The 144,179-nt window shown below is 43.1% G+C and overlaps 1 protein-coding gene and 1 pseudogene across 1 annotated transcript; one reads left to right on the top strand and one right to left on the bottom strand.

Annotated features, from left to right (window-relative positions):
- The window catches only part of LOC146058212 (prostaglandin E synthase 3-like), a 3,575-nt pseudogene extending 2,089 nt beyond the window's left edge, over positions 1-1,486 (bottom strand).
- A 43,140-nt stretch (positions 1,487-44,626) lies between these two features.
- On the top strand, positions 44,627-129,650 carry LOC146026483 (interleukin-15-like). Its single transcript, XM_083157194.1, has 7 exons — positions 44,627-44,724; positions 101,685-101,831; positions 104,564-104,627; positions 107,939-107,974; positions 116,671-116,718; positions 126,843-126,989; positions 127,857-129,650. Exons 2-7 carry the CDS (start codon positions 101,791-101,793, stop codon positions 127,968-127,970), a joined length of 450 nt encoding a protein of 149 aa, XP_083013320.1. The 5' UTR covers positions 44,627-44,724; positions 101,685-101,790; the 3' UTR covers positions 127,971-129,650.
- The last annotated feature ends 14,529 nt before the right edge of the window (positions 129,651-144,179 follow it).

Genomic DNA, 144,179 nt, shown 5'->3' with positions numbered 1-144,179 from the left:
GGGGCTCTTCTTATTATTTAGCTCCTCACTATCTCTGACTGATTCCTGCAGCTCCTTGTCCAGTCCCTGCTGCCCTTTTTGCTGTAGTTCCATACACTGTGCTGGAATCATCTTCTTTCTCTTCCTACTATCTCTGTCTCTTGGGCACCGTCAACTTGGAAGGGATCCCCTGACCACAGAATCAGCAGTTCTGTCTGGTATCCACTCACAGAGACCTGCATGGTCTAGCAGGCAAAATTAAAGTTAACCTGGAAAAACACTTCTGCTGCTTACTATTTACCAATGAGGCAAAGTTCTTTCCACTTGCAGCAGATGCTTGTTTTCTTGACCCATCAGATGCTGGAGGTGACACTCATGGAAACCACAGATGATGGAACTTTTGCATATTTGGAAGAAGCAGAAAGTTTGCCCTAATGGTTAGCATTACTGCCTCACAGCACTGAGTGTCTGCAGCGCTGACAGTTATGCTGCTGCGGCTTCACCGAAGCAGGGTCCCGGTGCCCTTAGAAGGGCGGACCGGGTACTTCCGCCCAGAGTGAGATAGGGACCTGGAGGCAGGTCCGCCCGGCCGCGGCACGTCACTTCCGCCCAGCCGGGGGACACTGGAAGTGCTCAGGCTGCGTCGCCCAGAGGTTGCTCGGCAACCAGGGGATGCCGGGTAGCGCACGCCAGGCCAGATGTATTAAATTAATTAAACTCAGGGGTCCGGCGGCGGCTGATTGGCCAGCGTATCCCTTTTAAGGGATCTGGCCCAACTCAGCCCCGCCGGTGATATTGTTCCCTACAGAATGCTTGCAGCACTCTGTTGTCCCGGTCCTGCTGTGTCCCGGTGCTGTGAAGTCCTGTCCAGCCATGGTTCAGTCATTGTCCAGCCGTTGTCCAGCTGTCATCTTGCTGCGGTCTGCGTCCAGTCCTGGTCCGGTCTCAGTCCAGTCTTGGTCCGTTTACAGTCCCGTCTTGAGAAAGACCTGCTTGGTTAAGGGTTGAAATGCATTGGCAGAGTCCAGTGTCAGTTGTTTGGACCAGACGGTATTCTGTGTCCCCTCGCGGGGCTCGCTTCGCTCGCCACGCTTCGGGCTCGGTGGCGCGCTACGCTCGCCACAGGTTTATATCCAACTCCATGCCCACTTGGATAGTAGGGGTATGAAAAGGACCCCTTTTTCCATTGAATTCCATGTTAAAATGGACTCAGTCCATTTTAACATTGAATCCTATGGGAAAATCGGGTCATCGCATCGCATCGCATGCGATATGGTCGTATGCGATGCGATGCGATATTGCATCGCATCTGATTGTATGCCTTAACTTAAGGCATACAATCAAAAAATCGGGCGCCCAGATACTACATAAGTACCACTGGTGACTATAGATTATGCACATGAACTGACTAATAACCAGTTCTGATACACTTCTTGGTTATTGTACCTTTGCATCCTGTGGTCTGGAGTACTTTTAGGATTCTTTTAATGTTCTTTTTATTGTTCATTGTTTGTGTATGTGTATATTAAAACTGGCTTCAATATTATAATATTATATAGCCTTTTTTTCTTTCATGTACTGGAGCAATCCATTCACCAGAGGAAATTCTGTTAAGTGGATGTGAAAATCAGATGGAGCTTCATACTATGGAAGTATAACATTGTATCACTTATCACCCCTGCAACATATGATTTGGTTGTAATCACTTTTCACCTCATCTGGCGCCGTTTTTGTAGTTATAAGCTTTGTTTTCACGTTTATGTACTAGTCTATAAAGATTTCCGGTTCCATCTTGGTCAGCGTATTTCCATCTCGTCTTGCCAAATTGCTCCTGGCGTGCACGTTACCATCTTGTGCTGCCTGTGGAGCCTGGTTCCTTATCCCTGTATTTCTGCGGGCAAGCCGCCCTTTATCCTAAATTATCATTATTGTCCTAGTTCAGTGCTCTGTGATTCAGAGAGGCCCACGGTTGTTTGCTCACGCCTGTTTTGGGGTACCGTTACTGTAAGTGTACTGTTTTATGTTGGTGTGTGTTTTGTTTGGTGGCACCCTGGTGCCTGTAACTTGGTCACACTCCCTGTCCTGGGCCTGGTGCCATTAGTTCTGTCCAGATAGGCCCTGTTAGTTAGATCGTCCTCTTGGTCCCGTCTCTGACGGTCTCCGTAAGTTTGTACCATCCTAAAACCTGGTTGCATCGGGGTAACTCGCTCCTTCGAACGTGGCGACTAAAGGAGAAGCCTAGCACCTCGCAACCTATGGTCACCTGCCAGAGAAGGCCAGTAGAGAGAGAGTAGGGTTTTGCTGTGGCCGCTCTAAACAGCGGTCCCGGCTGAGGGCTCTGCCCACCACCACTGCTCGCACATACCCGCGCACGTTACACTGAGGTCATGGGTTCGATTACCACCATGGCTCTAACTGTGTGGAGTTTGTATATTCTCCCCGTACTTGCGTGGATTTCCCCCAGGCACTCCGGTTTCCTCCCACAATCCAAAAATATACTAGTAGGTTAATTGGCTTCCAACAAATTAACCCTAGAATGTCTGTGTGTGCGTGTACATGTGGTAGGGAATATAGATTGTAAGCTCCACTGGGGCAGGGACAGATGTGAATGTTCAAATACAGTATTCTCTGTAAAACGCTGCGGAATATGTGTGTGCTTTATAAGAAACTGTTAATAAATAAATACAATTATTATTAACTTTCATAACTGAAATATACGGGCCGATTCAGACCCATTCGTTCGGCCCTTTCTCTGATGTTTGGTTTGCGCGCTCTCATGCGCATGTATGCGCATGTGCAAACCCCGGGAGCAAACGGCTTTGATGAGTTTCACACTCGCCGGGTCGTTTGCTCCAGAGGGGGCGGGCAGGGGCCTGGAGCAGGGAAACATACAGCATTTTATTTGTGTCCCCATAAAAACACTGGGCGTTACCCTGCAAACGCAGGCATGGCAATGCCTGTTTGGGACGGATGGCTGACAACATATGACATCAGCACCCGCCCCAAATTCGGCCATCTTAGTCGGTAATAAAAGAGTTCAGACTGACTTTTATTAGTGAAGGGGAGAAAAATAACTCAATGGTCGGCAACCAACTTATGATTCTCTCCCTTCGGCCTTCGGATGTGTTTGTGTACACATTTGGGCACCGGCGGGCAGACATTCGACCGGGCAGCGAGCGGTGTTACACGCAGTCTAGCAAACAGGTCTAAATCAGGTCCTTAATTTGTAATCAATATATGTAGTTCAGCAATGGATCGGTAGTGTGGATGCGGCACATGCGCAGTACAGGGCCTGCGTCACCATTGTTGACTGACAGTCTGCCGTTCTTTGGGGCTGGGAGCCTGTCAGGACCTGACTCAGGCCTGTTGAACATTTACATAACTGATGGCTTCTTAATATCAGGGTGATCCAATCCTTTTATGCATACTGTTTAATTAAATGTCATGATCTACACTAAGGGGGTTATTCTGGTTGATTCGCTCGGACGCGAATTCGCATCCTTGTGAATGGTGGTATGCCAGCCCACCATTCACAGGATGCGAATGGAGTTTTCACACAGACAACCATTCGCATGCCACTGGGACCCTCCCACATCTTTCGATGGTCGCTGACCGTCGAAAGATGTGGAAGGTGCACACATATGTAAGGTTACATATGTGTGTACACTCAGGGGGAAGTGGGTGGACAGCTAACATCCGGTGATAAAAAAAAGGGGGGTCAGGGGGAAGGAAAGGCAATCGCACAGGAAATCGAGTTTATTCAATAAATGACCCTTCAAACGTTGTGGTGTGTTTTAATTCACATATCAAGATGAGGGTGTGCTACCACGGGACATCAGTTTTAACTGAACACAGACAGAAAGATATGTCGCTGTGCGGTGCACCAAGGAGAATTGGTATTTAAAATGTAACCTTTATTATGATTGGTTAAAACATAGCGAAATAAAAGACACAAAACATGAAAATACACATGGACATTGGTTTTAAAAAAAGGGTATTTGATTACCCTTACGACGTGGGATCCCTAACTCCTGGTATAATTAATACAGTATTAGGTTCCTGTGATCAGTCTAGTAGTTGATAAATTACAGCAGTAATCTAATAAGCGGCGGTATAGTGAGCTTGTGGAGTTATGCACCAGTCACTTGAATCTCTTTCACACGCAGGGTGATTACACTGAAAGTGCGTTTAGGGTAGCATACGGTTAGAATGGACAGGTAGAAAAATCAATTACCCCACTATGGGCGATAGATGCACCAGAGAATACCGCTATTTAATTAACAGTAATTCTCCGTGCAGGACTGTCATGTACTGCCCGGCGTATCACTACTGCCACTCACCGCCGTATGTCCCGGAGTACGGTGCGCCTGTTAAGACGCGCCGTCTCGTAATACAGGACACGGGTGCAGCGGTCTCACACTGTCGACTGGCGGGGTGCACAAAGCAACCGACGGGTTGCGAGCTATACCGGCGTATCACTATCACCGCTCACCTCCGTGTGTCCCGGAGCACGGTGCGCCTGATGGTGACGCGCCGTCTCACTGTGTAGGACACGGGTGCAGCGGTCTCGCACTGTCGACTTGCAGGGTGCACAACACAGCCAACGGGCTGCGAGCTACACGCGCCGCTCGGTATTAGGTAAATTTAAACTAGACAGATCAAAATAGGTACATTTCAATGGGGGTAAGGGAGTAGGGGTAGCCCACGAAGTGTACGGTCGGCGTACGCTTCGCTAATGAGCTTCGTCAGGACCAACCTGGGTGGTACCTGGAAGCTCATTAAGTACCTGTAGGTTCATGAATATGGTAATTGCTACAACCACTCATTGGTCATCTCAGCTGTCACTCAGACTAGCCGTCTCGCTGTAATAGATATCCGTTACCTGAAGTGTGACTATGCATTCTATTGGATGTAAGTTCATGAGTAATATACATACAAGTATCCGATAGATAACAGCACATGATCTACGATGGTATATGCATAATTAAGATAGGTTTCAAAAATTAATTGTTGAAGATTGGTATTTATAATTCGTAAAAATAGAGTATTTGGAAAAAGAAAAGATGTTCTTTCAAATAAAATTCTGAAGGGATTTCATATATGCGTATAATTATTGATGTGGACTGGACATACGTGGGACATGGTTATTAATTTTAGGATCAGGGATAATAAGAGGGTGGGGCGCAAAACGTGTGATAATTCAAAACAAACGAAAAATGCAAAAAAGTGGTGTGCAAAAAATGGGAAGGAGGGGGGAGAGAAAAAGGAAGGAAAAGAGAGAAAATATTCTTATACTTTATTAAATTTTATTAGGATGATATGCATCGTGACACCATAAAAAGAAAAGAAAGAAGGTGCGTATTGTGCAAGATTGTGCACAGGTATTGCAAGTGCAATATGAGTATAAACCGTGGGTATCTCTACCTAAAAATGTGTAAAGATAGAGTTGTGACAATGTGACCCAGGATATTGCCCGACCGTCTGAACACATTACTACCCCTTGTCCCCCAGTTCGTGGATACGTGTGATATATTTAGACACACGTACCCCACGTATGGGGGTCGGAAGCAGCATGCGACCTCCAGAGGGCATATCATGGGGTTTAATTAGTAAAAAGTGGGATCAAGGGTGATGAAGGAGATATGTATATATCTATTAATAGGAAAATTATGAGCGAGTCGTCAAGACTCAAGTGATGAGAAAATGGGGGTTGGTCATTAACATTTATTCAAATGTGAGGTGCAGGTCATTCAGGAAGTGACAATAAGGATTAATTTGATTATATATTGTCAGAAGGTAGATAATAATATTAGTTATAATGAGGTGTGATCCGCACCTTGTGTAAATGATCAAAGATCTATGGTGAGTCCCTTCATATTTATTGACTTTAAGTATGTTATCAGCCATGTCAGGCACTAAAGGTATGTATTAATCTTCTTCACTATTTTTAGTGTGTAAACCCATTATCTATAATGATTGGCCAAGATCGGCTGCCTCATTGGGTTTATCAAAGTCTTCAGTATTATCGGTGGGTTCTTGATGAATATAATGATTATTGGTTCTATGCATTACCAATTATATCATACATGCTCCTGTTATGCTGTTATAGTGTATCCAGATCGATTAGATAATGATAACGTGTGTTAAATGTTACTCAATTAGAGCGATAGATGTCGATAAGGATGGTACCAGTTAGATAAAGAGGCGGCGGTTTTTCTCATAGAGAATGATAGTTTCAAAAAAGAAGAAAGAGAGAAGTAAAAAGGGGAGGTGTTTCACAAGAAAATAGTGTAATTATTTTCTTCATTGAGTCCCAAAGGGACCATGGAACCCATCAGGAAGATCAGCCGGGTTTCCTGTTGGAGAAGTTCCCTGTCCCAATCCCCTCTTCTTATATTCATGGTGATTTTGGTCATCCCGAATGCTTTCAGGCCATTGGGGACACCGTGATGGAACTTTAGAAAATGCCTCGCCACTGGGGTTAGGGTCTTGAAATTGGCTTTATCCCTTGTGGCATTTCTGATGTTCAACAGATGTTCAGAGAGCCTCTTTTTGAATGGTCTGCGGGTCTTTCCGATATAATGTTTCCCGCAGGGACATTCCAGGTTATATATAATTCCTGCAGTGTCGCAAGTGATATACTCATTGATCCGCCAAGTTTTGCCAAATTTGTCGGTATATGTGTCACGAGGTGTTATGTACATGCAGACTTTGCAGGTACCACATTTAAAGGTGCCCTTTCTCTTGATTCTCACTGTGGGCCCTTTTTCCATATGACTGTGGACCAGAATGTATTTTAAATTCTTGCTGCGTCTCCAGCTGATGTCAATTCTATTGCTGAGGACTTTCTCCAGGTCTTCATCAGTCTTTAGAATATTAATGTGTCTGTTCAGTATCTGCTGTACTTCTCGCCATTCTTTACAGAATGTACCGACAAAGCGTATTTTTTCCTCTTTGATGGGAATTTTCTTCTTGGGGACCAGAAGTTGCTCTCTTCTATACTCTTTTACAGCCTTCCTGGCTCTCTGGGTAGACTTCTTACTATACCCTCTGTTGTGCAATCTGATATCCAATTCATCCGCCCTTTTGTTGTATGTGTCATCACTAGAACAATTTCGTTTCGTTCTGAGATATTCCCCTTTGGGTAAGCCCTTAATCACAGGCGGAAAGTGTGCACTTTGATGGTGCAATAAGGAGTTGGTAGAGGTCTTTTTGCGGAATATATCCGTACTGATGGTGCCATCTGGTTCGACACTGATTTTAAGGTCCAGGTACTCCACTTCCTTTTGGCTAGCATGGTAAGTGAGTTTGAGATTGAGATTGTTCTTATTAAGTACTGTCATGAACTTCTCAAATAGACTTAATTCCCCCTCCCAGATGAGGAGCAGGTCGTCTATATACCTGAGCCACAATAACACATGTCGGGTGTAGATATCATTGATGTCTGTAAATACCACCTCCCGTTCCCACCATCCCAGGTACAGGTTGGCATACGTGGGGGCACAAGTGCTCCCCATCGCAGTCCCCTGCACCTGGTGGTAGAACCGCTCGTTGCACACAAAATAATTTTTGGACAATATGAATTGCAGCAACTTTAAAATAAAGTCGTGGAGGGGTGTTTCTTTTTCCATGCTCAGGAAATACTTGGAGGCCTGTATACCGTACTGATGGATGATACTGGTATACAGGCTCTCCACATCACAAGTGATGAGCCAGGCATTGGGATTTAATGTGATACCCTGGATTTTGTTGAGCACATCCATAGTGTCACGCACATGTGAGGGCAATGTACTGACAAACCTCCTCAAATGATGGTCCACAAATTGACTGGCTTTTTCAGTCAGTCCCCCCATGCCAGACACAATGGGTCTCCCAGGTGGGTTGACCTCATGCTTGTGTACTTTAGGGAGCAGATATAGAGTAGGAATTTTAACATGCTTAACCAACAAGAAATCGTATTGCCTCTTTGAAATCACTCCATTCTCTTTGGCTCTTTCCAACATCCGTTGGTACATGCTTAAAAAGTCGTCCGTGGGATTGAATACTAGTTTTTTATAGCAGGTTTGATCCCCTAACTGCCGGTCCAACTCTTTTTGATATTTGTCAAGAGACCATAGGACCACATTACCCCCTTTATCGGAGGATTTTATGACAGTATCCTCCACTGGCCCCTAAAAAATTATGGCGTCTCTTAGTGGTCTGGCGTGCCTGACCGGCTGGTTCACTGTCAGATGAATCAACGTCCGAGGTGGTGTATCCCATGGTATTGTCAGTGGGTTTTCTCCTGTTGTTTTGACTCCACCTATAGACCCTGTTTGTCTGGAAGTCATTAAGGTCCCTTTGGAACTTATTTTTCTTGCGACTAATGACCTCTCTTTCAACCCCTTCTAATTCTGATTTGATTTTATGATATGCTTTTTGAAATTGACCTAAATTTTCAAAGCTTTTCAGTCTATCACTCAGAGCATTGATTTCCTGTGTACACTTATTCAAAATCATTTTGTCATGTTTAATCAAAATGTTGATAAGATTAAAGGAACACATAGTAAGGGTCTTTTCCCATTCATTTTTCAATGAATCATGTGCCAGCTCAAACGAGGGGAAAACCCTTGGCCTCAGACCCCTAGGGGTAATCTGCTGTTTCAGATAGTTCTCAAAGGTGGCCTTGTTCCAAAATGTCCTCGTTTGCTTTGTCAGAATTGTCTTCAAGGTGTGCATGTCACTGACCCAATCATCCTTACTGGTGTCTATCTGTGTTAAGTCATTAACGAGCATGTTTTCCAGACATTTTTTAAGATTATTCTGTCTGTCATTCAATTCTTGCGTAAGGCTAAACGTAGCAGGTGCGGATGTGGGTACTGCCGTGGCAGTTGGAAAGAGTGACATGTTTTAAATTTCACAGGTTTTTTATAGGTTTTTGTAGATATTAAATTTTTACAGGTTTTTTATATAAGCTTCCAAGTTCCCACACTCAGGATTTGCTGAGTGTAAAGGATATCTGCAAATAACAACACTAAATAGTGCCGTGCTGAATGGTGTAAAACACCTTACAAATTGGTACAAAAAAAGGGGGGTCAGGGGGAAGGAAAGGCAATTGCACAGGAAATCGAGTTTATTCAATAAATGACCCCTCAAACGTTGTGGTGTGTTTTAATTCATGTGATGTTTAATCCGGTGATGTCAGCTGCCCGTCCTCCGCATGTCCATCACAGCCGCATTAGCAGGAGAATGCCCAGCATTCTCATGGGAACGCCCTTGAAACACTGGGCGTTCCTATATGCAAATAGAACAGCTCACCACCCCACGCTCCGCCCGCAAGGATTTTAATTGAGAAAATAAAAACACAACCTGTGACAAGATGGACTCAATGTGGGAAATTTACTAAAGATGCGAATACGCTTTTTCGTATTCGTATTCGTATTCTTAATATGAATCAATACGAATGCATACGGCTGTTTTAGCCGTATGCAAATATTCGTATTCCGGAGGGGAATTTACAAAACAGTGAAATACAAATGCGTTGTAATCCCCGATATACGCCCGCTAATACGAATTCGTATAGGCAGCCTGCACGGATCAGTCAGATCCGTGCAGGCTGCAGTGTGTAAAAAAAAAAGAAAATGTAAAAAATAATAAACCATTGAGTTTTGCTGTGGAAATAGGAGTCCAAGCAAGGCTGGAACGCACACTGGGACTTGGAGGACCACAGGTCCCACCATGCGGCCCATTAATGGGCTTGCTGGGACTCTTAGTTCCATAGCAAAACCAAAAATTAAATAAAATCACACTGACACTAGAAAAATAAAACTTTAATACATACATAGCCCATACATACTGATACTTACCTATCTCGAGCCCGTAGGTAGGTCCCCGTCCATCGGTCCTGGGGTCTGGTGTCCCGGTGTCCGGTGTCCTGGGGTTTGGTGTCCTAAGGTATGGGGTCCGGGTGTCCATCCATAGAAGGACCTGTGGAAGGAAATTATACTCGAATACGAATTGCCGTATTTTCGGGATAGAAAATTGGTGTATTTTGGGATACAAATACACCGATTTTTTAAGAAATTCCTTTAGTAAATTTCCCCTTGTGACATGATTAAGGTGAGCACAGCACCACATGGTGTGATACAGCACATGCTTCCCTAAATCCACGGTGTCTTTTGTCATTAACGCATGGAAGATGATGAGTCATTGCTGGAAAGCACCTCGCTCTGGAAGACCCCCAAACTGCAACCCAGGGATCGGAGTGAGTCAGTGGCGTAACTAAGCCTCTGCAGCCCCCGCCGTCGCGGGGAGGCGCAGAGTAACTATGGGCGCCGGGGGGGCTGCGGTGCTATAGTTACCCGCTGCGCTGCTGCCGGCTCCTGCTGATAATGAAAAGTGACACTTAGAAAATGGCTGCCCCCGTATTGCAGACAGTTTTGGCAGCCATTTTCTAAGAGTCACTTTTCATTATCAGCAGGAGCCGGCGCCGGGAGTGAGTGACGGGACAGTGACCGCAGATGCGGCCGGGCAGCAGCGCAGCGAAGACTGGAGCAGCGCAGCGGTGACTGAGGGAGTCTGGACGGGACAGTGACCGCAGATGCGGCTGTCAGGTATGGGTATGGGGGGGGGGGGGGGGCGCCGAAAAAGTTTGGCGGGGGGGGCGCAAGATATATAGTTACGCCACTGGAGTGAGTGCTAATCAGAGAGCTGCCAAAGTAAAAGCGCTGTATAAAATAGGCTTTGCATCAGAAATCTCCCAGTCAGTCATTCCTTTCCATTTGATTATAGACTAATTTTGCGTTAGAAAGAGCCTTTTCCACTCAATACCAGATCATCCCAATCACTTGCATTCCTTTTAGAATTAACACCTGTTTCATTGAACAGTTATAATTATCTCTACTTTGTAATCTGGGGATTCTCTATAAATATAGTTGTGATAATATTTCTTTAATCCAGAATACCTAATATTTACACAGGTTCTGTGGTTGATTAAAACAGGTAACATGCAAGCTGGAATTAAGCCAGCCACAGTCCCTCCTCTTTACAAATAATCTCAAAGGGCGGTATTCAATGTGAATACCGGCGACGTGCAGCGAATCCTGTTTAGGATTCGCTGCACATTCGCCACTGCTCGCTGCGTTCCAGAGCCTCGCCGGCTCCGGTATTCAACGAGTCAGGGGCTCGCTGCCCCTGACCGGCGAATATGAGCTCCTGCGGCGAACGCCGCAGGGAGCCTGAGGACGGTGGCAGGCAGGGAGATGGAAGTCTCACTGCCTGCCCCAGAACGTATGTGGGGGGGAGGTGGGCTCCCCGGGTGCCAGGCAGCACAGGCTGCCCCCCGGGGGTGCCAGCAGGGGACCGGGTATATTCACTACACCCGATCATGAATATGTAATGATCGGGTGAAGTGAATATATGAATATCTAATGAGCGGCTCGGCTCCGGACCCCTGCTGGCTGGTCTGTGTAAGAAAGAAAAAAATTAAATATATATTCATGTGCTTACAGCACATGAATAAAAATAGCATGCCCCTCCTCAGAATAAAATTCCAGATTTTTTTACACCAATTGTAAAAAACAAAACACTTTATTTTAAAAGTTCACCTTCCACTTCACCATAAAAAGATAGTGATTGCTACTCGGTGAATCATGGCGAAAAAAACCTTGAAATGTATTCACCATCTGGTCATTGAATAGGGTGATTCACCGTTTTAGTCAGAAATTCGCCTTACAGCACAAAATCGCCATAAAAACCTGGCGAATCAGCCTCATTGAATACCGCCCAAAGTGTTTCGGGACTATTACGAATAATCAAACAAAATATCTCCTAGTCTCCTCCAGATATATGCTTGGACAGACTGTTTCTTCTCTACACCTCTTTTTTGGATCCCCCTCCAACCATAATAATCTCGTGAGATGCATTTTTGGTAGTTGTGAGTCTTTACTATTGTACTTGGAAGAGACAAAAGCATAAAGCTCTTTATCACTCTTTGACGCAGTGATTTGACTACCTACACACACACAGAGTTCTTAAAGCATGACCGTTCTTTACCGCCGCCGAAGAGGAAAAGAAAAACAGGGAAGGGTGGGTGGGGCTTCTTGGACAGGGGCAGATCACTCTAACAGCGTGATCCTTCCTACCCTGCTTAAACCCTCCCCCCTGTTCTGATAGGCCTTGTGCCCATCCTCATCAACATAGTCATGTGATCAACATAGTCATGTGACCAACAGCAGAGTGTACCCTGTGAGAACCCTTAGTGGTTTATGTCACTTCAGGCTTAATCAGCCTTCTGTGTTTCTTAAACTCACCATCGGGTATCCCTTTGGTCCCACCTGCTGTTGATACACTTAAATATATAACTTATATATAACCTTATCTAACAAACTTATCCTAAAATAAAGACACGACACAAGTGCTGGCGTTTCAAAACAGAATGTCAAATTTATTTGACAAATTAAACTAAGACTATGAATGGTGGCGGCGCCAAAGAACGGTCATTATAGGAAGGAGGGGGTTAAAGATCACTAAGTCATACATACAACGCTGGATGACCACTCTCCCTGGTCAACCACCAGGCCTGGTGGTGACGGCCATCCCCCGGGCAGAAGCGTGGCCCATGACAATCGTTGTCGAGGGAGAGTGTACCCCACTACCTACACACACACAGAGTTCTTAAAGCATGACCGTTCTTTACCGCCACAGCCAGGCCCTAGGCCGCAGCCACCGCCACCACTAATAAAACGCTCAGCACCGTGTCGCTAACCAGGCAAAAATGTTGCCTAAAAAACAGAGCCATACCCTCTGGGCTCAAATGTACACCGTCGCTCCTGTATAGCTCAGGGCGCTGGAAGCTGATGGCGTTGTGCCAAATGACACCCCCGCCATTAGCCAACAGGTATCTTGCCACCATAGAGTTCACCTTCTTGCGTGAACGCTCTATGCTGGTGCATGATCTCGCTGTCCTCCATACTATCCTGGATATCATGGAGGACCACACCAACATACATGAAGGCAACACCTGGGCGATGATGTGAAGGTCCCGGACAATCATGGAGCGCAGCTCCAGGACGGATCCCCGTCCAAGGTCATTCCCGCCAAGGTGGAATATAATGACCTCCGGGACCCCAAACTGCTTAACGGCACTGATCATTTGGGCCTGCAGTGAACACCACCTCATGCCCCTCACTCCTAACCACCTAACCTCCCCAGCTTGCGGAAACATGCATACATCAGAGGCGATTTTCGCCTGCGAGGCCCAATACACAAACGAATGGCCCAACATCCACACGGACTTAACGTCCCGTCGATCTGAAATATGCATACAAGAGGTTAGTTAGTTGGAGGAAAACTCATCATTGCACTCACACGCTGAACAGGTTATGAAGATAGGGAGGAGGAAAAAAACGTGGCCGACCAGCTCTTGAGGCACAAAACACACCGCCCGGAGTAAACTACCAAGTACGCCATGCCAGATTGTAATTATAGCCAAATTGTGCCCCCGGGCGAATGCGAAAACACACCTCAAGGCCCCCACTGGAAGTTGGCGAGCGCTTATGCGTCCAGTCGACCATGGTGATCAGTGATAGATAGAGAAGGCCGAATGTACCTTCGGAATGCTGCCGAGCGCCATCGACCCAGAGATTGAATCTCTGCGTCGGAGCGGCCCTCCGCAGCCGCCGAGGTAGCAGCCCCGATCCGGAAGGAATGCGACCCAAATTCCTTCGGATCAAGGCCTATGGCCTCCAGCGCCCGTCCCAAGACGTGCCCAAATTGGTATTTGGTGAGAGGCGACCCGTCCTCATGCATCAACCAAGCACCAGGCAGATCCGGGCATGCCTGCGTCAAGGCCGTGGCCAGCGCCACAGGGCACGCCCCCTCCACCGTACATGGGAGCAGGGACAGCCATCTCCCCCTACCAGCCTGGTCTGTCTTGGATCGTCGCAGGTGACAAAGCACCGAATCCTCCTGGACCACTAAATCGTCCACGGACAAAGGTGAAGGAGCCCGTTTCGACGGAGCCACCAGCTCTCCTACCCTGAAGGCCCCGTGATACGCCATTGCAAACGCCGTTCGGAACAAAAGGACCTCGTAGGCAGGCCAGCAAATGTCCCCTAGGGCGTCCAGCAAAGCTGGTAGCAAGGCCATATCAATCGGGCGCCTCCGGTCTGGGGGCGCCGGCGAGGCCCTCCGCCAGCCACGTAATGCTCTCGACACCAAAAACGACCGGGACGGGTCCGCCCTACCCTGCAAGGCAGAAAAGAAAGACACCCCTGCCAGTATCCTGCGCACGGAGGCGACAGAACGACCTAAGGAGTATAAACTCCATACGAAGGCCACCATGGCCGCATTAGGTGTCTTACCTGCTTGAGGGGCAGACAGCCGAAACTGTTCCCACTCCTGCCAACCTGCCCAATAGCATTGCAGCGTCGTGGGCGCAATAGCCCGCATGGCTAGCCCCTCCATTCCGGCCTGATCATCTGCCAAACATAAGAGGGACAACATTCACCAACGGGAGCAGCATGAGGTGCCAGGGCCCGGAACTTGGCCCAGTCAGCCCTGGACAAGGCGTCCGCCACGGAGTTATCCACCCCGGGAATATGTCTTGCCATGAAGTGTACATTCAGCAGCAAACATCTTAAAACCAGCCGCGCTAAGAGGCGAACCACTGGAAGGGAGGAGGAACCCTGGCGGTTGATCGCGTGCACCACTCCCAAGTTATCGCACCAGAAAACAATGCTAGCATTGCGCAGCCTATCGCCCCATATCTCCAAAGCTACCACTATGGGGAGCAGCTCGAGGAGCAACAAGTTTTTAGTGAGGCCCTCGGTGACCCACTCCGGAGGCCATGGTGCGGCGCACCATGACCCGTCCAGGAATGCTCCAAAACCCACCCCTCCCGCGGCATCAGTAAACAACTGCAGTTGGTGATTGTCGCAGGGGGGGAAGGCCATATGAGGACCCCATTAAACTGCTCCAAGAAGGAGAGCCACACGCGCAGGTCCCTCTTCAGCTCGGCTGAGAGCCGTATGAAGTGTAAGGGATGTCTGACCCCAGAGACGGATCTCTCAAGTTTTCTACAAAAAACCCGTCCCATGGGAATCACCCTGCACGCAAAATGTAGCAGACCCAATAAAGACTGCATTTGGCGCAGCTGCAGCTTACCTGTGGAGAGCGCAAGGGCTATTGCCGCCCTCAAACGGTCCAGTTTTCCCAGGGGCAGCCTGCAGCATCCGTCAATGGTGTCGATCTCGATGCCCAAGAAGGAAAGGCAGGAAACCGGCCCCTCCGTCTTGTCAGCTGCCACCGGTACCCCTAGATACTGGAACAGGCCCTGCATGTATGCGAGCAAAGTTCCGCAGCGCGATGATTCCGCGGGGCCCACACACAGGAAATCATCCAGGTAGTGGGCCACCCCGGACTCCCCTGATCCCGTAACGACGCACCAGTGCAGAAAGCTACTGAAACGTTCGAAGAAAGCACAGGAGATCGAGCAGCCCATGGGCAAGCACCTGTCCACATAAAAGCCTGTGGGGAGGCGAAAGCCCATGAACCGAAACGACTCCGGGTGCAGGGGGAGGAGGCGAAAGGCCGACTCGATGTCAATCTTAGCCAGCAGTGCACCAGGGCCAAAACCCCGAACCATTGTTAAAGCCTGTTCGAAAGACTGGTATCGAACCCGGCACAACTCTTCGGGGATGGCGTCATTCACCGAACTGCCCACAGGATGGGACAGGTGTTGAATGAGCCGATACTTGCCCGGGGCCTTCTTGGGAACCACTCCCACTGGTGATAAAACTAAATTGGCCACTGGGGGGAAATGGAAAGGACCTATCATCCTACCCAGTGAAACCTCCTTAGCAACCTTATCCAAGACCACCCCAGGCATCTGTATGGCCGATTTTAAATTTCGGGGTGACGAGGTCGACACCTCCCCGTCAATGGGAAGGAGGAAACCCACGTCAAATCCCGACCGCAAGAAGGAAGCCTCCTCCTCTTGGGGGTATGCCGCCAGCCAACTGGCCATGCGGTCGAGCCTAACTGGGGAAGGGGCCTTAGTGAGGGTGTCCCCCTGCTGTTTGCGCAGCTGGTGGGCCTCCCTGCTTTCCCTTTTTGCATTCCTTAGCCGTGTGGGGGCCCCAACACTTAGTGCAGCAGTGCTTGTATTTGCATCGCGCCCCCAGGGAACAGCCCGCCCCGTTATATCCGTAGCAGCGACCCGCGGAAGGTCCCCCGGCCCCCCCTCCTGCGCGAAAGGGCGTCGCGGCTTTCTTTGGAGGAGGGGTGGGGGCCACGGTCGTTGGAGCTGCAGGTTTTGGGCCCATCCAAATCTCCACATCTTTGCAGCCTAGGTTCATGATTGCTAGGCCTGACTGTTTCCTTCTGAAACTCTCGTCATAGGATCGCCATGTCGAGTCCCCATCAGTAAGGAACATAGCATGAATCATGTGCATGTAACGCACCATATTCATGTGTTCCTGGGGCCTAGTTTCCAGGTAACAGGCGGCAAACATGAAGAGGCCCGCTTGCCACCGGTGATAGGTGCAAAAGGCCTCCTCCCCAATCCCCCCTTTTCGCGTTGCTGCGCGATAATCCTTTTCATCCTGCGCTGTCATCTTAAAGAAATTCACATATTTCCCGTCTCTAATTCGCTCTTGCACACTGCGTCTCAGGCCCCTAAGCACAGCGGTATTCTCGCACTGCACCACCTGACCTCTAGGGTATAAGGGGGACCCTGAGCTACCACTGGAGCTGGAATGGCGGCGACGTCGCCCATGACGACGCCGACGTCTCCGTGATTTACGTCCTCCCTCTTCCTCGGACGTCTCTGAGCCCGAACGCCCCGAGGATGAGGAGGAGGTGCGGGAGTCCCTACGCCTGCGCCGTTTGCTCTTCTTTTTTGACCCACCTGAAGTGCCGTCCCGAGGCACGAGGCTCAACTCCAAAGGTCCACCGTGGGCAGGAGCATCCGTGGAGGCTGGCCGGACAGCTGCAGCCGTGGATGTGGAAGCTTCTGGAGCATGAGTGACACCTGCTCCCATCGATGCTTGGGCCGTCGTGGTGGGCAACACGGGCAGGGGAGGTGGGGATGCCACAGGGGAAGATGCCACATTTTGACCCTGCCCCAAGAAAGATGACAGTAGCGCCAGGAACTGCCGCGCATCCTCTCCCTCCATAGGGGTTCGGGGGCCCGGGGTTGCCTGGGCTACCGCTGGGGCCCCGCTAGTGGGTACCACTGAGAGCCCACCCCCTGTGTGCTGTTGGGGGATCCTCCTAGCCGCCTGCAATAAGCGCCTCCTAGCCAGTCTCAAGGGGGCTAAAGCTGCCATTCTCCCTGCCCTGGTGGGGGTGGCAGTGGGGGCACTCAAAGCACTGGCTGCACGTGCAGGAATTGTGACTGGGGGCTGGCTACATCTCCCCCCAGGCTGCGTTGCTCTACTCGCTAGCCTGGGGACGCTGGGAGTGCCCCTAGACCTTATACTGGGTCTGCCCCTTGTATGCTGTTGCGGGGGAGCGCTGGGGGCAGCAGGCGCGACCAGGCCTGAATCAGGCCCCGCTTGGCGGGTGCCTGACCTGGTCGCCACCCGTCGAATTGAAGACCCACGCGGGCTGCGGGTGTCCTGCCCGCGCCCGCGACTAACAGCACCACGGGCGCTACCCCTGCCCGACCCCCCTGTAACAGGAGAGGCAGCGGCGCTGCGGCCGCGGCCTCTCCTCGTGCGTGACGCGGTCGGATGCCCGGCCGCGTCATCGACCTGTGCCCCGGCCGGGTACGCTACGGCTCCACGGGCGCTACCCCTGCCCGACCCCCCTGCTGTCGGAGAGGCAGCGGCGCCACGGCCGCGGCCTCCCCTCGCGTGTGACGCGGCCGGCCGCCCGGCCACGTCATCCACTCGCATCCCTGCCGGCTCATCACGCCCACGTGCGCCAGCCATTGCCGGTCCCCGCCGCGCCCTCCACAGGACCCGGAGGAACGTCGGAGCCGGACACAGCGTGCCTCCTGCACGCGAGCGCAGATTCGGCCAGGCGGGCAGGCAGCCTTGATACCCTGGAGGGACGGGGCATACTAGCAGCGCAAGGTAGGGAAATAGAAACAGAAGGGGGACAGAGTATGCTATAAAGAGATAAAAGAGGAGAGGAAAGATTAAACAGCTAGTAACTTTAGAGAAAAAACCTGACTCTGAGGAGAAGCTGCACTGGAGGTCTTGCCTGGTCAGCAGCTTCTTGGACAGGGGCAGATCACTCTAACAGCGTGATCCTTCCTACCCTGCTTAAACCCTCCCCCCTGTTCTGATAGGCCTTGTGCCCATCCTCATCAACATAGTCATGTGACCAACAGCAGAGTGTACCCTGTGAGAACCCTTAGTGGTTTATGTCACTTCAGGCTTAATCAGCCTTCTGTGTTTCTTTCCATTGCCTGAACAAAATATAAAAAAGAAGGGAAGTAGGAGCTTGTCTGGCTGAGCTACTCACTAATTACATGGCCCTCATGCAATTTGTGTTCTCCATTTATGATCGTTAAGTCAACCCTCCACAGTTGTTTAAAAAAGTGTTTACACTTTTATTCTATTGGAACATTATAACCCAGTATAATTATGTTTTGAAGTGTTCCCTTTATTTTTCTCTTCCTCCTTATGATGAATCTCCCCAGCAAGGGGCAGAAACCCAGCTGCTAAATGAAAGTCTCAGCTGCAGACGAAATAAAGTTGTATTCTGCAAACTCCCTTTAGATGAAGGCAATCTGTTATTAAGACACAAATGGAAATGAAGACTTTTATACCAGGTGCACCAAGCACCTGCTGGATATAAAAGAAGCATTATTTATACTGCCAGGTTACATCTTAAGGGAGCAACTGCACAGTTTTTCGAAGTCAAATGGTAAAGCTGTACGCTGAGTTTCTGCTGATTAACGCTTAGGTTGGTGGAGATGACTGCTAGATGAAACATCTGTTTTAAAGGTTTCTTTGCTGGGGTCCCTTGATCCATGCCGCGATTCTCAGAAACTAATGCTAGTGTTAAGAATGGGTGAAATTAATCTTTTGTTCTTACCTTCTGGAAAGAGCAAAACGTATTAACGATAAAAGTATTGGGCCTGATTCGGACATGGGCGCAGTAGCACAGTAGTATCCACCTTTAGAAGTATTGGTGGATCAACCAGAAATTTGTGCAATGAGTGTGTGTGGAAGTTCTGAAGATAATGATCAGTCGGGCATGCCAGGTCATCCAGCATGGTCATCCAATACGATATTTTCTGACGGAAAGTCGGCTGCATCGGGCAGTGTATGCACTGCCAAGGCCGTCTGGCAGACATCTCACCGGTTTACTCACAGAGGAACAGGGAAATGTCTGCTCCATAGCGAAGGATTACAGCTATCTATATGTCAAATATATTGTCTGAAAGTAGCCAAGAATAAGTCTTGTATTCTGCTTGGAATTCATTGCCAGACCTCCGCATTTTGAGTACAATAAAGCGACTGTTCTTTATTGGCGAGCTCAATAATTGTGTAAAGAGAAACATTGTACGGTACAGTATATTTAGTTTTGAATAATGGAACAGGAATAACCACAGGACAGTGAGAGAATATCATAAGACCTAACCAGGGACAGACTGGGCCTCTGAATCGGCCCTGGCATTTGTGGGGGCATGCCAGGAGATCTGAGTGGCCGGTGGAGTAGTCTGAGTAGTATGTGGGGACATTCCAGGAGATCTGAGTGGCCGGTAGAGTAGTCTGAGTAGTATGTAGGGACATGCCAGGAGATCTGATTGGCCAGTTTGAGTAGTACATACGTGAGATCTGATTAGCGTACAGGGTAGACTAAGTGTGCATGTGTGGAACGGGGTGGGGGTAGGAATACATTTGGGATTTAAGGTCTTGGTGGATAAAAGGGGATGTGTGTATAGTTTATGGTATGTGCGAAGGTCATTTTGAAATGTTAAGACTTTTTTCATAAGTAAAATTAAGTATAACAGGGTTGCCGGTTCACGAATGAGTCCACTGAAGGAAATCATTATTAGCGTAGCGATCTCTGGTTTTTCCGCTACTTCTACATATACGGTATGACCTTCTAATTAGTTTGTTTATGAGCCCAATTATCATGGTCAAGTTATGATATTTTTGTGGCCATGTTTAAGTGTGACAAGTCTGGATCTTTGCTTATGCACTTTTTAATTTTCATATATTTTTACCCCTGTGTCATCATTGGCTCCATGTCAACTATTGTTATATGTTCTGGGTTCCAGTCATCCATCAATCAATAATCAGAAATATATTCCTCATTAGTTCTTTAAAGTCATTTCTTTTATCCTTTCATTCTCTTGGTGTTCGCTGCTTGTATAGATTTCTTCCAACTCGCTCACTCTTAACATTATATTTCTCATACTGCTATCATTAAAAGCTTATCATAAGCTGCAAGCTGCTGTGTGTCAATTTCCCTGCCTTCCTGTTTTTTTTGTTTAACTATAGCTGTGACAGATGTGCACATCCTATAACAAATGCTACTTTCTGCACCCACTGTGTAGAGAGGACTTGCCTTACATACTGTTCTCAGACCTTTTTACTGAGTTCCTTAGATGCAGGGTCAGTAAAGATAATTATCTCTTGATCTACAGGAAGGACTGGTTTTGGCATAACCCCAAAAGGGAAACATGTACATTGCAATTGAACAGTTTAGTTATTCACTACTATAACCGGAGGCAATGTTAATAAGAATGAATAATTATTGTTGTACAGCATGAAACTTATACATAAGTAACATATGCTGCATTAACCCTTTGAGTGCCAAGTGAATTTGCCAAAATACAATAGGTGTGAAAACTGGCAAGCAAACATTTGTATTCATCATAATGACCTGTAATGTTACCTTATATAGGAAATATAATCTTTTTTGCACAACATTTTTTTATTTGAATGTATCTGACAAATGTTGGCACTCAAAGGGTTAGTGAATATTAAAAGCTTCTATACAGTTAGAATAAAGAGAATATTTTTGGAAATAAGAAGCAGATGATAAGGTTTGTTGTCTATTTGTCCTATGTTTAGATTGGAAACTAGCGATTATATTTACTAAGATGGAAGTTCTACTGAAGATGTGATGTTGCAGATAGCAACCAATCACATTCTACTGCTTATTTATTTAGCTCCTTCTAGAAGATAATAGATATATCGCAAGAGCTGTCCCTTGCGTTATTAACAGCATATGTTACAGCATATGCCGTTATTAAAAATGCGAAGCCTGGCGATAGAGGGCTGCGGATGTTACAACATCCCGCCCTATAACTGAAGATTTTAAATAAAAATATCACTCTACTTTTGAACTAAGCATGTTTACTGCGCAGGAAAAAAACACAATTTCTTCAAATGTTGTGTGAAAGCAAACTCTCTGTGAGAGAGGGGTGAAACTTGCAAAACCATTTTGTAATAGTCTAAGGTTAATAATTCCAAAACGAGCACATCCGTACCCATCACTGGTGCTGTGGCCTCAGTCTCCAGCTCCTCTACTTTTAATGCACTTGTGCGGGTCATCTGTTCCGCGCCCTGTAAACGGCCTACCCTGCCTGCTCACAGTGCTATGCGTTCTTTGTGTAAGTGACAAGTCAATGCAGGCAGTAGGCCAGCAGCAGTCCGGAGCTAGCAGGAAACAGGAGAAAGGCCAGCAGGATGGAGAACGAGAGAAGTCCCTACCTGAAAGCAGGATCTGGAAAGGTTAGGTGAAGCTCATGCAGAAGAGGGTTGTGTGAGTTTGGGATTAGGTGGGGGGATGGGGGACCCCAGCAATATCAGTGTACAGGGCCCCAAGATTTCTGTTGCCGGCCCTGGTTATATGTGACACCATTTCCAGCGCCAGTTGGTATTACTGGATGTGCGACACTGAAAACACTGCAGCATTGTGAGTGGCAAGGCTGTGGCATATAGTAGTGGGAACAGAAGAAGTAATTGTCTGTCTCTCCACAGGGGGCCCTGTGCCCATATGATGTCATTGTTTTTTAAATTTTGTCACTGTATCACGTGTCATTTCGTGTAAGGGGGTTGTCATTCAGCAAATTATGTCAAAGGCTGCAGCGGAGGGGGCACAGTCTAATCCAGTACCTTTCCTTGCCCTAGCCTCCGATAGTTTCCTTTTCCATCATAAGACCTGGGGGCATCTGAGTGCCGGGTGGACCTAATCCACCTGGGAAAGGCAGCTGCGATAGGTGAAGCCGTAGTTAGCACTAGACTAGAGGATAAATGGGCTACCGTAACACCATGGATACATTACTGGTATATTAAATGGTTCATCACACTGCAAATTACACACTGCTGTATATCACCTGCATACTTTTCTTTTCTGTAGGGGCCTCTGTGTTTCTTTACCTACCGATCATCGTTGCGTGTGGTACCATTAGGCACACTTAGTGATTGCTCATATGTCATCCACTTTATCCCCTCTTTCACAAGTTTTTCTTCTCAATACTTCCACTTTGCCTCCCCTCTCCTCCTGGTACTAGTGTCATACACTGATGAAAAGAAGGTGAGTCCTAAGCACACGACCCTTTGAGTGACACCTCTGACTTTCTGGCACGCGCGACTAAAGTGTGCACAGCAGTTCACTCTAGAGTGAACACTAAGGGCCAGATGTATCAAGCTACATACGTGATAAAATGGAGAGTGATAAACAACCAGCCAATCAGCTCTTTCCTATCATTTTCAAATCCAGGCTTTAGCATGAGAGGTAGGAGCTTATTGGCTGGTTTTTACCACTCTCCATTTTATCATTTTTGAAGTTTGATACATCAGGCCCTAAATCCCTTTACATTTTCCATACCCTCACCTAATTTTTAGGAATTGTTCATTTAAAAAGCAACATGGTCACGCATTACAGTATTTATTATCTCACACAACCAATATGGCCGGTAAAAAGACAAACAATAAAGGTATCAAGAAAACTTCTATAAATTTAAAATGAAACTTGTAAAGCTTAATTTTTCATTGAGACCCAGAGGTGCCATAGTTTCCAAATGATAAATCCAGCATGTCTCTTCTGCTGATAATAACCCGATGCGATCACCTGCTCGTGTAATGGAGGGACTTGTTCAACAGAGAAAAAAAACGAAAGACAGTTTTGTGATTAATTTCCACAAAATGTCTCGCTGTCGGCGGTGTATTTGGATCCAATTGCATGAAGGCCTATTTAATTGATTCATTTTTTCGTGTGACTGAATAAATCTGTCATCTTTATGAGTGATTTTGGTGTACAGGCTCCAAAGGAATTTTGTCCTTGGATTAATGGACTAACCTAAGGGCACGTGTTTAAGCATAGGCATTTTGTTTTATCTACACTGTATTTCCTTTATTCCTTGGAGTTTTCTGAATGGGATTGGTCAGTATGTTTTATATCGTCAACATGTGAGTTCCTCTAGAAATAGTACATTTCTATTGTATGTAAAATGTGGAGTGTGTGTCCTGCATTTTGTATGGCACCATTGCAGCTACTTACATTGAAAAGAGCTGCAAAAGTAAACCAAGAAAAGAGCCATAAATACAATAAAAGAAAATTTAAATTACAAAAATGCTGTCCTGTCATTAGACTATAAGCACACAGCACTAGTGCTAACTGACTAGTAAATAAAGGGCTGCCTATACATATATAAAGTCCCAATGGGAAAGCTTCAGCATCCTAGAAGTTGGACATCAATGCAAAAATACCAATGCAATTTTGCCCTACTATGGGGGAAAATCTACTAAGATGGGAGTTATTTTTCAAATGGGATGTTGCTATAGGCAACCAATCAGATAGAGGGCCAGATTTACTAAGCTTGAAAAGTGATAAAATGGACAGTGATAATTAACCAGCCAATCAGCACCTAATTGCAGGTAGGAGCTGATTGGTTTATCACTCTCAAGTTTATCACTTTTCAAGGCTTAGTACAACTTGCCCACTATCTACAGTATTGTTTTCTAGAAGCTGTTAAATAAAAATAGATTCTGAATGGTTGCCCATAGCAACATCTTATGTGAAATAGAACTTCTATCTTAGTAAATTTCCCCCGAAACAAAATAACTCACCCAAATCGAACTCTCTTTGCACATATTCCATTTGCCCCACCTGTAGTGCATCATGGTTTTGTCCATTTGCACACAAAATGTGCCCTGCGCTCAGGTCTGAATTAGGCCCACAGTGTCCCACAGTCAGTGGCGCAAGCAGAATTTTTTTCTTAGTGGTACTGATAGCAGGCCCCAAAAATGGGTACGATCACATCATGATGGGGCGTGATCAAACACCAGAGGAGTAGACACATTATACCACACACACTATACTGCCTATTACACATTATGCCACACACCATCTATAAAGCAAATTAGATTCACTTTGTCAAAGTTACTGATCAGTGCAATGCATAGTAGAGAATACATTTACCTCCTGGTATTCTTCCTTTCTAATGTAACTGTGATTGGAAGTGCCAGATTAAAGGAGGGGTGATAGAAGTGGCTGTCACAGGGTCCCCACAAATTAGAGACCCCCACATACTGCTTTGTCAATCTCCTCTGTCTTGCACAGTATAGCAATTAGGCATTTCAAGGATTATATATAAATTACAGATTACTGTTTCATGCCCCCCCCCCCCTGCAGCCGCCACATGTCAGTTACTCCAGTAGTGGAAGAGAGTCAGGGCTGATAGGAAGAGGAGTGTGCGGCATGGCTCAGGGCTGAGTGCATCAGCCACACCTCTGGATGCCTGGGTTATAGTCCCCTCTCACCTCTATAGTCAACTCTTGGCTGGAAAACTTTCCCTGGACGCACGCTCTGCACAACAACCAGGTAAGAAATGGGGGAGGGCTCACACTAAATTTTCAGACAATATAGTGGGTCCAGTGCCACCTATCTATCTGCCCACTCCGCACGTTCTCCGCTTGTACACTGTCATCTTGTGGTGACTTCATGGCAGTGGGGCTCTTGACACTGCAGTGTCACCTGTGCTGTGCCATGTAGAGCTACTGTATTTCCTCCTCAGTGTTTACCACAGCAGGTGTTAGATGAGGTTCCTGTATATAATGTATACTCCTGTATATAATGATGCCTCATATAGGCAGGTCAGCAGCTGTCCAGTCTCTAAATGATGGGCTCCTAGGGGCCCCCACAAGTTTGTTGTCCAGGGCTCCCACAGAACTTAATCCGGCCCTGGTAAATGGCCTTCAGGGCTGCCATCAGAAATTGTGGTGACTGGGACTGACAAATAGAAAGGCCCCCTAACACCACCTATTATTACACAAAATATGTTAGTCAGATATCCCTCTAGTTGGCACCTCACTTATGGCGCAATCAATTTCATTTGGATAAAAACCCTAAATGAAAAAAAAAAAAAATATTACACATTGTCACACACCGCAATGCCAATTACATATTATGCAGCTCACTGTAATGCCCATTAAATATTGTGCAGCACACCGTAATGCAGATTACATAGTAAGCCACACATCGTAATGCCCATTATATATTACACCCCACACTGTAATGCCCATTACATATTACGCCCCACACCGTAATGTCCATTACATATTATGCCACACACCGTAATGCCCATTACATATTATGCCACACACCGTAATGCCCGTTACATATTATGCCACATAACTGCCCCTCACATAAATTCTGGTTGCCAGGAGTTACACTCTTGTTGCCAGGGATTTCCTGCTTGATGCCAGGGGTTACATGCCCACTGACAGGGGTTACATCTTGTTTCCTGGGGGGTGCATGCTCGTTGCCAATGGTTTCATGCTCATTGCCAGGGGTTAAATGCTCCTTGCCAGTGGTTTCAAGCTCATTGCCATGGGAAGGGGGGGTTAAATCCTTGTTGACTGGTGACCCGCTGCTGACAAGTAAAGGCTTCAGTGTGTGGTGAGCAGCAGGCAGCCCTCTGAAGATTACTCAATACCAAATGGTGTTTGGTAGAGCAGACCGGGCCCTCATCTCTCTTTCCAGCGGCAGGGCCCGGGACAATTGTACCCCTGGTACCCCCCTGATGGTGTCTCTGTTGGCCATACATTCCCTTCTGACTTTTCAACACTGCTGATGTGCACATGGTTGTTCACTATCTGCAAACTCAGTAGATCAGGGGTGGTCCTTCTGTGGCTCACGAGATGCATGCGGCTCTTTTTTTCAAGGTTTGTGTGGCTCGGCGCATTGCAGCGCCGCCAGGACGTGGTCGCATATGCAGTGACCTGGTGTCCAACTTATTTAACTATGCTCTGTTTCAACTTGCACATACCTTGGCTTCTTGTACTTAGATAGATAGATAGATAGATAGATAAGTATATATATATATATATAGATATCCATATATCTATCTATATACATATATTTATATATAAATATATGTATATATATATATATATACACACACGTGGGAACGGAGTGGCACTCTGTTGTTAGGTTCCTATACCTGCGTGCTTTGTTCCATCTGAAGATATCATAGCGGTGTGGAGAGCCCAGAGGGTAGTCTGAACACAGTCTGGCACTACATTATTTATTTATTAACTTTTATTTCCATGATGTTTCGAAGTCTTAACCCTGTTTTCAAAAGCAGTGACCCTGTGAAAACGGGGGTTAAGACCTCAAAACGTCAAGTGAAAAAAAGTTAATAAATAAATCCTGCAGTGTCGGTCTGTGTTCAGAATAGAATACCCTCGGGGCTCTCCACACCTCTATTATATATGTAGATAGATTGATAGTTACAGATATGGAGCCATATCTTTCCCTCTCGGCGCACTGTTCGCCAAGATTGGGATGTCCGATTGTCTCAAATGCACGCACGTCGAAAAATTATTGGGACTTATTTTTTTTCTGTTGGCAAGGGATTTAAACTTATTAAATAAAAAAAATAAAAGTAATCACTACTAAACCTAATGCCACACAAGGTCATTTTCCCACAAATGTCATTCCAAAGGCGTGAACACAAAAATAAGACGTGGTTTTGTGCAAGCTTAAATGGGGCGTGGCCTTTTGGGAGCTATGTCACGCCCATTTTTTCATGGTATCGGCTCTTTGTCTAACCAGAATATATTTTGGGGCTCTTTGCCTCTGATTGGTTGGCCACCCCTGCAGTAGTTGATGAATGATCTTTATATTTGGTCATGTAATAGAAAAAAAAAAACACTCCAAGTATTGTGTGTCTCACTCTCTCCTAGCTGTACACTAAATCATATTGGTAATCAAATAAATCACATTTATTTAATTTTACAAACTTCAATATCCATGGTGCATTTCTCTAAAAAACCATTTAGTACAGCATTAGTTTTCTGCCAGTCATTTGGCGTCCATTCAGTTCCATTATTCTGCTGCAATTTGCTACTGAATGTTTTTTCTTCTTTCACAATGTAATTAAATCTAGTTGCATAGAGCATTGTTCAATATGATTCTGATTATTTGTATATTGTTTTAAATGCTGGTGTAAACATGTATGAAATCTACCATGTAATTACCCAATTAGAGTTGTGTAGTGTAATTGATTTCTTAATTCCTTATTGCAAAGATTCAGATTTGTGTCACAGAAATGTGATTATCATTGTGCAAACAAGTAGCGGAATCCTCCAAAACTATGAAGTGTGAGGCTCTAGATCCAGTGTAAAATATGCAGTGTCTGTTTCTTTCCCTTGCTAGCTTATTAAAGTCCGTAAAGGGCATCACAAATGCAAAAAATTGTTGTAACTAATCCCCCTTTCACATCACAAAAGCCGAGTGGTACCCGGGCTTGTATCCTGGGTCCGAGCTCTCTCCGACCCAGGTCCATGCGTCACCAATCCGCCAATAACCTGAGTCTAAGGTGCGTTTTGAAAGGAATAATAATGGATGAATAAAAATACAAACTTTTGATAATACCATGCACACTGTAGAGCAACACTAATTTAATGAGAATATTTGTAAAGAAACAGATTTATCTTCAGAAGGGCAAAGTTCCAACTGGTTTAGCACCAATTCAGTTACCTATTGTAACATCCAGTGCGGGGGGGCTAAAAGGGGCGTATATTCATAGGTATGGGGCGTAGCCATGTGACCCTTACCCCAGTTGTCACTCTAGTGGGCCAGGAGATGCGGGCTTCCCCTGGAGTCTGCTTTGGCTGCAGGGCTGGCTCCAACACTGTAACAGGAGCCAAGTGCTGCGTTTAATGTTACAGTGCAGCACATGGCTCCTGTCAGTCAGCGGGAGTCAGCAATTTGTTGTTTCCTGTTTGAGAGTGAAACCTGGTATTGATGCTACTGCACCCTTAAGCAATTACCAAAAATATAATTGGAAAGATGCCACTGCTGAGGAGGAAGGACCTACTTGGAAACACAAGGTAAATATACTCTGGGTGCAGGGTGTACAGTGAGGGGCCCACCTGTGTGAAGCACACAACCTGCATTCACTGTACTGTAAATATGTTGATGAATAATGTATAACTAAAGCATGTCGGATCTATTTTCCAGTATTAAATATGGGAATGTCTCACAGCAGTTACTTGAGTTCTAGGCTGTGAGTAATCCCTGTAGGAAACTACTCCTGCCCAGGGTCTTCTAGTTATTTCAAAGGATTTGATGCTTTCCAATTGCTTTTTTGGAGGAATATCACACTGTTATTATTACTTTACTCTTTGATAGCTTGAAGTACATAACAATGTAGTTATATGTGGATAACAATAACATTAGCATTACTCATTTACATTTTCAAATATTTTGCTACAGTATGTAATTGAGAACATTAAGACCATAGAATTGTCTTTTAATTGAGCAATTTCTAAACTATGAAATGTTAATAAAATGGACTTTATTAACTGTAGCATATCTAGAGGCACTACGAGGGGGAAGGATGCAAAGCACCCGGGCCTCCTGGGGAGGTATAACTGGGACTCCAACATCCATTGCTCTTGTTCTTCATCATTTACACAGGTTTGACCTTGCTATTAATATAATGTCTAACTTGGAGATAAACAAAGAAAAGTGAGTTAGGAATGGTAAAAATATCTTTGAATTGTTGGAAAGATTATAATCTGGATCAAAAACTTGACTTATGGATGCTAACTCTATCTGTTTCCATTGGAGGTAAAATGAAATGGATAGAGATGGGCGAAAGTCGGGGTTACCCCACAATGGGATGAACTTGGTTACACCTGGATTTGAGCCAAATTGTTTATGAATGTCAGACCATGCCGTATACACTGTAAAGAACAAATTTCCAGGAAGTCCCTCTGGCAGTTGGGAATGTTTTAAATGAAATAAGGCTACGGGTGCATAAGGAGCGAATAGGGCTTCTTCAAGAAGTTTGTTAGTAAAGTGAGAATGACCCAAGCACCGATCTGATATATATCGAAATGCGGCAGCACAGGAAAAGGTAAAAATTACATAAGTAGGAAATTGCTATACGGGATTTTTTATTACACCATACAAAACATTGAAAAAGTGTCATACATTTCTCAGATGCTGATTTAGTTATAAAGAAGGGAAGCATTTATAGTGGATATGCTAATTTTGATTTGGTTACCCTATGGGAGGGGGAGGGGCGCTGCCAACATTTTCGGCAGGGGGGTGCCAAATTATTAGTTACGCCACTGTGAAAGTGGGTATGAGCACGATGGGCTATGGCCAGTGGTTCTAAAACCAGAGCATAATGATTCAAAGAGGAACCTGTCTGGTTCCTCTTTGAATCATTATCGGGTGAGAAAGATAGTTATTAGCAATTAAAGTAGATGAGGATTTAGTATAAAGGGTACATATAAGGTGTATACATTTTACAAGGAAGCCAAATCTACATAGAGTTTCATATAAGTGATCCAAGACCACAAGGATCAAAAGCCTTTTCTGCATATAAATAAACAAAATAAACAAGCACTTTTAGGAGGGTATGTAATGTGCCGCCGCTATTTCCGATGTGGGAAATAGCGGCGGATCCCTATTCAATGCTGTCTATAGCGACAGCATTGAAGCTGGATCACGGCAGAACGGGTTTGACTTTAGAAGCTGTCGGGCCCGTTCTGCCGATAATGGCAGTGGATTGTCGCGATACTGGCCGCAGATCGTCAATCCATGGCCGTTTTCGTGACCATGCACCTTTGCGCCAAGCGGCAGGTGGGACATTGAATCCCACGTGTCATTCTGCAGTCGATCACAAATGGGCCAGGATCACGGCTGTCGTCAATTTTGGACCTAAGCATCCAAAATTGGAGCCATTAGGGGATAGGTGTGTTCTTCCAATTGTTGAGGATATTTACGTGTAGCCTAAAATGTTGTTTTTGGGTTAAATTAGTGGGTTCTTGGGAATAAAGATAAGTATAAAAGCTGTGTAATACATTTAGTATTCCGGGAACTGAAGTGTGCAATATGCCAGAATTAGGATAGCGGAGTTAGACCTTTCACCTTTTAAGAGATTAGATAATAATTTGCTATTTTTGTTTAAAATACCATTTAAATGCATTTCAATGGGGTTTATTTTTATTTTTTTGAGAAACTGCTACCTCTTAATTTGGGCTTCCTGAGTTCTCTATGAACCTCTGAAAGGGCCTTTCTGCACCTCTTTTTATTTATGAGTATAATTGTTGCAACATACTGTAATATTCAGTCAGCAATCTTTGTTTATCAAAACAGTAAAACCATGTCTGAACTTTGTCTAATCAATAAACTCATGTATACAGTATTCTACTAATATATAGTAATAAAGTGAAAACAACAGACTTAGCGGGTTATTCTCATACTTGCCTACTTTTGAAAACTAGTTTTAGGGAGATTATAAAATGGGGCGTGTCATGCGCCTCCCAAAGGGTGTGACTAGTTCCATATATGGCGAGATTGTGAACGTGGCACCTAGAGCATGGGTGTGTACTGCTACATCTGAGAGGAATCTTCTAAAATGACTTATATCCAAATGTAGATGAGCCCCAAAGCAGTTAGTAAGAGCAACTATACTGCTGGGAAATGGTTCTGATGATTCAATGTAAATGTATCTATCTCTTGTTCCTTTTTCCCCCTAAAATGTGGGGTAGGTGAAACATTGTAATGTGGGGTAGGTGAAATGAGGTAGATTAGTAAACTAATGAGGGAGAGAGGGAGATTGCTGTTATCTCAGGGAGTCTCCTGCAGAAGGCAGGAGGGTAGGCAACTATGGTTATTCTGCACCACTCGCTAAGCAGCGGTCGTTCACTGCTTAGAGAACGTCCGAACTTCCCCCGCCCTGCCACCAGTCAGTACAGATTTTTTCGCTGTCCGCCAAAGAGGTGGCGGGAGTTGACGTCATGTGACATCACCCACCTACCAATAATATAGTATGATGTCTATTACAGTTATCCTGTAACCGTTTTGTTTACTGAGAGCCGCCTGCCTATTATTCTTGTGCTTGATCATTTTTACAGTTTCCTATACTGTTCATTATAATCCCTAATTTTACAATTATTGCACTAAAGAAATATAAATGAATCCAATATTTAAACGATAATGATGCCATGCTTATTTTCGTTGGTTCCATTCGCTTCATTAATAAAGGCTGCATTTTATAATTATTCAATATGTCCACAAGATGGCAGGTCAGTAAAGTGTTCAGAAAATGAGATAATGAAATACCCCATAATATTGATGGTAATTTTAAAAAGGAAAAAAAAAAGTGTCACCTTCTGATTTATATCAGAAATACCTTCTCCTGCGATTGTAAGCCTCATAGGGAGATTGCAATTAATTTCTTTAAACATAACTGCATTCAGCTGATAATTTACAACATAAGAGCTATTTCAGCTGAATAAAGGGAAGGGAAGTAATTCAGTTCCTGTACTTTTGAAATCCTCCAAGCACATCTTGTAATTAAAACAGACTTCTGACAGCAAAGCAGCTAAAAGGCCATGTTCAATTACTGTGGCCTTTTACAAGATTTGCACATACAGTATAAGCCCGTGACAGCATTGTGTCTGGGATGGAAACAGCCTCTGAAAAACAGAAAAGATCAGAAACAGCCACAAATGATTAAGAACAAGCTTCATGTGCTCACAAAAACAAAGACAACCCTGACATTCTTTATGTAAGTTCTGATCATTATATTGCAGAACCAAACTTTATGAGCATCATTGTGCACTCACAGACAAGTAAGACAAGTAAAGATGTACAGAGAGAAGGAGACAGGGAAAGTACCATAGAGCAGGCCTGGTGTAAGCCCAAATTGGTGTGGATCGATAATATTGGTCTATAGAAAATCTTTACCTATAGTAGAACTATTTGATGTCAGCAAAGAAATAGATATATTTTTTCCTTAATTGTTATATATATATATATATACATACATAGATAGCAATTGTAAGATGGCGCCCTCTAAAGTGACCTTTGTAATTAGATACAGGTAAGTGAAGCCTTGTAATAGTTATATAACAAGCAAAGTAAAGTCCATAAATTTCAAACGTTTATTAAATGTCTCTTTCTCTACACAATGTTAGTGGCTGTTCCAGACCGTTATAAGGTTCAGATACTTCAAAATACCAAACAAGTATTCCCAAAGCGTTTCGTCCCTACACAGGACTTCATCAGGGGTTAGCACTTAGCAGATAACACAAAAGTTACTTCCACCAGCTTTGACACGCGGAGTATATCCACAATAGAGTGATTTAATAGGTCCTTGTATAGAATTCTGAGATACACTGTCTTTCAGACTTTTTTCGTTCGAGAGTCCTTGTAAGGGCCTCTTAATTCTCATATACGGTCATACCTTTAAACAGTTAAAAAGTCTGCTGACAGCTTCATACATTTAGGTGAGCCTGATAAATGGTTTCTCAAAGCCCATAAGGTATTTCTAGTAGAGTATGCTGTCTATACTTTGTTAAAATATAGAAAAATTCTGTGCAGAGTCAGGATTATTCAGGATGCAATTCCCACTTTCTGGAGATGTTCACTGGTAAAAGGCTCTGTCAGAATGAGCAGAAATGTTGTTGTGGGAGGCTGGGGCCACTGTAGGGGACAGGCCCCCCTTTCTGTGGGGGCCAGGAGGCGGACCCAGTTTTTGGGAGGGTAGGCAAGTAAGAGTAAGAGAAACTATAGACTGCCTGACCCCACCAAAGAGATACATCTACAATGCACATTTCAAACAGAGCCGAGAACCTGGATTATTGACGTAGTAAACCAGCATGACCTGGGTCCTAGCTCTGTGGGAAATGGTCGACTTTGTTCATGCATCCCGGGTTTGCTACCTGGTTCACGACCAGGGTTATTCCTCAGACCAATCTGTATCAGATGCAATGCAAGAAGGAGACCTGGGACAAAGATGAATTGGGTCATGCTTAAAAGGCTGTTGATTGGCTGGGTTAGGAATGTTCGGTGATCATAGAATAGAATAGAATAGAATAATAATTTATTGTCACTACAACATTAAAAAATGTACAGTGAAATTCACAAGGAAGAAAAGAAGAGAAGAAGGAAATACTCATATTCAACATTCATATATCACAATTCAAACACAAAATAACAGATGGGAAAAAACTGTTCCGCAACCTGCTAGTGCGGCAACTCAAGCACCTGTAACGCTTCCCAGAGGGCAACAGGGAGAAAAGAGAATAGCAGGGATGACTAGGGTCTAAATTGATTTTTTTAGCCTTCGCTTTCCCTCTTCTTAAAAAAATGTCTGCCATCCTAGGCAAAGGTTGGCCAATGACCTTTTCAGCAGCCCTAACTATTCTATCTAGGGATCTACGATCAGAGCACTTTGAATTCCCATACCATACCGCAATGGCATAAGTCAACAAACTCTCGATTACGCAGAAGTAAAAGTTCATAAGCATAGGCCTAGATAGGCCGGCTGCCGTAAACTTCGCAGAAAAAAAAGGCGTTGCTGAGCCTTTCCAACTGCCATTGCGGTATGTGTGGACCAGAACAGATCTTCCGAGAACGTAATGCCTAAGAATTTTGTATTTGTAACCCTCTCCACCTCTTCACCATTTAAAATTAACGGATTAATAGTCGACCTTCTTGATCTTCTAAAGTCAATAACCACCTCCTTGGTCTTTTTACCATTTAGGAGAAGGTTATTAACCTCACCCCATTCAATTAATTTCTGCACCTCTAGCCTATAACTGTCTACCTTTCCCCCACTGATCAAGCCCACCACTGTAGTGTCGTCGGCAAATTTGACACTGAGGTTGGACTCTGAATCTGAGAAACAATCAGAGGTGTACAAAGAGTACAAAAAGGACTCAGAACACACCCCTGAGGGACACCTATGTTTAGGACAAGTTCTGACGAAGAAGTGGAACCCACCCTAACTGACTGAGGACGATTCGTCAGAAAGTCCAACAGCCAGTCACATATGGGAGGATTGTAACCTATCTCCCGGAGCTTCGTTATCAACACCGCAGGCATAACGGTATTAAAAACGGAGCTATAGTCCACAAATAATAATCTAACATAGGAGTCCTTAGTTTCCAAATGACAGAGAATCTTATGAAGGACAGTAAGAGCAGCATCCTCTGTGGATCGATTTGACCTATACGCAAATTGATAACGGTCAAATTCCACCGGGATTACATCCTTTAGGTCAGGGGTGTCAAACTCAAATTCATTGGGGGCCGCATCAGCAGTTTGGTCACCCTCAAAGGGCCGGTTGTATCTGTAGGACTATGTGTCCACTCTTTATTATCATAAATTATTGTCTCTGCATTCAATTATTGTATACTATTGTCAGTAGCATTTCCCTCCTGCTATTGCTGTGAACTGCAGTGCATTAGGGCACACGCTGCCTGCACAGGGGGGCAGCACTCAGTCTTAGGGCATATGTCCTGCTTATTATCATGGGACACAGCAATTATTGATGGGCTGCAATGTGCCAGTGCACACACACACACACATAGGCAGAGAGTTTGACACTTACCCGCTCTGATGCGTCCACCCCAGTCTGAGCTGCTCCACCACCAAGGACACAGCTGCGCTCTCACACAGGCGCATTTCCCCCTCCCTCCTGTGAGTAGCGCTCCTCGCACTATCTATCCAGGAGTGGGGGGCAGCGTGCTCCCGGTCACTGTGCAGTGCACACTCAGCAGTAAGTGACCTGGAGCACACAGCAGCACCATTCACCATGACGGACCTGCTCTTTCCTCTCTCTGGCTCCTATACAGCAGGTGGGAGCGGAGGAGGGGTTGACGATCGGCGGCACTGTGCCAGAGGGCAGACGTTCTCTGGCTTGTAGGCTGCCGCGCATGCGCTGAAGAGGCGGCTTTCTTGTTTAAAAAAAAAAAAAAATCGAGAATAAAAGGTGAAGGCTGGCGGCGGCTGCGCGGGCCACATGAAGAGGTCTGGCGGGCCGGATTTGGCCCGCGGGCCTTGTGTTTGACACCCCTGCTTTAGGTGATGCAAGACCACTCTCTCAAAACACTTCATCACCAATGAAGTGAGGGCAATCGGGCGGAAGTCGTTCAAACAAGATACTCCCGCCGATTTAGGGACAGGAATAATTGTAGTGACCTTAAAACATTGTGGAACAACACAATACACTAATGATAAATTATTGATCTTTGTAAAAATTCCTGCTAATTGATCAGCACAGGCATGTAAGACCCTACCTGGGATACCGTCTGGGTCAGGGGCTTTCCTAACATTAGTTTGCCTTAGGCACAACCTGACTTCCGATTCTGTTAATTCCAATGGGAAATCTGACCGCTCAAGATTTTTAACTGCAGGGATCAAATTCTCCTCCTCAAACCTGGCATAAAATTGATTAAACTCGTTCGCAGAAGGCCCATTGGATCTACAAGCACCAGAACTAGAACCGCTGCAATTTGTAATATGTTTAATCCCCTGCCACATTGCTCTAGCATCCCCAGATTCTTTAAAGTGGCCTTCTTTATTTTTGCCAAATAGGCCTTTTTTGCTGCCCGGATGCCCCTCCTTAAATTAGAAAGGGCAACTATGTATGCTGCTGTATCTTTACATTTAAATGCCCTAGCTCTTGATCTTAACAGGGAACGAACCTCACTGTTCATCCATGGCTTCTCATTAGGAAATAAATGTATTCTCTTTTCCTTAGTAACACCCTCTATACAAAATTTGATGTACATCAACACCATGGAAGCCAATGAGTCTACATCAATGCTGGAACCACGGATTGCCTCCTCAACAAATAGGTCCCAATCCGTGCATTCCAAACACCCATGCAGACTGGGACATTCCCAGGCTGACCCCTTATACACCAGCCTAGTCCCTGCATTTTCTGGTGTGAGAGGGAGAGACAACCACTCCCCTCTCCCTACCCCCCTTTAACCAACCAGCTATATCTTTGAAACCAACTGACCCATTTACATGAGACCAGTATCATATTGAAGAACTTTTGAGTTGGCTTTGAATGGTTTTGGTCCTGTGAAACTGGGCTGTTTGGTTCCAGAGAAATCTGCCCTCAAAGAACATAAACAGTCATGAAATTACATTAACCCCTTCCCGACATATGACGTACATTTACGTCATATGTCGGTTGAGGGGGAATCAAGCCAGCTCACGGAGTGAGCTGGCTTGAAAGAGAGCAGGTAATGGCTGTATATTACAGCCAGGTCCCTGCTCTCACGGCCACGAGCGGCGAGTTCGCCGATCGTGGCCGTTTTACCCTTTAAGCACCGCGGGCAAAGCGACCGCAGTGCTTAAATAGCTGATCGGAGGGGGGGCGCCCCCCTCCGGCGCCGATCGGGGCCCCCCGCAGCGAGATCGGAGGGTGCCGATCGGTTGCCATGGTAGCCAGGGGTCTAATGTAGACCCCTGTGCTGGCCGTGTCTGCATACCTATCATATCCTGCCTGAGGCAGGATGTAATAGGAAGTGCATAAAATCACTACGTTCAGCCATAGAGCTCTATGGCTGAACCTAGTACAGGCGATCGCGCCCCCTAGTGGTCAAGTACACTAGGGGGCCTTGTAGTAAAAAAAAAAAAAAGTTTAAAAATAAAAAAAAAATAAAAAAATATTAAAAGTTCAAATCACCCCCCTTTCCCCATTTCCCAAATAAAAATAAATAAAAAATAAAAAAAATAAACATATTTGGTATCGCCGCGTTCCTAAAAGTCCGATCTATTAAAATATAACATTAGTTATCCCGCACGGTTAAAGGCGTAAACGGAAAATAATCCCCAACGCCAAAACTACGTTTTTTGGTCGCATCGCCTACCCAAAAAAAAATAGCTAAAAGAGATCAGAAAGTCGCCCATATCCCATAATGGTATTAATTAAAAAGTACACTTCAGCCCGCAAAAAATGAGCCCTCACCCAGGTCCGTAGGTGGAAAAATAAAAAAGTTATAAGCCGCAGAACATGGCGACGCGACGCAAATTCGAAAAACCGTAACATTTTCTATTTTTTTTTTTAGTGGTAAAATGTAACGAAAACTATATAAGTTTGGTATCACCGGAATCGTAACGACCCATAGAATAAAGATAACCCATCATTTTAAACGAACTATGAACTCCAAAAAAAACGTAACCAGCGCAAAATTGTGGAATTGCGTTTTTTTTTCTTTTTACCCCACATTGAATTATTTCCTGATTCCCCAGAATATTATACAGTATAGTAAATGGTACCAATAAAAAGTACAACTTGTCCCGCAAAAAAAAAGCCCTCATGTGTCTATATAGCCGGAAAATTAAAAAAGTTACGCTTATTTGAACGCAAGGAGGAAAAAAAAAAAAAAATTACCATAAAAGGCAATGTCGGGAAGGGGTTAAGAAAAAAAAAAAAAAACCTTTAACCTCAATATCCCTGTAACCAATTAACCCATATGGATCCAGCCTGGTATCAGATTGAAGGCCCAGCGATTTGGGTTCGACTGAGATCAACATCGAGCTTTAGTGATGCCGAAGGGGGAACTGCCAGCCGTTGAATTGGGGGGGTGGGGGGTGGGTTTCGGAATTAGCGGGTCCCATGTTATCCTATAGGGAAATCTTTCCAGCTTTGCCTGGCAGTATCTCCGGTTCCCAGGGGGCTAGAGAAATGGGGCTGGGCTTGTTGGAAAGCCCATCTCTCAGCTACAAAATGGGCTAATGGGTGGTCCGGTGCACCCCCGGACCACCCCCTAGATTCGCCTATGTGCACATACTGTAATATAAAGGGTTATCAGTACAAGGAACAGGCAACAATGGCAGCACAGATATACATCACACATACAGATATGCACAAGACGCATTCTAATAAGGGACACAAACATGGGGAACTTATTTACCGAGCTGTGCAGTACCCAGGCAGCCATTCAGCGGTGCAACATGGTGATTGCAGAGTCAGATAGGTAGCCAGTAACAGTACAGATATATATATATATATATATATATATATATATACACACACACACACTAGATGTACTCTAATGAGGGACACAGACATGGGGAACATATTATTACTAAGCTGTGCAGCACCCAGGCGCCACATGGTGATTGCTCCAGCCAGTACCGTACATATAGAACACAAAAGAACAGTACAGGGTACACAGAACTAGACATAACACAATTAAAGCACAATTCTTAGTACACAATACAGCTGAGATATATGGAAGTGAATGAGAATAGATGAAGGTATAGATTGTAGGTGAGTAAGAGAGCTGTAGTTGAAATACAAGAAGAGTGCTGTGAGAACAGGAGGGAGGAGGGCCCTGCTCTAAGGAGCTTACAATCTAGAGGGAGGGGGAGACAGACAGGTGACATGAGGTGCAGGTAAGGAGATGTGAGGTAAGAAGTGAGCATGGCATGGATGGTCAGGACATGAGGCAGCAGGTAAAGAGAATGGATAAAGTAGTCCTCTCTCTCCTCCTATCCTCCTCTTCCCCCTCCACCTACACCCTTGACCCCTAACATCTTGACACCGTGGTCCATGCCACAAAACACCCTGCTAGGGGGCATAAAGCATGCAGAGTGAATAGGGAATGCACAGGATTGATGAACCATGGCTCTGGTACAGAGATTGGTTCAGTATGGAGTTCATTGTCCTGGCTGTGCAGACTGTAGGTGATGCTGGGTCAGGTAACTCACTGCAGAATGCTGGATTTTCAGTTGATGATGTTTACTTTTATGTCCTTATGTGTTCCTCCAGTATGTAGTAGTTTAATGTTTGTTCAACTGTTTCTTTAACTGTTCAGATGGCACTCTTAGTTGATAACACCCTTTGCTAAAACAGCAAGCTGAAAGTCAGCAAACTGCCTTGCTTCTAACCCTACAGAAATACTATCCCAAATTAAGAGCAAGGCCAGGCCAGACCATTTGCCTACCTGATTGAAATGCTAATTGTACAGAGATCATAAACTAGCCGGATTGGCCAACCAAGAGGTATGCTAATATTGGCTTGCTTAGCACCTTTCAATCTATATATAATTAGCTATCGATGTACATACATTTAAAGCAAAACAGGCCAGAAGATAATGCAGAAGCTAGGCTGGGATCTGTAGTGCAGTGGATGTGGATGTTACATACATTTAAAGCAAAACATGCCAGAAGATAATGCAGAAGCTAGGCTCCTATATACAGTATGATGTACAGTATCAAGCTTCAAAAGTGATCAAATAGAGAGTGATGAACAACCAGCCAATCAGCTCCTACCTGCCACGTCACAGTCTAGGTTTGAAAAAAGACATATAGGAGCTGATTGGCTGGCTGTTGATCACCCCTTTCCATTTTCTCACTTTTGAAGCTTGATACATCTGGCTCCAAGTCCTCCAGGTGATCACAGATTTTTGACACAAAGGTACCTTTGTTTGTTGAACATTTATCTACTCTCGATGTCAATTACACATATAAACTTTTTTTTACTATTATGATAATGTCATTATTGCTATTATAAATGACAAAGGTCACAGATTAGTATCTTTGATATACGTTAGGTATTTTTATTTACATTTATTTTTATTAAAGCATAAGCATCACAATGAAACAGCGCAATTAGTAAAAACATTCCACAATCATGTTGAAGTGATAGAGCAACAATGCAAAATTTCAAGAAGCCAGGAAACACTGTAAAGGATGTGGTGGAAACTTGCCCGCGGTCAGGATAACAGGAGAAAAGAAGACAGTGTGAAGAACTTATATTACGATATTTTTAAAACGTGGGATCAAATGGTTTTATAGGTGGATATATTTCTGTTTTATATGTTACTAAATAATTTGAGTTTTGTGACTCTCTCAACCTTATTTCTTTTAAATAAGAAAGAAGGTTGTGCCAGCGCTGGCTGTTTTAGGATAAATACAATGCACGGTTCTCAAAAATTATAACAATTTATTCATATCAACAATAAAACAATATAAAATGTATATAAAATGGTGAATCACTCTAGTAACATATATGAGATATTTGAAGCTAGCTATCACGGGGATAATCAGGTTGTTTAGCTATTCAGCTTAAGGTGAGTTCAATTGTGAAACAAGAAAGTTTAAGCTGTATATTACCATCCCATTTGGCCCGATTTGAATTGGCCCGGTGCTGTGACACGATGTCCTGTAATTGTCCTATAATTTCAAGGACTCAAGGTTCCCAATGGTATCCTCTTGCGTACTTCTGGAGCAATTAGGGATCATGCAGTTATCCCACAGATATTTGTAGTCCAGGAAAAAACGAGGGTCCTTTGAGGGATGTGGACAGGTCACTTGGGCGAATGGTGGGTGGTAGATGAACAGCAGTATTCACAGGTGCTCAACGCGTTTCCCCGGTATCACCGGCTTCATCAGGATTTATTTCTTTTAAATATTAACAGACAAAGTTTTGTTGACATCTACCCTTTATCCAACTCCACCAGGTGTTGAAGGAGCCCTGAATATGTGACCTTGGGCGGGATGTATTAATATACATCGCCGCCCTTCGCCTGCCAGCCGCCGGGATGCTACCGCATATGTACTAACATATGCGGGTAGCATCGGGTCTCCGTCACATCCCGGTGGCTGGCAGTGTCCCCCTGCGTCTGCTCCTCCCCCCTGCAGCCGGATGTCCTCCCGGCTGTGACACCTGCTGGGGGAGGAGGAGACAATGGAGGACGGGAGGGGGGGGGGGGGGCGCGGACGGCGGGTGGCGATAGAGGCCCTTAGGCTTCTATAGGGTATCCAGAGGGTGGCGATACCCTGCCCAGCGGAGAAGGGGCGGACGGCTAATGGTAAATAGGAAAATGCGGTAAAACCCCCGTTTTACCGCATTTTCCCTTTAGTACATCCCGCCACCTGTATTTTCACAACTAAAGCTTCATGAAAACAAAGATAGAGACGGGATACTATGACAACCACCATGCCTCAACGTCATCTCCGGCTGTTATCTTATCTGGTATAATGTATAGTTGTAATTTTTGTATATATATATTTTTTTTGTATGTCTATCTTTTAATGCCTACATATGGAAGTCCTTGATCTACAATAATGCATTTTTCTGTATTTTATTTGTATCAATGGGATGAAAGCTACTTTAGTTGATGGCTATTGGTGGAAACCAATTTAAAAAATGCGTTGGCATGAATACCAGTGTCCATATACCTGCTACACCACTGTTGCTTTTTGTGAGTCAAGATTGGGGAAAGGTATGATACCCCTTGTTTATTACATCTACACCTCTCCCATTCTACGTCATACAGCCTCAGCCCTAAGTCTGTTTTTTCTTTTTATGTTACCTACATTTTAACTGTATTTTTTATTTATTTGCACCACTTTGAAATGTCTTTTTTTTTGTCTTGCTATGTCTTACCTTTGGTGCTACCAAGAAATGTTCTCCCTTTTAAACACTGGAGTCATAGGCTGCAGTTGCACCACAGGTTGGGTTTCCTTCAGATTTCTGCTACACATATGAATATTGTGCTGCAGCGCAAGGGATTAGCCCACTCAGTGCCATTCCCACCAATTTAACCACATACAGTAGGCCCGGTCTCCATTCACACCCTAGACTCACAAATAGATGATAAAGATAATGTATACACGGCATTGATAGACGAAGGAACATTTGCTTGTTGGAATCTCAATTGTAAGAAATAGAGAGATATGTGGATGTTCTTAAAGAGTTAGCAGAACTGAATACAGAAATTAAAGATTTCAAAGATAATGTAGCATTCAATTAATGTTTAATTAAGAATAAAGAATAAGCCAATAGCGATCAGGTCAGTGCCGCCCCACCAAATCAGTCAGTCTATACCCCCATATGGTGTTGTTTGCCTGTTCGTTTGTTCATTTGGCTGTTTCCCCATCCACACTGTCTTTCTCTCTCTCTATGTGACACTCTTTCCCTTTCTCTCTGGCAATCTCTTCCTCTTTCTCTCTCTACCAGGAAGTCTACATTTCTCCCTAACTCTCTCTCTGGGTGGGATGTATTAATATACATTGCCGCCCTTCGCCTGACAGCCGCCGCGATGCTGCCGCATATGTACTAACATATGCGGGTAGCATCGGGTTGCGGTGACGGAGACCCCCGCGATACCTGTGATGTGGTCTGCGGGGGTCTCTGTCACATCCCGGCGGCTGCCAGTGTCCCCCTGCGTCTCCTCCTCCCCCCTGCAGCCGGATGTCCTCCCGGCTGTGACACCTGCTGGGGGAGGAGGAGATCAAAGGAGGAGGGGAGGGGAGGCACGCGGACGGCGGACGGCGATAGAAGCCCATAGGCTTCTATAGGGTATCGCCACCCAGAGGGTGGTGATACCCTGCCAGGCGGAGACAGGGCGGACGGGTATTGGTACATAGGAAAATGCGGTAAAACCCCCGTTTTACCGCATTTTCCCTTTAGTACATCCCGCCCTCTGTCTCACAACTGCTAGAAGTCCTCACTCTCCTTCCTTGCTCTCTCTCTTTTTGACACCCCTTTCTGTACTTGTGTAGTTTCACAGCGCCACCTTACGCTATGTTGCCAGTGTAGGCCAACGGCAGCCCAGCGTAGTCAGCGTAGTGTACCCGCAGCAGCCCTACGTAGTCACCGTACTGTCCCCGTGAGCTGCAGCTTTGTTCCCGGCATCCATGGTAAGCCTAGTGAGCGCCTCTTATACAGCGCCAGTAACCGTCAGATCCCCTGCGCTGGCGGACGGCAAGTGTGGCAAGCGATGTGAGTGCAGCGAGCCCCGCGTGGGGATGTGGAAAACGAGCCTGAAGCGTGGATAGGGCTGTGAGCCCCGCGAGGGGCCACGGAATACATGTAAAGTAATCCACGTCCCCTCACGTGGATTGCTACACTCGCCATGCTTCGGGATTGTTTTTCAAGTCCCCTTGCGGGGGACCCTGCGCTCACCGCGCTTTGGACTCGGTGGCTTGCTGTGCTCACCACACTTTATAGATGTGGATAGTGGGGGTATGAGCAGGTCGGGAGGACGCGTACTGCCTCCCCTCGTGGGGCTCGCTGCGCTTGTCACGCTTCGGGCTGACGTGGATAGTGCTGTTTCAGGAACACATTCACACCTGTCATGTCATCCGCTGCTCACGGTGACGCAACGCTGACTGACTACGCTAACTGAGTAACACGGACTGACTATGCTAAGCTCTGGTTAGCTGCGAACATACACACAGTCGCAGACAAGCTGACTACACTGATTACACTGACTACGCTGGCAGCGGGAACATGACGTTGATGCTGACAGGGACACTACGCTGACTACGTAAGTGGCACAGTGAAACTACACAAGTACCCCCTTTCTCTCTCCTTTCTTTCTCTCAATCCCTCTTTTTTTCATAAAGCTCTTTCTTAAGGCTAGATGCACTAAGCTTCAAAAGTGATAAAATGGAGAGTGATAAACAAAGAACCAATCAGCTCCTGCCTGACATTTTTCAAACACAGTCAGTGACATGACAGGTAGGAGCTGATTGGCTGGCTGTTTATCACTCTCCATTTTATCACTTTTGAAGCTTAGTGCATCTGGCCCTCTCCCTCTCACTCCACTTTTTCTTTCTTTCCCCTATAACCTCTTTTTTTCTCTAACTCCCCTCCTTTCTGCTCCCCCTTCTAAGGAGCATTATAGTGCTAGCGGTAGGAGGGGCGGGGGGCCCTTTTAAGACTTTGCTATGGGGCCCACAAAACTTTAGCTACGCCCCTGTTTCAAAACATGAAACAAAGTTTGTGTACTATCTCAGGCACTGAATGTGAATGCTAAATAATAATTTTCCTGTATATTTAGTGCCAGTTACAAATCATTTCCTTAGTAGTGCTGTTATAGATGTCCCCAGTAGTGCCAGTTACACATCATGTCCTCAGTAGTGCTGTTATAGATGTCCCCAGTAGTGGCAGTTACATATCATGTCCTTAGTAGTGCTGTTATAGATGTCCCCAGTAGTGCCAGTTACATATCATGTCCTCAGTAGTGCTGTTACAGATGTCCCCAGTAGTACTTTTAGCAACCAAAAAAAGTACAATTTGGAATTTATGGTTTTCGGAATAATTTGGATAACGGATATCTGGATAAGGGATACTCAACCTGTAGTATGAACGATTTAGTGTTAGCAGTAGGTTTCCACAGCTTTTGTTATAAAACGTCACTGCAGCATACAGGAAAGATCAGTAATAAGGAAATAATAATGTTGCAGACAGTCATAAACTGGTTAACAGCTCTATGTCCCCACTGTACAGTACATAAGGACATAGGCGTACAGTATGCAACAGGAGGGTGGAGATAAAATGTTCAGATTAAATCCTGCCTCCTCTGAGACGGCTTTATGTTGTGTTATATTGTACTAGAAAAGTAAAGGAAACAGTAATCTCCCATATTAGGAAAGAAGCAGAACTGCATATACTCAGGAAGTAGCGAGAGTTGGAATAACTGCTTAGCTTTTATACTGATGTTGGGATCCTGAACAAAGTCCCTGTAGCTTGGTGCAGCTTAGACGAAATGCAGCTGAAATGTAAGTCCTTGAATTGCATTGCGAACGCTGCTGCCTGTTTTATACAACCTGGTATCTGGTGACTGAAGAGCTGTTTTGTTTAACATGCATAGAGTAAGGTACAAAATAATTGCCCAGCTGTTAGTTTTGTTTGTGACTGTTAATGAAACTTCAGTGCAGACGTTCTGTCAGCCAAAGATATTTGCTTCTGTTGTTAAACCCCAGTTTAGGCCATTTAATTAGCAATGTTATTGTACTAAAATGCAATGTTTATTAAATGTTTATCAATTAAATTCAATAAAATACAAAGATATTCAATTAAGTATCAATTAAATACATTTTTATCAATGTTTATCAATAGAGCTTTACACTGTAATACATGACTGTGGGGGAAATGTACTAAGGTGGGAGTTCTATTTCACATGGGATGTTGCTATGGGCAACCAATCAGAATCAACTTATTTATTTAGCACCTTCTAGAAGATAAGAGATAGAATCTGATTGGTTGCCCATAACAACATCCCATGTGATATAGAACTCCCATCTTAGTAAATTTCCGCCAGTTACACTAAAATCTGATCTAGATCTGGTTAATAACTTTTATACCATGACCTTGGATTTTCGGGAAACTGCCTGGCTTGTTAGTCCGGCACAGAGACGCATATGCACCTGCTTTGTGTAATACGTGTTTGCAACTACTCAGGGTTGTAACTACCATATGTACATGGATTGCGGCTGCTCTGGGGCCCAGAACTGAGAGGGGCTACCTTATATACATTTTTCACAGTGGGGCGGTACATAGGGGCACTCGCAAACTTTTACCTTGGGGTCTAGTTTAATCTAATATAAAATGCATTATAATGTTACCTATTATAAACTGGGGCACTGTAATGTGACAAATTATGAAGTGGATGTACTATAGTATGGCATAATATTACATGGGGGTATACACTGTATTCCCCATATAGCGCTGTTGGCCGCCTAGCCACAAATCAGGAGACGCTAGGCAGCCAATAGCGTGATTCGGGGGAGGAGCCGCAGGATGTAAACAAACTCATCCTGCGTCTCCTCCATGTTCGTGATGGATCGGGTCCCTTTGTTTTCTTTTTTGCCAAGTACGGTGGATGCCTACGGGGAAAGAAGAGGATCCGATCCATGCCTAGGAGATGTAAGTATGATTTTCCTCCACAGGTACCTTAAAGGATTTCTACTGGACAAGGGGATCGATCTTCAATCAAGATAGGTAAATATGTAGGAATTTTCTTGCGTGGCAGTGTGATTTTATTTTACTATTGGTTTTGCTGTGGAACTAAGAGTCCCAACAAGCCCATTAATGGGCCGCCTGCTGGGACTTGTGGCTCTCCAAGTCCCAGTATGTGGTGCAGGCTTGCTGGGACTCATAGTTCCACAACAAAACCCATCAGTTTTTTTCTATTTTCACACCAAGATCAGGCCTGTACACACCGACCAAGGGTACCGGGGACAGCACCAGGATTCAACCTGGGAAGGTAAGTTCTGGAGGGGGAACCCCTTCATTGGGGGGGTCCCCACTTCCCCAGGACCGATGCTCAAGCTGACTGGTCAGTAGGGACAGGGCCGCCGAGAGGCAGAGCGGGCGGGTACATTTTACCTGGGCCCGGGCCTGTCAGGGGGGCCCGGGTCCGGGGACACACAGACACTTTCCTTTTTTAAAATCTTTCAAAGGCAGCGGTGTTGCGGGAACACGGGTGCCCCCGCCATCGCCGAGGGGGGGGATGTTGGGCGGCAGCTTGCCGGGCGCCGGGGAGAGCGGGTCAGGAGCGGCAGCCTGTGTCACTCTCACTCACTGTGACTGCTGTGCTGTCTGCAGTGTCAGCGGTAGAGGCCGGCGTCCACCGCTGCGGAGCGTCTGTAGAGACAAACTCGCGAGATGGTGCTTTCATTATCTCGCAAGTCTGTGTGTCTGCAGACTGCAGCAGCTTGCCTGCCTTGCATAGCACATGCCGTGAGAGGGGAAAGTCAGGATGGGGACGGTGCAGTGGGAAGGCTGGAACCACAGGAGCTCCTGAATCTGTCTGACGAGTCCTGTTCTGTAAGTTCATTTTCTTTTCTGCCCTGCCTGGCTTATTAGTTAATTCTTCTCCCTATATACTATATATATATATATATATATATATATATATATATATATATATATATATATATATATTATAGAGGTTTTGATAGAAGAAAACAAACGCGGCACTCTGGGAATTTAAGCATAAACGTGTATTGTAGCAAAAAGTAGCTTCCAACGTTTCGGGGTCTGTATCACCCCTTTGTCAAGGAATATTGTGCAATATTCCTTGACAAAGGGGTGATACAGACCCCGAAACGTTGGAAGCTACTTTTTGCTACAATACACGTTTATGCTTAAATTCCCAGAGTGCCGCGTTTGTTTTCTTCTATCAAAACCTCTATACTACTGATCCGGAGGGCACCTGGGTCCTGTACCTTGTTGGAGGAGTGCCAGGCCTATCTCTAACGCTTATATATATATTATATATATATGCACATATATTTACACACATTTTTTATATATATATATATATATATATATATATATATATATATATATATATATATATGAGGGGGGAGATGGAGGCACTCCAGGGTCTTGTAATAAATGAGACAGACACAGCGGTCCATATATATATGTAAAGATGCTTGTCCATGTAAATTCACAGATGCCAGTCCTTTGGAACCTTTGTCAAGATCTTGACTGGTGAGTGACTCCACTATATATATATATATATATATATATATATAAATATATATATATATATATATATAATGCAATGAGTGGGACACATAAGCAATTATACAGAAGTGACTATCAGCGCCTAGCGCTTTCAGGGTCTCCCCCATCCTCAGGGCGATACATCATAAATATACACACAAAAAGACATTCACTTACCCATATAAATACCCCCACTGGGTCTGTCCTACTGGAAGTGCTCTGCACCGTACTTTCGGTATCTTGCATAGTAGGAAGTTAGGGCACACTCAAGTTCGACTGCCAGTATTGTTATTAAGGGGATTAAGATTTGGCGTTCACACATTCCATGTCATCACCACGGCCACCGCGCCACCTGAGATTATTGAGTGCAGTGCAGTGGTTCAGCCCTGTGTGGGCCTGTGCCCTGTGGCTGAGCACCCCCTGCCACAGCAGGCCCTAGACTCTGCTTCAGCCCTGACTGAGTGAGGCTGATTGCGCCGAGGAGCCCCTGGTATCGTGTCCTGTAGCTGACGCTCTGAGTGAGTCTTGACTGGTCCTGCGTGGGTCCTGAGCCCTACACTACAAGAATGTAATCCCCCATGGCATCGAGCAAGAATTCCCTAGCAATTAACATGTAGGTAAATAGCACTTACAGTATGTGGCAAAACACATAATATCCATTGTGTGGTATAATATGTAAATGGCATCACGGTGTGTGACATAACGTGTAGTGGGCATCACAGTGTGTAACAACATGTAGTGGGCGTCACGGTGTGTGGCGTAGCGTGTAGTGAGCATCACAGTGTGTGACTTAACGTATAATGGGTATCACGATGTGTGGCGTAAAGTGTAATGGGCATCACAGTGTGTGGCGTAACGTTTAGTGGGCATCACAGTGTGTGATGTAACGTGTATAGGGCATCACAGTGTGCGACGTAACATGTAATGGGCATCACAGTGTGTGGCGTAACATTTAGTGGGCATCACAGTGTGTGATGTAACTTGTAATGGGCATCACGGTGTGTGGCCTAACATGTAATGGGCAACACGGTGTGTGACATAACATGTAATAGGCATCACGGTGTGTGTGATGTAATGTGTTATGGGCATCATGGTGTGTGATGTAAAGTGTAATGCACATCACGGTGTGAAGTAACTTGTAATGGGCATAACTGTGTGTGTCTATGTGCACAATGTGTAATGTAATATATAATAGATATTATGGTGTGTGGCATGTGTAATGGGCATTACGGTGTGTGGCATAATGTGTAATTGGCATTATAGCATGTGGTATAATATGTAATGGGTTTATGACATAATAGGCATTACAGTGGAAATATTTGGTGCACCTTTGGTGTGCACTTTCCCTGGTTTTAGTTTGTCTGACATTACACTTTCATCTTGGCTCGATTTAAAAAAAAATTGTCGAGTCCTGGCATGTGTAATGGGCATCACGTTGTGTGGCGTAACGTGTGATGGGCATTGCGGTGTGGCTTAACGTGTAATGGGCATCACGGTGTGTGGTATAACATGTAAGGGGCATTACGGTGTGCAAAATCAATAATAGAATGGAAGGAAAGGTTAAAAAACATGATAAGGCAGGTCAAGGGGCAGGACTGGGGTGGATCAAGGGGTGGGGCTGGGTGCTGGTTATGGCTGTGGGGGGACCCCACGCCGTTTTTTAAAAATTATTTATTTCATTATCCTTTTTTAACACTGCAGCCTACATTTGGCCGGTAATTAGCGGCCATATTTTCAATATGGCTGCTTAGAAAATTAGGAATCACCATTCTTTTGAATGGTGATTCCTTTTTTGTATTCTGTCGATGGCGTATGCATTCGTAATTGTAAATAGAAATACGAATGTGCCATGAATACGAATACGAATGGATGTATTTTCAGGATAGTAAATCGTAAAAATACGTATACGCCTAAAAAATTCGTATTTTACTATACTAATAGGAATTTTAGCCGTATTTGTCTTAGTAAATTTACCCCGAAGTGTCTTTTCATTAGGCCCCTTCCCCAATACAGGGAAAAACAATCTGTAAGGGGGGTAGGGGAGATAAATGATGTGATTCCAGTTCAGTATAATAAATAAATGATAATCATTTAATGCTTGAAAGCAGCAGAACCATTGTTATTGTTTGCTCCTTAACCCCTTCCCGACATTTGACGTATATATACGTCATGGCCGGGAAGTACTTCCCGACACATGACGTATATATACGTCATGACTTCAAACTGTCACTGCGTCTAGAGACGCAGTGACAGAGGGACGATGTCTGCTGTCCCTAACAGCAGACATGTCCCTGCATGCCCAGGGGGGGCTGCGATGCCGCCCCCCCGTCGGCGATCGCTGTGATTGGCTGTTCAGTGTGAACAGCCATTCACAGCGTTTTCTGTGTCACCGGCGAATAACGTTCGCCGGTGACACGGGATCGGAGGTGATTGGTGCTGTAAAGTACAGCACCAATCACCGCGGGGTGTAAGGGTGACACTGGTGTCACCCCACCTCACCCCGCCCGCCCCCAAAGGCCGTGATTGGTTCGTCGGACCGACGGACCAATCACAGCCATGGAGGGGGGTTTAAACTAACGGTGACTGCACTGCAGACGCCATTCCGGTCTGGAATTGCGTGCAGTGCGGTCACCGTGCCCAGCTGCCTCCATATACTGACCAGAACCTTGCTAAATACTTACCTGATCACTGCCTGGATCTTGCTTCTTCTTGTGACATCCTGTGCTGTGTTGTGCTGTGTTGTGCTGCTGCGAGTTATTAGATAGAGAGATAGAGAGAGAGAGAGATAGAGAGAGATAGAGAGGCCTAGTGACAGAGAGTGCTATATTTTGTGCTGCTGCAGTGTAATAGAGTTATAGATAGAGAGATAGAGAGAGATAGAAAGAGAGAGATAGAGAGAGATAGAGAGATAGTGACAGATTGTGCTATATATTTTTTATATAACTGACTGCTGCCCCCCCTTTTGTGCTGATCAGTATAAATTAACTGATCAGCAACTTTTTGGGGGCGCAGTTTTTTTTTTATATATATATATATATATACACCTTTCAGTGCTGCTGCTGCAGTGTCATAGAGTGATAGATAGTGAGAGATAGAGAGATAGAGAGAGATAGTGACAGAGAGTGATAGAGACTGCTATATTTTGTGTCTGCTGCCCCCCTTTTGTGCACCCCCAGCAACTTTTTGGGGGTGCAGGGGTTATTTTTCATATATATATAACTGTCAGTGCTGCTGCTGCAGTGTCATAGAGTGATAGATAGTGAGAGATAGAGAGATAGAGAGAGATAGTGACAGAGAGTGATAGAGAGTGCTAAATTTTGTGTCTGCTGCCCCCGCCTTTTGTGCTGATCACTATATCTGAGGTGATCAGCAACTTTTTGGGGGTGCAGAGGTTTTTTTTTTTATATATATACCTGTCAGTTGCTGCCAGTTGCACTGTCAGTTGCACCAAAGGTTGTGCACCTGCTGCCCCTCACTGGTAATCAGTGTCGCATCACTGATCACCTTCTTTTTTTTTGTGGGTGCTGTGGGGTCTTTTTTTAATTTTTTTTTTACACACACTGTGATTTTGTGGGTGTCCTGTGGCCACTGTGCGCTGATCAGTGACGTACATCACTAATCAGCTTTTTCGGCACAGGGTTGATCTATTTTTTTTTTTTTTGATCAAATTCCTGTTGCCTTTGAGCGCTGTTCAGTGACGGACGTTACTGACCAACATCTGTGCTCAATTTTTGGCGCAGGACCTTTTTTTTTTTTTTAACCCCTTCAATTTTTTTTTTAACCCCTTCAATTTTTTTTTTTTTAACCCCTTCAATTTTTTTTTTTTGTATAAAGTATTTTTTTTTCTGCACTACATACACACTACACACTACATACCCCCCGGGTTGAAATAAAGTTTGTACCCCCCCCTACACTATACACGTGTTGAAACATTTCACTACCAGTAACACAAAAATAAAAATGGCATCCCAAATGTCATCCCAAATGTCATCCCAGTCATCCAGAAGAATGTATTCAGCGGAGGAGGCATATGCCATGCTTGCCTCTGACTCTGACACAGCCAGTGATGCAAGCGGGGAATTTGAAGGATTCGTCTTAAGCTCCTCTTCGTCCTCTGGTGATGAGGGACCCCCTCAAAGACGCCCCCGTAGAGCAGCTGAGACCCCCCCCCAATAATTGATCTCGTATGGACCCCACCACCAGACAATTTTGAGCCCCAGGTTCCTGAGTTTTTGGCCATGCCAGGAATCCAATTTGATTCCACAGGTCTCAGAGAAATTGACTTTTTCAAATTATTTTTCTCTGATGATTTTATAAATTTAATGGTGGACCAAACTAATTTATATGCCCAGCAGTTTATTGCTCAAAACCCCACGTCATCATTTGCTAGGTGGACCCCTGTAGATGCAGTAGAGATGATGACGTTTTGGGGTCTGGTGTTTCATATGGGCATAGTAAAAAAGCCAGAAATTAGGCAATATTGGAGTACAGATGTTCTGTACAGCACCCCATTTTACCGTATGGCCATGCCCCGGGCTCGATTTGAGACGATCCTTAAATTTTTGCATTACAACGATAATGCACAGTGCCCACCCAGAGATGATCCCACCTTTGACCGGCTATTCAAAGTCAGGCCGGTCATTGATCATTTCAGTGCCAAATTTGAAGAGATGTACATCCCAGATAAATTCATTTGCATAGACGAGTCCCTTATACATTTTAAAGGAAGGGTTAAATTCCGCCAGTACCTTCCCAGTAAGAGGGCAAGGTATGGCATAAAAATGTATAAGCTGTGTGAAAGCACCTCAGGGTACACTCACAGGTTTAGGGTATATGAAGGGAAGGATTCAAGAATTGAACCGCCAGAATGCCCCCCCTCCCTCGTAGGTGTTAGTGGAAAAATTGTCTGGGATTTAGTGGACCCCTTCCTGGATAAAGGTTATCACCTCTATGTGGATAACTTTTACACTAGCATCCCCCTGTTTAAGGCCCTTGGTTCAAGAGGTACAGCAGCTTGCGGTACTGTGCGCAAGAACCAAAGAGGCCTCCCAAAAACGCACATTGCCCAAGTAATGAGAAGGGGTGAAAGCAGGGGAATATGCACCGAAAATATGTTGTTGGTCAAATATAAGGACAAGAGGGATGTCCTTATACTGACAACAATTCACGGAGACAGTACCACCTCCGTCCCTGTACGAGGTACCAGTACCCACACCTCAAAACCTAATTGTATCCTGGATTACAATAGGTACATGGGCGGAGTGGATCTTTCAGATCAGGTACTGAAGCCGTACAGTGCCCTGCGGAAAACAAAAATCTGGTACAAGAAGCTGGCCGTGTATATCATCCAGATGGCACTGTATAACGCTTACGTGCTATTCCGTTCTACCGGCCAGAGGGGGACATTTATGCACTTTCAAGAGGAAGTCATAAAGGGCCTAATATTTGGGAACCAGCAGGCAGAGGGCCCCAGTACTTCTAGTACTGGCCCCCGTATTGTACCAGGGCAGCATTTTCCGAACGAAATCCCCTCCACTGCAAGAAAGGGCAGGACACAAAAAAGGTGCAAAGTTTGCTATAAAAAGGGAATAAGAAAGGAAACTATTTTCCACTGTGAAACTTGCCCCGACAAACCCGGCCTATGTATAAAGGAGTGTTTTAAAATATACCACACATCTATGGATTATTAGGTTCATCATTTCACCGTGCTTCGGGGGTCTTGCTAATGCCACATAGCACCCACCAACATTCCACCAGAATCTGAGCTGCAAAATCCAAAAATCACTCCTTCCCTTCTGAGTCCTGCCATGCACCCAACTGGTATTTTTTGGTCACATATGAGGCATTGCCATACTCGGGAGAAATTGGGGCACAGATTTTGGGGTGCTTTGTCTCCATCATACCTTCTGAAAATGAAAAATTTTGAGCCAGAACTGCATTTTTGTGTAAAAAAAATTTAATTTTTCATTTTCACTGCCCAGTTGTACCACAATTGGTGAAACCCCTGGGGGTTTGAAATGTACACTATACCCCTAGATTAATTCCCTGAGGGGTGTAGTTTGCAAAATGGGGTCACTTGTGGGGGGGTTCCACTGTATTGGTGCTTTGGGGGTCTTGCTAATGCGACATAGCACCCACCAACATTCCACCAGAATTTGTGCTGCAAAATCCAAATATCACTCCTTCCCTTCTGAGTCCTGCCACTTTTTGGTCACACATGAGGCATTGCCGTACTCGGGAGAAATTGGGGCACAGATTTTGGGGTGCTTTTTCTCCTTCATACCTTCTGAAAATGAAAAATTTTGAGCCAGAACTGCATTTTTGTGTAAAAAAATGTAATTTTTCATTTTCACTGCCCAGTTGTATCAAAATTGGTGAAACCCCTGGGGGTTTGAAATGTACACTATACCCCTAGATGAATTCCCTGAGGGGTGTAGTTTGCAAAATGGGGTCACTTGTGGGGTGGTTCCACTGTATTGGTGCTTTGGGGGTCTTGCTAATGCGACATAGCACCCACCAAAATTCCACCAGAATCTGAGCTGCAAAATCCAAAAATCACTCCTTCCCTTCTGAGTCCTGCCATGCACCCAAATGGTATTTTTTGGTCACATGTGAGGCATTGCTGTACTCGGGAGAAATTGGGGCACAGATTTTGGGGTGCTTTTTCTCCTTCATACCTTCTGAAAATGAAAAATATTGAGCCAGAACTGCATTTTTGTGTAAAAAAAAATGTAATTTTTTATTTTCACTGCCCAGTTGTATCAAAATTGGTGAAACCCCTGGGGGTTTGAAATGTACACTATACCCCTAGATGAATTCCCTGAGGGGTGTAGTTTGCAAAATGGGGTCACTTGTGGGGGGGTTCTACTGTATTGGTGCTTGGGGGGTCTTGGTAATGCGACATAGCACCCACCAACATTCCACCAGAATCTGAGCTGCAAATTCCAAAAATCACTCCTTCCCTTCTGAGTCCTGCCATGCACCCAAATGGTATTTTTTGGTCACATGTGAGGCATTGCCGTACTCGGGAGAAATTGGGGCACAGATTTTGGGGTGCTTTTTCTCCTTCATACCTTCTGAAAATGAAAAATTTTGAGCCAGAACTGCATTTTTGTGTAAAAAAATGTAATTTTTCATTTTCACTGCCCAGTTGTATCAAAATTGGTGAAACCCCTGGGGGTTTGAAATGTACACTATACCCCTAGATGAATTCCCTGAGGGGTGTAGTTTGCAAAATGGGGTCACTTGTGGGGGGGTTCCACTGTATTGGTGCTTGGGGGGTCTTGGTAATGCGACATAGCACCCACCAAAATTCCACCAGAATCTGAGCTGCAAAATCCAAAAATCACTCCTTCCCTTCTGAGTCCTGCCATGCACCCAAATGGTATTTTTTGGTCACATGTAAGGCATTGCCGTACTCGGGAGAAATTGGGGCACAGATTTTGGGGTGCTTTGTCTCCTTCATTCCTTGTGAAAATGAAAAATTTTGAGCCAGAACTGCATTTTTGTGTAAAAAATGTAATTTTGCATTTGCACAGCCCAGTTGTATCAAAATTGGTGAAACCCCTGGGGGTTTGAAATGTACACTATACCCCTAGATGAATTCCCTAAAGGGGTGTAGTTTGCAAAATGGGGTCACTTGTGGGGGGGTTCCACTGTATTTGTGCTTGGGGGGTCTTGCTAATGCGACATAGCACCCACCAAAATTCCACCAGAATCTGAGCTGCAAAATCCAAAAATCACTCCTTCCCTTCTGAGTCCTGCCATGCACCCAAATGGTATTTTTTGGTCACATGTGAGGCATTGCCGTACTCGGGAGAAATTGGGGCACAGATTTTGGGGTGCTTTTTCTCCTTCATACCTTCTGAAAATGAAAAATTTTGAGCCAGAACTGCACTTTTGTGTAAAAAAATGTAATTTTTCATTTTCACTGCCCAGTTGTATCAAAATTGGTGAAACCCCTGGGGGTTTGAAATGTACACTATACCCCTAGATGAATTCCCTGAGGGGTGTAGTTTGCAAAATGGGGTCACTTGTGGGGGGGTTCCTAAATTTTAGCATCTTATGGTGCCTAGAAACCTACATGGTGCCTAAAAAATAATCTCATAAAAAGGAGGCTCCAAAATCAAGTAGGTGCTCCTTCTATTATGAAGCCTGTGGTTTGGTCAACGTGCACACTAGGGCCACATATAGGATATTTATGAAAACAAAAGAATTGGGGGAATCAATTTTTAGTCACATTTCTCTAGTAAAATGTACTGTGTTCCTTAGAAAAATGTATTAAAATTGCAAATCTGCAAAAAAAATGAAATTTTGAAATTTCACCTACACTTTGTTTTAATTCCTGTGAAACACCTAAAGGGTTAACAAACTTCCAAAATGCTGTTTTGTGAGGGGTGCAGTTTTTGAAATGGTATCATTTATGGGGGTGTCTCACATACAAGTCCCTCAAAGTCACATCAGAACTGAACTGGTCCCTAAAAAAATCAGTGTTTGAAATTTTCTTGAAAATTTGAGAATTTGCTATTCATATTGTAAGCCTCCTAGTGTCCAAAAAAATTAAAAGGAAGTTGAAATAATGATGGAAACATAAAGTAGACATATGGTCTATGTTAGTTATTAACTATTTTGAGTGGTATGATTATTTGTCTCACAAGCAGAAAATTTAACATTTTGCAAATTGCTAAATTTTGGTATTTTTCACAAAAAAACACAGACTGTATCGACCCAAATTTACCACTAATTTGAAGTACAATGTGTCACGAAAAAACAATCTCAAAATCACTGGGATAAGTAAAAGCAAAAAAAAGTTATCCCCACTTAAGTGATACATGTCAGATTTGAAAAAAAGGGCTCTGTCAGGAACGCAAAAACTGGCTCTGTCAGGAAGGGGTTAAACATTGTTGATTATCCTGACTTCTTTTATTCTGCTGATTGCATTCACTGCTCAATGAACTGTAAGTGTACCTGTTAAATCCTGGGATGCAACAATAATTCACTGTTGTTTATAAAATCTCCAAGGTGACTGATTCTAAAACTTGGCTTCTGTGGTGATGATTTCATAATGAGTCTGTAAAACCTCCTGTATAGACACGTCTTATACTGTACATCATTAGATAGTGTTTACCAAAAGAAAGATAACGTATTTTCCAGCATTGCAGAATCCAGTCCGGTTTCAGACAACATGGGCAGTCCCGCTATGGTACTACTACAAGTACCAGAAAGCCCATCTAACTATTGGCTAGATATATGTTAATGAGTGGTATATGTATGAAGCAATGATAAGGCAGGAGAAGTGATTAAGTGCCTGATACTTTATCACCGGCCAATCAGCTCCTGACTGTTAAGTTGCAGGTTTAAAAAGGAAAACGGGTGGTGTATATCAATACAGGTTATCCACAATTAGCAAGTATTCTATTCAAGCAGCAGACAGATGTGGGTACTTATACCACATATAAAGGGAACATAGAAGAGACAAACTGCACTAAAATAGAAAACAAAACTTAATCAAAAATAGGCTTAAAATATGAAAATAATTGAAACACAAAATAAAATAAACAAGATAAAAACAATCTCACTCAGAGGTCGCTATGGCCAGCACTTTTAGTACTGTTAGTAGGTCAATCACATATAGCAATTATTTGTATTAGATGAAGTCCTTCTAGCCAGTGGTGGATCTTACCGTTTTAGAGGAGGGGGGCTGCCGCAATGCGGCCCCTCTGCTGCCACTACCACGTTCCCCTTCCTCCACGCTCCCCGGCTGCCGGTCCCCTGCAGGGGGCCAGCACATGCGCAGTAACTTCATACATATCTGTACTGGCCCAAGCCTCCATCGGCTGCCTTTGCAGCAGCCCCCGGAGGCTTAATCAGGTTCCCGGGTCTGGCGCATGTGCAGTATGGACGGCGGTACTGCTCATGCACAGAACCCATTTTGGGGGCTGCCTCTCATTTGCGCACAGAGAGGTATCCCAGAGGGAGGGAACACCTCCCAATGGGACTGCCTTTAGTGACTGGCAGGTCGGACTTTCAATAGGAGGTCACTACAAGTACATTGAAGCCAGAACAGTCTTACAGGCTGCATCTGGCTTCACGTTAGGCAGAGACAGTGGCGGATTTCACCTGGGGAGGCTGCAGCCCATACGTAAACACTGCCACTGCTATAGCGCAATTAGGTTGATTAGTTGATGCATGCAAAAGACTGAGTAGAGGGGTTAGTGAATAATTGTCCAAATAAAGTTGTTAGTAATATCCTGTATTATATTTACCACTTTACAGCAGTTAGGGATGTTAGTGCTCTGTTAGCACTGTACAGCCTTAATAGGGTCCGGCCACGTGATGATCATCGCTGGATGAGAAACTGGTACCAGAAGACAGAAATCACTTACGCGTTTCTTCATCTGTAGGGGTCGGCAGCTTCCTCAGAGAGTATGGCTTAAAGGGACCGTTAGAAGCTGATTGGCCGGTGATAAAGTATCACTGCTTCATACATCTACTCCTGAGTCACAGGTTGGCTATCCTATTCTGAAGCACTGTCCAAAATAATATAGACAATACATGCTGTATATGAAATACTGTAAAATAATTGTCATATCCAAATTCTCTAACCATTTTTGCATATCGGTTGGTATCCAATTAGTGGTGGTAATTTATCTAGGCTGATTGACTTGCTCGGTGCAATCCTATTAGCCCTGATGCCAGCATTTTTTTGGGGAATATTGTTAAGTAATAATTTTTTACTGCCATAACTGCTGTGAACCTAAGTGTATGTGACTTTTCATAAATCCTATGTGTTTCCATGCACTATTAGATAACTGGTCATATGAGAAAAAAAACCAAAAAACAGTAATTGTATAGCCCCATAATAACCAAAAATCGCAATGAAAGACCCTTTTTTTGTGCAACAAAATATAACAACTAATAGGATACTCCCCATAATCTTCTGTTGATCAACTGGAGATTCTCTCAATTTTCTGAAATATATAAATTGCAATTATTTCATATAATAAATTATTTCCACACACTAACCCATAAAAGGATGTCCTATTTAAAATGCAAGCCCTCCCTTATGCTTATAGAAATGGTAGTTTTTGTATGTTGTTATTGGCCTTAGCTGAAAATACTCTTATTTAGGTACCGTATATACTCGAGTATAAGTCGACCCGAATATAATAATTTTACCACAAAAAAAACTGGGAAAAACTTATTGACTCAAGTGGGACCCTCACTCGAGTATAAGCCGAGGGGGCCTTTTTCAGCCTAAAAAATATTCTGAAAAAGTAGGCTTATACTCGAGTATATATGGTAGTTGAAATACTTTAAAATGTTGCAAATGTAATGAAACGTCCACATGTAGGGCCCTATTTATTATAATAATGTGCCTAGCTGTAATTAAGGAGTGCTCACCACTCACTGCAATTTCAACCCAGGCATTCATTGTGCTATCCAATATAAATTTTTCATTTTTTGGAGGGTATAGGCAAAATTCCCCATTTTCACCTACACTGTGAAAAACCAGCAAAAATTATAAGTTGAAATACTTGATAAGCATTTTCTATTCAGATTGCACAATACGTTAACTCCTGATAAGAGGCGATAGGAGAAATTAATGAGCAAAATGCACAACAAATTAACACTCAAAAATGTAACTCTTTACTTCACTTCTATTTGAAATACCTCTTGAATATTGTAACCACTAATAACAAAGCAACATGTCAATGATTCATGCATGCTTATGATGACCATGTAGGGAAGAAATACTGGCGGAAATTTATTAAGATGGAAGTTCTATTTCACACGGGATGTTGCTATGGGCAACCAATGAGATACCAGGGCCGCTAATAGGGGGGTGCTGTGGGAACAGCTCTCCCAGGCCCCAGCCTCGGGAAGGGCCTGGTCAGCTCATTTTGCACCCCAACACCCCCCGACTGCCTCTGCTGCACTGAGTGCGCTGAACAATGCAGGTCCTGGCAGCTTATTCAACCCCAACACCGGCGGCCAATTTAACTGCTGCACTGGCTTTTTTTGCCAATCACAGCTCGCATACCAGCAGCCAATCAAAGCGGCTGCCAGTACGCAAGCTCGGATTGGCACAAAAGCTTCTGCATTTTAAGTGGCCGTCGGCATCCTGCGTTGAAGAAGCCTGCACTGCAGGACCTCTGGGCTGCAGCACAGCAGAAAAGGAGATGGAGGTGCGGGAGCCAGTAAGTAAAGTGAGGGGGGCCTGGACTGGAAATGGGTCCCAGGCCCCAATATTCCTGGTGGCAGACATGTGAGATACTATCTATTATCTTCTTGAAGGCGCTAAATAAATAAGTCGATTAAGAATTTTTGCTTATCGCAACATCCCTTGTGAAATAGAACTCCCATCTTAGTCAATTTTCCCCACTTTGCAGTATCTCTACATGGAATTAATATAACATAATCCTATTTCATTTGTGCCTGACCAGAAAATGATGCAATGTTTAGTTTAATAAATGCCATATTCCCAATATATTCAAGAATGGTGATTTTTCGAACTCTAAACTATTCGTTGTTGGTCAAAAAATTGGGTAAAAAAACAGCATAGTATATTGGCATAATCTTTCAGTGACAGGCCAAGGAAGTTTTTGGAGTAAAAAGTCTAAAAACATAATAAAATGTTTTTGTAAATTCACTTTCTCTTGCGGATCGGTTGCGTAAGGTATCTATTTGCCCCTGATCACATGAATGTTTTTGTCCTCTGTTTCTATGTTTTCTATGTTTTCAAGAACTCTTTTGCATTCGTATTTATATTAATATACATATATAATTAATAGCACTTTAGGAGCACATCCTGATGAAAAGGCCAGAGGGCCTTGAAACGTTGATGGTGTCCACATGATTTTGCATTTATAAACTACTATCTTTCATCAAATCCGTGGAGTGCCGCCCTTTTTCCCTCTAGCTAAATTACAAGCCATGGGGATCTAGCCAGTATATATATATATATATATATATATATATATATATATATATACACACATACAGAGTACCACAACACTCGCCATCCCTGCGAATGGGGTGCAAACAGCACTCGCCATTCCCAGGTTGGGGTGAAAGTGGCCTGTGACCACATGCTCTAATACATACAAATACAGGGACTCAACACTCTCCATAATGAACTAACTCACCTTAGTATACAATTAATCAAATAAATAATGGGGTTTTAGTTCATGAATTGATCAATGCATTTAAGCTTGCAGCCCATCGCCAAGGGACCCCATTTCACTGCAAGTCCTACACTAGCATTTGTTTCTCAAGAGCCTGCCAACTGCTGACACATCATAGCTAAAGTCGACATGTGCTTTTTCCTGGTTTAAAGCTCACCTGCCAAGTGCCTTATGGCTTTTAAAGATGAGGCAGTCACCTAACACAACACCTGACTTAGAATTAAAGGGGCAGCTGTAACAGGTTACAGATAAATTAGCTCATCTGGGGTGAAAGAGAAAGCTATGATCACAGTAACAAAGGTTAATAAAAATTAACCCACATATATACACACATACAGAGTACCACAACACTCGCCATCCCTGCGAATGGGGTGCAAACAGCACTCGCCATTCCCAGGTTGGGGTGAAAGTGGCCTGTGACCACATGCTCTAATACATACAAATACAGGGACTCAACACTCTCCATAATGAACTAACTCACCTTAGTATACAATTAATCAAATAAATAATGGGGTTTTAGTTCATGAATTGATCAATGCATTTAAGCTTGCAGCCCATCGCCAAGGGACCCCATTTCACTGCAAGTCCTACACTAGCATTTGTTTCTCAAGAGCCTGCCAACTGCTGACACATCATAGCTAAAGTCGACATGTGCTTTTTCCTGGTTTAAAGCTCACCTGCCAAGTGCTTTATGGCTTTTAAAGATGAGGCAGTCACCTAACACAACACCTGACTTAGAATTAAAGGGGCAGCTGTAACAGGTTACAGATAAATTAGCTCATCTGGGGTGAAAGAGAAAGCTATGATCACAGTAACAAAGGTTAATAAAAATTAACCCACATATATACACACATACAGAGTACCACAACACTCGCCATCCCTGCGAATGGGGTGCAAACAGCACTCGCCATTCCCAGGTTGGGGTGAAAGTGGCCTGTGACCACATGCTCTAATACATACAAATACAGGGACTCAACACTCTCCATAATGAACTAACTCACCTTAGTATACAATTAATCAAATAAATAATGGGGTTTTAGTTCATGAATTGATCAATGCATTTAAGCTTGCAGCCCATCGCCAAGGGACCCCATTTCACTGCAAGTCCTACACTAGCATTTGTTTCTCAAGAGCCTGCCAACTGCTGACACATCATAGCTAAAGTTGACATGTGCTTTTTCCTGGTTTAAAGCTCACCTGCCAAGTGCCTTATGGCTTTTAAAGATGAGGCAGTCACCTAACACAACACCTGACTTAGAATTAAAGGGGCAGCTGTAACAGGTTACAGATAAATTAGCTCATCTGGGGTGAAAGAGAAAGCTATGATCACAGTAACAAAGGTTAATAAAAATTAACCCACATATATACACACATACAGAGTACCACAACACTCGCCATCCCTGCGAATGGGGTGCAAACAGCACTCGCCATTCCCAGGTTGGGGTGAAAGTGGCCTGTGACCACATGCTCTAATACATACAAATACAGGGACTCAACACTCTCCATAATGAACTAACTCACCTTAGTATACAATTAATCAAATAAATAATGGGGTTTTAGTTCATGAATTGATCAATGCATTTAAGCTTGCAGCCCATCGCCAAGGGACCCCATTTCACTGCAAGTCCTACACTAGCATTTGTTTCTCAAGAGCCTGCCAACTGCTGACACATCATAGCTAAAGTCGACATGTGCTTTTTCCTGGTTTAAAGCTCACCTGCCAAGTGCCTTATGGCTTTTAAAGATGAGGCAGTCACCTAACACAACACCTGACTTAGAATTAAAGGGGCAGCTGTAACAGGTTACAGATAAATTAGCTCATCTGGGGTGAAAGAGAAAGCTATGATCACAGTAACAAAGGTTAATAAAAATTAACCCACATATATACACACATACAGAGTACCACAACACTCGCCATCCCTGCGAATGGGGTGCAAACAGCACTCGCCATTCCCAGGTTGGGGTGAAAGTGGCCTGTGACCACATGCTCTAATACATACAAATACAGGGACTCAACACTCTCCATAATGAACTAACTCACCTTAGTATACAATTAATCAAATAAATAATGGGGTTTTAGTTCATGAATTGATCAATGCATTTAAGCTTGCAGCCCATCGCCAAGGGACCCCATTTCACTGCAAGTCCTACACTAGCATTTGTTTCTCAAGAGCCTGCCAACTGCTGACACATCATAGCTAAAGTCGACATGTGCTTTTTCCTGGTTTAAAGCTCACCTGCCAAGTGCCTTATGGCTTTTAAAGATGAGGCAGTCACCTAACACAACACCTGACTTAGAATTAAAGGGGCAGCTGTAACAGGTTACAGATAAATTAGCTCATCTGGGGTGAAAGAGAAAGCTATGATCACAGTAACAAAGGTTAATAAAAATTAACCCACATATATACACACATACAGAGTACCACAACACTCGCCATCCCTGCGAATGGGGTGCAAACAGCACTCGCCATTCCCAGGTTGGGGTGAAAGTGGCCTGTGACCACATGCTCTAATACATACAAATACAGGGACTCAACACTCTCCATAATGAACTAACTCACCTTAGTATACAATTAATCAAATAAATAATGGGGTTTTAGTTCATGAATTGATCAATGCATTTAAGCTTGCAGCCCATCGCCAAGGGACCCCATTTCACTGCAAGTCCTACACTAGCATTTGTTTCTCAAGAGCCTGCCAACTGCTGACACATCATAGCTAAAGTCGACATGTGCTTTTTCCTGGTTTAAAGCTCACCTGCCAAGTGCCTTATGGCTTTTAAAGATGAGGCAGTCACCTAACACAACACCTGACTTAGAATTAAAGGGGCAGCTGTAACAGGTTACAGATAAATTAGCTCATCTGGGGTGAAAGAGAAAGCTATGATCACAGTAACAAAGGTTAATAAAAATTAACCCACATATATACACACATACAGAGTACCACAACACTCGCCATCCCTGCGAATGGGGTGCAAACAGCACTCGCCATTCCCAGGTTGGGGTGAAAGTGGCCTGTGACCACATGCTCTAATACATACAAATACAGGGACTCAACACTCTCCATAATGAACTAACTCACCTTAGTATACAATTAATCAAATAAATAATGGGGTTTTAGTTCATGAATTGATCAATGCATTTAAGCTTGCAGCCCATCGCCAAGGGACCCCATTTCACTGCAAGTCCTACACTAGCATTTGTTTCTCAAGAGCCTGCCAACTGCTGACACATCATAGCTAAAGTCGACATGTGCTTTTTCCTGGTTTAAAGCTCACCTGCCAAGTGCCTTATGGCTTTTAAAGATGAGGCAGTCACCTAACACAACACCTGACTTAGAATTAAAGGGGCAGCTGTAACAGGTTACAGATAAATTAGCTCATCTGGGGTGAAAGAGAAAGCTATGATCACAGTAACAAAGGTTAATAAAAATTAACCCACATATATACACACATACAGAGTACCACAACACTCGCCATCCCTGCGAATGGGGTGCAAACAGCACTCGCCATTCCCAGGTTGGGGTGAAAGTGGCCTGTGACCACATGCTCTAATACATACAAATACAGGGACTCAACACTCTCCATAATGAACTAACTCACCTTAGTATACAATTAATCAAATAAATAATGGGGTTTTAGTTCATGAATTGATCAATGCATTTAAGCTTGCAGCCCATCGCCAAGGGACCCCATTTCACTGCAAGTCCTACACTAGCATTTGTTTCTCAAGAGCCTGCCAACTGCTGACACATCATAGCTAAAGTCGACATGTGCTTTTTCCTGGTTTAAAGCTCACCTGCCAAGTGCCTTATGGCTTTTAAAGATGAGGCAGTCACCTAACACAACACCTGACTTAGAATTAAAGGGGCAGCTGTAACAGGTTACAGATAAATTAGCTCATCTGGGGTGAAAGAGAAAGCTATGATCACAGTAACAAAGGTTAATAAAAATTAACCCACATATATACACACATACAGAGTACCACAACACTCGCCATCCCTGCGAATGGGGTGCAAACAGCACTCGCCATTCCCAGGTTGGGGTGAAAGTGGCCTGTGACCACATGCTCTAATACATACAAATACAGGGACTCAACACTCTCCATAATGAACTAACTCACCTTAGTATACAATTAATCAAATAAATAATGGGGTTTTAGTTCATGAATTGATCAATGCATTTAAGCTTGCAGCCCATCGCCAAGGGACCCCATTTCACTGCAAGTCCTACACTAGCATTTGTTTCTCAAGAGCCTGCCAACTGCTGACACATCATAGCTAAAGTCGACATGTGCTTTTTCCTGGTTTAAAGCTCACCTGCCAAGTGCCTTATGGCTTTTAAAGATGAGGCAGTCACCTAACACAACACCTGACTTAGAATTAAAGGGGCAGCTGTAACAGGTTACAGATAAATTAGCTCATCTGGGGTGAAAGAGAAAGCTATGATCACAGTAACAAAGGTTAATAAAAATTAACCCACATATATACACACATACAGAGTACCACAACACTCGCCATCCCTGCGAATGGGGTGCAAACAGCACTCGCCATTCCCAGGTTGGGGTGAAAGTGGCCTGTGACCACATGCTCTAATACATACAAATACAGGGACTCAACACTCTCCATAATGAACTAACTCACCTTAGTATACAATTAATCAAATAAATAATGGGGTTTTAGTTCATGAATTGATCAATGCATTTAAGCTTGCAGCCCATCGCCAAGGGACCCCATTTCACTGCAAGTCCTACACTAGCATTTGTTTCTCAAGAGCCTGCCAACTGCTGACACATCATAGCTAAAGTCGACATGTGCTTTTTCCTGGTTTAAAGCTCACCTGCCAAGTGCCTTATTGCTTTTAAAGATGAGGCAGTCACCTAACACAACACCTGACTTAGAATTAAAGGGGCAGCTGTAACAGGTTACAGATAAATTAGCTCATCTGGGGTGAAAGAGAAAGCTATGATCACAGTAACAAAGGTTCATAAAAATTAACCCACATATATACACACATACAGAGTACCACAACACTCGCCATCCCTGCGAATGGGGTGCAAACAGCACTCGCCATTCCCAGGTTGGGGTGAAAGTGGCCTGTGACCACATGCTCTAATACATACAAATACAGGGACTCAACACTCTCCATAATGAACTAACTCACCTTAGTATACAATTAATCAAATAAATAATGGGGTTTTAGTTCATGAATTGATCAATGCATTTAAGCTTGCAGCCCATCGCCAAGGGACCCCATTTCACTGCAAGTCCTACACTAGCATTTGTTTCTCAAGAGCCTGCCAACTGCTGACACATCATAGCTAAAGTCGACATGTGCTTTTTCCTGGTTTAAAGCTCACCTGCCAAGTGCCTTATGGCTTTTAAAGATGAGGCAGTCACCTAACACAACACCTGACTTAGAATTAAAGGGGCAGCTGTAACAGGTTACAGATAAATTAGCTCATCTGGGGTGAAAGAGAAAGCTATGATCACAGTAACAAAGGTTAATAAAAATTAACCCACATATATACACACATACAGAGTACCACAACACTCGCCATCCCTGCGAATGGGGTGCAAACAGCACTCGCCATTCCCAGGTTGGGGTGAAAGTGGCCTGTGACCACATGCTCTAATACATACAAATACAGGGACTCAACACTCTCCATAATGAACTAACTCACCTTAGTATACAATTAATCAAATAAATAATGGGGTTTTAGTTCATGAATTGATCAATGCATTTAAGCTTGCAGCCCATCGCCAAGGGACCCCATTTCACTGCAAGTCCTACACTAGCATTTGTTTCTCAAGAGCCTGCCAACTGCTGACACATCATAGCTAAAGTCGACATGTGCTTTTTCCTGGTTTAAAGCTCACCTGCCAAGTGCCTTATGGCTTTTAAAGATGAGGCAGTCACCTAACACAACACCTGACTTAGAATTAAAGGGGCAGCTGTAACAGGTTACAGATAAATTAGCTCATCTGGGGTGAAAGAGAAAGCTATGATCACAGTAACAAAGGTTAATAAAAATTAACCCACATATATACACACATACAGAGTACCACAACACTCGCCATCCCTGCGAATGGGGTGCAAACAGCACTCGCCATTCCCAGGTTGGGGTGAAAGTGGCCTGTGACCACATGCTCTAATACATACAAATACAGGGACTCAACACTCTCCATAATGAACTAACTCACCTTAGTATACAATTAATCAAATAAATAATGGGGTTTTAGTTCATGAATTGATCAATGCATTTAAGCTTGCAGCCCATCGCCAAGGGACCCCATTTCACTGCAAGTCCTACACTAGCATTTGTTTCTCAAGAGCCTGCCAACTGCTGACACATCATAGCTAAAGTCGACATGTGCTTTTTCCTGGTTTAAAGCTCACCTGCCAAGTGCCTTATGGCTTTTAAAGATGAGGCAGTCACCTAACACAACACCTGACTTAGAATTAAAGGGGCAGCTGTAACAGGTTACAGATAAATTAGCTCATCTGGGGTGAAAGAGAAAGCTATGATCACAGTAACAAAGGTTAATAAAAATTAACCCACATGCATTGATCAATTCATGAACTAAAACCCCATTATTTATTTGATTAATTGTATACTAAGGTGAGTTAGTTCATTATGGAGAGTGTTGAGTCCCTGTATTTGTATGTATTAGAGCATGTGGTCACAGGCCACTTTCACCCCAACCTGGGAATGGCGAGTGCTGTTTGCACCCCATTCGCAGGGATGGCGAGTGTTGTGGTACTCTGTATGTGTGTATATATGTGGGTTAATTTTTATTAACCTTTGTTACTGTGATCATAGCTTTCTCTTTCACCCCAGATGAGCTAATTTATCTGTAACCTGTTACAGCTGCCCCTTTAATTCTAAGTCAGGTGTTGTGTTAGGTGACTGCCTCATCTTTAAAAGCCATAAGGCACTTGGCAGGTGAGCTTTAAACCAGGAAAAAGCACATGTCGACTTTAGCTATGATGTGTCAGCAGTTGGCAGGCTCTTGAGAAACAAATGCTAGTGTAGGACTTGCAGTGAAATGGGGTCCCTTGGCGATGGGCTGCAAGCTTAAATGCATTGATCAATTCATGAACTAAAACCCCATTATTTATTTGATTAATTGTATACTAAGGTGAGTTAGTTCATTATGGAGAGTGTTGAGTCCCTGTATTTGTATGTATTAGAGCATGTGGTCACAGGCCACTTTCACCCCAACCTGGGAATGGCGAGTGCTGTTTGCACCCCATTCGCAGGGATGGCGAGTGTTGTGGTACTCTGTATGTGTGTATATATGTGGGTTAATTTTTATTAACCTTTGTTACTGTGATCATAGCTTTCTCTTTCACCCCAGATGAGCTAATTTATCTGTAACCTGTTACAGCTGCCCCTTTAATTCTAAGTCAGGTGTTGTGTTAGGTGACTGCCTCATCTTTAAAAGCCATAAGGCACTTGGCAGGTGAGCTTTAAACCAGGAAAAAGCACATGTCGACTTTAGCTATGATGTGTCAGCAGTTGGCAGGCTCTTGAGAAACAAATGCTAGTGTAGGACTTGCAGTGAAATGGGGTCCCTTGGCGATGGGCTGCAAGCTTAAATGCATTGATCAATTCATGAACTAAAACCCCATTATTTATTTGATTAATTGTATACTAAGGTGAGTTAGTTCATTATGGAGAGTGTTGAGTCCCTGTATTTGTATATATATATATATATATATATAGACGGCAAAATGACGCGGCACTCCAGACCATACAATCGGTGCAAAAGACTTTATTTCGAGCAACGTTTCAATACGTGGGTATTTTCTCAGGCTTAACACACAAGTGACTTGAACCATATATATAGCAAACAGGTGTATCCTACGTCAGTGGGGCCACCCACTGGCGCATCAACGTGCAGGTGAGACTCCGCCCCTTCCCCCACCTCAATAACTAGGCGGATAGATTGGATGGAATCTCTCCTGGTGGTGTCATGCATCGCATACAATCAATGACAAAAAAATGTAATGACATCTATAACGTATAAAAAAAATTGTGTAAAAAATGAATATAGAAAACGTATATATATACAGAAAAATACATAAAAAATACATATTATATAAAAAAGATATATACATAAAAAAGGAAAAATAATGGTACCAGTGATGTCTGCAGACCCGGCAGACTCATGTGGACATAGAAAGAAATATAGATATAAAGAACCAATAACCTAGTGGGAAACAGAAATAAAGAAATACTATATATCAATATGGCTATCTGCGATCAGGATTTTAGATGTAAATTATTATAAGATAGGAACAATATGAAAAATTTGAAGAAATATACCTTAGTAATTTATACATAAAAGGACATTAATACCCGAGTATTCATTAAGTCCCTGTGGGGATACTGTACCCAATCTAGCTATCCAGCGTGCCTCACATTTCAGCAATGATAGTCCCCTATTCCCACCTCGAAGTGAGGCCGGAATGTGGTCTATCATTCTATATTTTAGAGATGACAAATTATGTTTAGCCTCAATAAAATGTCGGGGAACCGGCTGATCACTTGACCCTTTCATTAATGCAATACGTATCGATGATCGGTGAGCTGTCATTCTTTCTTTAAAGGGTCTTTCCGTTTTCCCTATATAGGAAAGACCACAGGGACAGATAATTTGATATACAGTGTGTGTGGTATTACAGGTCAGCAGATGTCGGATAGCTATCGGTTTCCCGGTTTGGGGGTGATTAAAAGAAGCTCCCGGAATCATAAAGCTGCAAGTGGTGCAAGTGCACCTTATGCAACCCAATCTGGTGGATGGTTTTTTTACACTTTTAGGTGAAGCATCTGATTTCACCAAGATGTCTCTAATGTTCTTAGATTGTTTAAAACTAGGTAACAGGGATGTCTCTTTAAGTCCTAATTGCGCATCAGCCTGAAGTAATGGCCAGTGTTGTCGTACTATTTTAGTAGTTTCAGGACTATGATGAGTGTACGTGGTTACCCATGGTAACCGTTTTTCAGCATTAGGTCCCACCTGTTTGGGGTATAATAGATCACTGCGATTAATAGACAATACCCGTTCCTTAGTGGCTTGTAATTCTGCTGGCGGGTACCCCCGCTCCAGGAACCGGCCTATCATCTCGTCCATCTGAGTATTGGTCATTACAGGATCGGACACTATCCTCCTAACTCTCAGTAGCTGGGAGTATGGGAGGCTCCTAATAGTGGGTCTAGGGTGACAGCTATTATAGGCCAACAAGTTATTCCTGTCCGTGGGTTTAGAATAAAGACTGGTGGAAACCTTTCCTTCCTTGATAGATATACACACATCCAAAAAATGTATCACTTCTTTGCTGAAAGAGAAGGTGAACTTAATTGGGCTATCACCTGAGTTATGGGACTCGATTAGTGATATCAGGTCCTCTGGTGCCCCACGCTAAAAGATCAGAAGATCGTCAATATATCGATTATATTGAACGATTCTTCCAGCAACTGTGGGAATATAAAAAAATAGAGATTGTTCAAGCTCAAACATACAAATGTTGGCATATGAGGGGGCTACCGCCGCCCCCATAGCCATGCCCATCAGTTGCTGGAAGTATCGCTCCCCATAAATAAAAAAGTTTTTGGTGAGAATCATCGACATCAAATCAATTACAAGTCCAATATTTGGACCCTGATATAAATCATTATTGGTTAAAAACCGTCTTAATGCCGACAATCCCATATCATATCTAGTTTTAAATGATCTAAGAACATTAGAGACATCTTGGTGAAATCAGATGCTTCACCTAAAAGTGTAAAAAAACCATCCACCAGATTGGGTTGCATAAGGTGCACTTGCACCACTTGCAGCTTTATGATTCCGGGAGCTTCTTTTAATCACCCCCAAACCGGGAAACCGATAGCTATCCGACATCTGCTGACCTGTAATAACACACACACTGTATATCAAATTATCTGTCCCTGTGGTCTTTCCTATATAGGGAAACGGAAAGACCCTTTAAAGAAAGAATGACAGCTCACCGATCATCGATACGTATTGCATTAATGAAAGGGTCAAGTGATCAGCCGGTTCCCCGACATTTTATTGAGGCTAAACATAATTTGTCATCTCTAAAATATCGAATGATAGACCACATTCCGGCCTCACTTCGAGGTGGAAATAGGGGACTATCATTGCTGAAATGTGAGGCACGCTGGATAGCTAGATTGGGTACAGTATCCCCACGGGGACTTAATGAATACTCGGGTATTAATGTCCTTTTATGAATAAATTACTAAGGTATATTTTGTCAAATTTTTCATATTGTTCCTATCTTATAATAATTTACATCTAAAATCCTGATCGCAGATAGCCATATTGATATATAGTATTTCTTTATTTCTGTTTCCCACTAGGTTATTGGTTCTTTATATCTATATATCTTTCTATGTCCACATGAGTCTGCCGAGTCTGCAGACATCACTGGTACCATTATTTTTCCTTTTTTATGTATACAGTATATCTTTTTTATATATATGTATTTTTTATGTATTTTTCTGTATATATATACTTTTTCTATATTAATTTTTTACACAATTTTTTTTATACGTTATAGATGTCATTAAATTTTTTTGTCATTGATTGTATGCGATGCATGACACCACCAGGAGAGATTCCATCCAATCTATCCGCCTAGTTATTGAGGTGGGGGAAGGGGCGGAGTCTCACCTGCACGTTGCTGCGCCAGTGGGTGGCCCCACTGACGTAGGATACACCTGTTTGCTATATATATGGTTCAAGTCACTTGTGTGTTAAGCCTGAAGAAAATACCCACGTATTGAAACGTTGCTCGAAATAAAGTCTTTTGCACCGATTGTATGGTCTGGAGTGCCGCGTCATTTTGCCGTCTGTATCTACTCCTGGACGAAGGCACCTGCAAAGCTGAGTATTCTTGGAGGTGTGCCCGGCATACAAAGAAAGTTTATATATATATAGATATATATATATATATCTATATATATATCTATAGATCAACCCCTGATGAGAACTGGACGTGTGATCCAGTTTGAAACAGCTGTCGGGTCAGCTGTGATGTTGTAATAACCTATTGTTACCATGCTGTGATACAACTCTAATACACGGATTTTTTTCACCTATTCACTGAGTGCTGGTCTGTCTCTTATCCTGCTGCAAGGTTGGGTAAGTGCTTCCTTTATAGATATAGATATATATATATCTATATATATATTATATATATATATATCTATATATATATATAGAAGCAAAGGACAGAGTGCGCCACTATCTTAACTCTCCACCACCAATAAAAAACTGTAACAACACTTATCACAATTTTTAGCAATTTAATACATAATAAAAAATTAAAACTTTTTGTTTGCAGTTTGAGTCATTTTCACACGGTATATTGAAACAGCCAACGCGTTTCATCACACTGACTTCATCAGGGGTGACTTTCTAGGTGGTAAAGGAGAATGGAGGTATATGTTAGCTTCTATCTGTTAAATATGGATAGATGCCAAAATATTAAAAAGCGTACATACCAATATGCTGTTAGTGTAATGTATGGTAATTTTACACACGGAACGACTTCCACTTGGCATACAATGGATCTCAGATGGGTCCTACTAGGATGTGCGATTATGCAGCATCTACAATGAATTTACATAATAACATGAGGTGGGGAGCAGGGGGGAGGACCATTTATGCACAAAATATTTGGTGGATGATTCTACATACCAATTTTCTTAAAAGTTTTGTAAAACCAGGTTCAATCGGGAGAAAAGAATCGCTTGTTTCCCAAAATAAGCCTACAAGATTAACATAGAACCAAATCTATAGATTACAGATATACAGAAAATGATACTGTGTCCAGTCTACCATCAACATATTTCAAGACTACCATCAGCATATTTCAGGACATATATATAGAAAATAGTGCTGTGTCAAGACAGCCATTGACATATTTCAGGATAACATCATGATCCCCAGTATATTAGCTGGGTGGTATCGTACATTATAGAATATATAAATCATACATAAATCGTACATAGAGGAATTATAGTGCACTCCAAGTATATGGTACTTTGTTTCATATAGTTTACATATTTACATATTTGTTCAATGACATGCCATATATCTATGGAGAAAATTCCAGAACATCACATACCTTTATCCAAATATGTTGGAGCTCACAGTCTGTCATCCACTGCAGATAGCAGCTAATGCAGACTGCCACGATTTATATAGCAGTGACTTGCTGACGTCACTTCCTGCATAGTTTAGTGAGGATAAGTGAATCTTTAGCCTTTCTATGTATAGTGCAGTCTCAGAACTGCTGTAACAATATGATGGAGCAGCGTTTTAGTGGTTAGTGGTTCCTCTTACTATTTAAGGGCAATTTTATAAGGTTTAACAGGTCCTTTATAATAGACCTTCGCGTGCGTTCCATTTGCGGTTCATAGGAATATGACTTCCGGTTCCGGGTGTCTAATAGTAATGTGCAGGCGTCCCTATTTAACACTTGTCAGTGCGTGCTATTAGGCTTAAGCATTCAGGCTTGGATCGCACATTGCGTTCCACATTATCTCCCTCCTTACGAGGCCCATGTTTATTTACAGGATACACGGGTGTTGGAACGCATATGCGTTCCATACGCAATGTTTCGCTTCCTGTTGGTCATAGGTGGATGCGCACTGGGGGCACGGGTGTTGCATATGCGTTCCAAACTCGGTGCTCCGCTTCCTGTTAGTCATTGGTAAATGTGCGCTGGGGGACTGATGTGGAGCGCTGACTGTGCTCCTCCTATCGTATTCCCCTCTATGTTGGGGCATCTTGATTTAGGTACCATATTTGTTGGAACGCTCCTGCGTTCCACCTGATTCCTTCCTGCATGGCATCTAGTGGTTTTTTCAAAGTGTATAAGGCCATGTGTTTTTTTAAAATAATAGTGTGACAAATATTGGTATTATTCAAAAAGTTTTTGAAGTGATGATCTGAAAGTTTCTCCATTTACATTGATCGAAATTTTACATATTTATATAATATAGTACAGTGTTGATTAAAATTTTACATATTTATATAATATAGTATAGTGTTAATTTTTAATTACGAAGACATGTGCAGATGGCAGTTAATTTTTAACTACACATTTAATATAATATGTGAAGATACAGTATGTATAGATTTTTAATCACTGTGCATTAGTTAATATTCTCTTTATATTGTGATTTAAGGTAAGAGTTAGAAAGAAAGAAGGTGAAAGATACTGTGTGATCACTGGTTATTTTCCAATGATGTGATGTGAGATTTTCAGAAAGGTGCGTAGAAACAAGAAAGAAACAGGTGGGCTTCTATCACAAATTACCCTAAGTAGGATACTATGTCGACATTTTCGTTAAGACCATGGGGAGTTAAAGAATTTAACGAATAAATCCAAAATGTTTCCCTTTTGGATAGGGTAAGATCTCTGTCCCCTCCTCTTGGGTCAATCAGAATTTGTTTGAATACTGTAAAGGAGAAATTATGGACTTCTACTGCAGAATTGTGCTTATCTAGGAAATGCCTCGGCAGGCTATGTGTTAATGACTTATGTTTGATATTTCGGATATGCTCCTGAATTCTAATTTTCAATTGTCTCTTCGTTTTTCCTATGTACGTTTTGCCACAATCACAAGTGATTCTATACACTACATATGTAGAGTTGCATGTAGTAGTGGTATTAGCGGTCCATTCTTTTTTGTCGATGGTACACTTGAACTTGTTTTTTTCAACAAATTTACAACAGATGCACCGATTGCATGGGTTGCAACGGTTTGTTTTCTCTAAAAAATTGTTTTTTTTTTCTGTTTCGGAGTTGGTTTAAGTCTACTTGGTGCTATGATGGACTTCAAGTTGGTGGCTCTTCTGAACACGATGTTGGGTTTCAGCGGTAAGTGTGGACCTAAAATGCTGTCTTTAAGCAGAATATCCCAATGTTTCGTTAAGATTCTTTTTATCTGGTTACTTTCTCTATTATATTGTGTGATAAATGGTTTTTTGTAAGGTAGTGCAGTCGTTCTTTGTTCTTCTACTGGATCTTATAGAATTTCATCTCTCGTTTTCAGGCAGACCCGTTGTCATGCATCTTCAACTTTCGAGGGATCATATCCCTTTTTTGATAAAGCGATTTGAGAGCATCACGGATTGTTCGAGGTAATCTTCCTGATTACTGCAGTTTCTCTTCACTCAAGTGAATTGCGAGTATGGCACATCATTCTTCCACCGTGGGTGGTGACAGCTGCTGTAAGGAATATAGCTGTTTGTATCAACTTTTTTGAAATGCGTCTTGGTGTTTATGTATTCGCCTGAGTTGCCTGTTAGCACGAGGTCAAGGTATTCGATACTTCTCTCGTCAGTAGTGTGGGTAAACTTCAAATTGAAGTCATTTCATTGAAGATTTGACATAAAAATTTCTATACTGTTTAGATCTCCACTCCACACAAAGATTAAATCATCGATGTATCTCTGATACATTTTTATGTACGGTTGAAATTCAGAGTCGTATATATACTTCTCTTCCCATGCTCCCATGAGGAGGTTGGCATACGATGGGGTGAATTTTGTCCCCTTCGCCGTGCCCGTTGTTTGCAGATGGAATTTTCCGTTGAATTCAAAGTAATTGGAGCTGAGAATGTAATTTATGCTGTCTCGTACAAATTCGATTTCCTCTGAGGAATGATCTGTGTATTTAGCCATGATGGTACATACTGCCTCTATACCTTTTTTGTGGGGTATAGAGGAGTACAGGGCCTGTACATCTACCGTGAGCCATCGATAGCCTTCTTCCCACTTGAAGGTGTTCAATTTCTTTATAAGTGCGGTGGAATCTTTCAGATGTAATCTGTTTCTTAAAACGTACGGTTGGAGTAGAGTATCGATAAAATGTGAAAGGTTGCTGCTTAGGGATGAAATGCCAGCAACGATTGGACGACCAGGGGGTGTTGTATTATTTTTATGAATTTTTGGGATGTGGTAAAATACTGGAATCCTTGGGTGTTTGACATATAGATAGTTGAATTCTTCATTACTAATCAATGTTTTGGATTTGGCTTCCATTAGTAGTTTATATAGATTTTCGTGGTAGATTATTGTCGGATTGTCGGGTAGTTCTACATATGTGCAGCCGTCGTAGAGTAAATTGGTGGCCTCCTGGAGGTAAGCTTCTTTAGACTGAATGACGACTGCTCCCCCTTTATCAGCATTCTTAATTATTAAGGTGTCGTCTTTTTTTAAATTCTGAAGTGCTTTTTTCTCCTGAGGGGTTAGGTTACTTCTGTGTCGCATATCTATCGGTTTGATTTTTTTTAAATCATCGTTCACTAGATTATGAAAAATATCTAGGTGACTTCCTTTTGATTCTATAGGATAGAATTTGGAATGGTTGGCTACTCTCGGTTTGGTTTTTTCAATTCCCTCCACTGTTTTTTTTTTTAGAAAGTGCCTTTGTAGCGTTAGATTTCTTAGATATTTATTAAGATCAATGAACAAGTTGAATTTGTCTATATGGTTGTCCGGAGCATACTTGAGACCTTTGTTCAATACTGAGATCTTTGCTGGGGAAAGGGTCTTCTCAGAGAGGTTAACAAGCTTGGTTTCTGATTCCCTTGTATGTTCAGGGCTTTTCTTTTTGGACTTTTTTCCACCACCTCTGCATCCTCTTCCCCGCCATTTAAGCCTCGTTTGATGCCTTGGGGGGAGTCTTGTCTGTCGTGGAGGATATCCTCTTTCTGAAGGAATGAGTTCTTTCTTTCCCCTAAAAAATGATGTAATGTACCTTCATCGTGGGAAGGTGTTCTATATCTCCTCCCCCTTTCTCTATAGGATGGTGTTCTGTTCCTATAGTGGCGATGCTGTTTGTACTCATATCTAGCCCCATTATGATGAGGGTTGTACCTTTGTCTTGGCTGATATTCTTTGTACATCTTATCTGGTGATCGGTCGACTCGATCATTGTTGTAAACTGGTTGTTGCCATCTCCGATATTCGGGGTTTCTGTCAGAATCGCGCCGTTGATATTGGTATGGTCTATACGATTTTTCTTGGTATGTATATCTATTCTTTTGTCTGTTTTGATGGATTGGTTCCGGTCTATCGTTGTTTGCCCAATTGTACACCTGTCCGTTCACATAGTCGTTCCTATCCCGGATGAATTTTTTCTATTTTCTCTGCACTATTTCATTTTCGACCCTATCCAGCTTTTGTTGTAAATCCATCAAATCTCTCTTGAAGTCCTCGTTACCTGAGAATTTGTCCAATACTTTATCGATCTTATTAATTTCGATTTCAATTTTAGACATCTCTTTTTTTCTTTCGGTGATTAGGAGTGTGATTAATTTGTTTGAACATTCTTCAAGGATATTATTCCATGATGAAATAAAATTTTCTTTTCCACTCCCGAATGTGGGGTTTTTACTGATACGTAGCCCTCTTGGTATACGTTTAACCTCTAGGTACTTCTCTAAGGTTATAATGTCATACCAGCTCTTCAGTTCTTTGATTACAAGTTTCTCAACATTATTTAAATGGCCATGATAATCTTCCTCATCCGCTGAAAAAAATACCTGCTCCTCCTCCAAAAAATATATATATATATCAATTTATCAGTACTTTAGTCAATAATCATTGCTTTGCTTTGCATTACAGAGCTTGGTCCTGTTAGCTCATTCCATATCCACATGGTATTAACCACTCAAGTCCTAGGTGAAGAGCATTCTGATAATTCCTGGCAGCCATCATGCATCTTTATACTTATATATTGCATATTTTTTTGCGGTAGAACTGGCAGTACAGTGGTAGCAACACTACTGCCACCAATCATAAATATACCCCACTGTTTGAGTGATGGCTTTGCACATATATAAGCATTGGGCTATTAATTCTGCACAAATGCTCTATATACTGATCAACAAATTAGTCCTGCTGAGTACATGGCTGTAATGGAAACCATTATTCTTTGGTGAGTTTGCAGTAACTAATGTTGTAATGCGTCACACAAGTCTATTAAATAGCTGTATTTACCAGGATTACTGCTGATTCCTTTAATTTTTTTAAAAATCACAATGCTTAATAACACTATTTTACAAAAAAATTCAATATTGTAAATAAAGTCTATCCTATAGATTGTAAACTTGCAAGCAGGACCCTCCTACCTCTATGCCGGTCTGTTAATTACCCAGTTTGTTTTATCACTGTTGTTTCCATGTGTAAAGCTCAACATAATATACTGCATTATATAAGTAACTGTAAATAAATAATACATATTAAGCTTACACTGAGTCAGGAATGGAACAGTGGCACAGTATTTGCACATTTTAAATTACTGTAGATATCGATTACATTTCACAACATGAGGCAGATGTATTAAGCCTTAACAAGAGATAAATGCAAGGGTGATAAACAGAGATAAACATCCAGCCAATCACCCGCTAACTGCCATGTTACAGGCTGTGTTTGAGAAAAGTCACTTAGCAGGTGATTGGCTGGATGTTTACTTCTCTTTATCACTCTTGCATTTATCTCTTGCAAGATAATTTATCTCTTACCAACGATGCGCGTACCCGCGGGTCGTTAAAGACCATAGCCATCGTCCATACATGCAGGTCAATTTGGCTATGGTTGTTAACATTGTTTGTTTTTTTCAATAGAAAAAGTACCTGCATCGTTTGTGGTCGTTTGTCATCCGTCGTGCACCAGCGAGCACCTGCCAATGCTGAGATCCTTCATTTTCACTTCAAGGGTGAAAATGAACGATGGTAGTTAACGATGTGTGTGTTAGATAACTTAGATTCAGTTACCTCAATATTTTTCTTTAATTTAATTTTAAACCACTCATATCCCGCTCCAATGAATACCAAGATATTTAGGCTAGAAAAGACAGACAAAGATTAGGTCTTTTTTTCCTCAAAAGGAAACAGTAATATCAAAGCTGATATGAAATGCTACCTAGAAGATAATTAAGAGAACCAATTGTAGTCTCTTTTCGTTGGCCCACTTACAGACAATATGAATACATACACTGTAAATGAAAGACCTCAGATTGCGTTGGTGCACATTAGATTGACCTGAAGGCGTATGGGGTTATAGCGTGCCTACGCTGACTTGTGTCCTTACGCCTGTAAAAATGTTATTAGACTCCTTTATAGTAGCATGTTTTTTCTTTCCTGCTTGCTATCTGTTTTTTTAGATTGAACTATTATAAAATCTGTTATACAGTTACTTTTTATAGCCTTCGAGAGCTATAACTCAAAGCAGAGTAGTTGGAATAAATATACTTATTTTGCACAAAAAGGGCCCTGATTCTGACCTTCTTTAATAATAATGGCAGGAGAAATTTTTTTGTAGGTTATGAACAGCCGTGGCATATTTGTATTTATATATATATATATATATATATATATATATATATATATATATATACTACGCTGTCTATGCCACAATAAATGATGTACAATCTTAAGAATTTTTGTTTGCTGTAAAATGGTGAGTGCCCTCTAGTTTCTCTGTATTTATGGACTTTGCACCTTTGGATTGGAGCACAATCTGGTTGGATAACTATTGACGTGAGTGCGGATAACCTGCTGCTATTGTTTGGATTTTTTCCTTGATCCTGCACCTATTTGTTCTTCATGACTGCTGGAAATCAATGACTGTTAATTGAGTTGATCCTCCCAGACGGGACCCTGTCCAGTTTTTTAACTATTTTTGTGTGTGGCAATATCTTTTGCTACATTTAGAAATATTTTTGATTTTGATAATTTTTGTTTATTTATTTTTTTTGTGTGTGATTTCCCACTCCATTCCTTGGGATATTTGTTGTGGATACATGAATTTTGGGTTCACCATATTGCCACCAGTCTAATTTGTATGTAATTTTGAATACGTCACAGGAACAGATCCATGTATTTGATGATAATACTCTGAGATTGGCAAAGGATTTGTTGGTTTCCCTAACAGACGATGATGCCGACAAAGTCTATTTCGACCATGTTGAATTTGGCCAATTACCTGGTGAAACTCCATCAGACTTGTATCATAAAATTTCCAGATTGCTTCTTACCAACGCGACCTTATTGCCTTTAAATGTAAAAAAAATTAGCTACTGTGAATGCTGATTATGCCAATCATAAAGTATACAGGTGGCTGAAAGCTGATAATCGCAGTACGCAATTTAGGCATCAGCAAGCAGCACAATGCTTCAGGTTTAATAGAGGTCTTGATAGCTCTTCCCAATCTAATTCTGTATCTGAACCTCAATTGGAGAGGAGTCAAAAAAGTGCTGTTACTGCTTTTTTGGAGACTGCAACACAAAACACTGCAGATCTGCCACCCGCCCCCCCCCCCCCGCCCGACGAGGAGGGGTGGGAAGAAAAAGGGGAAGGGGAAAAAGAGGGCGGACAAAGGTGTTCTGTTCAATCTATCTAACACCCCCCTGACTGAGCTGCTTAGTCTTGGTCTCTCTTTCGTTACAACAGTAAACTACAACCATTTTAACTGATCGATTGACAACTATAAGTTTGGACGAAAACTGAGACTAAGAGAATTTTTTAGTGACTTCGAAGTAAATAGGGATACCATGTCCTCCCTGTCTAAACCCAGTACATTTGACCCATACTCATGTAATCCCAGCATTAAAACTTTCTTGAATCAAGTTGAGGGTGATATGCAGATGGCCAAATCGAGTAGAAAATTTGATAATTTGTCTAAAGCACAGAGAGAGGCATTGGGGAACCTTATGAAAAATGACCAAATTGTTATTTGACAAGCTGATAAGGGCTGCTCAATCGTTGTGCAAGATTGGGCGGCCTATCATGCAGAAATTATGTCACAGTTATTAGATTTTATTACCTATATGAAACTTGAAAAGAATCCGATGTATGACATTAACAAAAATAATTGATGGGATGTGTCATCACTCTACTCGGTAATACCACATGAGGGTGGTATTGCATCATTGAGAAGGGCCCTTGGTTCTGAACCCCATGGCATTCCACCGACAGAGTTTTTACCAGATCTGGCTGCACTAGTCCTTAGTCAGAATAATTTATTTTATGGAATTTCTTCCTACAGAGACGGGGGGCTGCCATGGGGTCAAACCTGGCACCTTCCTATGCCAATCTATACATGCAGGACTATGAACATGAACATATTTTTCCCAGATTTGGTAAATGTATCGCGGGTTACATGCAATACATAGACAACATATTTATAATCTGGATTGGCAATATGGTGGACCTCACGGACATGATCCAGTATCTCAGCCTACTTGATTCCCCCATTAGATTTACGTCACATATTGACCATGAGGAACTAAATTTTCTTGATGTTACAGTATTTAGAGACAGTGGGGGATTGTGTTATAGACTGTTTCAAAAGGAGACAGACAGGAATACCCTGCTCTTTGCCACAAGCTATCATTTTGAGATACTTTATTTTTTATTTTTATTTTTTAGTATATATTGTTTATTTGCATTTGTGCATATTCCACATAAAATTACCCACTATGGGGCCATAATTACATAATTAATAATAACAGTTTACAATAATAGTACAGATTATTACAACAAATTATATGCATCCCCCCCTCCCCACAACCTCCCCCCTCTCCACCCCTCACCCTTCCCTCCCGACCCCCTCCCCCCTCCCTGCTTGGTGGATCTGGATTTAAGAAAGAAAGTTTCTTAGTGAAGACTCAGTACTTGTTTTTATTCATGAATTTTCCTATCTGGCTGCTTTTGCCTTGGCTTCGCTGCTATATATTAATATTCTGTCTTATTTAGCCACTTTATTTACACGATTATTAGCTATTCGGCCTCTTGGGGTCTACATCCCCCTTCTTAACTATGCAATTCTGTGTTTTCTTATACATATATGTGCCCTTAATTTCATTATTTGTGTTTATTTGTCTTTTGTGCGATGTGCCTATTTGTCCGGGATTTATTTGTCCTTGTGAGAGTGCATATATAGTACTATTTTTGGTGCAAAATTACTTTTCCTGTTATATTGCATCTGTGAGAAGAGGAAAACAAAGTTTTTATTTTTTATTTTTTTATTTTATTATTTATAATATTAATTTTAATTGTTGTTTGTTGTGTATTAGTGTTAAGTTTACATATATTTAATTCGTGGAAAAAAGGTCTAACCAGCGGTGCCAAATTTTGTGATATTTATGCATCGTATTGCGGCTCTTATATAGGGATTTTTTGTGTTTGGCTGTATAGCTTGCCAGCTTTCCAGCAGGCTACTTTAGGGCCTTCCTTTGCCATCCAACTTCTGGCACTTATAACTTTAGCTAGTGCACAGAGATTGGTGACATACTGTCGATCCCCTGGCCCAAGCTGGCCGAGGTCCATTATGTTTAGCAGGCAACCCCTGACATTACAGATCGGGGGATACCCGAATCCACTATAGTTTGAGTTACCTTTGTCCAAAATGTACTCAGTAACCGGCATTGCCAAAAGAGATGGTAAAAAGTGCCCTCTTCCTGACCACACTTGGGCCAGAGTGAGGTTGTGCGTCCATTAAATTTTACCATACGAGTTGTAGACATATACGCTCTGTGTAGGATAAAGTATTGCACCTGTTGCACCCTCAGTGCATTGGTGGCACTAGCTATATTCGAGACTGCGAATCGCCAGTCATCCTCTTCTATTGGCCCCACGTCCTGGACCCACTTATTCCTCAGTGTCTCCATGCTTGCTAATCCCTTATCCCGATTCACACATTTATAAATTCTACTAACCAATTTTTTGGGGCCTCCTACCCTTATTATTCTCTTAATCGGGGATTCTCCTAGCAGCGGAGGACCGTTTTGAAATCGGTCCGCCAAAGCCGTTTTTAACTGTAGATAGCGGTAAAGATATGATTTGGGCAGTCCGAATTCAACTTTTAGTTCGGCAAAAGTTTTAATGCGGCCGGGAAGGTATATTTGACCAAGGGTTGTTACGGAGTATCTACCCCAGGTTTCTCTGACCTGGGTCATACTTGACTCTTTAAAAGTCTTGGGGTCATCAATTGGGTGTATTGGGTCGAGGGACTGAGTATTTATTATTTTATTGGCTTCCTGCCAGATTTTTAAGGCTTGTTTAACCAACGGTGGATCCAACGGAAGGGAATTAGTTTGTAGTATTCTATTTATAGGGTGGTTTCTTGGAGAGGCTACTTCAACTAATGCCCAGGCAATATCGCTATCCTCCGTCTCCTCCATCCAGGGCCGTAATAAAGCTAGTTGAGCAGACAAGTAATATGCGTAAAAATCTGGCAGTCCCAGTCCACCCGCCCCTCTGTCCAGCATAAGTTTGTTCAATTGGACCTTCGGTCGAGTATTATGCCAGATGAAGGACGAGATACTGCTATTGAGTTTCCTAAAAAGTTTTTTCGTTAGAGGAATTGGTGACTGTTGAGTCAGGTACAACAGTTGCGGGAGCACCACCATTTTAATTAAATTAATCCTACCCGTAACTGACAGCGGGAGTTTACCCCAGGATTTAAATTTTGTTTCTATTTTGCTCAACATTGGATAGATTTTATATTGAATAAAGTCCTCTGAATTACGTGTTATTTGTATCCCTAGATATTTAAACTTAGTTGTCCAGGCAAGTGGAACCGGGGGGGGCAATGTTTGGGGTGGCGCGCCGCCAAGGTACATGATGTGTGATTTGTTCCAATATATTTTTAAGCTGGAAAGCTTACCAAAGTCAGAAATTAGTTTTATGACCACTGATAGTGAGGTCCTGTAGTCAAACAAATATATTAACACATCATCTGCATATAGTGATACCACATCTGTACTCTTGGCAACGCGCAGCCCACGAATGTCCGTTTGGGTTCTCAATCTGCATGCTAGAGGTTCTATCGAAAGTGCACATAAAAGAGGGGAGAGGGGACACCCCTGTCTTGTGCCTCTGGAGAGCATAAATGGAGATGAAGTCCATCCATTCAAAGACACCCTAGCAGTAGGGCCTTTATATAGAAGTTGTATCCACTTAATAAAGTTAGCCCCTAAACCAAATGCCTTCAAAGTGGCCCATAAATAAGGCCATTCCACCACGTCAAAAGCTTTGGTAGCATCTAGAGATACTACCGCCGGTTGGCTATCTGGTTCAAGGGGTAACTGAAGGTGGGTGAATAGCCTACACAGATTGGACGAGGTTGATTTACCCGGCATAAAGCCAGCCTGGTTAGGGTGGACTATTTTAGAAATATGGTTTTTGAGCCTATTTGCCAAAAATTTTGCCAAAATTTTTGCTTCATTGGTTAAAAGAGAAATGGGACGGTATGAGTCTAGCTTAGTTGGATCCTTCTCTGGTTTTAAGAGAGACTTATGGAGGGCCTGCCCATCTCCCAATTTATTTGTGTACTTTGAAATAATTCTGACATGAATACTGCTGAGAAACAGATTGGTGAGATGGCCAACCGCTTTATTGAACGTGGATACTCTAAAATGGTGGTTAACCATTGCCTACATAAGGCGAAATTGAGATTTGGTGAAGATACAAAAAACACCATTAGATGCTTCACGCATGATTTACACCACAACGTTCAGCACGGCCTCACACATGCTCCAACGGTCTGTTAAGCGACATTGGCCTCTTATTACAAGAGATCCTAAGCTGAATACTATCAACAAAGCCCCTCCAATAATGTATTTTAAACGGGGGCCAAACCTGAAACAGCTGTTAATGAGACCAACTCTACAGCCACAAAAAACAACTGGTTCATGGATACCACCCGCCTGGGTGCGGTGCTTCCGCTGCATGAACTGTACAACATGTCATTCCATGATGGTTGGTTTTACATTCGTGCATCCACATACTGGACAGAGAATACCTTTTAAATATAGGCTATCATGTCAATCAAAATTTATTATCTACCTGCTTGTATGCCCTTGTGGCCTCTACTATGTAGGGTTGACGAAAAGGCCATTCTGTGAGAGAATGGCAAACCACAGGCGTTCTATTCGGGAAGCCTTTGAAAATGGGACATCAGACAAACCTGTGGCACGCCATTTTCTACAATTGAGACATTCAGTTGCCACTTTGATGAGTATGATTATTGATTTTATCCTGGCACCAGTGGGGGGGGGGGGGGAGTGACAGGGAAAATATGTTACATCAAAGGGAACTGAAATGGATACAGCGCCTTGACACCTGTTCCCCGAGGGGTCTCTATTAACACGCTACATTTGACATCTTTCTTTAAAAGTGCAGTTTTTTAACTTGGAGGACTGACTGGTTAGGCATGATGGCTGTGCGGTCCACGGCTGTAGGACGCAAGCTGTTGATTGATAGGCTGCTCACTATGTCATTTCCGACACAGTGATATGTTCTATAGGGATACAATGCTGGATCTATATTTGCGTGATCAGGTCTTCTGTACCTTTTCCCCCTGTCGACTAAGTTGTTTGGAGCCATATGCTTGATAATTTAACATTGGTAAGTTTATATGCCGCCTTAGTAGTTTGGGAGGTTTTCCGAATAGTGTTTAAGAAATGGCGGTGCGCATATATATATTGGCCTTCCATTTATTTACATGTATTGTACTGGAAAGGTAACAATAGCTTTAATAATGAAGAAATCTGATTTCTTTTTAATGCTTATTATCATCACAGCTATATGTTTCCATGACCTTTTTTTTTTATTTCTTTGGTAAATTAAGCTATAGATCAATTTTTCATACTGTGCGAGTCATGAGTACTAGCAGTGTAATTGAATAGCCTCTGCGAGGTAAGTTGTGTAAGGCAGATAAATTGTAGACCTTTCCTGGAGTTGTTGGATGTCCTCCAGTTGACCACTGACACTAACATTAAAGGTTTAAAGTGACCAGCCCTCAACGATATTCTCTCCTTACAGAAAGGAAATCCAGTCACTCCCCTAGTCTCTTCCCAAGGCTCTGATGGGTCTTCAAAGAAATGTTCCATCAACTACAGTACATCTCCAGGTCCTTACTGCAACAGAATGTTCATTGATAAAGCTGCGCTGCACCCGTGGTCTGTCATGGTACTCACACACTGCTACTGGTGGTCAGTGCCAGATTAAGGTCTAAATGGGCCTGGAGCTGAAAATTATCAAGGGCCTATTATGCCCAATAATAGGGGTTGTAGCTAGCGCCTAATAATGTGGGAGGCGTGACCAGTGTTCTGTTTTGGTGGTCTGCTAAAGGGTGTGTCTCTATTTGTGTAAATAATTTAAACTAATTATATATGCCTGGAAAAGGCAGGGGGCTGGCATAGGAAAAATGCAGGGAGATATATTGGCGGGTGCCTTCCAAAGGTACACCCGCAGGATGCCGATGTCCTATGATACTTGCGGGGTGAGACGGCACTCCAGTCATAAAAAAATACTGAATGCCGAAACTTGGTAGACAACATTTCAGCACCTTTTATGTGGTCACCTAAGTTTACCACACCATATACCCCTTATACAAATCATGCAACACAATAGTAACCCCCTTATACTGTACTTGCCTCTTACAAATTATGCCACATGGAATGAGCCAAAATTCACACTATGGCACACGGATTGAGTCAAAATTCACATTATGCCACACAGATTAAGGCAATATTCACATTTTGACACATGGATTGAGCCAAAATACACAATATACCAAACAGATTGAGCAATAATTCACAATGTGCTTCATAAACAGGGGCATTGTGCGCCAAAGGCGCACATTAAAAATTTACACCATAATGCCCATTACATGTTAAACCACACACCATAATGTCCATGGGATGCAGTCAAAGTCCCAACGGTCAAAATCCCGATAGGGTCAAAATCCCGAATGGGTCATAATACCGAGAAGGCCAAAATCCCAACAAGGACAAAATCCCGACATTTAAAATACCGACAAGGACAAAATCCCAACATTTAAAATCCTGAAAAGGTCAAAATACAGACATATAGATGTACAGGTGAAACTGTCAACATGACTTTGGGTCTACAGGTCGCGAGGTCCACATGGGTTTTTTCACTGTTTTTGGACCAGACATGTGCCGACAGGCGGTATTTCATGCCCTACCATCCACTAGGGAGTGGTGAGAGAATAAAATAGTATGCCGAGCGCAGCGAGGCACCGTGCCCGAAGCATTGTGAGCAAAGCGAACGATGCGAGGGGCTGCGGTTCACCACCAACTGTGTCCATGTCGACTGTGTCGACATTTGGGTAAAAAAACAGTGAAAAAACCCATGTCGACCTCACAACCTGTCGACCCAAAGTCATGTTGACAGTTTCACCTGCACATTCTACATGTCGGTATTTTGACCATGTCGGGATTTTAAATGTTGGGATTTTGTCCTTGTCGGTATTTTAAATGTCGGGATTTTGTCCTTGTCGGTATTATGACCCATTCCGGATTTTGACCCTGTCGGGATTTTGACCGTCGGGATTTCATACCGAATCCATGTCCATTACGTATTATGCAAAACACCATAATGCCTATTAAAAATTATGCTACATAAATTCTGCTTACCTACATGCTCATGGCCAGGTGTTCCATGCTCGTTGCCATGTGGGATTACATGCTCATTGCCAAGGGTGAATACATGCTTACGGAACAGCCGCCGCTGGGCAGAAATGACAGCCATCGACAGCTGGGCAGAGAGCAGGGGGCTGCCTGGCTGTATTCAGAGCACTGCAGGTCCTGGATATTTCAAATTATACCCCTTTCACACCAGAAAATGCAGGAACATACCCAGGAATATGGTCCCAGGATCATGCAAGGACATTCCTGGGCTGGCCCCTTTTACACTAGCCTAGCCCCTGCATTTTTTGGTGTGAGGGAGAGAGAAAACTCCCCCTTTAAACAACCAGCTATATCTTCGGAACCAACTGACCAATTTACTTGTGGGCTTCGAATGATTTTGGTCCCGTTAAACTGGACCGTTTGGTTCCAAATAAATCTGTCCTCAAACAACATGAACAGCCATGAAATTACATTTCAGAAATGAAAAAATCGGTTTCCCACAATATCTCTAGAACCAATTAACACATATAGACTAACCAGGTATCAGATTGAAGGTCCAGTGATTTGGGTTTGACTGAGATCAACATCAAGCTTCAGTGATGCCGGAGGGGGAACTGGCAGCCGTTGGAACTGGGTGGGGTCAGAATTAACAGGTCCCATGTTATCCTATTGGGGAAACGTTCCAGCTTTGCCTGGTGGTATCTCCGGTTACCGGGAGGCTAGCAACGTGGAGCCAGGCTTGTTAGAAAGCCCTGACCCTCAGCTTCATCAGGCCCATTGTTAATCCAGATCCTGATTTTAACCTTCACCTCCTTCACTCCCGATTGGGGCCCAGGACTGACCTTTAGTCCACCCCTCCTGGGACCGACCTTCAGTCTGGGCCAACCCCCCCGCCCGAGTAACTTTACATACCTAGCTGCGGCGGTGCAACATCGCCCTTGTTCTTGAATGCCTCCACTCTCTGCATGCATCTCCTCGGGAGCGCACACTGCACAGTGCAGCTTGCAGAGTGCTGATCCCCTCTGTGTGCTAGGCTCGGCGCTCTGCAGGCTGCACTGTGTATTTTGCGTGCCTGGCTAGGGGGCCACCGAGTGGGGGAGGCGGTGTGCGGATGGGGGGGTGGCACCATACCACTGTGGCCAGCTGCCCGGGCCCCTCCAGAGACCAGGGCCCGGGACAGCTGTACCCACAGAACCCCCTGTCGGCGGCCGGATGAGCCATATGCCAGTTCTGCCACCAATCTCTACCATGGAGCTGGCCATCATATTGAGACGCACACCCCAAGCTGCTTGTCTAGTTGAACACATCAGGGGTTGAAATTCCACATTCTACTTTGACATGAACAGGCTGAAAAAAAATGAACAACTCCCTATAGGGGGTTACAATAGACATGTAAAGTCCCAGTTTTTGAGAACTGATCTGTCTCGGCTTAACCCTTTTATTTACAGAGTTCACTACAGTGGACAGTGATTATCAAATCATTATCTCCTATAGAAAATGACTAGTATACCTTGTTAGGACCGCTGCCAAAATTAATATCGTAATAAAATGGCTGAGAAAAGTTTTTCAGCGCTGAGCACTTCAGGGATTCATGTTAAATACTGTATGTTTACACAAAGATCGTAATCAAAATAAATAAATAAAATCAACAAAAGTAAAGTCTATGAAATAATCTGTTTTTCTCAAATACTCAATTTATTGTTTTCATAGTCGATGTAAAATCATATGTCCACTTTATTGGATGTCATACAATAGAAAGGTCCTGCATGCTTACGTACAGCCCCGCACGAAGGTTGAGTCACTAATTTACTTATACCCCTTTTACACCGCCGAAAAATCTGGGTCAAGGGGGGGTCAGACCTGGATCTGCGGCAGTGTAAATGGGGTCAAGCCGTGTCCATTTACATGGGTCCTCTACCCAGGTCCTGACCTGGGTAGAACACGGTCCGGATCCATGCAGCGGGTTGAGGCACTACATGGAAGTGGATCCATGCAGCAGATACACCTCCATGCGGCAGATCCTCCTCCACCGTTCCTTACCTCTCTTCACTGCTCTCTATCCACACTCCCTCCCGTCCTCTTCGTTCCGCCGCTGCCTGACCTCTCACCTAATCACCTCCTCCCACTCCCGTGTCCAAGACTACTCTCGCGCTGCCCCTCTGCACTGGAACAACCTCCCGCCACCCATGGGGCTTTCTGATTCCCTTACCTCCTTCAAGCGCTCCCTCAAAAACCCACTTCTTCCGACTAGCCTATCCCTCCTCCTCCTAACCTCTTTCACTCCTCCTATCCCGCCTACCCTACCCCACCATCCATTCCCATCCGTTCCTACTTATCCTATTGTTTTTCGTTCGTTCACCCACCTCATTTTAGTCTTCTAACTCTTATGAGTAGGGCCCTCCTTCCTCACGTGCTCACCCTACCTCTTTACCTAACCAGCGCTCCTGCCCTGTTCTTCCCTTCCTCTGAACTGATGCTGATTTTAGTTCTACCAGCTATACTCCTATTTATGCTGTTTTTTATCAACACACCCTGTACGTTACCTTGATCAGCAAATGGCATGCGATGCAATGTGATATTTCATTGTACAAGCACCCATGCCATGACATGTGATGGGTGCTTACAATGAGATGTAACGCTTAGTATCCACGCCATCCCGAAGCATGGCAAGCGGCGGCGGTATGCATCCTCTGACCTTTTCATACCCCAACTATCCACGTCGGCGAGGAGTTGATTTTAGATAGTGGGGCGAGCGTAGTGAGCCACCGACCCCGAAGCGTGGCGAGCGCAGCGAGCCATGCGAGGGGCCGTGAAATATGAGCCCGAAGCGCGGCGAGCGTAGCGTGCCCCGCGAGGGGATGCGGAATACATGTAAAGTTATCCGTGTCCCCTCGCGGGGCTTGCTGCGCTCACCACGCTTCGGGCTCGTATTATGCGTCGGGCTCGGTGGCTTGCTGCGCTCGCCACACTATCTAAAATCAACTCCACGCCGACGTGGATAGTGGGGGTATGAAAAGGTCAGAGGACAAGTACCGCCGCCGCTCGCCACGCTTTGGGTTGGCGTTGATAGTGGCGGTGGTGTTGACACTGGGGGTGACACTAAATGATGGAATCATATTGTAAGCACCCATCTGTGTGCTTGTATAATTAAAAATCTAATCGCATGCCGCAATATTGCGTGCAATGCGTTGAGTTGATGTACGATGGAATTGTGGGTGCTGTGCTAGGAAACAAGTACCACAGTGCTTCTGCGCATGTGCAGAAGCTACTGTTTGAGCACAAGAAAGGAACAGCAGTATCATTGCTATGGCAGCGGCTTCCGCGATCAGATCTCTCTGATCGCAGAGGCTGCTGCCTCCGCAGCAATGTTATTAAGGGCAATAATGGAAGACTCTTTTTGAAGGAGGACAGGCCTTTTAAAAGAAGGACTGTCCTTTCTAAAGGAGGATGGTTGGTCACCTTATATATGGGCAAAAGTGGGAAATAACCCATGAAAGTGCTGAGGGAGTGCCTTGGAGATTCTGGGGGAAAGTTACTAAGATGTGTATTCTTCTACTACACATGTGATGTTGCTTTGGGCAACCAATCAGAATCTACTTCTTATTTATTTAGCACCCTTTCGAAGATAGTAGACAGGATCTGATTGGTTGCCCATGGCAACATCGTCTGTATCGTCTTTTCCAGTCTTCAGTGAAATTGCACTCAACACCTGAATGAGGGTGATCCTGCATAAAACTTACGTAGCTTGGCAGTCATAGTAGTGCCCTAATTCTATTTGTTTCTTACCCTGTCTAGGAAAAAAAGGTGGGCTCTGACTCTTTAAAGAGTGTTTACATAATTATATCATACATAAAGGGCTTAATTCATCATTGATCACATGTGCAGGAGCAATTAGCGAATAAATATCTGTATGCATAGCAGTCACATTAAAGACACAGTTTGATTGACAGGGAGCCAGCGTTTGAGGGGTAGACACACACACACATTGCATATTCTGGGTGAGTTTGTGAAAACGCAGGCATGCCCAGACATTTTTTAAGTGACATATAGTGGTAGATGCTCAATAAGTTTAGTAATACCACTCAGGTGCATGAGAGGGAGGGGTTAATACTGAGCAAGTAAAAAATATTTTGCTTCCCCCAGCTCACTGAATGGTATTGAACACTACATGATGATAGAATTCAGAGATATTGGTTACATATATTTGCGCAAATGTATGATAATCCCCCAAAACATCGTCCAGGCATTTCTGTATATTCGGAGTCCCTAGCGCTATATCTAGGAGCATTTTTGGTTGTATCTGACATCAGCGATGATCAGCCTGGATTAGTGTAAGCCCTAGAAGTACTCATATAGAAACAAGTGTTTGATGGATTAGTTTTTGCAAATGGATCTGCGCATGCATCGCTATTTGAGGTCCTGCTCCATCTACAATGCTAGAGCGAAGATGGCGCCGATCAGCGGGAACTTATATATGGGATACATAACTTGCAAGAGTCTGACAGCGGCAGGATGACGTTTTGCCTCTCTCTGGGATACGAGTCTGGCAGGTAAATGGGTCGGGATTCCGACGTCAGTGTTATGACTATCGGAATTGCGGCTGTCTGTCAGTCATCTGGCACCCATAAAGAAGTACTGTACACTTCCTCTTACTAACCATGCTGTTACTAGTTTTTCCTTGTGTTGATTGTGTTTTGTCTAACAAGTTTAAAACATGCTAATCAGGTTTTAGAGATATCTATGAGTCCACCAAAAGGTTAACAAGTTTACAAATATAGCAATTTTTCATTGTTCTCTAACAAATATAATTAGAGAAAATAGAAAACCTATTGAACTCATTTGTTAACGGATGTGACTAGAAAGTTAATTACCAAAATAGTTATTATGTTTAAAAACATAGAGGGTGACATTCTATGGGATGAGAGTTTTTCGCACGTCAGTTTTTTGTCATGCCATAGCCAGGGGACACTTTTTACATAAGGTCCCCCGGCCGTACCATGAGCACCATGGCTGGTCAGCCTTGGACGGGGTACCTGGAGGAGTGGGGACCCCCCCAATAAAGGGCTCCCCCCCCCAGGCTTCACCCGTCCAGGGCTGAAGCCCGGGGCTGTCACCGGCGTCCCTGGCCAGTGGATGCCGGCCTGATGGGGTTAAATCTTTCAATACTAACATTGCTTTATACAGAAGGACTACAAGTACCAGCAGACCTCCCCCGCAGGCTGGGACTTGGAGAACCACAAGTCCCAGCATGCGGGGCATTAATGGGCCCGCTGGGACTTGTAGTCCACCTGTAAAAAGAATGTTTAAAGAAAACACACACACAGAAAAGTAAAACTTTATTACATATAGACACACACACATCTCACTTTTACACCCACATACTCTTGTTAACTCTTTAGAAATGCTCTGCACATGTTACATCTGCCCCACCTGCAGTGCACATGGTTTTGCCCATTTTCTAAACACATTTGTACTGCAATCAGATCTGAATAAAGGCCTATGTCTGGTATGCTATTACCTATTGTAATTTGTTGTAGGGCAAAAATGGGCTTTTAGCTCAATTTATTACTAAATAACCAATCCCATTGGACAATCAGTGGTAAGATGCTCTAATCGTTGTCGCTGTATATATATGGAATTCCATGTCTTTTTATACATTTTTATTAATACTGTAACATATTTTATAGGAATAAATTTGTACATTTAGAAAAAATGTTCACTTTATTATTGTACAGCCAGCACTGGTACACACATTTCTTTTTTGTTAAGACTACCCAAGCGTTGGCTCAACTTCCAGACGGAGGCGTGGAATCTAACCGTGTGGCGGATTTCACCAGTGAACCCTGCAAGGGGATTTGGACTGTGCTGCGTCCACACGGCAGGAAGTGCTGTAATAACGAAATAACGAAACTGAGAGGTTCGCCCACTTGGCGTAATAATGAAACTGAGAGGTTTGCCCACTTGGCGTAACTGAATGGTCTGCCCACTTGAGGTAATAACGGGACTGCTGGAAGGAGCTGTGGCGGCACAGGACCGGTCGCTGGATACACGGAAAACCCTGAAGAAGCGAGGGTTAGGAAGGCTGCAGCTAGCTCGCGGTCAGGATGCACTGACGTAATTCCGGCATAGGAACATCAGTGTCCTGGAAATAAATCCCTCCTGGGGGACTGCCATTGGCCAAACCTCCAGTAGAGATCAGAAGAGAGGAGAACCTTGCGCCCCCTACCCGGGGGGAAAAGGAACAGGAAGGGGGGGTTGGAGAAACACAGCTAGGCTTGCCACCTCTCCCGGATTTCCGGGATTCTCCCGTTTTTGGTGGCAACCCTCCAGGAGGCTTTTCCAGTCTTCCAGTTGGATTCTCCCGGAATCCCGGTGTCTAAAAAAGCCTCCAGTACCGTACCACGCCGCCCTGCAGTCTGACTGACACTCAGGAGCATCTTCGGCTTCGTCCTGCAGGCCCGCCACCCTCCTCTGTGCTGCTACTCCGGCCTCTGGATTGCGGACAGATGGGTGGAAAAAAAGCCCCGGCGGGTGTTTCATTACCTGCATAGTCTAACCCCAATTGAAGGGTAACACACGATGCGGCCCCCGCACCCGGCTCATCACGCCACTGCTGAAAGAGCTGCTGTCACACGGTCAGCAGTTCAGTGTGCAGAAGACTGGGAGCAGGGCCCCCAGGCATACGATTCAGGTGCTGTGCATATTTACCCATCTGCCATCTGCATCTTGCTCTGGCTGCCCTGCTGCCTCCAGATCTCTGTGCTGAGGGTTGGCCCGGCACATGGCTGCAACATCTGATCCCCAGCCTCAGTATTGTGGCTCCGCTCTTCTGGGCCACTGAGGCAGTGCGGTGAGTGTGGTGCACGGGTGTCCCTTTCATACATCGGGGGGCTGCGGGTGTGACGCGGCGAGGGAGAGATCAGCTGAAGCAAGTTCCGGAACACTGTTCCTGAAAATTTTTACCTGACCTTCAGGAATGGTGTTCCAGAACCGGCTTCAGCTGATCTCTCCCTCATCAACATTGGCCAGGTCAGTTGGTTCTTACATGTCAAGCTTTAACTTACTATGGGGTGCAGGCTGCTCCCAGGTGTCACCCACATATGGTGGCCCATATTTTATCTATGTGGACTTTTTATTATACTGGATTTACAATTGTTATTAACATGATGGCAGTTTTTTGCATTATGAAGATTCAGAGGCGTCTTTCTTTTAATAATGACAAAACACGACATCATTATAATTATTTGGCCACAAACTGATGCAATTTACCCTAAAAAAAGCTGCACAAAGCATAGTTATGACTGCTGTGGCAAACGCATCCTAAGATGCATGAAGGACTGGCTGACAGGCATCGGGAGACACTGGGGAGAAGCAGTGGGTGAAAGTTAATAGGTGACATGCAGGAGTTGATGCAATGGGTGACTCTGGGCAGAGGCAATGAGTGACAGGTAGGGTTGCCACCTCTACCGGATTTCCGGGATTCTCCCATTTTTGGTGGCAACCCTCCAGTAGGCTTTTCCAGGCAAAGCCTCCAGTACCATACCGCCTACCACCCCACCCGCACCGCCAGCTGCACTGCAGTCTACTTGACGCTCGGGAGATGATGTCATCATCTTGTGTCTTTCTCTTCGTCCTGCAGGCCCGCCGCCCTCCTCTGGGCTGCTGCATCGGCAGGCCGGCCGCCTCTCTGCTCCGGCAGGCCAGCCGCCCTCCTCTCACAAGTCCCTGGTCCTCCTGCTGCAGCCGCAGAGAAGCCCTGCCCAGCCGCCCCTCACAGCCAGCCAGCAGGTGAATAATATTAATAATGACAGTGTGTGTATATATATATATATATATATATATATATATATCCTTTCCCTCTTTCCCTCTTCTTTCCCTCTTTCTTTCTCTCTCTCTCCACCCTCCAATTTTCTTTTTCTCCAATCTTTTTTTCCCTCTCTGCCTCTCAACGTCACCCTCTGCATCTCCCATCACATACACTGCTTAAATTCTTCTTATAATCTTTTTTCCATCACCCTACACCTCTACTTTTTTACCATCTATGTCTACCCACTGTTTCTGCCTGTCATGTCTCCCTCTCACTGTTGCCCTCTCTTTTTCCTCCAAGCTTATCAGTCACTCCTCTCTCTCTCCCCATCACTCACTGCCTCTCCATGTCATTATCTACCTCCCTCATCCACTATCATGTGAGGTCATTCTCTAATGGCCGGTGCTAGGGTGTCCGGCGCTCTCCTGCAAACCATACATTTTGCACCCTTTTACATTGCCACTGCAACAAGCTGCAGCCCGATTGTGGGAGTGTATGCAACATGCGATCCTATGGAGGATCTCGGGTGCATGTACATGTATGCATACACCATCTCAGTGCTGTGTCCGCAAAATGTTGCAGGCACTAAAGGTGCCCATACACGCTGCGAGAATCACATACGTTATGGGCTAGATCGTATCGCACGGCATGCATACAATGTGTGTGCGATGCGATCCGAAAGCAGTACAAAAAGTGCAGCACATACTTTTTGATGTGATGCCGGATTGCAGCGTGTATGGCCACCTTTAGGCACATAACCCAGCCCATTATTTCAAAAGTGTCTAAATTAATATAAAAAAATCTACAATTCTTAAAAAATTTGTTAGAAACATGTATAATAAAAGACTCACTGTTCTTTTGCTGTTTAACTCTTGTGCAATCCCTCCTCTTCTATCTGCGTAGGCAGGACGCTGAGGACGCCATTACACCCCTCTCGTGACTGAGGGGGAAAGGAGGGGAGAGAAGGAGGAGATGGAAGAAAAGGGGAGGAGATAAAGGGGGCAGAGTGTTGAGGACTGGCAGTGGCACTGGCACAGCACACTGAGAAGAAGGAAGGAAGGGGAGGCGGCGCTGCTGCCTGTTTGTCATTAGATTGACAGCTGACAGGCGCAGGGAGCATTGGGTAGGGGGCGGATCCGGACATGACATGTCATCCAGGCATTCACAGACAGCACTACATGCCTCAGCGCAAGTGTCCGTGAGGAAGAGGGGGCAGGTCGCAGGAGGAGGACAGTGTGTGCCCGATGCAGGGAGCTGCTCAGCCTCTCCATACTGCCACCCACTGTCAGACAGGTGCTGCGGGCGGCGTGCAGGAGGCAGTGACAGTGAGGGCTGAGGCAGCGTTAGCAGAGCAGGGAGGGAGACAGCACCTTTTCAGCATGGCGCCTCCCTGCTTTGAAGGAGCTGCTGAGTGGGTAGCGCAGGCCCTGATTCCCTTTGCAGGGAAGTGTGAGAGTGTGTGCACCCTGGCACCACTAACCACCCCTTTCTCCAATCATGGTACATAGGCAAATGCACAGAAACCCCCCTCCTCTTGGCAAGTACCTTAAATTATGACAACATTAGCACTGGTACATAATATGATCAATAGAGCTGCCACCACATCAGTGTAAGGGACAAAGCAGAGCTGCTGCACATGCCCTGTGTGAGCAGCTTCAAACATCGCAACAGACCAGAGTGTAGCTGACAGGAGGAAGAACCAGAAGCCTTACCATGAAGTGGGAGAATGTGAGCTTAGTACTGATTCTATTATGTCTGTGTATTTATTAATTTATTATGGCATGTTTAACCTTTTCGTGGCCACTTATTTTATTTAAATGTTTGAAACAGTCTATACTATAGATAGACCATCTGTACTGATAAATATTAATACTGTATTCCATACTGTATCCATCCAGTGTATAAAAGGACTAATTATCAGGGATGTTACTACTCCCCCAGACTCCTGTACTTACTCCAATGTGCTGCAGGGTGGATTCATTTGGAAACCCCCCTCTAAAAATGCGTTTGCCACTGGTGCCCCCATCATTTTCTTCTGGAGCTGCCCCTGTCAACACCTACTGAATTCTATTTGCAAGCTTGGCCATCTATTTCTAATCAGATTGTGTGTTTGCCTTAAGTACATCTAAGAGTTCCAAAAACAGACAAAACTCACCCAAGAATGCAATCTAGACCAAAAATGATTCTTGTTAAATTTAAACCCAGGAGTTCACACTAACAAGTTTTGACATACAGTAACCTTCTGTATGCTGCTATTCCTTCAGATCAGGGATGGGGAACCTTCGGCCCTCCATCTGTTGTTGAACTGCACATCCCAGCATGCCCTGCTACAGTTTTACTATTTGGCCAAACTAAAACTGTTGTAGGGCATGCTGGGATGTGTAGTTTCTCATCCCTGCTTTAGATAGTGCCAATAATATCTTCCCTCAAAGTATAATCATAACTTGACTACAATAAATAGATTTATATTTACAATATCATACATACTGATAGACAAATAACAATATCAGGGTTGCCGACCCTCCCGGAATTACCGGGAGTCTCTCGAAAATCAGGTCCCCCTCCCGGCCCCCCGGAAGGGTGGGCAACCCTCTCGGAATCAGGGGGACCCCCACTGAGATCCCCCGATCGTGGCATTTAAATGCCGCAATCCGCAGGTCTCAGAGGAGGGGGCGGAGCTAAAATGACACACTTGTGTCATTTTAGCCCTGCCCCCTCCATGGAGATCAGTGATTTCGTCTATTTCCCATAATGGGGCGGGGCTTAATGACATCACAGTCAAGCCCCCCCCCCCCCCCCCGAACGTGTAATGAAAGTCTCCACTCCGGGTTTCTCCCAGAGAGGAGCATTTGAAAGTCGGCAACCCTGAACAATATGACACTACATCCTGTGCTAAAATATATATATATCTTTTTCAGAATTAGTAAAAAAAATATTGTCCACTTTGTCTGTACTGTATTTTAAGCCAATTACCAGATTCTCCCTCTGTTGTAATGATTGAGCACTCAGATCCACAGACACATACAGCACACTAGGTAGGAAATCCGTTGCCACTGGGCATGTGCCGAAGCTTCATTCCGCCTTTCATTGTGCATGTAATGGCCGCTGGCCAGGCTGTGGGGGAAGGGGGTTGCTGTGCCACAAAGGTTCTATTATTGCACAAGTTCTTATTTACACCTATTATGTAAATATCCCGGATATAAGGTATTTTTATTAGAGTGTACATCTCAGGGGGTGCTGCCTCAGACTACTAGCTTTATTCAAGTACACGGAAAGATGAAAAAAATAGTCTGAACTTGGCGCAACAATAGAACAATAGAGAAGAAGCTCTTTAAAGTTTCTGGCAAGGTTAGTTGGAAAACAAAATGCTTTCTTTCTTAAAAAAAAAAAAAAAAACCACTCCGTTTTCCTATTACAGTAGGCTGTAGTTATGGGCGCGGTGCCGGGGCTACTTTAAAAATAAAAAAGGCCTGCTAGAAGGGTTTGCTCCTGGTATTATTGCACATTCTTACAGTCAATACATTCAATACAGTCAATATTTTGCTTGTGTGTGTGTGTGTGTGTGTGTGTGTGTGAGTGTGTGAATGTGTAACATCTTGTTATTCTTGTTTTCAATTTGACCTGTATGAGTGTACTTTGCATGTTTCTACGTATATTCAGATGTGATAGGAATAATAAGCCAATAAAATTGTTTTTATTGAGAAATGTTAAATAAATAACAACAGAGAGAGAGAGAGATGCATGGTCGACTGGACTTTTTCAGGACTTTTTGGTGGTGAATGTCACAGGGGTCCCTGGTGACACGGTATATGTGCACGCTAGCCATGCTTCGGGCACGGCGCTCGTCCCACTATTCTATTCTTACTCTATATCCACTTGGATAGTAAAGAATGATCCAAGTGGACCGGTACCCAAAAAAAAGTCCTGTCAACCATGTGTCTGTCGACCATGGCCCCGTCGATCAGCCGCCAGTGTCTTACTAGCACTACTGCCGCTCTGTATGTATGGGGCCTTAACTCCTGATTGCAGGAGCCAAGCCCTACAGCCCTGAGGTGAATCCTAAAGACGACATTCTGACAATGCTGATATGCTAAGAATGTTGACATGTTGTCTGTTGACTTTTTAACATTGTGGAATAAAAATTGTAAATGTCAACCTATTGACTACATCCAATTCCATAAAACATACAGAAGTCAACTTCTTGGACTTTATAGACTTATGTAAATGAAGGGAAAATACAATCAAATAATGAATCGAACTCCACTGACATAGACATAACGAGCAATCATCATGTTCTATAGTTAAAAAATACCTAAGATCCCAGTAAGAAGAATACGACTAATCTTCACAAATAAGGAAATGTTTACAACTCAGCTACAGGTGCTAGATACAGTACGGATACAATTAACAGTACTATTAACCCTTTGGGTGCCAATATCTCTGTGAGATATGTACAAAATAGTTGGTAAAGATGCCAGCGTCACTCAAATTTGTTATATAAATTCAAATAAAAAATGATGTTTAAAAAAAAGATTATATTTCCTATATAAGGTAACATTACAGGTTATTATGATGAATAACAAATTCACTTGGAACTCAAAGTGTTAAGGAAACCGATAATTTTCAGTGTACATAGAGCATCTTATATATCACTTTATTATTTTTCAAATGAAAAATATTAAAAATAACTGACGTTCTGATTTTTAAGCTTTTTTTTTATATACAAACATGGAAAAAGGGAAAATAAATACAGTTCGGTTCCACAGATGTGGCCAGTGTGTAAATCCCATTCTAGCACACAGTATAATTATTGAAATAATTTCTAAAACTACAGGTAAAATATATAAAACCAGAGACTATATGACCTGTTACAGCTGGAATTGCTATTTATCTGTGTGGCCTAACGGTTATTGGAAAAGGGTGCCGAATGACTGCCTGACCATCGGGATTCCGATGGTCAGTACTCAGACATCGGAATCCCAACTGCTTATATGCCCGGCAGTCGGGATCCCAACTGACAGTGGCTATTCTCCCTTGTGGGGGTCCATGACCCCCATAAGGGAGAATAGAACCTGTGGTGAGCCCGCAAGGGCCTTCTTTAAGCTCACCCCCCTGTCAGATCTCCGCCAGTGGGGATTCCAATGTCGGGATATTGACCATCGGGATCCCGATAGTCAAACCGCCACACTACACCCATTGGAAAACACGTCAAGAGACCTATTTTTCCAATAATGTTTGCAGATTATCCCCCAAAACACAATTTTTCAAGGAGGTGGGGGATATTTGCCAAAAACGATATTTGCTGCAGTCATTCGATTTCCGACAGAAAGTAAGCCACATACAGTAGGTTTCCATGTACAGCTACAGTGTATACATATAGCAGAGGACTATTTTTATAAGTGACTTATGTCTATATATGATGCCTTTGCCTGAGGTGACATCAGGGCCGGCACCACCGCTAGGCATTGACACTAGACACCATTGTGACAGTTGGTGAACTCTCTCTGTGCACCTGCTGGCTGACATGGAACATGTGACTTGCTGGGTGGTCTGGATACTGTGACAGTTATGTGCAGTGACCCACTTGAAACCAACTCAGTGGTCCACAGTCTGCATCAAACTCAATACCTAGTTGAAAACCACCAGCATATAAGACTGTTGATGGCTGTACCAGACCTAGCAGATAGTTAGAATCCACATCTCAGTACAGATTTGGTTTTAATACTACAAATCAGCCAACTTTTGTTTCAACTTTTTTTTCTTTCGGAAATAGATACTTTTTAAAAATGTACTATTTAACTTTGTAGCTACAATATACATCGAATTGCTACAATTTGTTAATGTATAAAATTGCTTCACTGTGTACAAATAACTGTCCAGCCTTTTATACATTCAAGAATAGTTACATATAAATGGGAAGGTTATTTTGGTAATGGGTGTGGGGTGCCGTCCCTTAGTTATGTGGGGTAGTTATAGGAGAGGCGTAAATCAAAGAGGCAATGGGGCACCTCTCCGCCTCTGCCAGTTTGAATCAGTTAATTGAAAGCCATCGATATCACTTCTGTGGCTGACTCCACCTCCTAACATAATTTTTGCAAGTGTGACACAATGACAGACAACATTTCTGTGTTGTATTATAAATAGATGAAAATAACCTTGTACAGCAATTTTCTTATGTAGAAACTTAGTTAACTTCTTATCTTATGTGACTTGATGACTGGGAGTATAGTGGGGTGGGGATTATTAGATAAACAGTGTCTAGACAGACAGTCAATAGGTTAAAGCCAAAAGGATGACATGCAATAAGTCAACATTTTTAAAGTTGACATGGGAAAGGTCGACAGGGTTGAAGTGTTGACATGAAAAAGTTATACACATGAAAGGTCAACGTGATTTTTTCTCAATTGTCGACATTGACCCCAATTAGTGTAACGCTTGGTACACTATTTCTCCCTCTGTGCCGACATGGACGGTGAAGTAAGAACAAGCAGGTTTTAAAACAAAACTCATGAAAAACTCACATCGACCTTGTCATGTGTCTACCTTTTTTCATGTCAAAATTTTGACCCTGTCAACTTATTGTATGTCGACCTTTTGAGGTAGACCTATTGACTGTCTATCTAGACACTGTAGATCTATCAACCGGAACGAGTCTAGTGAATGCACCTTATGCATATCGTAACACAAAAACGTAATATCATTCATTAACAATCATGATATTATCTTTTAATACAGATGCATCAGTTTCTAGATGAAACGTTGGACAACGGCCCATCATTGTTGCTTACTTCATGATGACATACAAGGATAGTAGCCTTATAACTTGGCTCCCCAACAATAAATGCATCTCGTGCATATAATCACCATTAATTTGTTATCATGGTAAGTGACACAATATACTGTAATGTAGTGCAAAAACCATATAAATATCCTGTAGTTCATTTTTTTCAGTATTTTTTTCCCAAAATCAAGAAGTAACCTAGACGTGCATAAATCTATTATGCTACATTTTGTGATTCACACAATGGGAATGCAATTATATTCCGGATGTACTTTATTTCATGCTTCAATAAATAAAAAAAATAAAAAAAAAAATAAAAGAAGTAGCCTAGACTATAATACAATACTACTACTGTATTGTAAATGTCACGTTACAGACATTCCTAGGCTAGACCAGAATATGTCCTAACACCTCTGATTAGGTGTCTTCTATAAGGAGATGAGAAAAACCTATTTTCCAGGAGATGACACCAAAATGTCTACAGCAATAAATGCTTACATGTGCTTACAGTACATGTACACACAAATATTTTAATCACATAAAGGCTCCCATCACCATTCAAAGACACATACATTTAAATGTGGTTGCCTTAGCTCAGGCATGTCCAAACTATGGCCCTCCAGCTGTTGTGAAACTACAAGTCGCAGCATGCCTTGCCACAGTTTTGCTATTAGGGAATACTAAAACTATGGCAATGCATGCTGGGATGTGTAGTTTCACAACAGCTGGAGGGTCAGACTTTGGACATGCCTTCCTTAGCTGATGCTCATTGGTTTGCTTACAAGGAGGTATGATATCAAGAATTAAGGTTTCTTTAAAAAAAAGATTGGTACTCCCATCACCACTATATAACATGTACATGAAATTGTAGTGAAGCATACTCTATCTTATTTTGGCAGAGTAAGGAGTAAGGGGTTTGGATATCAGAGGATTTAAGAAGGGGGACCGTGATCTGGAGAACACCCTGGTTCCATTATTGCACTATGGCGAGTTTCTCTGTTTTATGCCAGCTTTACATGGTGGAATAGCAAAAGAAACCTTTAAATAATGCTTTTTTTGTAAGCTAACCAGTGAGCATCATTCGCTATAATTTCATGTAAGTGTTATATAGTGGGGATGGGAGTATCTTTTTTTAAAAGAAACCTTGATGTGCCTACATATTTTACCTCATTGTAAGCAAACCAGTGAGCATCACTTAATCAGAGGTGTTCAGACCTATTCAGGACTATCCAATCAGTGTGATATTTGAAATCGCTTCACTTACTGATCCATGTTTTATTTTTTTGTGTTACCAGTAATGGAAACACCAAAACTCAGGATTTTGGGTTTATTTAATTCTTTATACATTGGACTGGTTGGCTCACAAAGCAGCACTAGTTTGCTGCTTTGAAAGCCTTGTTACTTTTCACGCCACCCGTACGAATGCCCGCTCCCTGCTAGTCGCCAAGTTTCCATGCAGCACTGCGAATGGTTGCTTTGCATAAACATCCATTCGCAGGCTTGTGTAGGAACCCGAAATCATTCGATGGTCACCGACCATCAATGATTTTTATAGAGTTCGTTAATCTAAATCACTATCTGGTGACTCGGGGCCCTGCTCTGAGAACAGGGCAGACAGCTGGGGATGCCCAGCGTTATCCTGGGCATACCCAGTGTTTTTGTGTGTACGAATGCAAACGCCCTCTCCTCGCCTCCTGCACACCCTACCCATAGCGAGCACCACAGAGACTATGCAAGTCTCCAAGGGTGCCCGCAGCGAAGGCCTGCACATGCGCCGTAGCGATTATGCGCATGCAGTAAACATTGTTCGCCGTTGCGAATTCGCAACGTAGTGACCAGACCAGAATGAGGGCCATTGTCTTTACAAATTGTAGTACCTGTACTAAACCACCTGTTCAGCTTCTGAGTGATTGTACCTTAGTCTTAGTAACTTGTGTCTTGATGCAAAACTGCGTTTGTGTTTTCTTATGTTCTCCTGTGACAAATCCGATTACCAGGAGCATATTTAATCCATGTTAAATGTTCTAGTTTGGGTGCAGTAATATTTTAGTGGGCTATGATTGGTTGCTGTCCACTGTAACCCTTCCTCGTTGCCTAAGATCCCGCCTCACCCTGCCCCTCACTCATTCATGGTTATTATTGTCATTATTATTTTTTAAAGGGAATGGGATCATTCGTCAGACTGCATTTAGGTCTACAGTCATTAGGTCGACCCCACTAGGTCGACTGGCAGGAAGGTCGACCTGACTTAAGGTCGACATGGGCCAGGGTCGACATGACTTAAGGTCGAATTTGCATAAAGGTCGACATGAGGAAGGTCGACTGGTCATAAGGTCGACATGGGTTTTTAACTGTTTTTTTATCCGAATGTCGACACAGTCGACATGGACACAGTTGGCAATGAGAATCGGACCCTCGCATCGCTCGCGATGCTTCGGGCACGGTGCCTCGCTGCGCTCGGCACACTATGTTATTCTCCCACCACGCCCTAGTGGATGGTAGGGCATGAAATACCGCCTGTCGGCACATGTCGGCTCAAAAAACAGTGAAAAGCCCATGTCGACCTTATGACCAGTCGACCTTCCTCATGTCGACCTTTATGCAAATTCGACCTTAAGTCATGTCGACCTTGGCCCATGTCGACCTTAAGTCAGGTCGACCTTCCTGCCAGTCGACCTAGTGGGGTCGACCTAATGACTGTAGACCTAAGTTCATTCTAATAGATGACCGCATCCCTTTTAAAGAAAACAATATTTAAATAACTGGAATCTACATATGCTCTCAAAAAAAAAAAATAGATCCATTTCTTCACTTTTTACACTTTTTTCTTCAGCTTTGCTTTAACTGACAAAATTCCATGGAGAATAATACAGGATGACCTGGAATCACTTTATAAAGCAAGTAACATCTATCTTGTTTTCGTGAACTAATATATTTTTGTGAAGCATTTGAGTGTAACCTTCTAGCTTATTTCACAACCATAGTTTAGGAGGAACATGTACAATTATAAATGTATGTAAGCAAGTACAGGTTATGCCAATTGTGTGTTTCTTAGGTTTATGGACTAGGGGATGGTATAGGGTTAGGCTGGGTGAGGGTTAGGCACTAAGAAGAGGGTTAGGTTTAGGCTACCTGGGGGAGGGTTAGGCCTTAGGGGATGGAGCGGTTAAGGGTTAGGCATCGGGTAAGGGAAGTTTGGGTCGGGCATGTGGCAGGGAGAAAGCAGTCTTCTGCTGGCATTTGTCTAACCTCTAGCATCTCAGCTGTCGAGATCCTGTATGTATGTAATATGACATTGCTCTCAATGTCCAAATCACTGTAGCTCACCCGGCAGGTGCACAGGTGCATTCATTACTCATTGACACATTTTAAAAGATCCACAGGTGGAGCTAATTATTTCACTTGTGATTCTGTGAGGAGACCTGCAAAACATTCACTGTGTGGGGTCCTGATGCCCGAGTTTGAGAACCTGTGCTGTAGACAGAGTGGTCACAGTTTCAAATCAGCATTTCAGTTACTATTAATTTCATCAGGTAAAATAGCATGCTCCCAACTAAGATGGCATCTTGGTCCAGTGGGGCTATTGCCCAATTCTGATCAGGTCCTTTATTACTGCTCCAGTAGAACTAAAAAATGTAATTGCTTTGACTTTGATATTAATTAATTAATGTGTAGACATTTGGAGAAAATAAATATAAATCCCATATCCAGAATATTACCTAGATTAATCTAGGGTCAAATAAAAAGTGATGACCAAGTTGGATTCAAATGTGGAGGGATGGTCAGTGGACTAACACCCCCAATGTTTTTTATGGTAATGTCAGAATTGAGCTAGGGTTTTAATTGTCACACTTATTGTACAAGATGGCTTTTTTACATTTAACTTTCGAGTCATACTTGGTTGTCTGGCAAAGCATACAGTATTTGGGGAATTCTTTGTTTATACAGTTTGAGTATCTCTTATCCAAAATGCTCGGGACCAGAAGAAATTTGGATAATGGATTATTCCGTATTCTGGAATATTTTTATATTTGAATGAAGTATCTTGAGGTATCTTGCATTTATGTTGTAAAAACACATCAACCACATGAAATACACACAAATATATTTTATTTGTGTATAAAACAAGGTTTTAAAACATGAAACAAAGTTTCAGATACTGAATTTGAATGCTAAGCAATCCCGTCCTTGCACATATTTAGTGCCAGTTACTGTACATGTTATTTCCCCGTTAGTGCTAGTTACAGATGTCCCCAGTAGGTTTTTAGCAAAAAATACAAAATCAAAGTAAATTTTGGAGACTATGGTTTTCGGAATAATTTGGATAACAGATATTTGGATAAGGGATACTGAATTTGTATATGCTGTCCAGTAATACATGTATATAAGCTTTTGGAAGATTACTGTCTCTTAATACTTAATACTGTAACACTCCAGACTCAGAATTAAACTTAGATTCACCTTCCAGAAGTGATCTCCAAGCTACAGTATGGTACTTCCACTGGGGTCAGCTGAGATCTTACTGCTGGAGTGTTATATCCCCTACTTCTATTGGCCCTGATTCATACAACTTGATTCTGTTTTATTTTGCTTTCAAGTCCTTGGCTTGTTCCTGATTTCAATTCCATCTCTGGATTTGGCACTGCACTCCATGTTTTATCGGTTTCTGACCTTGACTCATACTGTTCCTTCTATTGGCTTCCTTCATAGTCCATTGCAGCCATTGAATACTGAATACTTGCACTCAGAACTACCATCAAACATTGAGGTACCTGGAACTGACAAAATAGGCAGGGCCCCATCCACCATAACCCCTCCCACCAGCACCCCTATGCTTATTCACATGATATGCCTAGTGCTGTGTCATTGCTGTCAGTGTAACACCAATAATGTGTCAGCAAGGCCTGGATACCATTAAGCAGCTTTAGGACACCGCCTAGTTGCTCCAGAACCCGAGTTGGACTATCACAAAGTTTAGGAGAGAGGCATCCTTGTTGAGCTTAATGCATATATCAGGTGTCTGACTTCTATGATGCCACCTCCACACTTTCACCTAAGGTTCTGGAAAGTCAGTTTTGGCATGTGGGTGGTGGAAACAGAACTTTTTGCTAGGGTTCCGTAAACCTTGCACTAGCCCCGTATATCAGTAATATGCTCGGTGTAGTATTTTGCCAGTGCCCAGCTAGTACTAAACGTGACAATATTCTAACATTCAAGCTTTTTAAAATGACACATGAAAAGACCAACATCAGTTTTTCTCACTTTTGTGTCAATGTTGACACCTGTGTATATCACTAAAATTAACTTTACGATGATTTACTATTATTTGTATAGCAGTATATACAATATTAATGTAGTTAAAACAGCTCCTGTAATTCAGAGGTCTACTTTATGTACTAAGCCTTGAAGAGAGATAAAGTAGAGATACGCTATCAACCAACCAGCTCCTGTCTTTTATCAAACACAACCTGTAACATGGCAGCTATAATCTGATTGGCTGGTACCGATTCACGTTGGCTCGGTAAGCTGCGTACATTAGCCAACCTCAGGCCGTTTGAACGCACACCACCTTCACCCGTGCAAGTGGCCACATTTGCATGCGAATGGATGTGTACACTCACACATCCATTTGCATGCGAGTGTACAGGTGAACAATCATTTGATGGACAGTGACCATCAAATGATTGTGCCACTGTTCGCAAGTACAAGTCAGTTTAGACTGACTTTCATTCCGAGTGCCTGGACACAGACAAGGCGGGCGGCTGACGTTGTGTGATGTCAGCCGTCACCCCTGAGCAGGCTTCAGCTTGCCTGCGTCCACATGTCGATGGCCAGCATTTTTCAGTGCGCATCCACCGTTTTTGTGGAAATGTCCAGGAAACCCTGGGTGTCCTTATGCTCCAGGCCCCTTGAATGCAACCTATCCGCACCGTTGTGTGCAAACGTCTCGGCAAATGTAGTTCTTGCCAAAGGCATTCCCATTGCAGGTCTGAACATGCATATTTTTGCAATGCTTAGTACATTGACCCCTAAGAATGGATGTTCTTCATGTCATTTTAACCTAATATTAGCGGAATATTATAAATTAGCATGACATTTACCGTTTATTAATAAAAACTGATGTACAGTAATATGTGTAAGGAAAAATAGTATATAGATGTTTGTGACACATTTTATATATATTCACTTTATTTTTTTTTTATTAAAGGACCTTAAAAGAAGTAAATATTGGAAAAATAATCATGTAAGTATTTCCGGTTCTAAAGTTCCACAATTTGCTGCTGGAAGGTTTATTGGAGAGATGAATTAGCATATTAATAAATAAGTACAGTATATATATAGCAGTATCCAGCAATAATCTGAGGCATTTGCTTTTCTGTTACTGTAGAATACTTTTGGGGCAAGTTGGTTTTGCGGAGTATGTTGCTTGCTTTTGTTTTGCAAAACAGAGAGGGCACATCAATGTGGAATTACAGTGCGGGCATAGATAATAGTGCAGCTGGTCATAGTCAGGAACTTTACCATAAAGTACCATGTAGCAGATGTATGAAAATGCTTTTTTTCTATTGTTCTATATCGGGTCCCGCTTGTCCTCAATATCACAAACACTTGCTTTGGAGTTAGGATGAACCACATCACTTCTGGTTATCCCTCTACAAAAGGGAAATTCATTAGAGGTTGTTATTCTCTATTATATATACTATATACTATTATATATTCTTGTTAAATTTGATATCAGTTACCATTACCCTTTAAAGATCCTTCCAGATGAGCTCTTAAGACTAGTATTTTAATTAAGAAGATTTTTCTCACATTGGGCCAGATGTACTAAGCTTCAAAAGTGATAAAATGGAGAGTGATAAACCACCAGCCAATCAGCTCCTACCTGACATATCACAGACTGTGTTTGAAAAATATCAGGTAGGAGCTGATTGGCTGGTGGTTTATCATTCTCCATTTTATTACTTTTGAAGCTTAGTGCATCTGGCCCATTGAGAGACTTTCTCCCCGATGAAGTCTCAGAGGGCCAGATGTATCATGCTTCAAAAAGTGATAAAATGGAGAGTGATAAACAACCAGCCAATTACCTCCTAACTGCCATGTTACAGACTGGGTTTGTAAAAGTAGGAGCTCATTGGCTGGTTGTTTATCACTCTCCAGTTTATCACTTTTTGAAGCTTGATTTGGCCTTTTGAGACGAAACGCATCGGGTATTGCTTCACTACATTGTTATTCACACCTAATACGCTGTAAAATTCAACTGCATTGGAAATTGTCTGCCTTCAATGATTTTGTGTCAAAAAGGACTTTTTAATAAACTTCTGAAATGTGGAACAACATGTGTACAGGATTATATATATATATATATATATATATATATATATATATATATATATACACACACACACAAGTTTGCACCTATATATCCAAGAGTCAACTCAGTGGTGCTCACTCCAAAGAAACAATTTTCAATGAATATCAAAAAATAATCAAAAAATATTGAGGACATATTGATGAAGAATTTGCATAGGTTTTTATTTGTATAGAAACATGTTAACGTTTCGATCCTTTCTAGGATCTTTGTCAAAACCACAGATTAGGTTGTAGCTGATCCCTCCACAGTGCTTGGTGTGGAAGGATCAGCTACAACCTAATCTGTAGTTTTTACATAAATGCTAGATAGGATTGAAACGTTAACACGTTTCAATACAAAAAAAACCTTTGACAAATTCTTCATCAAAATGGTGAGTGCCCTCAATATTTTTTTATATATAAATATATATATATATATATATATACATAAACATATAGATAGTATAGGGTAAAAAGGTGGCACGCCTGCTATTGTATGCCGTGGTGTGGTGCATAGTCCAAAAAAGTAAATTAATAGCAGTACTTGCCTCCCTTTGTAGGAAAAAGAACCTCATGGTTTTGTAGAAAGAATAAATGTATTTCAAGATTACATCATGCTCATATGCCTGTTGGCCGACCCGGGTATATATATATATCATCCAAGAAGCGGCACTCGCACAGACTTTTTATCTTTCAAGACTGTGTCAGTGCTGCTTCTTTGGACGATATTGTGGAGTTGATTTAACTGCCTGTGATGGCACCCCAGCAAGTTACAGCCATTTAACCCTATACTACGTGACTGCTGGACTATATGGTTTTATATATATATATATATATATATATATATATATATATATATATATAGAAAAAGAAAGAATAGCGGTGCGCTGGTGTAGATTTCACCTTAATTTCATACACAATGGTAGAATAAAAATAATTTATTTTATACAATAATATAAAAACAGTAGATTCTCACATAAATGTTCATATTAAATAGATACCACTTCTAACAAATATGCTTTCCTGATAGACCCTACGCGTTTCGTCCCGGAGGGACTTCTTCAGGGGTAACAGGGTATCGATCTGAATTGTGTTCACTCTTAGTGAATTGTGTTCACTCTTGGTGGATGGATGGACCAATAGAAGTCTGCCCCTTTGAAGGGGTATTGGCTACCTGAATGTCCTCAGCTTGGGGAGGTGAGTAAAACAGGTCCTACTGATATCTTCAATAGATAGATATATGGAAGGACTTATGAGAGTCCACCCCTATTGGAGGGGTATTGGCGCTCTGAATATCCTCAGCTTGGGGGGGTGGGTAGAACGGGTCCGGCTGATATCCTCACCAGATATAAACTCCACAGATGGGTTAGGTGTGTCCAATCAGTCAGAATGCAAGTCCATCCATCCACCAAGAGTGAACACAATTCACTAAGAGTGAACACAATTCAGATCGATACCCTGTTACCCCTGAAGAAGTCCCTCCGGGACGAAATGCGTAGGGTCTATCAGGAAAGCATATTTGTTAGAAGTGGTATCTATTTGATATGAACATTTATGTGAGAATCTACTGTTTTTATATAATTGTATAAAATAAATTATTTTTATTCTACCATTGTGTATGAAATTAAGGTGAAACCTACACCAGCGCACCGCTATTCTTTTTTTTTCTATGCCTATCCTCTACCTCTATTAACAGCGAGGTAGTTAGAGGTGCAGCTAACCTCTTAGCGCAGAAAAGGTCACAACCCCCCATTTCTCGTGATATATATATATAGGTACAATGGAGGCGGCACTCATCAGGCTTTGCAGATAAAAGACAGGTTTTATTCCAACAGTTTCGGGGTTACCCCCCTTCGTCAGGGCAAACAGTACACAAATGCACAAGGGTTCAAAGCTGCATTAAATACCAGAAGCCACATTAAACCTGTTGAGCCCCCGCCCCCAGCAAATCAAGACAATATGAGACTCACCTGCTGGAGCATGGCTGACATGAGTCTGGAGGTAACAAGATCCCTCCAGCAATACAGCCTACATCCAACAGCCAGGTGGTTACTACATGCCGCTCACTCCCGGGTCTCTGCCGTTGTCACGAACACAGAGGACACGAGATGATGTCATCAGCTGCTCACTACAGACAAATGCCGTAGGAGCCTGCGTGACATCATACAGCCTCTGGGGTCGGAATTCCATATAAACAATATAGTTGGACAAATATATACATATATATATATTTATTAACAGTTTCTTATATAGCGCAGCATATTCTGTTGCACTTTACATATAATACAACTATACAACTATAATTGAAGATATTTAATAAAAATTATGTATACAATTTTCAATAAAATCAATAATACAATAGTATGGAATCCGTCTAGAGGGCTGGTCTCCAGTTTTGGAATCCAGCAAGTGCACACACTCTCCACAGAGCCACTGTTTTCCTCCAAAATTCATTGGATTTTTTTCATTGGACCATTTTATATTTTGTGATGCTCCTTTTGTGATGTTCTACACCTCTGTCAGCATCTGGTGTAATCTTCAAACTGACTGTTTTCTGCCCCTGATGAAGTGATGATATTGACGAAACGCATCAGGTCACCCACACCAACTTGATGATTGCTACTGACAATACACTAGACAAATTTCATACTATTGTATTATTGATTTTATTGAAAGTTATTTATAGTATACATAATTTTTTATTAAATATCTTCAATTATAGTTGTTTAGTCTTCAATTACTACATAGCGCCCTCTGACCCCCCTTTTTTCCTTATATATATATATATATATATATATATATATATATATGCGGATGCCGGCACTCCACTTCCCGATAAACCAGTAGCTGCACCTGGTGCCTTCCCTCAGCGGGGTTCCCAGACAGGGTCCGCAAATGTATAGTGGCAGGTTGGGCGGCACTCAGACGAATTTCAGCAAATGACTGGAGACCACACAGGTACAGTTCAATTCATCATTGGTGATTGCTATATATATATATATATATATATATATATATATATATATATATATATATATATATATATATATATATATATATATATATAGTCCAGCAATGATTGGCACTCGGGACAATGTGGGCAATGGACCGCGGTGCCTTCCAATAGGGTAGATATACCAGCGGACTCTCACCAATAACTTGTTACAGGAATAGATGAGAAAAAGAGGCGGCCCTCCAACGGATTTGAAATCAAGTGCTGGTGTATTAAGCAATTTTTACAGCATTATAGTAGGTGCAAACGACAACGTTTCAAGACCTGTGCGGTCTTTTCTTCAGGTCATGCATAATGTGCAAGGTGACAACAAACAGTTTTTTTACCTCTACTTGAGACATATATATAAGGTGCAAGCAACGTGAGCTATGCAGCGACGATGCTGGGACGCTCCGACTTCCGGGAGGCTGGACACTTAGGGCCTCTATGATGTCATTACACCTCCGGGCATCGCGCTGTGTGTACAAAAACAATGAATGGTGTTATCATGAATAAACAATGTGTGTAAAACAAACCTAGAATATGTGCAAAATGGTGAATATAAACAAGTACACATCTGTGAGAAGACATACGTTTAAAACGCTAACCAAATGGGATCATAATGTATATAACATAGCTACCATGGCTATATAGCTGAAAAAAGTAATAACATTCTTATTGTTACAAATAGCGAGAATAGCTATCAAACCAGACAGTCACATTATCGGACAGGTGTATCGGACCAGGGCTCCCTCATTTGCGGTTCACTCTGGCCGGCCACCGTCACGACCATGGCTGCCTGTTAACCGTCTATGTGGACGCAAGATAGATTATGGTTGGTGATTGCTTAGTGTGTACGCAAAGGAACAACATGGTACATCTAATAACACACTCGTTTAGAGATCAAGATCCCAGGACCATATGGTATCGATAATCGATACGCTATCAATAAAGAGCAAGTACAGTTGTCAATAAAAGTTTTTAGAAGGTCCAATTAAACGCATCCCGATTGTGTTTGCAATCATCAAAGGAAAATGTTCCAAGTGAATTTATCGTTGAGGCCGTGCGGCACCAGTGTGTTGAGGATGTGAATCCATTTGGATTCGCATTGTGATAGTTTTTTCTGGCGATCACCACCCCGAATGAGAGGGGGTACGTGGTCGATGACCTTACATCGCAGGCTGGCAAGTGAATGTCCTAGTGCTTTGAAATGTTTTGCGACTGGTTGTTCCACTCCTTTCGATTCTTTCCCTTCCAATAATGCACTTATTGATGAGCGATGTTGGGCCATTCTAGTGCGGAGATCGCGGATGGTTTGACCCACATATATGAGTCCACACGGGCAGATAATGATGTATATGATGTGTGTCATAGTGCAAGTTAAGGTCTGTTTCAACTTCTATTTTTGGCCGGAGTGAGGATTTTTAACATATGTTCCTGGCTCCATGTAACTGCAAGTGACACACGTCGGACATCTCACACAACCCCTGTTACGGGTGAGTAGGAAGGTCTCCTTGGGGATCGGGGTGAGGTTAGTTTTAACTAGCATGTCCCTGATGCTGCGGCCCCGTCGATAAGCTGGCATCAATGTCTTATTCTTCAGGCAAGGCAGGTCTTTGTCACTGGACACAATAGGCCACAGTTTTTTGGTAGTTTGAGATAAAGACACACAGGCTGGTGTGTACTTGGTGACAAAGGGGATTCGATGATCAAAAGTTTGTCGGGGTGCCTTTTGCAGCAGATCATGTCTAGGGATCTGCAAGACCTCTTCTTTAGATTTTAAAAGGTCTCTGGTGTCGAGTGTGGCTGCCAGGGCGGGTTTATCACTGGAGATACGGGCGGCCCGCAGCATCTGGGATCTAGGTAGACCACGGAGTAATGCTGGCGGGTGACAACTGGAACGGGCTAGGAACGTATTCCTATCTGTCGGTTTGCTATATACTGATGTGTGGATGCGATTGTCCACAATCTCAATTGCGACGTCCAGGTAATTGACGGGGCCGCAGCATCAGGGACATGCTAGTTAAAACTAACCTCACCCTGATCCCCAAGGAGACCTTCCTACTCACCCGTAACAGGGGTTGTGTGAGATGTCCGACGTGTGACACTTGCAGTTACATGGAGCCAGGAACATATGTTAAAAATCCTCACTCCGGCCAAAAATACAAGTTGAAACAGACCTTAACTTGCACTATGACACACATCATATACATCATTATCTGCCCGTGTGGACTCATATATGTGGGTCAAACCATCCGCGATCTCCGCACTAGAATGGCCCAACATCGCTCATCAATAAGTGCATTATTGGAAGGGAAAGAATCGAAAGGAGTGGAACAACCAGTCGCAAAACATTTCAAAGCACTAGGACATTCACTTGCCAGCCTGCGATGTAAGGTCCTCGACCACGTACCCCCTCTCATTCGGGGTGGTGATCGCCAGAAAAAACTATCACAATGCGAATCCAAATGGATTCACATCCACAACACACTGGCGCCGCACGGCCTCAACGATAAATTCACTTGGAACATTTTCCTTTGATGATTGCAAACACAATCGGGATGTGTTTAATTGGACCTTCTAAAAACTTTTATTGACAACTGTACTTGCTTTTTATTGATAGCGTATCGATTATCGATACCATATGGTCCTGGGATCTCGATCTCTAAACGAGTGTGTTATTAGATGTTACCATGTTGTTCCTTTGCGTACACACTAAGCAATCACCAACCATAATCTATCTTGCGTCCACATAGACGGTTAACAGGCAGCCACGGTCGTGACGATGGCCGGCCAGAGTGAACCGCAAATGAGGGAGCCCTGGTCCGATACACCTGTCCGATAATGTGACTGTCTGGTTTGATAGCTATTCTCGCTATTTGTAACAATAAGAATGTTATTACTTTTTTCAGCTATATAGCCATGGTAACTATGTTATATACATTATGATCCCATTTGGTTAGCGTTTTAAACGTATGTCTTCTCACAGATGTGTACTTGTTTATATGCACCGTTTTGCACATATTCTAGGTTTGTTTTACACACATTGTTTATTCATGATAACACCATTCATTGTTTTTGTACACACAGCGCGATGCCCGGAGGTGTAATGACATCATAGAGGCAACACCCACGGGGCGGCCCTAAGTGTCCAGCCTCCCAGAAGTCGGAGCGTCCCGGCATCATCGCTGCATAGCTCACCTTATATATATGTCTCAAGTAGAGGTAAGAAACTGTTTGTTGTCACCTTGCACATTATGCATGACCTGAAGAAAAGACCGCACAAGTCTTGAAACGTTGTTGTTTGCACCTACTATAATGCTGTAAAAATTGCTTAATACACCAGCACTTGATTTCAAATCCGTTGGAGTGCCGCCTCTTTTTCTCATCTATTCCTGTAACAAGTTATTGGTGAGAGTTCGCTGCTATATATATATATATATATATATATATATATATATATATATATATATATATATGGATATATATGGTGGTACTAGCGCTGGTAATCCCCTGTTCTTTGGATGTTAGAATACTTCACACCAATTGGTGTTAGACCTTATATACACTTCCCTCTTTCCTTTAGGGTGGCAGCACCTTCTCCTGTGGGTTCTCGTTCTCTTGAACCCTATGTGTAAAGAATCTGGAAAAAAGGGTGAGATGGGCGCCTATAGTGTGGTATTTTCTAAGTTAGTTTTGTCTCCCTTCACCACATGAAGACAGACCAACACCCCCAATTTTAAAGGTGTACCGTATAAGGTGGTTTTCCACCACTGTTCTATGAGCGTCCTTATCAAGAAAGTCCCAGTGACTGTTCAACAGCTTTCATGGAGTTCCAAAACCTCCCTTCTTAATCCACTCCTCAATGTAAATTGCAGCACATACCAAATCTCACAGACCCGGGGGTGGTGCCACAAGGTGACATTGTCCTCATTGGCTGGCTGTTGTAGACCATCAGCAAAGACGAAGATGAGTACGTCAACAATCTAAAATTAAACCAACCTTTACATGTTGAAGTGTAGAAATATATGCTTCCAATGTCTTTGAGGGCTGTGTGACGTCCAGGTAATGGATGGAGTGTTTACTCATCTCGTGTGTAAATTTAATGGGAGTGTTTTGTGAATTAATGGACGTTATTGTCAGTAGCAATTCTCCAACAGCCAGCCAATGAGGACAATGTCACCTTGTGGCACCACCCCCGGGTCCGTGAGATTTGGTATGTGCTGCAATTTACATTGAGGAGTGGATTAAGAAGGGAGGTTTTGGAACTCCATGAAAGCTGTTGAACAGTCACTGGGACTTTCTTGATAAGGACGCTCATAGAACAGTGGTGGAAAACCACCTTATACGGTACACCTTTAAAATTGGGGGTGTTGGTCTGTCTTCATGTGGTGAAGGGAGACAAAACTAACTTAGAAAATACTACACTATAGGCGCCCATCTCACCCTTTTTTCCAGATATATATATACTGTATATATATATACACAGCACATTTAAAATATAGTTAATATTCCTGACTGCTTTTCTTTTACCCATGTAAGAAATGAAAGATTGTGCTCAATCATCTCATTGTTATCTTCTGTTCGCATTACAGCATAAGAATTTATATCTGTACACTGCAGGGAATGATGACCATGTGCCAGTAAGTATCCACACTCCCCTGTTAACCTTTTGTCCAAACTAATCTACCAGTGTCCAGTTCCAGCATTATGTATCACAGTTACTGGCCTTAGTTTTAGCCTTTACATTATACTGCTTTCTGCTGTACACTTTTTCATTGGTCAAGGTAAAATAAATAATATCCAAATCTCTTCTTTGGTTTGATGGTTTCCATTTTCATAGGCCATGTTGTTTTCATTTCTATTCCCCTGAATTGCACATTTAAATCTGCACTTTACAAGTCCAGCCCTCATTAAACCCCGAACAGTGCTTTTTACCCAATCATCCAGCTGTAACACAGGTGTGTTAATTGAGTATCAAATATGTTATTTCTATCTATATCTTGAAAATACTGTATGCACTATTCGGATGCCATGTGTACCAAGGGCTAAATGTAATAACCTCAAAGTTCCAGAGGTGAATACATTTGCATGAGCTTGCCCATGTTTGTAAAGCAGCATTATTTAGAAGGCAAAACCAACCTGCTGTTGCCTAGGATTGCAATCTCTGCAATGGCCCCCTTCATATTTATTTACAGTTTCTTATATAGCACAGAAGATTGAGCCCACAGTTTACATGGCAATATAGATAACATATATATATATATATATATATATATATATATATATATATATAGAACAGACCCTTGTGTCATGCCACAGAAATTAGGATAACTGTGTGGGGGCCGCCTAGCTTACAAGAACCCCTGTTGGATAGGGGTTGGGGGGAAATATGGAGTACAGTCGTAAGTTGCCGCCCCTTGTGTCGATCTTCACAATTAGATCGATCAAGCCTTAAGTTAATTCAGCAAATAGAAGAAAGTCCATATAATTTTAAATATTTATTAAAAAATAAAATTATTCCACACGGTGGTAGCAGTTATTCCAGATCTTTACAATTTACATTGAGATATTTCAGATACTTGGAAATAGTATCCTATGAGGGGTATTCTCATCTACTATTTCCATGTATCTGAAATATCTCAATGAAAATTGTAAAGATCTGGAATAACTGGTACCACTGTGTGGAATAAGAGACTCTTATATAAATATTTAAAATTATATGGACTTTCTTCTATTTGCTAGAGTGAATTAACTTAAGGTTTGATCGATCTAATTGTAAAGATCGACACAAGGGGCTCCAACTTACAATTGTACTATATATATATATATATATAGCAGATAGATGAAAACAGCGGCACTCAGAGTCTTGAAACGATGCAAACAACGTGAAAACTTTTACTGATCTACAGTTTCGGGGTAATCACCCCTTCATCAGGACAAATACACAGTGAAAATACAAGCAATAAATACACTTCAAACCACTCACCCACGCCCCCCGGCGTTCCCGCGTCTCCGTGGTCCTGCCCCGAACTTCCGGCGGTGTCCAGGAGCGTCATGCTGCGGGGCGGACGTGCGTCAGCTGTTGATCGCCGTTGTCCGGGCAACCAGAGGACTCTCACCCCTCTGGCGTCTCCGGCTTCCGCTCTCCACGCTCGCCCGCCTCTCCGTGACGCTGGTGATTGCCCTGGTAACCGGCCACCTCTCACTTAGCCGATCAACCCGGCCCCCATCCTGCGTCACCGCTCCCTCAGCATTTGATACGCTGGTTGCCCGTACATTTCAGGGATGGTTGTCACGGTGATCTGGGAACTGCCTGAAATGTAAACACAGACAGTAATATGATCATGTGCAATATTATGCATAAAAACCTGTGAAAATACATGTCGGGTGTTACCATCCTATCAAACCTTGAAATATGCTAGTGTTACATATCAGTGTGTCCAAATGTCTGGACAATTTCTCCACACTCCATGGCGCCCTATTAACAAACAAGAGGCACCTCTATTAATGCATCCTTGTGTGGCCAGACCCCGTGGTCTGGTCAGTATCGTGCTCTCCCCTTAATAAGTGCGACATTGTCAAACAGATGTACCATCATAACCTAAGAAAATATATAATAAAGTGCTAAGTGCTGAGAAAAAATCTCTAAAGTGCTTAAGTGTTAAAAAAAGGGGGACATGGTATCACTGGATCCCCAGTGTCCATGGCCCTATGGAAACTTAACTCTAATATTAAAAAGCTGAGCTGTGGTGTTTCTCATCAGCACGCAATATGAGCACATGACTCCTACTAAAAAACCTTTCACTACTGTCTTTATAAGTACCTGGGTGGGGTGAACCCTCTTGTCCATCCCCACATAATGTTTCTGTATGCAGTGGGTACATCAACACATTTCAATAAGTTCTGGCTAGCCAACTGGCCTGTTATTAGATACATGAATCAGCCAGTGCAGCCAGAATTCACAAAAAGTTAATTAGCCCGAGGGACTCGTTGAGTCCCTTGGGTTTTAATGTTTCCAACCTAAAAATCCAGCGGGATTCCAATTGTAACAGGGCTTTACCCCTGTTACCTCCACGGGGGCTATCCGGCACTTGATCAATTATTTTATACCTGAGTGTGGCCATGCTGTGTTTCATGGCCACAAAGTGCCGGGCCACTGGTTGTTCGCTGGACCCTGTGTTCAGGGTCATGCGAATGGCTTGGCGGTGCTGCGCCATGCGGACCTTAAATTGGCATTCAGTCTTACCAATATAATAAAGTCCGCATGGACACATCACCGCATATACCACGAATTTAGACGTGCACGTAAGGGGCCACCTGATTTTGAATCTTTTCCCTGAATGGGGATGGAGAATATCTTCTCCTGGGGCCATGTAGCTGCACGTCCGGCAGCCTAGACATCTGAAACAGCCGTTGCGTCTGCTGAGGAAGCCAGCCCTGGGGGCTGTTTTACTGAATTGTGAGATATCAGTTTTGACAACATAATCCTTAATGTTCCTACTTCTTGTATGACAAGGCATTAGCCGGGTGTTCTTTAGGAATTTTAACTCAGGGTCTGTTGTCAAAATTGGCCACAACTCTTTGGCCTTTTTAACTACCTTGGGGCTGTTAGTATTGAACTGATTAACCCATGGGTATACCGATGTTTTTGTTTTTTTCTCCCGATGGGCAATGAGATCTGCCCTATTTTGTTTGCGGGCCTTTAGTTGGGCTTCTTCCAGTTCCTTAGCAGGGTACCCCCATTCTCTGAATTTATTGAACATTTTAGATAGTTGGAGTTCCAACTCATCTGGGTCGCTGGTGACACGGCAGACCCTGATGAATTGGGAATACGGCAGTCCGCGGACTGCTGAGCGGGGGTGATGGCTGTCGAACCGCAATAAAGTATTGCGGTCCGTTGGCTTGAAATATAGGGAGGTGCTGAAAGTACCCCCCTCAATTTTCAGCAGAATGTCTAAGAAGCAAATTTCTTTTTTATTGCTGGTGAGCGTGAGTTTTATGGGACTGGAAGAGCCATTTTGTTGATCCACAATCTCCTGTAGTGTCTTTTCCTCTCCGGTCCATAGCACGATTAAATCGTCTATGTACCGGAAGTACATGAATACCTTATTCGTGATTTCGGGTTTCTCAAAAAAGATAACCCGATCAGTCTCCCACATATATGAATTAGCAAACGACGGGGCCACTGGGGACCCCATCGCACAGCCTGTCTTTTGGCGATAAAATCGACCATCATATAAGAAAAAATTGTGGGACAGGGTAAACTCTAACAGACAAATAAAGACATCAATATCAGGACCACAGTAATGCACGTTTCCTGTGACCAGTCTCCGCACCGCTGCCAACCCCTCCACATGTGGGATGCAGGTGTAGAGACTGGTCACATCCAACGTGGCCAACACTAAGTCCTCAGGAATCTGTGTAACGTCCATGAGTCTCTGTAGCAGCATACCAGAATCCCTCAGATGAGTAAAGGTATTCTGGACGCATGGTTGTAAGTATGCATCCAGAAAGATAGCCACTGGCTCGCACAGTGACCCCCTCGCCGAGATGATAGGACGGCCTGGGGGGCACCGTGCGTCCTTGTGAATCTTTGGTATGCTGTAAAAGATAGGCACTTTAGGGAATTCAACATATAATTTGTCCCGTATGACTTTGGACATCGTACCTTCAATGACCGCTTCATCCAGAATTTGTTTCAGTTCAGTTTGGTAACGGATAGTCGGGTCATGTGTTAGTTCCTCATAGGTACTAGAGTCCCCCAGGAGCCGCAGACATTCCCTGGAGTACTCTGGGGTGCCCTGGATCACAATTGATCCCCCCTTGTCCGCCCCTCTGATGATAATGTCCTGGCGCTTGCTCAGTGACTTCAGGGCGGCCATTTGATCACGGGTTAAGTTGGAATTCCCAATGGTGTGGTCCAGACTGGGGCCCTCCTGCTCCAAAAGCCGGGAGAACGTCTTAATTGACGGGTTGTGGGACTGGGGGTCGAATCTGGATCTTGGTCCCAATTTTTGAACACGTTCGGGAAGGTTGGATTCTTGGCTAGGGACTGGGTTTTTGTGAAAATGTTCTTTAATCTTGAGTGAACGATGCAGCTTGTACGTGTCCAGCCTCCATTGAAAAGGGTTACCCCGGCATGTGGGGATAAAGGAGAGGCCCTTGCTTAAGACCTGCTCCTCAGCCTCTGTCAATGGCACTGTAGATAGGTTGAAGATCAGGCTTTGGGTGCTCGCGGGGGCCTGCCGCCCTTTCTGCCGCTTTGTCTGACCCCCCTGCGGGTCTGCCTCTTCCTCGGCCCCGGGTGACAGTGGTTACCCGGGTATCGATCCCTAAAGGGAGTGAACCTGGGATGGTTGTTCCAGAAGCCTGATCCTCTGCTTCACTTGCTGACGTACTGGACTTCTGGTAACCAGACTGCTGTCTCCGAAATCTCGGGCCTGGAGTCTTCTTTTGGTTAAACTGGGTGTTATTAAGCCAGTTGTAGACTCGGTGGGTAGCATAGTCTTGCTGTACTTTGTGAAACTTTTCCCGTTTATAACGTAATAATTCGATGCGGTATTGTGCCACTTGTTTTTCCAATTTAGGCATCCAATTAGGCTGCTCAGTTGTATCCATGTATATATATATTCTTGTTAATTTATGGAATATTTAGAAAATTTTAATAACTATTAATTTAGCATAACATTTTCCTAAATAATTCTTAGTTTACTGTTAGTGTTACTGTAAACTATAATATTATCATTGTAATAGTAAAACACATTAGGCATAGTAATGTACCTGTGTTGAGAGATGAAACTTAAGATGCAATTCTACTGGAGGGACAGCAGGCTGTGCTGTCATATTTGTGTTTCTGTGTTTTACAGTCTGTGATGTATGTATATACTTGTTTGTTGTTTCCTGTGTCTGGAGGTGACATAAAGGAGAGAGAGATGCAGCATGCAGTGACGGTTATTCATGTACAGCTACCCTGTTTTCATTCCTAGTTCATGTTATGACCAGTTCCAGTTTATATAAAACAAATCATACCACAAAGACCTTTCCGGTGTGTGCCTACTGATTGAAGCTTAATCCAAGAGGTGATCCTGACTGCGTGGGTAAAACTCAAATGCCAACAGGTTATGGGCCCAGACATAGACAAGAGGACCCCAGTTACCAGGAGTAAAGATTACAAGGATTAAGGCACAAGAAACATCTCTGAGAGATCTGCAAAGCAACTGTGAGTAAACCCAGTATTACAGTATAACTCAAGGGGAATAGCAGATAAACAGAAAGAGATGGCAAGCAGCACTGATCTTAGACTTGCAGTAACCAAGCTGTCTAATGATAACTACAAACTGTGGAAATTTAAAGTTGAAATGCTGCTGACTAAAGACGATTTGTGGGAAGTTATAACTACAGACAGACCAAATGAACATTACCAGAGATGGGACAAGAAGAACAGACAAGCACGTGCAACTATAGGCTTATTAGTTGAGGATGATCAATTAGTCCATTTAAATGGAGAAAACACTGCAAAGGGCATGTGGGATACATTGTAGAAGCTACATGAAATAAGCAGTTTAAACAGAAAATTATTCCTGCTAAGAAAACTGTACCAGATGAGACTTAGCAAAGGGCAGACTATGCAAGAGCATATAAGTAAATTGCTGGAAATGGTAGCAAAGCTCAGATCTATAGGAGAAGAGCTGAAATGCAGCCACATAGTAGCCATACTCCTGTGCAGTCTACCAGACACATACAGTGCACTGATAAATGCCTTGGAAACAAGACCTGAAACAAAACTCACACTAGACTTTGTGAAAAACAGGCTTATACTGTAGATGAATATCAGCGCAGGAAAGAAATCACACAGGATTGTATAGACAGTGACACAGAAAAACCTCTCAAAGTTACAGACATCAAGGTACATAACAAAGAAACAAGAGCATGTTATAGATGCAAGAAAATAGGACATTTAAAAAGAGACTGCTCTACATGGAAAGGAGAACAGCAGACACTACTTCTAAAAGGGTCCAAGCAGAAAGTGAAAGCTGCACTCATAGACATACAGTATGCACAAATAAGTGGAATGGAACTTTTAAAGTGACAGTAACACATACGATCTTTAGTTGGTACATAGAGTCAGGAGCGACAATTCACATGACAAGCGACAGATTTCTTCACCGAGATTGACACAAGTCATGGAGAAGCAATCTATCTTGCAGATGGTACCAATATCACTGAAGAAGGTAAAGGGCATGGTATGCTCATATGCTCAAGTGCTAATGGAAGTGATAAAATAATACCAATTAAATATGTATTATATGTTCCCAGATTGGAAGACGGATTAATATCTGTAAAGTGCTTAACGGTAATTCCAAGACAAGATGTGTCTTGTCCAGAATGGAACAGAAACAGTAGCCACAGCCAAAGCAGAGAAACACCTGTATCGCCTAGACACGGCAGTACAATAGGTGAGATTAGGCACACACGAACACACTTACTGTATTCACATGTGGCACAGATGACTAGGACACAGGCATCCAAACAGCATTAAGGAACTACAAAAGAGAGGCCTAACAAAGGATCTCACAGTATCATACTGTTCAACAACCATGAGGTGTGAATGCTGTATAAAAGCCAAAGCCACAAGAATGACAGTTCCAAAGCAAAGTGAGAACAGAGCCCAGAGACCTCTAGATCTCATACACAGTGACGTGTGTGGCCCAATGCAAGTACATACACCAAGTGGTAACAGATATATAGGGACTTTCACTGATGACTACTCCAGATACACAGTTACTTATCTGATCAAAAGCAAAGATGAAGTACTGGACAAGTTAAATGATTACATAACAATGGCTACAAATAAATTCCAAAGAAATCCACTAGTGTTTCGTAGCGACAATGGAGGTGAATTCACAAGTCACAGAATAGAACACTTCCTAAGACGGCTCGGTATATAGCACCACAAGACCATACCCTATTCACCGGAACACAATGGGGTAGCTAAAAGAAAGAATAGGACTCTGACAGAAATGATCAGATGCATGTTAACAGACTGGACTACCTGACAAATACTGGGGTGCAGCTGTAATGACAGCCACTTACTTACAAAACAGATTATTCTCAAGAACAATGGAGAAAACACGATATGAGTTGTGGCATGGCAAGAAACCGAATATGAAACACATAAGTGTCTTTGGATGTAAAGCATTTATCTACATTCCAGCAGAAAAACGCAGTAGAAGGAATCCTCATTGGATACAGTGAATATTCCAAAGGATACAGAATTCTGAACCCAAAGACAGATAAGATAATCATAAGCAATAGCGTAACCTTTGTGGGGGAACTAAGAAATGAAGTAATGATTCCAGCAGATATGGAAGAGTGCGCAACAGGTGAAGTAAGGTGCTTGAGCAGAGAGAACAAAGGCAAAGAACCAGTGCGTCTCTCATATAAAGCTAGCACCATTAGTATAAGTGAACCCACATCCTGGGAAGAAGTATCTAACTTACCAGAAAGGGAAGCTGAAAAATGGATAGAAGCAGCAAAAGAAGGAATGAAATCCATGCACGACAATCAGACATGGACACTAACAGAACTGCCAGCAGGAAGAAAAAGCATAGGCAGCAAATGGACATTCAAAGTCAAATACAACACAGATGGAAAAGTGGAGCAATACAAGGCCAGACTAGTAGCCAAAGGATACTCACAAAAATATGGAGAGGACTATGATGCAACATTTTCTCCAGTAGTAAAGCACACAATCTTCAGGACATTGCTTACAGTAGCAGCCGCAAAGGATATGCAAGTAAGACACTTCGATGTAAAGACAGCGTTCTTACATGGCGAGCTAAAAGAGGATATTTACATGGAACAGCCACCAGGTTTCAAAGACCCTGAAAGACCAGACCTAGTGTGCAAGCTCCAGAAAAGTATATATGCTCTGAAGCAGGCATCAAGAGCCTGGAACACAAAATTATATGAAATCCTCATACAGAAAGACTTTGTGAGAAGCAAAGCAGATCCCTGCCTACAGTATATGTCAAGAAAATAGCTGACAGGTGGATATACCTGTTAATCTATGTGGACAATCTTCTAGTATGTTTCGAGCAAGAAGGGGATAAAGTGGAATTACTGCAGATCCTGAATACGGAATTTGAAACAAAAGAGAAGACAGCCGCGATTTTACCTTAAACCAGAAACAGTTGAGCAAAAAGAGAAATCCGCACATGGTCCAATGTTATATTGTGATAGTCAGATATTCCCTATAAAAAGTATGTTGCCATCAATTTAGGTTCAGTATATATAGGGGGGTGCTACTTAGGAATTTATATAGTCATATGGCAAGAAGAAGAGGAAAGAATTCCTACAAGGGGCACTCCTAGCTGACTAATTGGCTTATTCAGCACTCTTTAATTGTTTAGTGTCGCAAGACAAAATATTAAAATGTAACTTTTATTAATTATCAGTTTAAAAAGCTGCGAAATATGTTAAAATGATTGTGAAAAGTGCAAATAAAGTGACAATGAATTAAAATAGAGCTGACCGTTGTGTATGTGTGTATTATTATAGTTCAATGACTATCATACATCTGTGTAATGATGTTTGCAGTGGAAATTTGCAAAAGGTTTGTTGATATATGTCCTATTGACTCAAGGACACCACACTCATATAATATGGCACTGGCTGTCTAGGAGGAATCTCAGGATCTTGTAAATGAGTTATAAAGTTGCAGTTATTTGTCACAGATTTTTGCAAAAATGTTGCTTTCAATAGCTGCAAGTGTGCCCAAAGCCTGTTAAGGAAATATATGTTATCGCGTAACAGGTTGAGTTAATGTGTTTTTCTTTTTATAGAAATTGCTTCATTCCATAACAATATCGTTTCTCAGTTCAGGAATTTTAATTAGTATATGTCATTAATCCCCTGTGGGATTCTGTATCAGCAGAAACGATATAGAAACGATATGCAGTCTCTGATGTTGATGACAATGTAACCATATCAATTGCACAGCTTATATGGAGCTCCTAGCAGAGCATTGTTATTATCCTACATAATAATGGATTTATTATTGATTCTGCTGGTAATCAATAGTATCGGCATAGACTGCACCCCCCAGTCGGAATTAAAATTAAGCAACAGATTAGTGGACATATAAATAGTGTCTCAAAGCATGTCGAGACATTAGACCAGGTATGTCCAACATTGGCCCTCTAGATGTTGTGAAACTACACATCCCAGCATGCTTTGCAATAGTTTTAGCATTCTCTAATAGCAAAACTGTGGCAAAGAATGCTGGGATGTGTAGTTTCAGTTCATCTGGAGGACCAATGTTGGACATGCCTGCAATAACGCCGGGTTTGTACAGTCACGGTGTGTGTATTACAGGTATGTTATGTACAAATGTCCGTCATCCGGCGGCTGTTAGTACACAGTATGATGCGGTACAGGCTTAAATTTTCTTTAGCATTGCCTACATCTCTCCACAGCATTATATATGACCTGATTCAGCTTTGTTGGCAGAGCAAAACAGCATGCAAATGGTAAAAACATACCTCCCAACATGAACCTCTCCAGGAGGGACACAATTCTCTGCTCCTGGACTTTCCCAATGTATGATTACCATCACCTGTTTTGAGCAGGTTCATTGCTAATGATTTATCTGTAATAAGAACATGACTTAGGAAGATCAAAATGAAAATGTCAGACCAGCGTTGCTACTGTCAATATAGGAAAGATAACTGAATAAATATTAAAGTTCTATTTCTTTTTTCAGGATGAATGTGAGGAAACATTCCTTGATTGCTATGTAAAGGAACTTAAAGTGGTCGTGGAGGAGATGAAAATGTTTAAAGATGACAAAGAAAATATTATAGAAAATATAATGCAAAAAATGCATGATATAGAGATGAACGCTTATCTGGTGAGTGGTTTGTGTCTTCTTGTGTACATTTTCAAATGGTTTACAATATATGATATACTGTACTATTCAATAGAAATGCTTAATGGTTATAGGTCCATTGAAGCATATATTTTGGGGGGATATGGTCATTGGGTCACCAGCAAGTTGTTAGACAGTCATTAGGTCGACACCATTTGTTGCCCAGGTCGACATGCAGGAAGGGCGACATGAGTCTAGGTCGACATATGTTAGGTCCACAGGGTCATTCGGTCAACAGGGTCATTAAATGGACATGAGTTAGGTCCACTGTCAAAAGGTCGATATGGGTAATTCACTGTTTTTGAGTCGACGTGCCGACAGGTGGTATTTCAGGCCCTGCTATCCACTAGGGCATGTTGGGAGAATAAAATAGTGTGCCGAGCATAGTGAGACACCGTGCCCAAAGCATGGCAACCACAGCTGTGCACTTTTACCTGCTCCCATGTCGACTTCCGGGTCAACAAACAGCGGAAAACCCCATGTCGACCTAATGACCCTGTCGACCAAACCCACGTTGACCTAGACTCATGTCGACCTTCCTGCATGTCGACCTAGACACATGTCGACCCAAATGCATGTTGACCTAATGGTGTCGACCTAATGACTGTCTAACAACTTGCTGGTGACCAACTGATTCACACCCATTTTTGGTGTTAAAGTTCCCAATATACAGAGAGTTAAACCATATAGGAGAATAGGCTATGTAATTATGCATTTCCATAATAATCAATGCTATTTTGTACTCATTTGTACCAGATCAACTTCAATTTCTACAGTATGTCATTCTTCAATATTGTCTTCAACAACTACAACTTCTAATTCCACATGTGTTTTACTGTCCTCTCCTAGACTGGCAGCTGTAATAAGTGTGAACAATATGAAGAAAAACCTATTGATGAGTTTAAGAACAGCTTTACGACACTAACTCAGAAAATGCAATCAGATCCAGATGGCAAAAAATGATGATAACACCTCAGTAAAATGAGAGGCACCAAGAAAGTTCAAAGGGATTCCATACAGGAGTGGCTCCTCGCTACAAGACTCAGGGCAGGATGTTGTAACATCTGCTGCCCATTATTGCCCCTCTTCGCCGGCCACCACATTTTTATTAACGGCATATGCTGTAACATATGCGGTTATTAACACAAGGGACAGCTCTTGCGATAAGAGATGTCCCTCGCGATGCGGTGCAGGCACTGGACTCAGTAGCGCACACAGGGGGGGTTTCCGAGTACCCAGAAACCCCCCCAGGAGTTGAATGACCCTAAGCTGAAAGCTGAGGGTCCCCTCTTTCCATTGGTACAAGAATTTTAAAAATCGTCCCTTGGGAGCCGGAGATATCTGACTTCAAAGCAGTGGTCCCCATCCAAGCCTGTTAATTGCTCTTCCCAGTCAGATATTTCAGGTTCTGTCTGACTGAGAGTTTTTCCAAAAGCTGGGACTCTCCCCCTTTAATGGACACTAGTAGCTTGTCTCTACTGTTCCCAGAACCAAAGATATCAGCCTTCCAGCAGCTGGTTACTGCTCCAGCTCCACACACCTGGTATGTAGTTTTATATCCTCGTTGGCAGATTGCTCTGCCTCCTAAAATCTGATCCCCTAGTCCCCAATACCATTTGGTAGGTGGGATTCTCTAGTTTTTAATTCCATTAAAATCTAAGAAATCTATTTCTGGGAACTGGAGATATCTGCAGTCAAGCAAGCTGTCCTCCCACCAGAAAATTATGAATAATTAGCCCACTCCACTATACACCCCTCTTCTGCATATTAAACATCCTCTACCACCCTGGAAGTTATGTATCAGGGCCCCTTCATTCAGCCCAATGTCCCCTTCTCCCACCTTATCTCCCACCATCTGTGCAGTAAAGGGGTAATTAGTGGAAATTACTGATCCAGGCCCTACATGCTGAGCGGTTGATATAATACCCCCTACCACCCGCGAGACATCAAAGCTTCCGCTCATAGCACACCCTACCCCTACCGCTGGAGGATCGGTAGGGGCCCCAATACATTGTTATGCCCAGGGGTCTACACTGCTGTTGACGCCCCTGTATGTATGTGAGATATATATATATATATATATATTATTATTTTTTTTTATTATTATTATTTATATACATTTGGTCTATCTATAATACTTTAACTGACCCGGCATATACTGGGTCACCTAAGTGTCCATCTCCGTGCTTTGCTCCACCCTCTGGAAACCCCCTTCTGAAAATCCTGCGTTTGCCCCTGACTGGACTTCTGGGTCTGTGACCCGGGAGTCCATCTGTGCATGCGCCGAGTGATGGCGCCGGCCGCAGGGCATGCTGGGAGGGATCCGTGATGACTTCCTCAAACAGCGCTGTGGTAAGAAGCCCATAGGCCCAAAAGCTGGCGATTCCCTCTGCAGTGCTGCCACTGCGGAGGGGCCAGAGAGCATACAGAAATGCGGTAAAACCCCCGATAACGTGGTTTTTACCGCATTTCTGCTTCAGAGAATCTCCCCCTCTGTGACTTTGAAAAAGGGGTGGAAGGAAGGAGCGCGCACATCTATATCTATGGCTGCGTCTACACATTGCGTTTTAGCAGGATGCAGTAGAACAGGAGCTGTTTAGCAGGATGCTTACTGAAGAGGATATATACACAATATATACTTAACTATACACTTTAATTTAATATATTTAGAGGTATAATAAGAGAGCGCCACACATTGGAACTACCAATTACACTTTTTTAATAATAAAAAATAATAAATAATAATTTTATAAAACACACAATCAATAAAGATAAAAAACACAATATTAAAATACACAATAGTATGTGATTCTCCCTAGTATAATCTCTTCGAGATTTGTGCAATAATGTCCAGCTCCAATTAGTAATTTTTGTGTAAATTACACTGGCACTTTGGAAAAAAACAAAAATAAAATAATAATATTTTGTTATCAACACTGATAATGACAGTCACAGTTCAGTGTCCAGAGAAAGAACCTGAATGATAAGAGAAAGTATCACAGTCACAGTTTTTATAGAAGCGGCTGTAAAGTGCAATGCACCACGTATTGTGGAGGGTAGTTGTAATTTAACTTGTCCCCGGCAACAGATACAAACTGCAGAGAACCCCGTATTAGGGAAAATAATTGATACAACCTTAGGTTTTGTGGTATCCTTGGCAGCAGTTTGTAGAGGCAAAATGATGTTCCGGCAGCTCGATCTCACCCATGTCACTGCTGTAAGATGATAGACGGTAGCTTGTGATATTCAGCGGGGGGAGAGAGCTGATCCAGATGCAAGTTGACTTTGCGAATCCACCTCTCTGTAAGGATAGGATATCCAGCCGGCTATTGCTCTACCCATCCTGCGCTGCTGTCCGATGACAGGCAGCTGACCAGAGTTATATTGTGGGGAGCAAGCCGGGTGATGAAAGGTCAGGACTTTTGGTGTATTCAGCCAAATGAGAGCCGATAGTAGTGATTGTAGTGGTGCCGTGTATAAGGTGCAGCGGACACTCCTGGATATCCTATCCTTACAGAGAGGTGGATTCGCAAAGTCAACTTGCGTCTGGATCAGCTCTCTCCCCCCCGCTGAATATCACAAGCTACCGTCTGTCATCTTACAGCAGCGACGTGGGTGAGATTGAGCTGCCGGAACATCGTTTTGCCTCTACAAACCGCTGCCAAGGATACCACAAAACCTAAGGTTGTATCAATTATTTTCCCTAATACGGGGTTCTCTGCAGTTTGTATCTGTTGCCGGGGACAAGTTAAATTACAACTACCCTCCACAATACGTGGTGCATTGCACTTTACAGCCGCTTCTATAAAAACTGTGACTGTGATACTTTCTCTTATCAGCCAGGTTCTTTCTCTGAACACTAAACTGTGACTGTCATTATCAGTGTTGATAACAAAATATTATTATTATTATTTATTTTTTTCCAAAGTGCCAGTGTAATTTACACAAAAATTACTAATTGGAGCTGGACATTATTGCACAAATCTCGAAGAGATTATACTAGGGAGAATCACATACTATTGTGTATTTTAATATTGTGTTTTTCATCTTTATTGATTGTGTGTTTTATAAAATTATTATTTATTATTTTTTATTATTAAAAAAGTGTATTTGGTAGTTCCAATGTGTGGCGCTCTCTTATTATACCTCTAAATATATTAAATTAAAGTGTATAGTTAAGTATATACTGTGTTTCTAGCTATCTGGCAATCTCCGTATTGCAGATGGGAGCAGCCTAATAATGTTGTGATAAGAGTATCAATTAAAAAGGTCCTTTGACCTAATCACTGAATTGGTGGAACAGTATTGTTAATAGTATTAGTCTAATAATTGCGCCCGATTGTGTTTCTATAACTTTGTTCTCGATATATACACAAGCCTGCTGCATCCTGCTAAACAGGATGTGTGTATACACAAGAAGCTGCATCCTGCTAAACAGGATCATGTTCAACTGCATCATGCTAAAAGACAATGTGTAAACACAAGGATCGATCCTGTTTGACTGCATCCTGCTAAAATGCAATGTGTAGATGCAGCCTTAAGAACTCTACAGGGCTTGTTTCTAAAGATGCATACACACAGATAGATTTAGACTTTGTATGATTTTAGCTATTTGATTTCCCTTTGAACACCCCTGAGCCCAGAAACATACAATATTGACTATATTTTGACTGTGACTGAATTTGACTATACTAGTACACTAGAATGTATACAATATAGTCAAAATTGGCTTACAGTACCTGCACAGTTTATGTTTTTGCCTGATGCTGATCATCGGCATTTCTATCTGTATATAAACAGTGGTTTTCTTCCCATTTTGATTAAATAGTCTAAATCGGAAGCTGAAATCACTATTTTCATGCACCTTAACAGTAAATGATTCTGGTCGCTTGATTATCTTGTGGGATCCATTTTCATGGCTTGACTCCTGATGTCTGCTGTCTACTTATGTTGATATTGCACCCATTTACATCCATGACCAAATTCTGAATTAGGAGTCTTTATTTTGGGACTCACTTTTTTCCTACCTAAACAATTTGGCTCCCAGTATGAACAATAAAAAAAAAAATGCATCCCCCCACCACTTTCACTTAAAACTCTCAAAGCCACCCTTCCCCCACGTTCGGCAAAAAAACTGGCTTCCCTACAAGGGGCATGGCCTCAATACAGGGTACCCTACACCAATTTCTTCCCTGGAGACACCATATTATGCCCCACACACTTATAACTCTTGCAAATTATGTCTCACAGTAATACCTGTGACAAGATATGCCCCACACAGTTTGTCCCTTAAAAATTATGCCTCGCATCTGATACTATAACATTATGGTACACACTGAGGCTATCTACTTTTAAATGACCTGTCCATTATCAGCCTGGATTCACAGTATGCAATTATACCTGGATGCAGGGGTAGCTATAGTAAAATATCTCAAGTCAAACAAAATTAGTTTGTGCATGAATGTGGCCTAATCTGTAACAGCCAAATATCACATATTGCTTTTTCTGTACAATAAAGCTATGGAAGTAAAACTTGTTCGTTGATTGTATGTACATCAGTCCATGATATTGGAGATGCTACATGATGGCTGGTACATAGTGTATGTGATATAATAATTGGATGTGTAAAATAAATTATGTTATAGAAGTGTAACTATAATACCTACTCTAAATTATGTTAATATATGTAGAAATCACATGTACATTATATCTGTTCTAACATGTGGTTTTATGGTTGGTCCTGCGCACTGGGTTTTGTTGTGCGGTGCTAGCTGCTGCACTGGTCCGGTGACCGGCCCGGATTGCTTGTCAAATGGTTTTTCTGTTGGCAGTGTTGTGCTTTGCTCCTTAGTGTGGTGTGTGTGCACCACACAACACACCAAGGAGCAAAGCGCAGCACTACCAACAGAAAAACCATCTGTTCTAACATACCCACTAATAGTGGGCTTTGTTGTAAGTGTTAATTAGGAAAATGTGTGTATTGTAAGATACTAGACATATCAGAAATTCATATTTGTGTGATTTCTAGAAACATGCTCACCCTACACCTGATTACATCTGATAACAAAGTTTGTCCATCCAAAGCAGTTATATGGGGATGACTGGAGGCCAGGATGCCAGAGGTCAGAGTAACAATGCAGGCACTATTCTCCTCCCAACCCTTCCTTTTAGCAGCCTAACCATTTTCCTGCCCCCCCCCCCCCCCCTGCAGCACCTAATGTAGTGTCCAGCACACTACACACTACACAGTATGTGGCTGCTTGTTGTCCCATGGCCACCCACCCACCGCAGCCAGCTGCTGCCCGTGCGCTCGCTGGTCACAGGCGAGTCAGCACGGGCGCGGCCATGGGACGGGGGCGCGGCCTGATGTGGGGTATTTATTGCACGTTTTTTGCACAGTGTGGTTGTCCTGAAGAAGGGGTGAAATCCCCGAAACATGTAGACGATTAAAGATTCACTTTATTTCACCATTGGAAGTCTCAGAGTGCCTCTGCTTATCCACGCATCATATATATATATATATATATATATATATATATATATATATATATATACAAAGCAGATACAGAGTGCGCTTAAGGTGAAAATACACAACTTTTCCTTTGTTTATAAAATTACAAGTATTTAATAAAAAAAGCCTACAATAAGGCTTATAAAAGATACACAGTTTACACAGTCATTTGGTGAAATCAAATCACACAGTGTACAATGATCCAATACAGTAGCAGGCCCAACGCGTTTCGTCAACTACGTGACTTCATCAGGGGCGTTCGATGACTTGATTGACACAAATGCAGTTGCACTGAAAATGACAATATTATATAGCAAAATTAATGTGTGTAACATTTCGATTGAAAAAGAGATTCGAAAGGAGGAGAGGACAACGGAGAAGAAGAATTTGAACAAACATCAATTTCATCAATATGAAAAAATAAATCAATAAAGGTGTATCGACTCAAGGAGGGAATTACTACCATACCATCACTGTACATATGTCATATACTTATGTGAAACCATTTAGAAGGTCTCTCACCTAAGTGCATAAAATCTCCTATATATTTGGCTACATCTGTCACTCAAAGTGGGTGTCTGTGTCTATAACGCTCTGTTCCTGGACTTTCCTCTTAATGTGTGATTGCCTTCATCTGTGCTGAACACCTTTCTGAGAAATTAACCTGTTTAAAACAGGTGATGGCAATCATACATTAAGGGGAAGTCTAGAAACAGAGCATTGTGTCCCTCCTGGAGAGGGTCATGTTGGGAGGTATGTGACAGAGAACCAGCCCAGTGAGCCCACAGACAGTGCCAGACACCCACTGACTTCCCATGTTGCCCAGCACTGCTACTCCACAGCCACCAGGTGAGCGCCCCCCTCCCGCGATTTGCGGCAAAACCTCCACCCCCGCGCACCCCCCCCCTCCCGCGATTCGCGGCAAAAACACCCGCTCCCCCGCGACCCCCCCTACCGCGATTCGCAGCAAAAATACCCCCGCGACCCCCCCTCCCGCGATTCGCTGCAAAAAGAACTCCCCCACGACCCCTCCTGCAATTCGCGGCATAACCACCACCCCGCGACCCCCCCCTCCCGCGAATCGCGGCAAACCCTCCCCCGTGACACCCCCCCCCCCCCGATTCGCGGAAAAAACACCCCCCGCGACCACCCTCCCGCGATTCGCGGCAAAAAGAACCCCCCCGCGACCCCCCCTTGCACGATTGGTGGTACCCCCCCTGCGACCCCCCTCCCGCGATTCGCGGCACCCCCCCCCCGCAATTCGCAGCAGCCCCAGGATTAAATGGCACAAGCAAAACACTGACATTGCTATGGTCGACAATGAAAAAGGTTGACATGAGTTTTTGAAGTTTTTTTGTCATTTTTTGAATATTTTCATATTCATTCTCATGTGTCGACATGGACACCAATGAAGTGCCACACTTATGTCAACATTTACATGTGTTGACCTTTCTGTGTTGATTTTTTTCTTGTGGCGATTCGCGTCACACCCCCCGCAACCCCCCCTCCGGCGATTCGCGGCACCCCAGCACCCCCCCGCGACCCCCCCTCCCGCCATTCGCAGCAACCCCCCACCGGAACCCCCATGAACCCCGCTCTCCCGCGATGCGCGGCACCCACCCCCCGCAACCCCCCCCTCCCGCAAATCGCTGCACCCCCCGCAATTCGCGGCATAACCACCACCCCGCGACCCCCCCTCCCGCGAATCGCGGCAAACCCTCCCCCGTGACCCCCCCCCCCCACGATTCTCGGAAAAAACACCCCCCCCCGCGACCTCCCTCCCGCGATTCGCGGCAAAAAGAACCCCCCCGCGACCCCCCCTTGCACGATTGGCGGCACCCCCCCTGCGACCCCCCTCCCGCGATTCGCGGCACCCCCCCCCCCCCCGCAATTTGCAGCAGCCCCAGGATTAAATGGCACATGCAAAACACTGACATGTCTATGGTCGACAATGAAAAAGGTTGACATGAGTTTTTGAAGTTTTTTTTGTCATTTTTTGAATATTTTCATATTCATTCTCATGTGTCGACATGGACACCAATGAAGTGCCACACTTATGTCAACATTTACATGTGTTGACCTTTCTGTGTTGAATTTTTCTTGTGGCGATTCGCGTCACACCCCCCGCAACCCCCCCTCCGGCGATTCGCGGCACCCCGGCACCCCCCGCGACCCCCCCCTCCCGCAATTCGCGGCAACCCCCCCCCTCCCGCAAATCGCGGCACCCCCCGCGATTCGCGGCAGCCCCAGGATTAAATGGCACATGCAAAACACTGGCACGGCTATGGTCGACAAAGAAAAAGGTTGACATGAGTTTTTGAAGATTTATTTCATTTTTTGAATGTTTTCATATTCATTGTCATGTGTCAACATGGACACCGATGAAGTGGCACACTTATGTCAACATTTACATCTGTTGACCTTTCTGTGTTGATTTTTTCTTGTGGCGATTCGCGTCACACCCCCCCGCAACCCCCCCTCCCGCGATTCGCGGCACCCCCGTGACCCCCCACCTCCCGCAATTCGCGGCAACCCCCCACGGAACCCCTGTGAACCACGCCCTCCCGCGATTCGCGGCACCCAACCCCACGACCCCCCCCCTCCCGCAATTCGCGACACCCCCCGTGATTCGCGGCAGCTCCAGAATTAAATTGCACATGGAAAACACTGACATGGCTATGGTCGACAATGAAAAAGGTTGACATGAGTTTTTGAAGTTTTTTTTTTCATTTTTTGAATATTTTCATATTCATTCTCATGTGTCGACATGGACACCAATGAAGTGCCACACTTATGTCAACATTTACATGTGTTGACCTTTCTGTGTTGATTTTTTCTTGTGGCGATTCGCGTCACACACCCCCCACCCCCCCCCCCGCAACCCCCACTCCCGCGATTCACGGCACACACACACCCCCCGCGAATCTCGGCACCCCACCCCGTGACCCCCCCTCCCGTGATTCACGGCACACCCCCCGCGACCCCCCCTACCATGATTCGCCGCAACCCCCGCCCCCGTAACCCCCCTCCCGCGATTTGCGGCAACCCACCCCGCGACCCCCCTCCCGCGATTCTCTGCAATCCCTCCCCTCCCGCGATTCGCAGCATCCACCCCCCCACAACCCCCCCGTCTGCAATTCGCGGCACCCCCCGCGACCCCCCCTCCTGCAATTCGCGGCACCCTCCGCGACCCCCCCTCCCGCGATTCGCGGACACCTAAGTTGCAATACAGGGCATCTTTCATACAATTCTAACCATATTTCTCATATACAAACATTCACAAATTAAGGGGGCGCAGCCCCTTACGACGGTGTGAAGAGCGCCCGTAGGGCGCGATGAATCACCTAGTATATTATATATTCATATTATCTGTACATATTGTGAATAGTTGCAAGATTCAATAAGGCAATACAAATATTCAAAAAACGGGTACCTTCTTGTAGTGTCTCAGATTGATTGAAACAAACGAATATCACATATAAGAATTTTGTGGGTATGAATCTAAATAAAGAGATGTACATGGTAGCGGGATTAAACTTTTATCCTCCCACTCCATTATGCCATCACCAACACCAGACGAGTGTAGGGGTATGTAAAAAGCTTACATTTTGCCAGATAACAGAGCTCTTGTTAAAAATGGCCCAGGGTATATCCCTTTAATACTTTGATTATCCCACTTTTTAACAGGTGTTAGCATCAGGGTTCAATCGCAAAAAACTTTGAAGGTAAACATAAAAACCAAATCAATATAAATACATAGATAGTAATCCTATATAAGACAATGACTGAGAACAGGAGCATTAATCCCCATACTTCAAAGTACAAGATGAATACTCACATAGAGCAGGGTGACCGGATGTTCACTCTAGTGTATCCAAATAGCTGAATGACAGCCTGTCTATGGTGAAGGCTATATATAGGTCTAAATGAAAAACGTCACTTCCTGTATTAAATTCATAAGGGACTTGGCGTTTCCTAGTTGAAACTAGCTATACTAACCATTAAAACCAGCGAATGAAGGAGTTTGGCCCTTTTAATCCCTACTACTGTTCCTGGGGCTTAATATCTTTTAGGTTAAATCCCAATATTAGATGTAGAGGAACGCTTGGCGAAATCGCCGTGCATTCCAAATGGGCGCCATATTGGTTCAGTGGAACACATATGTGCTCCACTGCTACCGGTGGATCCCTGAGTATTAGTGTGTTTATAGATGTGTACGGGATCATACCGAAACTAAGATACTCCTTTATATTATGAATTCTAGCGATCGAACATAGATCCAACAGGCAAATTTAAAATTAATAATACGGTATAGGATCCCGGGCGGATGTGACGCAATTAAGTGTATCAGCATAAGGGTAGCTACCTGATACTATTTACACTATATTTTGGATGGAGCAATCTAAAATTTAGGTGGGGACTATATCTATTTATCATAAGACTTAAAATATAAGCTCTCAAATTTGATTTTCCACTGTGTAAATCTTCATTTTAATATGCGTTCCAAATGGACACCATTTTGGGCGGCCATGGAACGCAAACAAATGAGATGGCTATAATATTGTGCGTGCTACATTCACTCTAATATTAGTATCTAAAGGTGGTTATGAGTTACTAAGACTCTATATTGAAATATGTGCTCCCACATTGGGTTTTTCACCATATAATTCCTCACTTTACTATGCGTTCCAAATGGACGCCATTTTGGGCGGCCATGGAACGCAAACAGACGTAATAGCTAGGATATTGTGCATGCTAAATTCCCTTTATTATTAATATCTAAAAATTATTATAAATTACTAATGATATAATGAAGATTCTTAAATTTAATCTATATAATACAGATTCCCCTATGTGCTTAGTGTGAGCCTATTGTAAGTGAACTTACCTAATGGTTTAAGTGCATTATAGTACTTTAAATGTATTTATATTTTAACCTTAATTTAGAATTCCTTAGACTTAATGTTTACTATATATTAGTGGAGACCATCCAGATCAGTGCATACGTGTTCAATTTATCTAATTATCGTCTATGGCACACAAAAAGCCTCCTAATAACATACTTTTTGTGCTTATGATTTATTCGCGATAGTGTGCCCTATACCTAGGGTAACTAAAGTGTGATGATTACCTAAAATAGCTAATATGTCCCCATATGAATAATAATTTAAAAGCCTTTCCCAGATGGGACATAATCCATCAATTTACCGATCCCGTTAGACCCCTAATATTTTCAAATTGGGTGAGATATACTATTGGTGAAATTATATTAACACCTCCTTATATTATCCCGTCCCCGGGGTATATCATATATATATATAGTGGTTTTCTCCCAGGGGATGGCTATAGAGTTCTTATCAAAGTATTGGTTATAAGTGGTTATATCAATACGGGAGATGCTCCTGTTAACAAGTCATCGTCCTATTTCCATCGAGATCTTTGTGGCCTGAGGACCATATTATTTTAAATTATACAAAATAGTAGAGTGGTAGGAAATGTGAAAAAACAAAAGAAGAAAAAAAGGAAAAAGAGAGAAACGGGTAGAGGGAAGGGCCTGATGGTTATAGGAAGGCCACAATATCCACGCCTTCATTTAATCCCCTTGGTGTAAGGGAGTTCAAGGAGTAAATCCAGAAGCTTTCCTTCTTAATTAGTTCTTGGCCCCTATTTCCTCCCCTGGGATTCAATGGAACACGCTCCAGAATGGTGAATTTTAAATTCTCTTTGGTTACCAAAGAGTTATGTTTCTCCAGGTATTGCCTGGGCAGGCTGTGTACTTTCACTTTGTTCCTGATGTTACGCATATGTTCCTGTATCCTCAATTTAATCTGTCTGATGGTCTTCCCGACATATATTAAATTACAGCTGCAAGTTATTTTGTAGACCACATGATCAGAATTGCAGGTCACCGCTTCCATGATCTTGTACTCTCTGCCGTTTTCCAAAGTGTGGTTAAAGGGGGCCTTCTCCAGAAAGGGGCAACAAATACACTTGTTACAAGGTAATGTTCCAGGTTTTTTATTTAGGAAATTAACCCCTTTTGGGGTGGATTGAGGTTGAGGTTTCATTCTGCTTGGTGCCAAGATTGATTTAAAATTCTTGGCTCGTCGATAAACCAGATTAGGCCTCGGGGGTAGATGTTGGCCGAGAATCGAGTCACGTAAGAGGATTGACCAGTGTCTTTCGAGCACATTTTTTATTTGATAGTTTTCGCAATTAAATTGCGTTACAAAGGGTCTGCTTTTGAATTATTTTTGAGGTTTTTGATAGTAACTCATCTCTCTCATGTGAGAAGGCCTTTAATCTGGCTTCTTCAATGAACTCAACTTTATAGCCTCTTTCAACAAAACGGTCAAATAGAAGTTGTGATTGGGACCAGAGTTCGTTGTCATCGCTGCAATTCCGTCTTATCCTTATGAATTGTGCATACGGCACACTGTTCTTCCATGCAGGGAAGTGGCAACTCGTAGCTGGGATGAAACTGTTGGCATCGACTGATTTAAAATGCGTTCGGGTAATAATTTCTTCTTCAGGTCTTCCTTCCAATTCTAAATCCAAGTATTCAATTTTTATGGGATTTCATTTAAATGTAAATTTAAGGTTGAAGTCGTCATGGATGTGTGACATGAAATCTGAAATGCTGGACTCGTCTCCACGCCAAATTATTAATACAGTGATGGTATGGTAGTAATTCCCTCCTTGAGTCGATACACCTTTATTGATTTATTTTTTCATATTGATGAAATTGATGTTTGTTCAAATTCTTCTTCTCCGTTGTCCTCTCCTCCTTTCGAATCTCTTTTTCAATCGAAATGTTACACACATTCATTTTGATATATAATATTGTCATTTTCAGTGCAACTGCATTTGTGTCAATCAAGTCATCGAACGCCCCTGATGAAGTCACGTAGTTGACGAAACGCGTTGGGCCTGCTACTGTATTGGATCATTGTACACTGTGTGATTTGATTTCACCAAATGACTGTGTAAACTGTGTATCTTTTATAAGCCTTATTGTAGGCTTTTTTTATTAAATATTTGTATTTTTATAAACAAAGGAAAAGTTGTGTATTTTCACCTTAAGCGCACTCTGTATCTGCTTTGTATCTCTATCTGTTCTGAGTCCCGGCTAACAGGGGACTCCCAGTGGTGCTGCTGTCCATTAGTAGGGCGCGGTTTTAGGTATCTTTTGCCCTATATATATATATATAGATAGATATATATATATAATAAATATGTATATATATATATATATTTATAAGCAAACAGTATATCCAGAGACATAGACGAGACAGCACTCAATTTGAATCACTGTGAATCCATCACAAATTTTATATGAAATTCAAGTATCAGCCAGATACATTACGGTTTTTCAAACAGTTAGCAAGGAACACTTTGGGAATTTTAGGAACATAGTCACCCATCCATGCAAGACTTCATTGGTCAAAATTGGCAGTCGACAGATCTGTTTCGGCACCACATGCCTTCATCACAGACTGACCCACAATGGCTGTTACTAGAAGCTGTTATATAGCCACCAATACAAACAATCAACTAATTACACAAATCATGCCAGCTGTGTGCAGATTCAAATCAATCAATCAGCAGGTCAGAGCCCCAACTACGTCACCTATCCGGATGCCCATATATAGTCATGGGTCTGTTACTGCTGTATATGCAAATGGATATGGGAGTAATGAGCAATGGGATAGCGCACTTACCACCTGGCTGTGTCACTCTGGTCGGATAAAGCAGGTAGACAGCAGCGCTTCGCGCCGTGTCTCCCGCGTCATCATTCTGTACCCATGGACGCCGGACCAATCAGGGAGCAGGCGCACAGCAGCATCGCTGACCGCGTCACCCGCTCACACTGGTGGACCGCATCCTGACACGCACGGCCATATTGGTGTGTGCGCCCTCACCAAACAATATACTCCGATGCGCAGCCATGTTGGGGGAGGCACAGATTACATGTCCCCGTCTCGGCGCGTTACCCTGGTGACCCAGATAAACAAAAAAGCAAATGTAGAAATAGCAAAGTTATGTGTATGGGGTTGGCCCCTTACTTGATTAATCGCCCACAAACAGCTGGCAATGTGTAAAAAACTTATACAAATATAAACAAGTGCAAAGGTATGGTTAAATAGGAGATTAGTATAACAATATAATTAGCTGGTTAATAATATCTATAGATAAAGCTTTAGTGAGGCTCAAGGACATTATAAAAACACGGACAGTGGATATTCCTCATTTAGCCCGGAGGGAGATAGAGTGCCCAATTTTTGTATCCATTGGCACTCCCTCTGCAGAAGTAGTTTATGTCTATCACCACCCCTCCTTAGAGGTGGTATATGGTCTACGGGCATGCAGCGAAAATCCTTAATTGTATGTCCCGCTTCAATAAAGTGGCGTGCGACAGGGGGTGTATTGGCATCTGTGCCATTCAGTGCTTTTTTAATCGATGACCTATGCATCCCTATTCTTTCTTTTAACATTCTGACAGTCTTTCCCACGTACAGTTTTTTGCAGGGACATGTAGTGATATATACAATATATTTCGAATCGCAGTTCAAACGATGAAAGATAGGAAAAGTTTGTCCCGTTGCAGGGTGGGTGAAATTTGTTCCTAATAGTAAAAATGCACAATTAGTGCACCCTGTACATCTGTAAACACCCTTCCTGGGTGTCAACCATCCACCGTGACTTGCTATAGGACTTATATCAGAATATGTGATCCTTTGCTTAAGGTTGTTGCTCCTCTTATAGCTGAACAGAGGAAAATGTATGCAGTCATCTTTTAGGATCGGATCCGTCTTGAGGATATGCCAGTGCCTATATATTGCATCTTTGATCGCTTTGGAGCTTGTCGAGTAGGTGGTGGGAAAAACTATTCTGTTTGAAGTTGTGTCCCTTGTGGAAGGTTTGAGTAAATCATCGCGTTCAAGAATCATGCATCTGTCAACTGCCAACTGTACTTCAGATTTATCATAGCCTCGGTCTAGGAACCTTTGGGCCATCTTGTTTAGGTCATAGGCCAGGTCTTCACGTTTCGATGTAATTCTGGCGACTCTTACAAGTTGGGAGAATGGTAATCCTCTTTTTAATGGTTGTGGATGAAAGCTGTCAAACGAGAGGAGTGTGTTCTTATCTGTTTGCTTATTGTACACTTTAGTGACGTAGTGGCCATTTTCCACCCTAATCGTTACATCCAAGAAATTAGCGGTTGTCGGATCGCTGGTGCAAGTGAATCTGATAAGTCCAGGCAATTCATTTAGATTCAGGACGAATCTGTCAAGTTGTTCCTTCGACCCCGTCCAAACCAGAAACAGGTCGTCTATATATCTCATATAGACGGCAATATATTTGGAATATATCTTATCAGACATTATATGAGTTTTTTCATATTTATACATATAGAGGTTGGCATAGGATGGGGCCATATTGGACCCCATCGCTGTGCCAACCAGTTGGAGAAAAAAGGCATTATTGAACAGGAAGTAGTTTTTATGAAGGATCACTTCAATAAGGAGTAATAGATAATCAATCGGGGGACCTTCATACTCAGGACTTGTGGTGAGTATGTCTCGTACGGCAGACAGCCCCTCCTCGTTTACTATATTCGTATAGAGGCTGCTGACGTCGAGAGTCACCAAAAGGCTGTCAATTGGTGCCAAACCAAAATTCTGTAATTTTACCAAAAAATCGGTAGTGTCCCTGATGTAGTAAGGGGTCTTTTTTACAACAGGTTGAAGGTGGTAATCAACATATTGTGAGAGCGGCTGGCTGAGAGAACCCCTGGCAGATGTTATTGGTCTGCCAGGGGGTGTCTCTAGGCTCTTGTGTATTTTGGGTAGCGCGTATATCAGGGGCACTTTAGGGTAATCTTGTTTAAGAAATGAGGCTGTTTGCTCGTTTATCCACCCATTAACAACACCCATGTCAATAATGGAGTCAATTTCCCTCTTGTAACCAGTCGTCGGGTCGAAAGCTAATTGTTTATAGCATATTGGGTCCGTGAGTTGTCTCATGAGTTCGGCTATATAATCTGTGCGGTTCAAGATCACGATTCCCCCGCCCTTATCGGCGGGGCGAATCACGATCTTGGCATTATCATGCAGTGAGCGCACTGCCAAATTCTCTGCCCTGGTCAGATTGGACCTAATTTTCTGTTGTTTTGATGAAGCAGTGGCAACATCTGCCCTCACTAATCTATGAAAGGTTTCAATTGAGGCGTTGCTAGTCGGTGGGTCAAACGTACTCTGGGCCCTAAAGCGGCTAGTCGGTTTGTCATCTGTGGTCCCTTGTTTTTTAAAAAAGTCAATAATGTTAAGTTTTCTACGGAATTTGTAAAGCTCAACCTCAAAGTCCATGGGTTTTTGTTTATATGTCTGGACAAATGTCAGCCCTTTAGAAAGGACTGCCATCTCGTCTACACTAGGTGTATAGTCTGAAAGGTTGAACACTATTTGTTCCGTCGGCCTGTGGCTGCGGTCGCCCCTTTTCCTCCTGTGTCTAACACCTCCCCTTCTTGTCTGTCTGTGGGGTTTTTTATACGGCTGCGCGTATGTACGCGCTCCCGAAAAAACTGGGGACGTCTGGGTCGTGTGGTGTGATCCGAGTCACTCTGTGACGTATTGGAATCGAGATCTGTAAATTTTCTG

This window comes from Crinia signifera, chromosome 1, assembly GCF_055691185.1.
Source record: "Crinia signifera chromosome 1, ASM5569118v1, whole genome shotgun sequence".
Lineage (NCBI taxonomy): Eukaryota > Metazoa > Chordata > Amphibia > Anura > Myobatrachidae > Crinia > Crinia signifera.
The sequence above is the reverse complement of the archived record's forward strand: the minus strand, read 5'-3'. Positions and strand labels throughout refer to the sequence as shown.

Coding starts and splice junctions, on each gene's coding strand:
- LOC146026483 (XM_083157194.1), top strand. CDS start 101,791: ATGCATCTCGTGCATATAATCACCATTAATTTGTTATCATG. Junction 104,628..107,938: donor ACCTGGAATCACTTTATAAA/GCAAGTAACATC, acceptor TTTTTATTAAAG/GACCTTAAAAGAAGTAAATA. Junction 116,719..126,842: donor GGAATGATGACCATGTGCCA/GTAAGTATCCAC, acceptor TTCTTTTTTCAG/GATGAATGTGAGGAAACATT.